At 44.2% G+C, this 129,541-nt stretch overlaps 4 protein-coding genes across 5 annotated transcripts in view; 3 read left to right on the top strand and 1 right to left on the bottom strand.

Annotated features, from left to right (window-relative positions):
* Nucleotides 1-7,851: 7,851 nt before the first annotated feature.
* On the bottom strand, nt 7,852-51,376 carry PTDSS1 (phosphatidylserine synthase 1). 2 transcript variants are annotated; one of them, XM_054985400.1, is made up of 13 exons: nt 51,182-51,376; nt 39,272-39,363; nt 34,459-34,503; nt 31,299-31,423; nt 30,014-30,172; nt 26,474-26,625; nt 24,834-24,975; nt 23,397-23,509; nt 21,636-21,701; nt 16,850-16,949; nt 14,964-15,032; nt 13,989-14,076; nt 7,852-11,562 (listed from the first exon to the last, which is right to left on the bottom strand). In XM_054985400.1, the coding sequence occupies exons 1-13, from the start codon at nt 51,358-51,360 to the stop codon at nt 11,453-11,455; spliced, it is 1,440 nt and encodes a 479-aa protein (XP_054841375.1). In that variant the 5' UTR covers nt 51,361-51,376; the 3' UTR covers nt 7,852-11,452. The 2 variants fall into 2 exon arrangements, with proteins under 2 accessions (XP_054841375.1, XP_054841376.1); XM_054985401.1 differs by having other exon boundaries at nt 14,007-14,076.
* A 179-nt stretch (nt 51,377-51,555) lies between these two features.
* MTERF3 (mitochondrial transcription termination factor 3) lies at nt 51,556-70,468 on the top strand. Its single transcript, XM_054984296.1, has 8 exons — nt 51,556-52,017; nt 53,773-54,106; nt 61,313-61,465; nt 62,478-62,667; nt 67,076-67,223; nt 69,040-69,111; nt 69,812-69,973; nt 70,213-70,468. The coding sequence occupies exons 2-8, from the start codon at nt 53,788-53,790 to the stop codon at nt 70,405-70,407; spliced, it is 1,239 nt and encodes a 412-aa protein (XP_054840271.1). The 5' UTR covers nt 51,556-52,017; nt 53,773-53,787; the 3' UTR covers nt 70,408-70,468.
* A 2,009-nt stretch (nt 70,469-72,477) lies between these two features.
* Nucleotides 72,478-80,616, top strand: LOC129334064 (cytochrome b-c1 complex subunit 7). Its single transcript, XM_054985998.1, has 4 exons — nt 72,478-72,563; nt 76,219-76,290; nt 77,958-78,124; nt 79,989-80,616. The coding sequence occupies exons 1-4, from the start codon at nt 72,545-72,547 to the stop codon at nt 80,064-80,066; spliced, it is 336 nt and encodes a 111-aa protein (XP_054841973.1). The 5' UTR covers nt 72,478-72,544; the 3' UTR covers nt 80,067-80,616.
* A 32,409-nt stretch (nt 80,617-113,025) lies between these two features.
* The window catches only part of GDF6 (growth differentiation factor 6), a 19,859-nt gene continuing 3,343 nt past the window's right edge, over nt 113,026-129,541 (top strand). Inside the window, exon 1 of the mRNA XM_054985542.1 lies at nt 113,026-113,359. Within this exon, the coding sequence (XP_054841517.1) occupies nt 113,026-113,359 (334 nt within the window). The remainder of the gene's footprint in view (nt 113,360-129,541) is intronic.

Raw genomic sequence — 129,541 nt, 5'->3', positions numbered from 1 at the left:
TGATGTTAAGAAAAACAGGGTTAACATACCTGTAACTTATGTTCATCGAGTTCTTCTGTGCTGACACACATGGGGGACTGCGCAGGCGCAGGCCAGCCGCCGGAGAATTTTCTAGAGCTTCCATGGCTCCGAAGGGGCCGTTTGTCGCGCGCCTCAGCGACCGTCTTCCCGCCCAAACGGTCACGTGATCCTCCAGCGACCAACGGCCCCTTCCCTCAGTTCTCCTTTGCCGCCGCTTGACCAACACATTTAGCCGTAACACCTTAAAACACATCAGATTCAGTTACAGCCACCACATCATTGTGCATTGGAATTCACAGCGGGGTAGGAGGGAGGGTTGTGTGTCAGCACAGAAGAACTCGATGAACATAAGTTACAGGTATGTTAACCCTGTTTTCATCTTCGTTCTTCTGTGCCTCCACACATGGGAGTGTACCAAGCTTCACACAATAAGGAAGGTGGGGTGAAGTCCAACACAATTTTATTGAACAAACAAGAACAACAACAAATAGATATGCATATATACATCTATGTAAACTGTACAGTGATTCATCAGTACTCAATATTTACACATATATACACCCAAATATACATATATACACTCTTTCACTCAAGGGTACCCAGCAGGTACGCCAAGAAAGTCTACCCAAGACTCCCTCAGGAAAAAAGGGAGTGTAGGACAGCCCTAGCCACAGATACATCCTGCTCCGCATTGACATCAATGGCATAATGCCTGACAAAGGTGTCTGCAGAGGACCACGTGGCTGCTTTACAAATGTTAACCAGGGGCACCCCCCTGAGGAGTGCCGAAGAGGATGCTTGGGACCGCGTGGAGTGGGCTCTGACATGAAGCGGGCAAGCCACCCCTGCCAGGGAATAGGCCTTGCTAATGGCCGTCACAATCCACCTAGACAGGGTCTGTGAGGAAGCCCTGTTACCCCTGTCCTTGGCCCCAAAACATACAAACAGGTGAGGACCGGAGCGGAACCCTTTCGTCCTATCCAGGTAATAGGCAATGGCCCTCTTCAAGTCTAGGGAATGGAGGGCCTTCTCCCCTCTAGAGGAAGGTTGAGGAAAGAATGCAGGCAGTGAGATATCCTGCGAGAGGTGGAAGGCGGACACCACCTTGGGCAGAAACGCGAGGCAGGGACGCAGGACCACCTTGTTGGGATGAAACACAAAAAAGGGAGGGTCAGACCGCAGTGCAGACAGCTCACTGACCCTTCTGGCCGATGTCACAGCCACCAAGAATGCCACCTTATAGGATAGCATATCCAAGGGGCAGGTAGCCATAGGTTCAAATGGAGGCAACATGAGACGTGAGAGTACCAAGGACAGTGACCACTGAGGCACTGGCGCCGACACAGGTGGGTAAAGATTGTACATGCCCTTAAGGAACTGGCGGGACTGTGGGTGAGAAAACACCGTAGCATCCTCAACTTGGGTGTGAGCAGCTGATATCGCTGCCAGGTGGACCTTGAGGGAGGAAACCTTCAAGCCCAGGCCACGCAAGTGGCACAAATACTCGAATACAACCCCCAAGGGACTGCTGTCAGGCACCACTCCTTTAGCCAGCGCCCAAAGTTCAAACCTGCGCCACTTGGCCGCATAAGCGCGCCTAGTGGACGGCCGACGAGCATTTAGGAGGACTCTCTGTACCTCGTCAGTAAAGCCTACAGGGGAGGAACGATCCGCCAAGCCGTCAGGTGCAGCTTCCCGGGATCGTGGTGGACTAGGCTCCCGTTCAGGAGAAGGTCTTGCCGAGGGGGCAGACTCACATATGTCCGTTGGGACATCCGCAGGAGCTTCGGGAACCAAACCTGCCGTGGCCAGAAGGGGGCCACCAGGATGCAGTCCATCCCGTCGTCCTCTATCTTGCACAGGACCCTGGGAATCAAGGGGAATGGAGGAAACATGTAGTGCAAGCCCTGCATCCACGTAAACTGGAAGGCATCCCCAATAGAGCGGGGGTCGCTTCCCGCCCTGGAACAGAACGTGTGGGCCTTGGTGGTTGCCGCAGTGGCGAACACGTCTATCACTGGATGACCCCACATCTGGAAGATCGGCCCAACGCACTCTACGTTCAGTTCCCACTCGTGGTCCAGCAAGGGGACCCTGCTGAGGGCATCTGCTCGGGCATTGTCTGACCCAGCCACGTGTATAGCACGGAGCGACACGCTGTTCCTGATAGCCCACTGCCAAGTGAGCGTGGCTTCCCGGCACAGGGCCATGGACACTGTGCCCCTCTGCTGATTCACGTAGTACATGGCAGTCGTGTTGTCCGTCTGCACCAACACCTGACGATTTCTCAGCAGTGCTGTAAGAGACACAAGTGCGAAACGAATGGCCCTTAGTTCCAGCACATTAATATGGAGGGTATTTTCCCTCTCAGACCAGACATCTTGCACAGACACATCACCACAGTAAGCCCCCCATCCCAACAGAGAGGCATCAGTGGTAACCGTGACGTCATGGTGCTGATACCCAAAGGGGGTCCCTTTAAACAAGTTGTCATCAGATAGCCACCAGTCCAAGGAGGAGAGGATGACCCTCGGGATAGAGAATTTGAGGGACGGAGGGTGCAGCAGAGCATCGTACCTCCGCACAAACCAGTTCTGGAGAGGGCGCATACGCAGCCTAGCAAAGGGCACCACAGAGGTGGCCGCTGCCATATGCCCTAGTAAGCACTGGATAGTGCGCATGGACTGGAATCGGTTCCTTTTAAACATGGACACAAGACCCCTTAGGGACCTAGCTCTCTCCAAGGGGAGCAGAGCCTTACCCTCCACAGAGTCTAACAGTGCACCAATGTAGGACACCTTGCAGTTGGGCACCAGTTTGGATTTCTCAAAGTTCACCAGGAGCCCCAGGCGTTGGCAAGTGCTAAGTACCAAGCCAATGTCTTGCACCAGCCTAGACTCCGATTCAGCCACGATGAGCCAGTCATCGAGGTACGGAAAGATGGTACAGCCTTCTTCCCGCAGGAAGGAAACCACAGGGGCCACACATTTCGTGAACACTCGTGGGGCAGTGGACAGGCCAAAAGGGAGCACCTTATACCGGAAAACCCTTTGCCGGTAAACGAAGCTCAGGTATTTCCTGTGCTCCTCCCGTATCCCCACGTGAAAATATGCGTCCTTTAAGTCCAGGACCGCAAACCAATCCCCGTGTTTGAGCAAGGCGATCACAGCCGCCAACGTAACCATCTTGAATTTGGTCACCTTGAGGAAGGCATTAAGGCCCCTCAGATCTAAAATGGGACGTAAGCCCCCATCCTTCTTAGGGACCAGGAAGAACCTAGAGAAGAAACCCTTTACAGAGTCCTCATAGGGCAATTCTTCCACAGCACCCTTGGCCAAGAGCGACACGATCTCCGCATCCAGCTCGGCCATAGTGTTATTGACAGCTGTCAGGGGTGAACTGCATCTAGGCAGCTCAACGAACTCCAGCCCGTATCCCAGTTCAACAATAGTTAAGACCCATGAGTCAGATGTTATTGACTCCCACTCAGAGAGGAGTGGACTCAGTCTGTCCGAGAAGTTCAGGGATACGGCTGGCGCGACCCATCAGTACTGCCTCCTGGCACCCTGCTGATCTCTCTGCTGGGCCGGTTGCTGTGACGGACGAGGCTTGAAGGGCCTACGCCTCCTCTGCTGTTGTGTGGGAGGGTAGGACCGCTGCTGGTAGGCAGGATACTGGTGGAAACCCGGCCGCTGCTGCTGGTACCTGCCCTGGAAGTGGTAAGGGCCGGACCGGGGAGCGTACCGTGGCCTGGAGGCGGGTTTGTCTGAAGGAGCCAGACCCAAGGACCGTGCCGTCTGTCTGTCCTCCTTTTTCTTTTTCAGGGTCTCGTCGGTGGACTTGGAGAACAGCGAGTCCCCCTCAAAGGGCATGCTCTCCACCCTGGAACGCACCTCCTGAGACAGGGTGGTCGACCGCAACCAGGAGTGGCGCCTGAGGACCACCGCCGAAGCCATCCCTCTAGCAGCAGTGTCAGCAGCGTGGCTCCCAGCATTCATTTGCTGTTTAGACAGCCGGACAGCCTCTGTTTGCAGCAGGGACACCACAGCCTTCTGCTCAGGTGGGAGGTCCCGGGTATAGGACGCCAACTTCTCCCAGAGGTACAGCTGGTACCCTGCCATGATGGTCTGGTAGTTGGCAATCCTCAGACCCAGCGAAGCGACGATGTACTGGTGCCTGCCCATGGCATCAAGCTTTCTGCTCTCTTTATCGGCAGGCACCGAGGAGTGACCCGACCGTCGGGGGTTGAATTCCTCCGTGACCAAGGAGGAAGGTGGAGGGTGCTTCACCAACGCCGGCCAGGTGCCCTGTTTGATCTTATAAAGCTGCTCGATCCGCTTAGATGTTGGAGGCTGGTCACAGGGCACCTTCCACACCTTCTCCACGATCTCCTCAATACCCTCAAGCATGGGGAAGCCAATGGACGCCGGGTTGTCACCGTATATCCGCTTGAGCAGCTTGTCTTTGGTCTGTGGGGTCGCCGAGGAGATGTCCATCTCGAGGGCCTGGGCCATCCTCGCCATCTGGTCAGCATAGATGCGGAGGTCCTCGTATGGGGAGCCCGTAGATGGCACCAGATCATCAGCCGGCGACGGTTCAGACCAGGACTCCGACTGGTACTCGGCCAGGCTCTCCACTTCTCCTTCCTCGGAACCGTGCTGGGAGTCCTCACCCTGGACTGGAGGGGGAAACCACGTTCGCCTCGACGTCGACGGCCCCGGTTCCGACTCGGTGAAACCAGCAGGTGCCCCTTCCCACTGGCAACGGTATGGCGAGGGAAGGTAGGAGGCTTGACGATGCCGGGATGCAGTGGATCGGGCAGATCGAATGCTGTCCCCGGACCGGCGTCGCTCACGACCGACAGCAGGCGGAGATGGACGGGCAGGAGATGGACGGCCCCGATGAGGAGACGGGCTCGGTTCCAACCTCGGTGACCGAAGGGCAGGAGATGGTCGGCTCCGACGGCGCGGGCTCGGCTCCGGCCCCGATGAAAACTCTGCGGGCACCGTTTCGAAGGCCATCGGATCCGGCACCGGCACGGAGATTTCCTCTGGTTCGGGGGAACCCAGATGAGGGGAAGGCGTGTGAGGAAGCACGATGACCTCCTCCTGGGGAGCGGGATGCGGCGACCGATGATGTTTGGTCTTCTTCTTCTTTTTTGCCGGTTCCGAAGAAGACCTCGGAACCGACGCGCTCCTTGCCTTCGAAGGGGACCTCTGCTTCGACCTCTTGGATTTAATAGGGATCGAACCGGTCGTCGGTTCCGACCGGGGACTCGGCACCAGGATCCTCGGTTCCGATGTCGGTCTCGGATCCGACCTGGTGGATGACGCGCTGCGGGGCGGCCGCGCCGGACCCTGCGCTGGGGAGGCCGCTCTCGACGCCGAGGCACTCGGGGGACGCGGTTTCGACCCCGACCTCGCGGAGGCCACAGAGCCAGCTCTTGAGCGCCTTTCGGCAGAGGGGCTAGGGCCGGCCTTAGGTAACGGGGTCCCCTCGGACATGACCGACTGCCACAGTGACGAATTCAGTCGGGCCCTCCGATCCTGCCGGGCCTTGTTGGTGAAGCCCTGGCAGATCTTGCAGGCCGACACGTTGTGGGTCTCCCCCAAACAAAAGAGGCACAGCTCATGGCCATCGGTTTTGGCCATCTTGGTGTGGCATTGGAGACAATGCTTGAAGAGAGCCGTTGAGGCCATCTTCAGGGGCACGCGAAAGAAGGGTCAAAAACAGTCCGAGTCAAATTACCGAGTCCACGTCAAAGTCCAAAGCGAGATCCGAAGAATAGTCGAGGTCACGAAGTCCGAAGTCAAAAGCCAAGCAATCAGTTAGAGAAAGGCACGAAGCACAAAAGCACAGAGCAACGAAGCTCACGTTCTCTCCAAGCGGCGGCAAGAAGAGAACTGAGGGAAGGGGCCGTTGGTCGCTGGAGGATCACGTGACCGTTTGGGTGGGAAGACGGTCGCTGAGGCACGCGACAAACGGCCCCTTCGGAGCCATGGAAGCTCTAGAAAATTCTCCGGCGGCTGGCCTGCGCCTGCGCAGTCCCCCATGTGTGGAGGCACAGAAGAACGAAGATGAACAGCCTGTGTATCAGAGGCACCATCCTTTTTGCTCCAGGATTGCTAAGTTAGAGTAAATCCTCGTCACTGAACAATGACCTTGTTAGCATCAAGCTTGGCGTAAAATGCCAAATTTGAAAACATTGAAACCATGTGCTAATTTTAGTCACTTCCTATTTTCGACTAGACAGTTCTGGAGCTGATGGCCATCTTTCTCTTCATTTTTGGTACATGACTCCAGAGACAAAAGTGGAAATAGGCTTTTATGTTATTAAAACCTATTTACGGTGAGAGGATAGATGAGCCGGTATTGAGATTTCATAATGGTTATCTTTAGGTGGGAATTACCCCTTATGTGCTGAAAAGTATTGTCCATTATTCTCATCGGAAAAAACTTGAGTGGAATCACAATACGAACAATTAAACAAATGGTACCAACCTATTCTAGCCCTAGAGTTGGAAGAGATACAGATTCAGACTAAAATACTCAGCTCATTTTTCTAGGTAAGTGCTTTATCTGTGTGTTCCTCGTGCATCTGGTTTTCACCGAGAACCAACTTTCATCTCCGTATGAATCGGTTGTATTTTTTTTCCTGGCCTCATCTTTCTTCTCAGGTTTTCTTAAACTAAGGCCTTTGAACAGCTTCCATGTCTGACTTCTCTTTCACAGATGCTAAGCAGGGCATTATTGCGTGAGCGTCTGAGAGGAAGAGTGGATGTCTCTGGCATAAAATGCGAATATTGCAGCCCCTCCCTCTCAAGCTAGGAGTAGTCACTTTCATGCTTGATCTTCTGCAAAAGAAAGGTCCTGAAACACTTGGGTGGGATGATTTGAATATTGTTCTGTACCAGATATAAGTGTACTTATTAAAATACTTACAGCCTTTTCTTTCCTGCTGTCAACGGTCGCTCTGGGTGGCTTCAAAAACCAGTATTCATTGACACTACATAGAAAATACCCTGGAGTTTAATTTTAATGACAAATCCAGCTACTAAGCCTCTCTGTGTCTTCCATTAGTAAGGAATGGACAGAGAAGGTAGCCCTGTACATACAACAGTGTACAGAGTAACATGTGTACAGGGAGACTGAGTCTCAGTGCATTGGCTCCACCTCTACCTACAAAACTTTACTACCCCACAGGCACTGAGATTTCACACGTGAAACCACCTTTTTACTAAATCAGGCCATCGGTCCATTAAGGACAGTATTGCCTACTGGTAAACTGGTAGCAGCTGTCCAGGGTCTCAGGCCTAGGTCTTTCACATCACCTGCTACTTGATCCTTTTCACAGGAGAGGCTGGGGGTGAAACTTGGGACCTTCTGCATGCCAAGCAGCTGCTCTACCAGATTCATCCCCCTCCCACATGTAGTCTGCATATGTGCAAGCTGTGTCCTTGTGAGGAAGAATACAGGAAATACGGTGTTCTGGATCATGGAGAGACTCTCGATATGCAAATACTCAGGGCTCACGTTGTGGCACAAGGTGGAGCCAGAACACTTGTTTTCAGGCAGGACCAGCATGCTCAGGTTAGTTCCCATCGGGCATTACCCTATACACATGACTTCTATCAGCTTATTAGCAATCTAGTGCGTCTTGAAGGATCTTTTTGCATTGATTTTAAACCCCTGGCATCTTGCATGACTAGACTGAAAGCTAAAAAGTTATCATGGGCTCAGAGCCTCAATCCTGGTCACCACTTCTAGCACCAGAGGCACTGGAACCCAACATATACTGAAGGATCTAATAAAATTAACACCACCACAATATTCTTTAGGCATTCAGGACTTTATTTTTCACAGGTGAATAGCCAGAAGCAGAGCTGAAACCAAACTCCATGTATTTGCATACTGATTTTATATATAACAGTGCTTCACACAGTTTTAATACTGGTAGCTGGCAATAACTTTGCTTTTGGTGGCTAGGGTTCTCCCTTTTTATTTGATGCTCTCTTGGCCTTAAAAATGCCTTTTTTCACTAGAGCTATTCTGCAGTGTTCTAACCTGTTGCTACTGTTCACTGTTTTGGCCATGCCGTACTAGGTTAGGCCCCCCATCAATGACTGTTCATACAGCACAATCTCCAGAGGAACCAAAGTCAACCTCTTCTTCAATAAGCACACTGTAAATAATTTTTTTTTAAAAAAATGACACACACACACAAACACACATAACCTGGACGGTAGTCAGGTGGGACAATTGTAAAAAGCAGGATGAAGGGACATGAAAAAGGTAGGGGAAAAGCCTGTAAATGGCAGAAAATAATATCGGCCAGAATTCTCAATACAAGGATAACAGTGCTAGAGCTCACATGTGGAATTCATCAGTTGTGGGATACATCTCTCAGGTTTAACAGTATCATATTTCTAGACCTGATCAAAGCTCCTCTTCCTGTTTCTATTGGTCCGGGTCTCATTTCCATTGAAATATACAGAACACACATGCCATCTAGCAGACAGAGTATGAAATGAGCACGTGTTTGTCACTTTGAACAAGAATAAACTGATTACAGTACAGAAAATGCAATTTTCCAACACAATATTTGAATAGTTTACATAATTTACAATGAAATAGGCAGGGGAAAGATGAACACAGCTTAACATATTATGGGGAGGAAACCATTTTTACTCTTCTTGGGAGATTAAGAAAACACGTTTAAATTTTAATCATGCAAGATTGTCTTTTATAATTTCTTTTTTTAAAAAAACAGTGTGCATAGGCTAGCATCCAAAAAGGTCAAAGGGCACACAAAACCTACTTCTGTATGCACATAAGTATACCTTTGAATTGTTGACAGTATCCTTAGGGGTGCTTTTTTTTTTTTTTGCTGTTGGAAAAGGGAAGTGTCTACCTGTCTCTCTACCATTCAAACACTCCACTTTGTAACCCATGCATCATAAATGGTAACACCAATTTCTGGGTTTTTTTTAAAGACTTGCATGTACATTCTGCACATGATATAACTGTATACCTAAACGCTCCTTTTTTCTATTGACAGAGCTGGCTTTTGTATATGAAACTACTGCACATATACCTGGGTCTGCACCTCTAATGAGCCAAGTGAGATCTTTACTATTCACTTCACAATAGAGCCAGAATACAGCATGTTGTGTACTTTGCAAAACAGGCTCTTTAGGAATGTGGGTGATAACACTGAAGTGGACAGTATGACATGTTCACAAGGATATCAGCATCTTCTGACTTTGGTCTTGAATAAATAGACAAATTAACAGTGGCTTGGATCCATCAATCTGTGAGCTCAGCTGCAAGTGATTTTTTATGTGCTCCACTCCCTCCAGCAATCCTGTTTTCTCCCTGTTCTGCAGGCGATGATCTGCGCATGGAAGGTGTATGATTTTGCCCCCCCCTCCTCCTCACAGGAGCCCAATCAGACCAATGCAGCTATCTGTCCATGCAAGTCATGTGACCCCCAAGGAATCATCTGCTGGGGGCTTGAAAGGGGCTGCTAGGAAGTTAAACACACTGCAGAAGTTTGTATCAGTCAGCGCCTACCATTGCGATTTCTGGATCCAAGCCACTAGTTTATCTGGTAGCAAGTGACCCATAAGGGAATTCAGAGATAAAACAAATACATTCAAGAATTGTTCAGCATGCTAAGAACACCAAGAGGTACAACAAGAACACCAAGAGGTACAACAATGTACAACTTTAAGAATATAAACAAGAAACCAATGTTTGTTATGAAAATATGTTTGAGATACATATTTTCTCCCATGTAACAATTAGCACAGTCGCAGCAAATACAATATAGCTGTAGGAGCTTTCAATGCCAGAGTTTGCACATTGGTGATAAACACCTCCCCCCAAATAAAACAGAACCTTAATAGCGACAGAGAGTGCATTTCAAAAGCTGATCCTCTGTGGCATGTAGAGACTCATGGATTATAGTGGTCTTTCTGTTTACAGCATACCACCTGTGGACGTCACGATATTTCCTTTATCTTGTAGCCTGTATCTGGCATTTCCCAGATGAAGAGTAATGGTATTTTATTGTAGGTATGTTAGGTACCTACCTAACTTCCTACCTCTGTCACAACCACCGCACAGCTGCCACACAGAAAAACCAACCAGGTTGGGGGGGGGGGGGCGGGAAATCTATTTTTTAAAAAAGGTCTTGGGCCTGACAACTGAAGAGTTAAACGACAGTCATGGTTTAAATTATTACTGTTATGGTTTTCTTGGGAATTACCCAGTGTGGTGAATTTTATAATGAAATACTGTTTAATCATTCTTTTCAAAGAAACAGGGAAACAATACTGCAAAACTGACACCACATGACCCAAGAACAGGCAGTGAGCTTGTGTAAGCGATTATATTTTTTCAAAAACAACAAAACGGAGAGATCTACAGCAGTTTGCTGGATAAGCCATCTTTCCAGGTTTAAGCACAATCTTTCCTTTACAACTGGAATTGTTTTGTTGCTTTGGCCTATCAAGAGGAATCTGTTTGAAAAGCGTGGTGTCGCTGAAGAGATAATAAACATACAGGAACTACAGGAGGTGCTGGCGACTATTTTTAATGGCGTATCCATATGGATAAATGATGCTTTGCCTATGTCTCTGAAATAAGCAACAAAACAACACCCTTCCAAGGAAGGATGTCATTTTGTTGCTTAGTCGTAGTTCCCGGAGGAGCCCTTTTAAGTTTTTGGTTATGTCTCTGGAATGGCAAACACTGCTCTTATTGTGCAATAGAATTTCATGACCATCTGAAATGGAAGTGGACATGATGAACATTTGGCAGAGTTAGAAATGGAATTAACTGTATAAAACCACAGACACACATTCTAATACTTTATGATACGCTGCTGATTGTATTTTTTTTTTAAACCCTAAGTGCAGAAAGGTTCAGCTGATTGAAAACCCAGGCAGAGCATCTTTCAAACATTCTGTTCCACAACAACAAAAAAAGAAGATGCAAAATGATGTTTTTTGAGAACCCGCCCCAAGAGCAACAGAGCCAGCCCCAGTGGCTGCCTGTTCACTTTGGGTTATCAAATTCAACTAAAGAAAGGCCTTCCAAGAAGGCATTTGCACTACCTGACCAAAGATTTGCACACAAACCCTTCAGGAGCAAGCAACTATTTGTCTTACGTCTGTTTAGAATATCAAGTGCAGAAGAGGTTAAATTTAATCCAGTGAATGGCAAAGTGACAGCAGCTAATGATTTGCAATACATGGGTAAGCTCCATCTTAAAGAAGGTTCTTGGCCTCTGGTTGCTGAAGATGTCATCTCTTTTCATATCTTCCTCTTCTCTCGTCAACCTTCAAGCAGGGAATTCAGAACCAGGCCTTGTTTAGTTTTCTTTGCTCTCAGGCACGCTTCCGGAACAAATATGGAAACTGTCATTCTATCTTTTGCCAACCCCATTGGTCACTTTTGTTTTTGAATGGCGGTTCCTCCTCCGAGATGAGTGGCCCTCGCTGTTGACAGAGTGCTTAGGGGGACTGTCTTCCATTCCTAGCAAGTGAACATGGAATTAATTTTTTAAAAGGATCTTTTGCTTTTTACAAATACAATGGCTGGGACGTGTTTTGAGACAATTTGCTTGAGACCAGGATGCCATCTAGTGGTTTAACTACTATCTTATTTTTCCCCATTATGGCAGCTTGTTAATTACAATGTAAGAATGATTAGTCTTCTCAAATATTTATCACTTCTTTCACAGCATGCAGATGCTTTGGGTGCTAAAACAGGAGGAAGGAGAGGGGCTGCAGTGAGTTTCTACAGGGAAGGCTTTGGCAAGAAAACCTTGACAGTTGAAATGAAGACTGGGATGTAACTAAAACTCTCCCAAACTGAAAAATATGCTAACTGGGCATATTCCTCTTTTCTCAAGTTAAATGGTAAAGGATTAAATCTCATGTTGCTTTCCAAATTTTCTTCTTTTAACTTTTTGAGCACTGGTGTGCACGTGTGGGCTTAACACTCACGCTTAGGACATGAGTCTGGCTGTTTAAAAGAACCGCATCTCCACTGAACATCCACTGAAGTCCTGCTGACTACCCTAAGGAAGGGGGAAAGCAGGAAGGTGTTGCTAGGGTGGTGTCGAAGTGAGGTATAAATTTCCAGAGACCCTCCCCAGTACATCATAGTGAGTGTGGGGGTAAACCTTCCCCTAACTGAGACCCTGGAAAGCCACTGCCAGTCACAACAGACAAAATCAAGCTCGAAGAACCAATATTCTGACTCAGTATAAGGCAGAATGAGAGCGAAGCATGGTATAGCCCCGTCTTGTCAGAGCTCAGAAGCTAAGCAGGATTAGTACTTGGATGAGGGACCACCAAGGAAGACTCTGCAGAGGAAGTCAATGGCAAACCACTTCTGGTTTTCACTTGCCCTGAAAGTCCCTTGATGGGGATGCCACAATTCAGGTATAATTTGACAACACTTTACACCACACAGACATAAGGTAGCATAACATGGTTACAGGAGTAACATACAGAGAGGGTCAATATCGACATTTTAGACACACATCAAAATGGGATGATTTCATTTTCAACATTCACAGTTATGTACACTAGAACTTACGCCTCCAGAAAAAAAATAAAGAGAATTTCATATTGTATATTACATGAACATAATGTTATTCATTAGCCTTCACTTATCTGCCCCCTCATACACCTGACTTGAAAGTTTTGATACTTGCACACGTTCTCAGAACCTTGTGGTACAGGGTCCTACCTCGGTTGCTGTGCTGAGCCTGTTGCTGTGACTGAGCATGCCACTTATCCCAGAACCAGTTAGGATACACAAAGAATTGTGTATCTCAGAAGACGTCTACCAACCCATGCTTACCAAAACATGCTGTGCTGCCTGACAAGCAGACTATGGCCATGCTCTCTCCACTGCTAATTATCCTTATTGGTCCACACGACCTGGTGAAAGGTCGAGAAGTAATTTACAAGCTGGCTTCTTCCAGCAGCCAGAGCAGAAGCATGTGTGAAAGAAGCATACTAAGCAGGATAACCTTCAGGGGGGCAGAGTTCTTCTCAGTCCCGCAAGAAGCTGAGGCATATTAATGTGTAACCGTTGAGGTAGTTACCAGAGCTTCCAGGTAAATTTTGAGGGGCCATGATCCCCGCTGTGGTGCCCATGGGTATGCCGACTGATTCCTGGCTCCCACTGACTTCTTCCTCAAAGCAACTCATCCCCAAAGCAGACAGCCAATCCTGGCTTTCCTCCTCTTCACAGGAGAGAGAAGTACTCTGGAAGGGCACTCATTTAGAAATAGCTGCTCCACCCCTTCCATCCCCATCGTAGGGTGATGCTTGGATTGGATCTTCAACATTCTGTAGACCCTCCCAACATTTTGTGACTGGGCCTAGTGGCCACGGCCGACATTTTGGGACTGGTCTCACCTCTCCCACAGCAGCTATTTTGTTGTGGTGCCAACTACCTGTTTTCAAAATTCCAAATGTCGAGAACCCTGTCCAAGAGTAAAAGGAGGAGGAAAAGGCTGACCTCCATCCATTAGGACATGTTGCCACATTAAACACACAAGGACGTTCAATCACCTTGACAGGCATGCTCAAGGGGAAATTGCTCAAGGGGCCACTTGGCCCAGTCCTGTCAGCAGCAGGACATTTGTGCCCTGAGGATTGCCACAGTGGCCCAGATGCCTCAAAACAAACCCATAGTCTTGTGTATTAATGTCAAGGTGGACATATTGGGACAATTAGGATGGAGGACAGGAAGAATTCAGCTGAGAGTGCTGAAGAAGAAACAACCCAGGAAGGGGGGGAAGAAAAACCCCCAAGTGCACATTCGCCATGGCCAGCAGCCTGTCTGCATTTTAATGCTACTGGAAGGATTCTTCACTGCAAGCTGTAAATGAACTGAAAAGTGTATTATGAATGCTACTGACAAAAAGGGACAGAATGTACCATATGAGGCACCAGTACCTCTAGTGAACTTAGAGTTTAGCCAGGAAGCATCTGGGATGTACGAGCTGTCTTCGCTTTCCGACAAAGTCTGTGAAAACAAAGATGATCATCAGCCAGTTTTGCCTTTGCAATTGGTACTTCTTGTCTCCAGGCCCTAACAGACATGTAAGTTTATAACTGCCCAGAGAACTGAGTGGATACCAAAAGCAAGGCAGCCCCCCCTCCCATTCCACACAAGTCCAGTAGATGAGAGGACAAGAAACCAGACAGACAGCAAGGCTGACTCCGCAACCTGAACACCACTGTGTGACCCAAAGCATTCTCCTGTGTTTGGGATACCCACGTGCCCTTTCATCAAGATATGGTGACATTTATGATTTCCCAGCTAAACTTTGCAAAACTGAAATGAATAATAGTTATTGCCTGATTTGGGTCTAATGGCTCATCCTGCTTAAGTCATGGAAATCTTCTGCCCAAAGGATGGATTTGCAAGTTCCACTTTTTTGTCCATACACATTATGACTGATCCTGTGACTTCAGGCATGATAGAATGGGTCATCTCCATGCTTTTTGGTGGCATATTGGTCCATTCAGAAGTCTAATTTTATTCAGTGGCGCTTACTCCCAGGAAAAAGTGTTCTTAGGATTGCAGCCACAGTGTCCGCATTCTTGCATACAGAACCAGGGCGGAATTTAGCAGGGTACATGAACAAGTAAACAGGAGCCCCATTCAAGGAGAACTGGGGAAGGCACTGCCCTCCTCCTCCTCCTCCTGTGGTTTCACAGAGGAGGATTATTGTTCAGGGGCATCTACACTTCTGACCAACTCACTGGTTTGACACATTATGTTGCTATCGAAGTCTGAGATGACACAACTATGGCAACAATTCTTCTAAGTTTTCTGGATAAACGGCAAGTGATTTGCAACCCCAAAAGATGATTTATAGCAAGGGTTGCATTTTTCACTAAGCATACCTTTTCTCGCTGTCCATAGCGGTCTGCATACCAAACCATTCCATATAAACACAGGAAAGTTGTAATAGCCTGTAACATTGAAAAAAGAAAAAAGGGAGAAGGCAGGAAAAAATCCCCAAACTGTCAAAACTGAACACATTTTTTAGAAAATTGCTGGCTAAGTTTTTGTTACTGTAATGCAACCAGGAGAAAAAAAATTCAGCTCTTTTTCTAACATAGACATGGGCCTTATTTACACAGGAATATAAAGCAGTTTTATATCATTTTCACTGACATGGTTTCGCCCCAAAGAACTAACAGAATTCCAGTGGAAATTCCTAGTTTTCCTTGCAATGTAGATTAGGCCATAATCATTTAGATTAGGAGTACCAGGGGATCAGAGAGCCTTTCCAGGCTTATCTATACGCTGCTGTTCACTCAAGGTTTGCTAGTGACTTATGGAAACTCTTCAGGTTCCTTGATAACAAGTTGTGCAAACCCTGGGCTATGCTCCTGATCTTGTACAATTAGATACGTGATCCTAGTAACGGTCAGTGCTTAGAGCTGACTCAGGATGGGATGACTCTGGGTGACCTCAGTCCAGCAAAGTACTGACAGAGGCTCCTTTGCCTTCCACTAGAGTTTACTGTGCTCAGATGTGCTGCTGTTATTGCAAGGCACATCTCCTGGGCATTCTGGGTTCTGACACATTGCACAATGTACATTTGAACGATGAGGAAAGATATCTCACAGTGCAGCTTTACATAAAAAAAACTACTCTGCATGTTGTGAACTAGTCTAGACTAACTCCCCTTAATGTCAGAACAAGTGACTGTTCTGCTTGGCCAAAGGGCTAGAAACTTGATTCCAATTCCTCTGATTTCTGTAGTGCAGCACTACACAGCCCGAGTCCCTGATCTTGTGCCCATTTGGGGATGCAATAACCTTCCTCTTGCATGTTCTCCAGCAAAAGAGGGCATATAGGAGCACAGAAATTGTGCACAGTTATCTATCCATGCAGCTACGATTTCATTTCAGGGGGGCTTACACTGAAGGAATCTCTGGCAGATTCCTCTAGTTATTGATATATCATTTATTTATTTATAACATTTATACCATATCTCTCTTTCAGGCTGCACATACAGTATAAGCAAGAATACGTCATGCCAGACAAACTCAGCAAACGGGGACAACAGCAAACCACAGATAAAACTATTATAACGGAATCAAATTAAAATATTAAAGTAATAAATAAACTTGAAAAAGCAGCAAATATGTAGTAAATTTTTATTGCATTTTTTAAATTGTTGTAAGTTGCTTTGTCTTGATCTGGCTGGTCCAGGCTAGCCCACTTCTGACAGATCTTGGAAGATAAGCAGGGTCAGCCCTGGCTACTACTTGGATGGGAGACCACCAAGGATGTTCAGGGTCACTATGCAGAGGCAGACAATGGCAAGCCACCTCTGTTTGTCTCAAAACCCCTCTGAGGTTGCCATAAATTGGCTGCAACTTGGTGGCAAAAAAAAGCTGATTTCGGTCTATTCAGGAAGGAAAGCAACTAATAAATATTCTATAGAAGTAAAACACCTTCTTAAAAAAAACCCCTCAGCACCAATAAAGCAGGACAGATAATAAAGCTCCATGGAGAATCTTTGTTTGGCACTGAAATAGTTGCTAATTTGGTGTCAAGCGAGCCTCTGTGGGAAGGGAATTCTACAATCCAGGTGCCACTACAGAAAAGGTCCTGATTCTGGCGCTCCCCCATCTTGTTTGTTTCAATGGGGACACACACAGCAACAAATACCAGAAGAGCTCTGCAACTCCATGGAAGCAGAGAATGAAACGCTTGCTTGATTTTTCAACGGAGATGTAGAACATCACCACATACATAGCAAAGTGCCACTTACCACACAGAGGAGCCAAAATATAACATATAATATTTGTGTTTTTGAGAAGAGTTCTTGACCAAACTTGATGCAGACAATCGCCTCAAGGAAACCGATTACCCTGGAGGGAACAACAGAAGAAATGTCACTTGAGCTGAGCCATAATAAACAGTACCGACTTAGATGGACCAGTGACTTGACTTGGTAAAAAGCAGCTCCATCAGTTCAAATCAGTTTGGTGGGTTTGTCATCTTTCCAAAGCTGCCTATTGCTGAAGAGGAAAGGAGGAGCTCAGATAAGGTGTACAAAGCACTAAAATAATCTGCCTCACTTGAATGGGCATGGAGTAAACTCTTCAATAGAGAAGTGTTGGTTGTTTTTTCTTGAATACTTTGTGAAAAAACATTCTGTGACAAACACAGGTGGAAACACTTTTCTTTGCCTCAGTCAAGGCAAAATGATGCATACAGCCATGTTCAAGGCTATGCGTGTTGCCGAAAAAGTGTGGAGTGCTGGAACAGAGTTTTCCAGAGAATCTCAAACTTCAATTTAAAAAACAGCAAGTTTTTGGCCCTTACTGTGTTGAAGGTATGCTTGAATATGTGTGAGTAAACCTGCTCAAATCTCAAATGCCACAAGAGTGGCAGAACATGGATCCAGCGGATAGGGAAAGGGGGGGGGTAAGGGCTCTGCACAGCATCTTGCCCTTCCCTGTGACTAGCAGAATTGTACAAAAAAAAAAAAAAGGCAGCCATGGACAAAAATAAGGGAATTATGCCAAAAAGTTTAATTGGCATACTTAACACAGCCAGCCTTTCATGGTGCAGAATTTGTACTGCAGGATGTAGAACGCCTGCTTCATAAAGGGCAGGGGACACGAAGGCCGGGCTGTTCCTTCCCTTGGAGCCTTTCCTTTTTGCCTGAAGTCTGTTATACAAGGAGAGGGATTTTACTGGATGTCTAAATTCATTTAACTTATGATCTGAGATTATGCTTAAAGAAAGGAAACCTAATCCTTCTTGGGAGACACTAAGCAGCTTTCGGGCAGATGAAAGCTCATTTCTTTCTCTCTCTCTCTCACACTCACTCACACACACACATACTAGTGAGATAGGGAGAAGATGCATGTCATATTAACAGCCTTTGGGTCACTGTTATTTGTATGGGGAGCTCTTTAAACCAGAAGACAGTTTGAACTGATGCAGTATGAAAACTCCAGCTCCTTTCTCCGTAGATGGAGAATGTCATGCAATTAAAGAGCCTATAAGTAGGGGTATACACACTTTCCCCCCTTTTCTGGTATGTATTTGTTAGTAAAAACTTTTGGGATTTTTTTTGTTTATTTCCCCATCTTCATTTACACCGCAGGCTGATGCCGCAGCCCAGTTCAGCAAGGGGACCTGACTCAGGTCAAGACTTTCTCTCCTCCATTCAGCACCTTGAGTGCTTTTTCTGACAAACAACAGTGATAATCAATATCCTGGGACTACTTTTCCCATGGTGCACTGAGGCATGGAGACTAGTCAGAAAGAGCATTCCAGATGCAGGCAGAGGAGATTTTTGGTCTGCATCAGCTGATTCCCCCTCCCCCGACCTGGCCTGGCCTGCAGCAGTGCCGGCCCCAGCAGTCTTCTTCTCCTGTCATCTCCTCCCCCATTCCTCTCCCTCTGACCTCTGTACATTCTAAACTAGACAGCAAGACGTAAGAATAAGGAAGAGATACTAATATTAATAAATATCATTAATAGTTTAACCTGCATTTGTTATAAACAACAATATTAACGAGAACTGCTTTTAATTGGTTTATATATGAATGAGCATCTCTACCCTTAGCCAGGTTCCCAATTACTTCTATCAAACATTGCTTGTGCATTAAACACAGGTGACTTTAATACTGTGGAAGAGTCAAAAGCCATTTTTCAGAACTGACCTCTCCCCCATTCTTCTGCTCTGTCTGTTGCTTTGCCTCTCCCTCCCCATCTTGCCAGCAGTTAGACTGTGAGCTCCCTTTCCTTGCCTCTGTTCATGTGTGAAGGGCCACATATATTGACACAGCCAAGTAAAGGCCTGAATGACTTGCCCCAGGTTACTGGTATGGACAAGCCTCACCACTTCAGAAGCTGCTAATAAGCAGAAGTGACAAAATGAGCAGTGTACAAACATTTCCACCATTTAGGATGCATTCAGCCCTTTCTGGGACTGAGTGCTTCCTCCTCTGGGATCACCTCTGACAGGCAGGACTCTTGGTTAGAAGGCAATTTGATAAAATCTCCATGACTGTCTTTACCAAGGACTCAAAATATTCTAATGGCTTATTCAGCTACCAAATGGGATGTGTTGGTCCTGATGGCCCCAACCATTGAGATTGTGGAAGGGGGCACTCCTCTGTTCAAAGTCTATGTTTTCATATTTTGCCTTAAGCTCTTTCATCAGGCCAGGCCAAACTGCTGCTCTAATTATATCCAAAAAAGAAACATAAGCTGAACATACTCTGCATTCTTCCACAGATTCCTGTACATTTCAGTGAGACTCATGAAAGATAACTTCTTGGTGACCCCCCAAGGTAACTAGTAGAAGAGGCGTTCCACTGGAATTTATTGCCAGAGTCACCAAAATGTCTGGGAGTTGCCCCTTTTCATCCTCATGATAAAACTCTTGAGTGGAGGAACATGAAAACCAAATTGTCTACTCAAAACAGTTTGTAATATGTTCAGTTTGGATACAGGCCAGGTTCAAAATGGCATAGAAAATGCCCAATCTTACCCCATAGACAATTCACTCCTCCCAAGGGAGCAGGGGGGGGGGAGTAACTGACCACAGAGAATAGGCTCTGACTGGACATCATGACATCCTGTCAGGATTTATGGGAACTGTAGTTTTCTTGGGCACCTACCATTTGTTTAGAGCTAGCCTCTATTCTTTCGTCCCCTTGAAAAGTTAACATTTGTTGTTTAGAAGTGGTAGGGGGGTGCGTTCACAGCATGAGGATGGGCAATGTGTATGTATGTGTACATATACACATTTTACAATTGTCAATATTTTTGACTGTTCAATGGGGGATGCTTGCAAAAACAAAAGCAGTTTTGTGTTGAATTCTGGTGTGTTCGCTCATAATTACTCATCTTTACAGAGTTTTAATGAACGTAGTAGGGATCAACAAGGAAAGGCCTGTTCTTTCACAACAGCCTTTTTTGGCCTGAAATGGAACCACTGTAAACAACCACTAAGATGAGACTTTAGATAGATCACTGAGGAAATGATGACAGGAAAAATGCTCCTAACTATAGTCAAGTAAAGTGATTCAATTAGTCTGTTTATTTTTGTCAAAGGCCAAAAGGAGTCCCTCCCTGCCTATTAGCTCCAAGTTGACCTTCCCTCCAAGGACAGACTGCTGATCTGAATATTGCTATTTCTGTCACTTTGTGATCTGGAGGTCTCCTTTTGAAAGGCTTGGGTATTATATGCAGATTTGCTTCCTTTCTTTTGCTAAAATAGGTGGCAGAGGGGAAAAAACATTTTCAACACATTTGTGAAATCTGTAAGAAGCTAGGAGTTTATTTAATTCTCCTCAAGGCAAGATCCCTTTATGTGATATCCTTTCCCTGCCTCTACCCAAGAATACAAAGTACAGGGTACTATAAGGAGAATGGCCTACAGACCAGGGTAAGCTATGCCATTAATAGACATAGGCAAGAAAATCCTTCTGTTAACACCTGCTATAGTTTGAACCACCAAGACAAATTATGTACCACAAAAGAACATTTTATGGAATGGTTGGGCAATTTCCTAATATTCCAAGGATGGGTTTGATATTTCTACAGAAAATGGGGGTACTATTTTAGGCACCTATAGACTCCTTTATTGTTACTGCATCACTGTTGGAGATGTAAAATGATTTCAAAGGAAAAGGTGTCGTCTTTCTCTCTCTATATATTATCACATGTAAGAACCTGAGTCCATTCTGTGGCTGAAGCCAATTTAGGGGAGATTCTCATCCCCAAATTCAACCCTAATTATTCACAGCTACACAGAAAGGCACAATTATATTTTATTAAATCCAAAGTACCACAGGGACCTTCTCCATGCATAGATTAGAAATGTGACAGCCACATGATTTGTAAACAATCTCCACCATAGGTCCATTTATAGTTTCCTAGCTGTTGTTATGTTTGTACTCTAAGCCCCATATAGACCTTGAACAAACAAATTAGACGCACAGCATATCACAGGATGGAGAGTGGGCTTCCATCTTGCAATTCCTTTGTCTATTCTCCTTCTCTTCGTTAGAGAAACATTGGGAGAAAAATGTGGAAGGAGTGATGACTAAGTTCCAGTCAGGTTGCTGTCAAGATGGGCCTTCTTCTCCTCTACGTCAAGTTTTTCCTTACATGGGGGAAGGGTTGACTAATCTGTTATACTCTGGTTTATTTCTGATTTCCTGTTGCTGGTAGGGAAATAAAACATGAACAAACACTGGGATTTTTATAAAGGTTTACCCAATGTCTTAAAGAACAACCAGCAGTTTCAAAGGGGTAGCATCCTAAACCACTACAATATCTATTAAGAACCAGAGGTGCATCGTGAGCAACCGTTCCACAAAGAAGAAACATTTCATCTTTGTCTTGTTCCTAGAGCAGGACCTGAAATCACAAGATGAAGCAAGCTTCCTGAAACCAAGCCAGTTTGGTCACTGCGTGGATGGGATGGGAGACTACCTGCAAACCTCTGGGAGCAGGGATTTCTCTTCTCACTGAGTCAGACTGCAAACATTTCAACAGCTACATTTTGAGCTACGGCAAAAACTTACCCAAATACCCAGCACTGAGTTCCGACCCTTTTGCACTGTGTGTCTGTGAGGTAGGCATAGTATTGTCTGGAATGAGAAACAGAAAAATTCTGTAGCAAAATGAGAAATGACACATTTAGGTTATAGTCAGAAAAGCACTTGGGTTTTGCCCACTTTATGAGAAAGAAGCACAATTAGTTAAAGCCAAGGCTGTCACCTGGTTAGAGAAATAGTAGATAATCACGTGCATTTTAAAGTGCCATTCACAAAAGAATGAATGGACATAAATCCAATATTTTAAAAAATCACAACATTAAAAAATCCATGGGAGAATATTTTAACCTCCCAGAACATTCCATCACTGACTTAAGAGTAGCAGCTCTCAAGCAGAGAAATTTCAAAGGAAAATTACAATGTGAGATTGTTGAAACTGAGTTTATTTGCAAATTTTGAACAATGCATCCCCCAGAGTTGAATTGGGAGATAGGATTTTTCTTGCATTACAGATGCTCATGTTCTGTACTTCTCACCCTTGCTCTGGCAAGCTTATTACAATGTATTATAGCTACTTTCCTGGCACTCTAATTTACAATACCCCTCCCACCCTCTACCTGTATTATAAAGGCTCCTTCCTTTTTCCACTCCTTGTATCTGATGAAGAGAGTCTTGACTCTCGATAGCTCATACCCTGAAAATCTACTTTATCTTTATGGTGCTACTGGGCCCGGAACTTGCTCTTTGACTGCAGACCAACAGAGCTACGTACCCGAAACTATTCTAAGCAGAATTACACCCTTCTACGCCTATTGACCTTAATAAACTTAGAAGAGTATAACTCTTCTTAAAATGTTACTCAATTAATTGGATTAGATCTGCATAAATTTGCATGAAGGAAAAAATCAGAAGAAAAAAGGTCATGTATTGCAATTGACATCACCTTAGAAGAGATAGTACCCACACAGAAGGGAATGCCTCTTCTGGGACTTGCATTAAAAATAATTTCAAATATCTGTTGCTTGATTAAAGCAGCAATTTTCTAGTCAATCAAAAAAACATTAATTTAACCGATCAATCAACTAAATGCTGCAACCCCAATTAAAACAGTATGAACGCTTCTGGGATGGCTGCCAACAAAACACCATAAGCAATCATATGGCATATTAAAAGCAACAAAAATATTCTCTGCCACTCCTCAAGCTGCCTGCCTACCAGAGCAACTAGAAACATGTATCTACTTGAAATCTTACTTGCAAAACTAGTTTAACATATATCAAGACTGAGATGTGTTTGACTATGCAGTAAAAGCAGATAGGTACGTAGTTAACGAACTCCTAAACACAATTACACCTTTCTAAGCCCACTGACTTCAGTGGCCTTACACCCTTTAACTCTGCTTAGGATTGCATTGTAAGAAGGGAGGGCAGATGCTGAAGGATTTCAGACAGACACAAAAGGCAGGTATCCTGCCAATAAAACACCTTGCTTCGTGGAGTTTTGGTTAAATCATCTAAGGAGAGGGTGTCTACCTTGCCACCACAATTCTGCATTTTCTGTTAAACGTTTTACTATTTTAATTCTTAAAAAATAATTTCTGCAAAATCTGATTAAGGGAAAAGGAAGAAATACATGAGTACAAAGATTAAGAAATGACTTGGGCAGAGAGATCTCTTTAAGCAAGGAAGTAAAAGCAATATTATGGGATCCTGTTTTATATTCAAAAAGTGGCAATACTGTTTCCAAGCCCTTTTTCAAGGCGGGGGGAGGGGGAGAACAATATATTACCTCACAGTGGGTGCTGTGATAATTCCAATGAAGAGAATTCTACCCCAGCTTAAAGGGTGACTTGCTTGGAAAACAAAGATGTGTTTCAAGAAAAATGTATTCAGCTCAGTCAGCTAAAGAGAAGAAGGAAGAAAGTGTCAGCTAATAAATGTTTTCTTCCTGAACAAACAAGACAGAAAATACTTTTTTCTTATTTAGGATTCCTTCTAAGACAGCAAATACTGGTGGTAGCCTATGGAATCATTTCAGCACTCTCCTTCCCATTAATGATAACTCACCCAGCAATGTAGTGTATAATTTTCAGCTAGTGAGGTGGGCCCATTTTCAAGAACAGGGGCCGAGCAGCATTCTCTCTTGCTCAAAGCCACACCATATCAATGATGAAACTAGAACTTGAAACCAAATCTCAGATCCAAACCCTACTTTCTGTCAATTTACTTCAACACAGTGATGCTCATCTATCCCTATGCTATATTTAGAATCACCAATTTTTTTAAAAAAAGAAATAGTTTGTATCAGATATGGAAGATCTAACAGCTGCTTTAGTCGTTTGCTGAGCAAATGTCACATGTTCAGACTTAACAGTTTTAATTTCATATTATTATTTTCATAATATTATTTTCCAAAAAGAGACACATATTATATTGAGTACAATCATCATGAAGGCAGACATATCAGAAATCCACAAACTTTAACGGGGTTTAAGCGTGCCTCCCGCCCCCCCCCCACACACACCTCTGCATTCTACTAAGATACTGCTGTTTACACAGAGAGGATCCTTCATTTTGCAAAACAGACATAACAGCGCAGCAATTGTAGGAATTTTGTCTCCCAAGAATTCCCATGAAAAGATGGATTCTCATTTTAAACGACCATGCCTAAGAAAATCAGGATGTTTTCCACACAATAATGATGGCCAGGATAGACTTCCTTTATTTGATTTGTCTACCTAAGTCAGATGGCTGCTAGCTCCCAAAGAATCAAATGCACGGCTGCCAGCAAGTGTGAGACCCAGCAGAACCAAAACTCTCATTACAAGACTATAAATGTGGTTTCTGCACCGTCATGGTGGCCCTCTTGTGAGCCACCGTGATCATAAGCCAGAGCTAGGCTTATACGCTCCAAGCATAGGTTCACGTTCACACAACCGTCACCTACAGGTGAAGTCACAGGTAGACTAGCAGCCAATTATGTGAGTGGGAGGGGGCTATCAAGCACACAAAATGAAGATGAATCAATGGAGAAGATAATTACCTTGTAACAACTGTGTAATTAAAATGAAGCTGAAACACTTCAATCGGCACACTCTCTAGTTTATGGTTTTCTTTCACACATGAATACACAAGGTTAATTTCTTGTGAACCAATGTAGCCAAGAAGTCTACTGAGATATTACTGTGGCTTTCATATCAGAGAGAGGGTTTTTTTTTTTTTTTACCTGCCAGATAATCATGAAAAGATATATTCCAGCTACTCTTTGAAATGAAGACTTTGGATCAAACCACCGAACGTATGTCCAGCTTGCAGGAGTGAATTGTAGCACAGCCCTTTTGATTTTGCCCGTGGTTGTGTGGATATCCCTGCAAGCAAACCGTAAGAAAAAGGAAATCAAAACTGCATTGCTCTGGCTCTGTGCCATGCGACATGACTCTAGGATACTACTGCAAACAACAAAAGGCTGCACACATTTTGCAGTGAAAGGGGTGTTAAGAAGCAAACGTTAGTAAGCTATGGAAGCAGCAGCTTGCTATTAAAGGGAGCCTGCTCCAAGGCATGCCTTCGCACATGCATGCTTCACTCTTCCATGGTATCACATCAGAAAACGGCTAAAAACTGCAGAACAGCTTCCTGTGCTATTCAAAAAGGCACTCTCAAACAGACATTTTCTATTCAAAATTGTTCCTAAAGAAAAATCATGGAACAGAGTGACATTTTGTAGGTCACAACCACTTTCTATCATTTTAACCTTGACAGTTACTGACCTTGACAGTTTGGATAAGTAAACAGAAAACTACAAGCTCAACAAAGCCAGCTTCCGTATTCATAGCTTCCTTGTAGGAATGTGTGTTTCATTCTACCGTTATGGTAGAGACAACTGATTTCACCCAATATAAGACATATGCCAGAACCCCAAGGGCCATACGTGACAGTTCCATGGTGCTCTGGAGCTTTCCCGCTCCACCTTTTAAACACAGCCCCATGTCCCCAGAACCGCCTGCATGGTGGGGAGGGGGCACGCCAAAGCAGCATTCAGTGTGGTACAAGGGGATCTCGCAACAGTACTAGATGAGGTTAGGGTTAGCATAGATGTATCTGTGGTAAAGCAGTACTCTTGAGCGCTTGTTTAGTTGCCCCACTTCAGAGTAGATTTCCCCTTTTCTGCTAAATGGATATAAACATCATTCTATTTTTAAAAATGAATACCTGTTGGCAAATTATAAGAAACCCTACAAAAGTAACCGCTTTTTTTTCCTTTCAGGATTAGCAAAATTGTATCACATTTATTTTTTATTCCTGTGTGACAAACTGTAGCCCAAATTTTATGAATCAATAATGTATATGTTTTTAATGTCCATCTGGAAGAATTAGCATGTAAGTTTGTAATTTTACACTGAACTTTTACTAAAATTTTGTTATTATCTGGCTATAAGACCAGGCTATACATCTCAGTGTGGAAATACAAAATTCAACAAAAATCATTTCATGAAAAAGCTCTTATAAAAGGGAGGCAGGTAGGGAATTGGGAAAAGGGTAAATTTAGTCCTCAGTACTTTACTACTCAACTCCATCAAGTTTTTTTAAAAGTCTGACATTTAATGGGACAGTTCAGCTACAACTTCATATCACAGTTTGGCCGGACATACTCAAGCCCCACTATGCAACCCTAAGCAGAGTTACACGTTTCTAAGTATATGGAAGTTGATAAGCTTAGAAGGCTATAACTCTGTTTAGGATTACACTGTAAAGTGTTTTAATAGTCTGTAATTGGACAAACTCCACAATTTACATACAAATTCAGAGTTTTTACATAGCAGTATTATTAACACAATGCTTATTTTGTTTGTACTTGAGACCTACTTGAAGCTTGCCCAGTGATAGGTCCTCATCTCCAAGAAACGGCAAACTACCATGCCCAACCAGATGCCACCCCCGTTACACAGCAGGATGTCCAAAATGACTTGGTCCCACCAGCACTCAGCAAAATTAGGCAGGAGATGCATGAAGAACAGCTACAGAATACAGCAAAGAGATTCTGGGTGAGAAATTCATACAGGTAAAAAGGTGGTTTTTTTTCTTTTTTAACATAAGAATGTGATTTTATACAACAACAGATGTAGAAAATACAGAAGATACTTTTCATAATTCGCCTGAATTTGACCAAAGTCTATCAGCTCATGATTTCAGAAAGCTCTAGATGAGTTTACATTTCTTGGCAGGACAATGATAACTGTGTGTGCTTTCTCGCATCACAGTTGCACATTTTCGAAAACATTATTATTCAGTGTTAAGTTGGTTGTCTGGTGATGTGCCAGCACCTTTCACTAAACAGAATTATCTTGCAGCAACAAAAAAAATTTCATATCTCTGCAGTGTTAAAGACTTGTTTTAAATTATCATTCTTCAGTTACTGAACCTAGAAAACAGTGGTGCAAAATTTGCCATAAAACCTACCTTTCTAAACCTGGCTTTTTGGCACCTACCAATTACTAACGGTGATTTTATGAGAATTGCACTTGTACATGCTCCAACTAATTTAATATTGGCTGGTTTATATGGAAATAAACTTTCAGTCAATACAGACTGAAATCACATCAATGACAACGAAAGCATTACCTCCCGAACCACCTTCACACATTCAATGCAATCCTAAGAACTGTGAGTAAGCCCTACTGAATAGACCTGAGTAGAATTCCAGCTAGACCTGTTTTGAATTACCCATATAGCAGCATTCTCTTGTCATCTAGAGTGAAAATCTATTCTAATCTTTCCCTATTTAACAAGCATTCAGAAAGAAACATCTGGCATTAGTGCACTGATCAAGAGACAGCTTCCAAGCACAAGTGACCTTGTACGTTTCACTCCTGGAGTGACTGAGAATGCCAGCTGGGAATCTTTAAATACTAACTTGGCTTATGGCTGGAAGCATGCTGCTCAGCAACAGCCATTCAGTTTTACCAAAAAAAAATTGAATAAAAGAGAGACACCCTGATCCTTTGCACTAACTCAACTGAACTGTCTTTGTAGAACTGGAGCGACATCACATTTGGCATCATCTTGCCCTGGGGTACCTACTGCACATTGAACACTTGGCATAATTAAGACTTAGGACTGGGTTGCTGGGAGCATTTTGATTCTGAGAATCACGTTCAAGAAAACAGTGGTTTAAGATTCAGAGAGTTTTCTGTATTTTCTTAAGCATGAAAGGCTATTCATTGTCACCCAATCCAGCCTTTACATTTTAACAGAACAAAAGCATAAGCAGTTGACCTGCCATTTCACTACATTATGCAACAAGCACAATTTTAACTGTTGAGAGCATGCCAAAAAGATGCAACAAGTCACAGTCAAGGGGCTGCAGATTGCCTCATGAGGCCATCAAGGAAAGGCACAGATAACTGCACAGAGTGTACCAGTAAGCTACATGGGATAGGACATTCTAGAGAGAACTTACTGAATGCTTTCCTACATTAAGCAGCTTATGATCCAAGGTTGCAGTGTTACTTGATCAATTTAACTTGCTGTAAAAATAATGCTATATTATTATTTAACCCTGTAGATTGATTTGTCTCTATAATATGTGCAATGCATACAGTTTCAAGCCATCAGCAGAGATTTTGTATCATCTTATTAAAATGTTTGGCTTGCTCTAATGTGATGCACACTTTAAATTCTGCCCAATACTGTCTTGGATCAAAGCACTAAGGTATATCAAGCTTCTTGAAAATAAACAAAGCTCAATAACGCAGAACACAGGTAATATTAACATCCATGCTTTGACAAATGTTATAGAGCAAAAGCATTTCAACTATATGACAGCAGCTTATAGAGACACAGAAAAAATCCAGTGACCTGGTAACTGAATCATTTGGTTGAATCCCTCAAGGTTATGGACTTAAAATTCACTTGGTCCCAGACTGCATGTTCTATACACAGAATTTATATAGAAAGTTTCTGTGTTCAAAATACTTCACATATATTATCACTGCTGCAATCCTTACAAGAATCACCACCAAAGTAGGCCAGTATTAACCCAATACTGAAGATGGGGGTTGATTTCAAGAAACTGAGACGGGCTTGTCTATGGCCACCTAATCAGTTTGCGGGGTGAAATTTGGCTCATATGCCTCCTGGATCACAACTCACTTTCTTTTCCACTATGCTATCCCAGATAACTTCAGCTCTAACTAAAGAAAAACTAAAGAAAATATGCCATTGTCCCATTCTCTTCCACGCATGCACAGGGATTGCTTACGGCCAGGGATATAAATAGCATGGGAAGCTGGTACAAGCTCACAAGCTGCCCTCTGGCCATCCCGTGGAATATATGGCGCTTAGAAGGTCCCTCATCCATTTGGATCTTGTGCTTTACGGGGCTGCCTCTGAAGATGTCACAGAAGCTACAGTCAGTGCAAAATGCAACAGCAAGACCCTTCTCTGGCGTCAGCTGTCCTGGCTACTTATTTGCTTCTGGCCTCAGTTAAAATGCTGGTTAGAACCATTCAAGCTGTTCATGGCCAAGGGCTCTTGTACTTATTGAACTTAATCTACTGGAATACATTCCTGCACCAGTTACACTCTGCAGACAGCGTTCTCCTCGAGATGCCTTCCCTTGTATGGCTGCAGCAACTTAGTTCGTAGGCTTTTTATGTGGGGGGCCAAGACCTTTGGAAAAGCCTGCCAGAGCAGGTGAGAAGAGCTCTTTCACTTAGGAAGGCACATATAGCAGTCTTATTTTATTTCAGACAGCATTTGGTAGAGGAAAAATTTTGCCTTTGAGTTTGCTGATCCTGTGTCGTTTTAGTTCTTGTGTCTTTTAAATCTTAACGCTTTTAATTTGGTACCTTGTGTATTTTAATCTAAGTTTGTTAACTGCACTATTATTTATACCCTTGCAACTTGGTTACTGCATTGTACATCATGAATCCAAGAAGATACAGCAGGAAAGAAATGGTTTAAATAAATTGTGTGCTTTGTGAGGAGCAGGTGCTGCTTGAGTGGTATAAGGGGCACGCAATCTGCCTGTACTGTACATGAAAGTCTACATTCATCTGATATTTTTCCAAATAATTTTGAATACAATAAATATTTAGATATGCTATCCTGAACACACACATACCCATCTGACTCATGCATACTAAATGTCTGCGTGCAACAAGAAAAACTTCAAAGATACTCCATCTGTGTATCAAATTATGAGGTAAGTAATTTACTTGAGTTATGTAAATTATTACAAACTGCTAGCAAAGCCACATCAATGGCTAAATTGGACATATCCCACCCCTTTCTAAGACAATGTCATTTTGCAATCCTTCTGATGGGTGCAGCTCTCAGCACATTTTAGCATGAGCTAAACAGTCTGCCTTATATGTTCCCATCTCCTCACTGTGATCCACCTACCTCAGTGAGTTCCCAGGTGATGCTAATAGTCCAACAAAGCCCATAGCTGCGGATCAACAACGCTTTCATTGCCCAGCCCCAGAAATGCCCAAAAGCAAATATATCAAAATGGCTGAGGATCCGCTCCCAAGTGATAACGTGGCAGTTCACAGCATATTCCTGGGGGAGAGGGAAGAGACAGTGAGATCAGCAAATAAGTCTATTTTGGAACATCCCCTAGTGGTTTGGAGAAACTCCTGAGTCCCAACCACTAGGAGACATTCTCCTCCCAGCTTACGCACAGTGGCTAACCACACCTAACTCTGGGTAACAGCCATGGACATGCCTATCCTCCAATGAATGCCATTTTTTCCCACTCTATACTACTGGGTCTCAATGCATCACATGAACAATTATTTACAATCTGAAAAAAAACGTTTACGTTTTGAGGGATAATTACTTTCAGGGCTGGGTACATTTAAGGGTCAACAGGACCCAAATCCTGTGTCAGGGAATCCAGATGCCACAATCCCCCCAAATACCAAATTCTTTTATCCATACAGAATACTGTTCTACATTATTTAGTTAAGAAGTGATGTGGCACACCAATATCCTGAACGTATTGCCCTCACTCTGAACTAGCTTTGTTTCTCCTCAGTGATGTCAGTCATCATACAGCCAAACCAACGGTACTTAAAGGAAGGGATATTTTTCAAACAGAATACAGCACTGAAGTTACAAAAATGAAGGCTCTGATGTGGCTGCTGCCTGAATATGTTAAGCACCATGCCTTTTCTTTACAGTACACCACCTCATACAAAAAAATTGCCAAAGGAGTTCACTGCACAGGGTGAAAACGTTCATGAAATGCACCCTTGTCTTACCACTGCCCTATTCAAAAAGCTTTAAATGCTTCAGCCTTTCCAGCTAGGTGCTCTGATCACATTATGATAATTTTGTAATCAACAACCTGTTTTAGTCTCCTCTTGTATGGAAGACATTTCATATCTAGGAGATATATTTAAAAATAACTGCTCTTACATACTGCTCTTCTAGATAGTGTCCTACTCAGAGCAGTGAACAAAGTTAGCTATTTCTGTTACCCTTCCCTGTACCTAGGAAAAATTCAGAATTACGTCCTATTCTTTCCCAAAGAGTTTGTTGATGCTGCTTTGTTTATTTATTTTTATTCATTTTTTATTTATTTATGCTATTTATAGTTCACCTTTCTCACTGAGACTCAAAGTGGGTTACACAGTATAATTAAGGGGACAAAGGCTTCCTCTACAATGCTGAGAATACACACCATTATATCAGCTTCTCTTGTAGCATAACGGAGATTGGGGTCCAACCAGTACATCACAGATTTTACCTGCTCAAAGTTTAGAAACAGTAGGAACACCAGAAACAGAAAATAGAGAACACTCAAACCTGCAGGACAACAAATTTAGAGAGGATGGTTAGAATCAAACAGCTGGAAGGGACCCCCAATGGTCACCTAGTTCAATCCCCTGCACATCTACTCCCCCCCGCCCATTCCCCCAGTGACCCCTGTTCAATGCCCAGAGGAAAGCAAAACTCAGCCAGGATCCCTGTCCAATCTGGCCTGAAGGAAAAGCCCTTCCTGACCCAATGCAGTGGTCAGCATTATCCTGGGCATATAAGAAAGGGCCATGAGAGCAGAACACCGGCTCATCTCTTCCTGTCCTCCATCTCACAATCTGCCTAAGTTCATATTGTCACTGAATCAGCATTGCTGATTGGTGGCCATCTAGCCTCTGCTTAAAAACCTCCAAAGAAGGAGAGGCCATTACCTTCTGAGGAAACCTGTTCCACAGAGGAACTGGTCTGATTGTTAAGAAGTTCTTCCTCATGTTAAACCAAAACCAATATTAACCCTTTGGGCCTGACCCTCTGGAGCAAAAGGCGAAACATTTACTGATGCCATTTTTTGTGGGCTAGATACTTGAAATGTTCACTCAAAGAGCAATAACCCTAAATCACACACAAGCAATGAATTTATATATCAGTATAAGTGGACTTCATCTACCTCATGTGTTCAATTTACACATATTTTGGAAGTTTCTTCTCTTGAGATCATTTTAACTGGACTGTAGATCCTAGAAAGTACTTCTCTAAAGAACCATAAAGGTAAAGGTAGTCCCCTGTGCAAGCACCGAGTCATTACTGATCCATGGGGGGTCGTCGCATCATGATATTTTCTTGGCAGACTTTTGTTACGAGGTGGTTTGCCATTGCCTTCCCCAGTCATCTACACTTTACCCCAGGAAACTGGGTACTCATTTTATCGACCTCAGAAGGATGGAAGGCTGAGTCAACCTTACCTCTGTATGGTAAGCTGCAGTACTGCAGCCCAAGCTCTGCTCACGACCTGAGTTTGATCCTGGTGGAAGCTGGGTTCAGGTAACCAGCTCAAGGTTGACTCAGCCTTCCATCCTTCCGAGGTCAGTAAAATGAGTACCCAGTTTCCTGGGGGTAAAGTGTAGATGACTGGGGAAGGCAATGGCAAACCACCCCGTAAAAAGTCTGCCAAGAAACGTCATGATGCGACGTCCCCCCATGGGTCAGTAATGACTCGGTAATGACTAGTTTTAAAAGGTAGAATACATTTATCAATGGCTAGTATGGCAAAATGGAATCTTCTTGTTTGGAGTCTGTGTACCTTTAAATACCAATTGCTGGAGATCAACAAGAGGGCCTCCATGTTGGCCTTGCTCTCCATGTCCCACTTCTAGGTCTTCCAGAGACATCTGTTTAGCTTTTGTAGAAAACAGGAAGCAGGACCTTTGGTTTGGCCCAGCAAAGCTCTTAGGATGTTCAGTGTTATATTAGTGGTGGCACTGCCCGGCAATCAGAACATACTATTCTGATATGTTGGTGGGGAATATTCCACTATTCCTCACCATGAGGTGCAGGTGTAACAATATGAATTGGTGACTGGGATTTGCGATGCAAACAAGTTAAAGCCCAAATTATGAGTTATAATTGTAATACTCTGAATGTCTGATTATCACCATTTACTCCCAATTCTCTTTTTGATATGTTGTTAGCATGGATAGGTTTTAAAGAAGGAATTCCATGATTTGGAACAGAAATGGTACAGCACTCAAAAGATATAATCTGTCATTCATGAAGCACATGTGCCTTTGCTTAAGTTTTTGAAGGGCATCCAAACGTCTCTGTATGAGGGAAGCTCAGCTGCAAACCTAACTGCAGATGGGCTGCAGAGGCTCAGAATGCCTGCAGATAATAACTACGTAGGGTGACATTTTTAATACTTTATCAGCGTGTTAGGAGGCCAGGATTCCATTTTCCAAAGTATCTCAGGAACTCTTGGAAACTTCCTCCAAATCTTTCAACAGACTGCAGCCTAAACCTGGGCTTTAAACATTCACATAGGTGGCAAAAAGAGGGGAGGCTTTTTGTGCCCACCCTCTATCTGAACACCAAATGACGGACAGAAGTGGGATGTGGCTGGGTACCGCTGAGTGTTCTGGTCTCACTCTCCTTTTTCATTGATACTGAATGCATATGTTTTAAGAGCCCAGTGAATTCGCTCACAGATAGCAAGAGAACAAGAGTGTCTGAGCGGGCTTTGTGCTATGCCCCTAAAACTTTGAAAAGATACTCCACCAATCTTTAAATGGTAGGCATGGAAGCAATTGGAAGAGAGCAATGAACAAGATCTGGTGTATTTCAAATGTGTCAACTCTTCCATTTATTCATTCATTGAGAAAATTTATATTTTGCATTTCAACAGCAAGCATTCAAGACAGCTGACAAGGAAAATTATAACAAAAACAATAAACACAATAATGATCCTAGCCAATATTTTTTTTAAACTTAGCAAAACTAGACTAGAGGCCTTAAACCACAATGAAAAGAGCAGCTAAGAGCACGAGAGTAAAAGTGACAGGCTTGACTCACAAAGCAGCTTGTAAAAATTAGCATTTAAAGTTTGAGTCCTCAGCTAGGTTGCATATGTTTCCTTCCATTAATCTTTGCATCAACATTTTGAATGTCTGTTGTCAAAGGGATAAGAGAATCACCCTTTTTACCTCATTCTGAATCACTAGTTTAATAAGAATTTTAATTTAGTAAATGGTTGCTAATGTATATCTGATTTTATGTTTATCTTGCTTTGCCCATCTATCAACAGCTGGGAGTGACCCTTATTTTCTATTAGTGGTCAGATTACTTTTTAAAATTGGATTTTATTTTAATCTGGCCTCTCTTTGGAATTCCCACCCACCTACACACCTCTGTCCGTTTGCAGCTTTTAGTATAATGTATATGTCTAATGGATGAACACTTCATGCATCTGATGAAGTAAGCCCTGAAAGCTTATGCTGCAGGAATACATTCCATTAATCTTTAAGGTGCCACTGGACTCCTATATTATTGTTCAGAATAATACAAAAATATCTTTTTAAAAAAGGACTTACCAAAAACCATGCGCCATATTGCAGGGTGTGGGCGAGTAAAAGGCCCTAATAAAGAGAAATGACTGTTAAATGAAAACAAACTGATACACAGACAGAAGAACTTCAATAATACACCTAAATGTAATCTCAGGGATGCTTACAGCAATCAAAAAGATGCAATGCTATGCCAGCTTTGCAACAAATTGAGGTTCTTTCCTAAAGCCATTAAAGAGGTTGTTGAACCTGGGTTGCTAATGTTTGGACAGAAACATGTATCCTCAGAATTTGGTATCCCATCTCAACATTGCATCCCATTTGCGTTGTGGAATTCAGTGAAAATCAACAAGAACTTAAATGACCCCTTCCATCTCCAGAACTCCGGGAATTGGCTTTTTACACATATTGATACAGGTGCTGCTTGCAGAAAAAACCATAACATTTACCTGCAGTATTGGCTGTACTTAGAGCCATTCTATCAATGTAAAGAGACGGGCTCACGCTGTCCCTTACTAAGAATTCATCTCACAGGGGAAGCAGCAAAACTCGTGGGTCACTGGACATGGGGCTCACCCATCTTTAACTGCTTGCTTTCAAGACAATGGTAAACTCTGTTTTCCTAAACAGTAAAGCTTTAACATTTGATCTAATCCGGGAACATCAGGTTTGTAGGAACCAGTCACCCTTACTGATTTATTTAGATGTTTATAACTTGCTTTTTTCTCCACAGGAAGCCCAGAGCTGTTTACAACAGCGTTCTCCCCTCCTTCATTTATTTTGGTCCTTATACCTCTTTCCCTCATCATTCTTCCATTGTCCAGTTTATTCTGTCAACCTCATGCCTGTGAGGTGGGGCAAGCTGAGAGAGAGTGACTTGGCCAAGTTCACCCAGAGAACTTCTGTAGCAGAGTGAGGATTCAGGGCTATGTCTCCCAGTTCCTACTCCAAAACTCTAACCACTACACCACAGTGGCTTTTATCCTAGTAAGAACCCCATGAAGAAAGTAAGGGTATAGTGACTAGACTAAGATCACTCAACAACCTTCCATTTCAGAGTGGTGCTATACCATTCCACAGAAATAATCTGAAGATGCTAAGAGCCACAGAGATAGGAGCATGCCTTTCGTGTAGCTTACAGCCACACAGGTTTATCTTGGGAAGTTTGAATCAGTACATTTTCTGGGAAAGATATCTGTTTCAAGGGGTTGTCCATGTTTCATATCCCACATTTAGCCCCTCTAACACGATTGATCTGCAGCACAACAGGCCTGATGGCTACAGATAAACAGAGTATATTTATATAAGTGGAGAAGATTTTTTTCCATGGAAAAATATAGCATTGGAAAATTTGGGGGAGAAGTTTTCTTTTCTGTATCACAAGTATCTTATACTCTGATCACTTCAAAGCATACAACTCCTCTGGAATCCCCTAAGAAACCCCAGGGATAAGACCCTCTTATTGCGTGCCCACATTCTTTTTAAGAAGCACTTTTGTCTCAAGCACTCATTTTTCTTTCCTCAGTTTCTAATGCTTACTTTCAGTTCATTCCGCATAGGTGAAATTTCTGTTATCAGGCTTATTTCAATTACATAACACAAGAGCTTGCCTAGATACACCTATTTCTATTGCAAAGGAACTATGCAATGTACTTTCCTGCAATGTCTTCATAAAATGTTGCCAGACAGGCCACTTAAAACTTCCCATAAGCCAGACATCAGATAGCATGCAGGATATCAAATACCGCACACACAGGTTGATTTCGTGTGGAAAATCGGTCCTCCCGGCTACTCAACTGAAACAGATACCTTTCAGAGGCGCTGCTAAGATCAAACACAAATCCTGATTATATAGCTCAAAGCAGTTTATTTTGAGGTGCCTGAAGCCTCTCTAACCCTCAATGCCCTGGGCTGCCGAAGGTGCACATCTGCTTTGTTTCATGGCCTTCCCATCAGAGTGATTTAGGCCAGGCATTTATCGGGTGCCTGGATTTGCAATGTATAGTCTGAGTGTCCTTGGTGTAAAGAAACAGCACAGTGCGATCTCAACTATTCCTATGGGATATTAGACACAGTTTGATAACCAGCAGTTTGGATGATCTAGCAAATACTTCTTGGAAGCCCCTAGCAATGGTTCACTCTGGGGAGGTATTCTGGCTGCTAACTGCTTCTCCTGTAGCCTGACTACTAAGGCTGATGATCACAGTCCTGGAAACTAGCCAGTCCTCGGGGAGTTATAAAGTGCTCTTATTAGCAGTTATCTATCTCCCCATCTGAGTGCTCCCGGGTATTTAGTCACTTGCCAAGAACACCCAGGACTGAACACAACTATTGTTTCTATCAGATAACACAATACTCTCCACTTATATACAACATGATTACTACACATAGTTGCTTTTCCTTGGCATGATATTGCTACAGATAATGACCACAACTACCACCCTTCTTCCCTGTAGTAGACACAATGGGATCATGGTAAGATTTCCCATGGAAGAAGATACAAGGATTGAACACTAAACCGTAGGCTTATGTTAACTAAGATCTACTGGATTTTGCTTCCTTTCTATATCTGAGCATTTACCTAAAACACTCTCTTAAACTTGTGCTAACAATGGAGACAGCAAGATTGGATGGAAATGTTTTAATAAATAAAATAGCAACAGCCTTTGTAGCCGGGGTCTTTTTTATGAGGACAGACATCTAGATATTTTCTTACATCTGAGAATATGATATTCATGGGATAAACTGAGCTGCAAACATGCCTAATCCACTACTCTCCATTAAAAAGCAAAACTACACTTAATTCAGAACAAAGGAGAAAAGGCTTCTTAAGGCTGAAAATCTATGCAAACAATGTGGGAGTAAACCCCGTGGTTCTGAGTAAACACGCAAAGGATCAAGCCATTAGCGTTTCAGGCCTAATAGGAACTTGACCTAAATCTTTTTCAATTACAACACATAGCTCACTGTTAGAGCACATGCCTTGAATGTAAAAGGTCCACTCTAATCCCTGACATTTTCAGTTAAAGTGTCGGCCGGTCTTGAAAGGACTTCTATCCAAGAGACTTGAGGGATAGTAAGATACAAATGTGAAGAATGAATGAGATTCAAAGAGCTGCTACTGATCTACCTGCACTACCAGTCTGACTCAGCATTAGGCACTTTTCCTATTAGACAGCGGGGGGGGGGGGGGGAGACATTCTCACCCTGGTCCTAAACGTATTTACTGAGTTAAAAATCCCACACATATTAATGGCACTTACACAGAAGTGGCATGCTTAGGATCATAGCCTTTATTTTACTTCCATTAACTTTCCTTCCTCTCTTTTTGGGGCATCTCATGGAATATTTTAAATAATAAAGGTATTTTTTTCAATTTCAATTTTTTGGATGAAGCAGTAAAGGGGAATCATAGTATTTTAAATGCCTAATCACAAGAAGGATGAAGAAATGTAATCTCATCTGCTGCAACACAGAAAAAAGAAGATCCTTCCATTTTAAAAGTACAGCTCTCTAACTGAAAACCTTAAGACTATATAGCCTGCATTTTGTTGCCATTTCTGTTAAATGTCGTTGTTGCTACCATCAACAACAAACCTGGCACTTACCACAATGTTTGCACTCCCTACACATATATTACCAAAGTAACTCTTTCAAAAGCCCAGTAGCAGAAGCTGGTCTTATTAATTTCATATTGTAGTTGAAAAATTAAGGCTTAGGTGCAATGGCTTGCTTAAGGTCACCTGGTGAGTTTGTGGCAGAGATCAGATTTGATGTGGTGACCTCACAGATTCATCCTCTAAGTTATTATCATACCCCAGCTCCTCAAGTAGGTTCTTACATCTCTGATGGAGTACAAACGCCTTCCAATCCATGGAAGGTTGAGGGCCCTTTACACCACATCTGCCTCAGGAAGACTTCAAGTAACATCCATATATGGAAGAAAGCCTCAAGAAGTGAAGGATGCTGATGCATTCTCTTTAAGGGCTTGATTCTGCCAGCACCAGGGTATATAAATAAGTAAAATGCAGCAGCAAGGGTCCACAGGGGAGGCTCTGTGCCCTTCATCAGGAATCCTTGTTCACACCAAAGAGAAATACTTCAGAACCAAACAGGGGAATTCTAGTGTGCAAAACAACAACTCTTGCATGTTTCTTCAGCTACACTTTGAATTTATTACTGTCTTGTTGTGCAGCTTTGCCAGATGTTTTTCAAGGAAACCATCCGAGTGCCAGTTTATAGATTCAGAAGAATCAAGAATGACTGTACCACTTCAAGTCGCAGGCGGGAGATCACATTTCTGGATGTTCCTCCATGAAGGGAAAAAACCTTCCTACACACCCCAAAATGGCAGGTTAGGGCTGAAACTTTCTCCCCATTTTCTATTATGAGATACTGTTCAAACATGAAACCTGCCTCCCTCACACTGGAAGTGATACAGTCCAGAAAAGCTTTACCACTTGATTCTGTTGAATTTATAAACTTGCCTCAAGTGAGAAACCACTCCCAGGTGACAATCTAAGGAACAAGACCGACAGTGCAATCCTAAATAAAGTTACCCTAGACTAAGCCCAGTGTCTTTAATGGCCTTATACTGGAGTAAAACTTCTTATGATTGCACTGTGAAAGACTGACCTTACCAAACCAAACCATCGTCCACATTTCAAACAAATACACTATTACTACAGAATAGTTCTGGAACTCTCTGCCTGAGAATCCTTGTATGTACTTTAGGAGACCAAAGCAAAATCCTATTTTAAAAAACAAGTTGCTGAGAAAAATGAATAAAATAAGAAGAAAAAAGAATCAAAGGCACACATATATACACAAAATTACTTACCATTTGGAAAAGCTAGCACACTGATTATTAGGAAGAAGAAAATCACAGAAAGGATGCCTTTCCAAATATTATCTTCTGGGGTGGAATCATCCCTAAAGGAGAAAGTTGATAGTTTTTTAAAAAGAGAAAGTTAAAATACCAGATTTTTCATCTCAGATATCAAAAGCTAATTTAGTACATTCAAACTCCATTTAATTATTTTAACTGACATACTTGCATCGCAGTTCACATGATAGCAAAGCTAATTATGAAATCAATACAGACATTTGCAAGCTTCTAGGCTTTGTTAGGCTCTACTGTAAAATCAGGATATTCAATCATCCAGTCCAAAATATAAAATTCCTATATCACACGTGTTAACTATTACAAGTAGTTGTCATAAGAAATTGATCTGTAGAAAAATTATATCACCCTTCTTTTATTACTGAGAAATGAAAGTTTCAAGAACTAGTTTACTAAACAGGGGTTTACTAGATTTAGGCCAGAAATTCTGACAAAGGTGCTTCAGTTCTTTTGTTTCGATAAGAGGAGGCTCTCTCTCTCTCTCTTTGAAGGCATGAGGAGGAATGCAAGAAGGGTTCTTCTAGTTACTTACATGTAGCCAAGTTGTCAGAAGGACAATAGTTTTCTAGCTTACACTTCATTTCAGAAAATCACATTCAGTCACATCATGACTGCTACTAAGGGGCATAGTTTAAAACCGAAGCAGCAAATACTTTGAATCGTTTTAAATCCTTGGCATGCATCATGCCAAATGTCACGATTCAAGTGAGGAAGACTCCATGCACTGTGCTAACTCCGCAAGACGGAAATGGCACAGGCAGATGGAGTTTGTGGAACTCCTGGATAGGAGTGGGAAGGTCCATAGGAGTAGATGGGGCATGGAGTTATTCCTATGCTCCTGCCTACCTCTATGTTCTAGTACACTAGAAACAAAAAAAACCTCACCAAAATATGGGGCTTAGACTCTGCATTAGATATCTGCTAGTTTTAAAGCTTTGCAAATCTGCATCTCTATACCCAATTAGATTGTTTATTGAAATGTCTTTGAAATTTACTGTACTGACTCACGTCTTGAGTCTCAATGAGAAAGGCAAACTACAAATAAATAATAAACAAACAAACAAATACTGTGTTGCATATTAATGTGGCATTCTCACATAGTTTGATTTCCAAAAAGACTGGCCACACCACTCTGCTTTATATCAAGCACTCCAGCACATGATGACTTGTGATTTGTCTCCGTGGAGGAGAATGCAAAGGACTTGGGATTGGTCAACCCTACAGCTTTTCTGTTTGCAAGACGTGTAGGATTAGATCCAGTGACTCCCTCTGTTGAATGAGGAGCTGACTTACACTGCGAGCTGCAATCCTAAGCAGAATTACTCCCTTAAGCATAACACAAAGTGGGGCTGTGTATGAGCCCCGTTTATTTAGAGGGAATTAAGAGGTGAGGAAGGAAGCAACAGGACCACTTCCTGAATAGCCTCTTGGCTATACTGTAACCTTCCTTATATGGTTCAATTTTTAAAAAGAAAGAAGATGTTGGTTTACCGTTCCCTGCTGCTGTTGTATCCTCTACTGGATTTTTTAAAAAAAATCTTAATGGTGCTGATAAGGATTGTGTTTTTTATTATGATTCTCTAAGCCTCCTCAGGCAGGAAGAAAAACAGAATAAAATAAGGGCTTTTTTCAGCTGGAACACGGTGCAACGGAGTTCCGGAACCTCTTGAAAATGGTCACATGGCTGGTGGCCCCACCCCCTGATCTCCAAACAGAGGGGAGTCGAGGGCAACCCACTGAGTTCCACCACCTCTTTTCCCAGAAAAAAAGCCCTGAATAAAATGTTTTAAAAACACCATTGTCATTACTTATATTATCGCTTATCAATGCATGTGCAATTTTTTTACAGAAATGAAGATGACTGAACATTTTAACAGTAACCAGGTAAAACAGATGCAGCCAATGATTTATGAAAAAGGATGTCCTGATTAAGTTCTTTTGGCCAGAGGTTTACAGGCAGTCAAGACTTTTGTATGTTTTTGCCTAGTATTTTTGAAACTGTCATGATCAGGGCACATTTCTCACCTCTTCCTGAAATTTTCACCTTTTTTGTTGTTAAAAAGCAATGAAACAAAATAAGGGTACAGTTTCCACAGTGTGTATTAAAAATTTTAAAAGATATTTGGAAGAAAGATAGATATTACACTCAGATGCATTTAACATTTACAAGACTTTTAAAAAATCAAAAGCAGCCTCAGCAGGCAGCAATTGTGAGTGGAAGACCAGCATGCATGTGTGGGTGGGTGGTGGGTGTCTTCTTAATCCTTTCCTTATAACCCATTCTTCTGTTCCAAATTCCACCCCAGAGCTGCTTTCTCCTTGCCCTCAAAACCCTTTGCAGCAAAAAGAGTTTTGGGAGCTACCTGAGAATAGCCAGTAGTGAAAGGGTTAATTCTCCTCCACCCATCAACCCTCCACTAAATATTGGCAAAATGTAATGAACGTTGGTTGGTTGGTCTGCCTTGCAACTGACAGTACCAAAAGCAGCCCAATCTATCCAACAGCAGATTCCACTGGAGTCACAGCCAAGCCTGAAAATACGGTAACTTATCAGTTCCTAGTCTAATGAGTGTGCACATGTGTATCTGAAAGGAATGAGGCATCCTTTGTCACTGGAAGCCTAACGAGAAAGAAAAGCACAGGGGAAGGAGGGCATTTGTGAAAGTGGTTTCCTGTTTCACAAACCCATTGCCAAACTACTCCAGAAAAAAAATTAGATTTATTATTGAGATCTAATTTAATTGGTGGGATACTCACCTTGAAATACCAAAATAACCACCACCACCCTCACTCTCTTCTCTCCGTTCCAATTAAGACGCTACTTAAGATGGATACAGACAGAGGATAATGCAATTATGTTGCTTGGAAAGGAGTGTGTGTGTAAGAGGAAGAATCATATTATGTCTCCGGGTCTGTATAATGTCAAATACAGTGCTGTTCAGCCTTAATGTCCAAGCATTCATTCTCCACTTACAAGGGCTGTGGATGTACTACACAAGCTGTGCTTGGGTGTCACAGCTGCCTCAGGGGGTAGAGCTACACACCCTAGCAAAGGTGAGCTTCCCAGGCCCAACTTTGGTTCAGTAACACAAAAGCCAAGCCAGAGCTATTTGTAAGGGAGGCTCAGCTAGCTTTCCACGCCAGCAGTTCTTCCCTGTAAATGTCCTCCCAGGCTGGTACAAAAATCAGGCTTATTTCCAGGCTCAGAGCCCAGATTTGGGGTGGGGTAAAAAGGGGGGGGGCATTTGCCACTGAGAACTAACAGATGAGGAAAAATGTAAAGTCTCTCCTCCTTCCATTTCCTTTCCTCCCTACCAAATGCCTTTTAGTTTCACAATGACAAAAACCAAGGGCCCATGGTGTACCGAAGGTTTAGTTTCACAAGGCACACACAACACCCCCCATATGCGTTGCAACATACAACATTTCACCTTCAGTAGTCACCAACCAAGCTTTCTGGTTGCCACATTGTCAGAAGATATAAACGGGGAAGGGAGAGAGCTAGTAGATCCCCCTCTCAACTTGGTTTTAACAAACTAAGAAATGCCTTGTTGGATCAGATTAAGGGCCTGTGTAGTCTAGAACTTCATCATTATTGGATATTGTGCCATCGTTGCACAATAACAATCATTTGCAGCTGGATTGTCCTGTGTGGAAAACCAACCCAGTTGCAAATCACTGCAACATCCAGCAATATAAAGATGCGGCACAGAACTCTGCTCCCTACAGTGGCCGGACAGATGCTTCTGGGAGGAAGTCACAGCTCATGTCTCTTTAGTAGCATCACCAACTTGTAATCAAAGTATGCTTGCCCAAATTTTCACTTGCAAAGACTAGAAAAATGGACAGACATTAGCCATCTGTTAATATCAGCCATCTATAAATATGCTATAAATATTAAACAGTAGCAAATAAGAGTAACAAAGTTGTACACACAGTACAAGGTAACAGCAGGTTGTAGGGCCACTCTAGCAGGGGGAGGGGAAAGACCTGGTATCAAATGTGTGCGGACACAGCCATAAATTTAATGGTGTGACCTTTGGACAACATTTCTCAATATAGCCTATCTTACAGGGTTGTTGTGAAGATAAAATGCAGGATAAGGAAAGTGTGATAGATGGGTGGATAGACAGAACAGTACATTTCAAGAATCAGAATAATATGGAATCCAAGAAACCAAAAATTAATCTCATTGCTTGAAAGTGTGAGAAAAGAGAAGCAATCATGAAAAACCATGTGATTCAAAAAGCACAAAATACATAGACTTTTAAGGGAAGATGGTGTGGGAAATTCACATGAATTTTATAAAACTTAAAACTTAAAAATTACAACTCCATACTTCCTACTGTCCTTGCCTTGGTTTCTCCAGGAATTTACAGTTTGTTTTGTTGAAGGCTTGTATTTGTGACTCACCCCTGCTGCAAGAGAAATGTTGTTGTCTTCAGGGGTTCGGCAGAGCCGGTTTGTCACAGATGCAGAGCCGGCAAAAGGGATTTGGGGCACCCTAGGCAAACTGTGAGCCTGATCTCATCAGATCTCAGAAGCTAAACAGGGTCTGCCTTGGTTAGTAATTGGATGGGAGACCTCCAGCGAAGACTAGGGTTGCAGAGGCAGGCAATGGCAAACCACCTCTGCTAGTCTCTTGCCATGAAAACTCCCCCCCGGGGGGGTGTCACCATAAGTCAGCTATGACTTGAGGGCAACACACACACACACACACAGGCAAACTATGTTTTGACCCCCCCCCCCTTCAATATTGAGAAACATGAGCAGTCTAGAGTAAACTTTTACCTTTATTTTACCAGCCCCTTCCTGCACAGGCAGCAAGCTAATTTATGCTCGCCTGCAGAGACTAATGGATCCAATTAGTTTCCAGGATGCTCTGCAGGATCCGATGTCCCCTGGAAGTTCGCTGGATGAGCTGGTGGGGGACTGGCATGACCATCTCTCTGAAGCCATCAACAAAATCGCTCTCCATCCCCATGTCAGACTGGCCCCTGGTATACAAAGGAGCTACATCGGATGAAGCAGGAGCTGAGACGGCTTGAGCGAGTGTGGCAGCAGAGCTGGGCCGAAGAGACAAGATCATCTTATGGAGCATTTATGAAAGTCTATGAGGTGGTTGTGGAGGCGGCAAAGAAGGATTTCTATGCTGCCTCCATAGCGTCTGCAAGCTCACGCCCAGGAAAACTGTTTCAAGTAGTTTGGTCCTTGATCTCCCTCTCTCAGGAAGACCGCCAAATTAGAAATCCAGCTATCAGCTGTGAGGCTTTGGGGAGCTTTTTTGCAGATAAAATCTTGTCTCTCCATTGTGACCTGCCAGCCATGGTTGATCCAGTAAGGGAACTGGAGACCCCTTGGCCGTCTTCCAGTCCTTTCTTCAATTGCTTCAGATCGGTTTCCCAGGAGGAAGTTGACAGGATCCTGAGGCTGGTGAGGCCCACAATGTGCTCCCTAGACCCCTGCCCTTTGTGGCTTGTAAAGGCCAGCGCGGATGGTTTGGGGGCCCAACTGGAGGCTAGGGTTTTTTCTGGAGTGCTTAAGGAAGCCGCGGTGAAACCTCTCCTGGAAAAAACCATCTTTGGACCCCACCAATCTGCCCAGTCTCGAACCTCCTGTTTCTGGGCAAGGTGATTGAGCAGGCAGTGGTGGAATAGGTGCAGGATTTCCTGAAGGATTCTTCTGTCCTGGACCCATTTCAGTCTAGCTTCCATCCAGGCCATGGGATGGAGACAGTGCTGGTCACCCTCACAGACGAACTCCGTAGGCACCTGGATTGAGGCGGGTCGGCACTGCTGGTTCCTTTGGATCTTTTGGCAGCATTCAACATGGTCAACTATGAACTGTTAACCCACCGCCTTGCTGATGTGGGGATCCGAGAGACTGCCTTGCTGTGGCTTGTCTCTTTTCTCCACAGTCGAGGACAGAGGGTGGTCCTTGGGGAGAGCGTATCTGCACACCAACCACTGGTGTGCAGTGTCCCACAAGGGACAATACTCTCCCCTCTGTTATTCAATCTTTATATGCGCCCCCTCGCCCAGTTGGTGCGAAGTTTCAAACTGAGCTGTCACCAATATGCGGATGAAACTGAGTTGTATCTGTTGATGGATGGCCGGCCTGATTCTGCCCAGATGTCCTAGTGAGAGCTTTGGAGGCCATGCCTGGATGGGTAAAGCAGAGCTGACTGAAGCTGAATCCGGCAAAGGTCCTATACTTGGGCTGTGGGATGCTAGATTTGAGAATCTGGCTCTTAACCTTTGATGGGGCACCGCTTGTGCCCGTTCCATTGGTCAGGAGTCTCAGAGTGACACTGGACTCCTCCTTGTCAATGGAGGGCCAGGTCGTGGCAGCTGCCCAATCTGCGTTTTTTCACTTCCAACAGGCCAGGCAGCTCACGCCCTATCTGTCAGTTCACGACCTAACTACAGTGATCCATGCAACAGTAACCTCCAGATTGGACTACTGTAACTTGCTCTACACAGGGCTTCCCTTGGGTCTGACCCGGAAATTACAGTGAATCCAGAATGCTGCTGCACATGTCCTGATGTGTATACCAAAAGGGCACATATTACTCCGATCTTGCAATAGCTGCACTGGCTCCCCGTGGAGTTCCAGAACAGGTTCAAGGGTTTGGCTCTAACCTTTAAAGCCCTAAATGGACTGGGACCAGGATCCCTAAGGGACCACCTCTCCCCATATGTACCCCGGAGAGCACTGAGATTGGCAAATAAGAATCTACTGATGGTCCCTGGCCCCAGGGAGTCTTGGCTGGCCTCAACCAGGGCCTTTTCAGACTTGGCCCCAGGAATTCTCTGTCGGAGGACACTGGGGCCCACCAAAATCTTATATCCTTTCGGTGGGTCTGTAAGACAGGCATATGGTTGAGGCCAGTCTTAGGTTGCTTGGAAGCCTCCCTACCGGTCTCTTGCCAGAGGGGCTATAAAACCACCTGCCCCCCACATGCAAAGTCACAGAAATGATATTAACTGTGCCTCCCCTTTGTTTATATTGTGGCTTGGGAGAATGGGGGGCTGCCATCTTGAGACCCTGATTGTATGTGTATTTGTTTGGGTTTTAAACGTATTTAAATGTTTTAATTTTTGTACTAATTACATTACCATAACCCCCCCCCCCTGAAGGTGGGCTAAAAATTTAATGAATGAATGAATGAATTTATTTCACTTTAAAAATGAACCATGTAAAAATAGAAATGGTATTTTTTTTTCAAAAAACCTTGGCATTACTGGCCAACATTGGGCTACTGAGAATGATTCAGCTGTCATGCCCACTCACAAGAAGCAAACCCAGGCAGCATGCTTTTGAAGTTATGTCTTGACACATTTAAACTGGTATTTGCACACACAGCCATTCTTCCACAATTTGAATTTAATGCCTGACATGGTACTGCTGTGCTATTTCACAAGTACAATATTGGATACTTTTGTTTATAAGAGATAACATACTAATTTTTTAAAAAAACCCAGAATCATTCCCTTCCATCTAATTTGGCACATATTAAAGCATTCTGGTTCCCAAAGTGGGCAGTACCACACTGTGGGGGCGATGGGATTACTTAGCAGGGCACTGAGAAGCAAGAGAGTGGCAGGAGTCACTGGAGGTGGGCCACTCTTGAGTGCATTGTTCACTTATTTACAATTGACCAGGCTAAAATCTAGAGTGAAACACTTCCTTCACTTCCAGATTCTGCCTGTGCAGAGTAGAAACTATCAGAAGTTTTAGTAAACATGCTGCCAGAGCTCTAGTCAGACCAGTATACCACATTTTGGGAAACTGTTGCCACCATGTGTGTTGAATTTTATTGTTGTTATCCTCTTTAGTGGTTCACACAAACTGCTATTCTGAACAATGTTTTTTTATAGGGTAAGGTTCACTGGGGATGAGTTTATGGATCCAAGGGCATGGCAGCCCAAAAAAGTTTGGGAATCATTGAGTTAAAGTCTGGTACTCTAGGCAACCAACTCGTTTGCTTATATGCTTGAGCTGGAGTTCATATTCCAGATTTGCTACAAGTCTCAGCAAAGTTCTATTACCATATTTCAGAAGGCGTGACTATGAAAATAACATATCACCCATCTCCCACAACTGCTTTAGTTAAGTTTATACATACAAGTTAGTAGCTTATTCTCATTCTATTAAACTGACCTTTAGCTAGAATGAACTAAATAAACAAAACATATATTGGAAGTTATGAATGAAACATATATTGATAGTTATGACGGTACATCTTTCTGAAACATTTACATTCAAACAGAATGTAAATTTGGGAGATTTGGGAAAGATTGCAGCAAAGCAGGGACAAACGGAAGCAGGACAAATGGAGGCCAACATCACCTAGATACTCCCCAAACACTGCTGCTGTAAGGAAGCCAAGCTGGAGTAAAACATCCACGTGGAAAGAGTTCAGGTGACATTTTTAGTCAACACAAGTTTCTGACAGGAGGCTAAAGATGAATTAGAAACCTCAACAAATCTAGGACCACAGTCACAGAAAATCTGAAAAGCTTCAGCAATGTGATGGTTACCCACACTAGAGGTATTTTGAACAGCTGTCATTATCAAACCAGTACAATGAATTACAAAAGATTTCTGCTACTCTAGTACAATTGATTCTTTTGTTTCTGTGTTCAAGAAGGAAACTGTTTATGGATCCTTCAAAAAAAGTTAACTTGATGAAAACAGCAGCTGATGATTTCATACCTATTGCCAAGTCTTCTCAAATTAAAACTTAAGTAATTTCAAAATATTGCTAACACATACTTTGTGATTTCAGAAAACGTCTCAAGTACACCCAGAAGCTGGCTGTGACGTAGTAGCATGCTCTGTTCAGCAGGAATGTACAGCTGGTTATAATGGTAAAAAAACTATGTTTGGGAAGTGCAAAGTCCAGCATATGAATCGAGCAATTTGACAAGGCAAAATAAAATGTTATCCAAGGGTTAACGTATGACTTTTTCAATATTACAATCAGCATTGTATGAATTCCTTAGCAATGAGCCTGCAAGATAAGCACTGGATGCCAAAAGATCCGCATTCATTTTTTCCCATTACAGCAGCTCTCCATGGAAAACTTGTTTTTATGTGGTGGTGGTGGGGAGTTTAAATAGAACAACTGAAAGTTGTGGGAAACTGACCAAGACACAAATATGGAAACCTATCAGTGTCCTTTTGCTGACTGAGGCCCTTCCCTGCAGTGCTGAAGAGGATCCCAGTGAACAGGGCTGAGGTCAAATATTGTTAAATATTCCCTGAAGCCAACAATCCTCTTTTGTCTACCATGATAAAAACAAAGAACTGTTTAATGTCTTAAATACCAATCATAAATGTCTATTGACATATAGTTAATGACATTGTAATTAAACTCAGTGTAATTGTTCAGAGTGTCGTAAAACAGTTAGCCAACCTGGTTTTCAGTAAATAACACAAACCAAGTTCTAGCGGCTTGTATCTTATGGTCTGTTTCCAATGAGAAGAAGGGGAGGGAGCAGTTGTGGGTAATCACTTTCTCCAGCTTCCACTTTTTCTCCTGAGCTAATGGAGAGGGTCCACTAACTCCTAGGAACAAAATTTCAAGAAGCTCAGTAGGAACAATGGAAGAAGGGAAAGCAAGAAAGTTCCTTACACAAACCAATATATTTCAGGCCTAGAATACTGGGCCATTACTTGACAACATCTGATCAATCAAATGGCCAACTGTACTATGAAGGAAAGCTGGAACTGGAGACAGGAATTAGCCTCCCCAAAAGCTCAGTCCTTTACAGAAAGACACTGGCAGCCATTATGAGAAGCTAACAAATAGCGACTTGATCCAGAGATCATGCATCTGACGAAGAGAACTTGATTCTTGAAAGCTTATGCTACAATAAAATTGGTTAGTCTTAAAGGTGCTACTGGACTCTTTTTGATTTTGATCCAGAGAGGTGCTGTATACGTTCATGTGCAACAGTGCAGATCCAATGGAATTTCTGAGGCTATTTTTCCTTCAGTAGCAGTTCTCCTATTACATGCCAAACCATGTAAACTGAAGGAAGTGGGAAAAGACACTCAGACACAGAAACTGCAGCAAGAAAGATGGGATAACAAATAGCAATCACTGCTTCTGGTCAGCTGTGGAGCATCTGAGAAAACAGTACGTGGTGCAGACTGTGAAATCTCATGACACAATAAATGAGTTAGTCTTGAAGATGTTGCAGTACTTATTCTTTCACTATTTTCTCCCATTCTTGTATTAATGGGATATTCTTTTACAAATAACTTATTGTTGTAACATCTGTTATCATGACAAAAAGGAACTGTTGTGACTAGTACCTCCCACTGCTAACCACTGGCACTCATTTCTCCTATTAGCTTATAACTGTTTTATACATTACAAACTTGCAAACAGAAAGCTCTTTAGTATAGGAATTAGCACAAAACACATGAACAGATCACATGGTACACAGCTTTTTCACCACTCAATGGAAAGCTGCAGCTGATCACAAGGACACCCCCTGCACATATGGTAAGTATATCCAAAGAAACTCTCATGTGACCAACTATCTAAACGCTGGATTTCATGTTCATTCATACACAGAATGCCTTCTGTGTAGGAACTTTGTAACTTTGAAGGGGCCTAGAATTTACTGAAATTTTAAGGAGTGCATTCATCAAGCCCAAGAAACTGCTTTAGATTCACAGTTCAGCAAACACATGCACACTGGATGACTGAACTAGTACTTTTGTACTATGGTGTCAGATCTACTTTTCCCAGGGGAAATATAGCAAAACACCTGCCAGCTGGTGCTGTCAGGTGCTCTCCAAAAACAATGCTCTCTCTCTCATGGATATATTTCTGAACCCAAGAGAAAAATAATATTTTTAGCAAGCTCAGTCTGACAAGATCAGATATGGGCCGATAAAAATTTCACATACCTTCTTCTTAACTAGCCACGTATTTGCAATGCCATAGGAATATTAAACATTTGCAAAGCTACAGAAACATTAAACCACCCAGGTAAGCATAAACCGAAAAAGAATCTCTAACGGTGCAGTCCTAAGCATACTTTCCTGGGATTAAGCCCCATTAAAAAGACCCAAGAAGGATTCTGCATAGACTGATTAGTCTGTGTGTGGACATGTCATCAAGTAGCAATCGACTTATGTTGACCCCAAAGGGCTGTCAAGGCAGGTGAGAAGCAGAGGTGGTTTGTTATTGCCCTCCTCTACAGAGTCTTCCCTAGTAGTCCCCCTCCAAGTACCGAACCTGATTAGCTTCTGAGATCTGACAGATCAGGCTATACTATACCATGCCTTCTTCCCTCCCATACACCTATTTAGGATGGCATCATAGATGCCTTCCTAGATTACTGGCCTATCCAAGCACTTTTATTACATCCGCCTTGGCTTCCCCCTTCCACATTCATTTCAGTGCTCCAGCACCCTCTCCACCTAGCCTCCAAGGAAGAAGGCATCCATGCAACCAGACACTGCTGAGAATGGCCAGCTGTTGTTCTATAAATTCAAGTTTGCAACTGGATTTTCCTGCGCGGACAAGAAAATCCAGTAGCAAACGATCACTCGGTAACACGCTGACAGCGTAACTGCCAACGACGTGCAGCCTCAGTCTTCAGCAGGGGAAATGGGGAGATGGAGAATGAGACTCTCTTGCAAGCCAGCCGAGACTTTAAGAGACGGCCCAGATCCCATGCACGCTCACTCTGGAGGTGCCACGGGGCTCTTCCTCCAGAGTGCGCCTTACTCAGAACGATCCAATTCGGCAGCGGTGCCGAAGATCACAATGGTCGGCCGGCCCGCCGCCCTCCCCTCTCCGCGACCCCGCGGCGCGGGCACCTGGTGAAGGCGAAGGCCATGAGGCTGAGGGTGGTGAAGCTGAGCAGGGTGATGGTGTGGGGCCGGTAGAAGAACTCCAGCGTGATGTCCTCCACCTGCTGCTCGTTGATCATGCGGAAGTGCAGGCGGTAGTTCACATCGTCCTTGCTCAGGGTCCGGCTCCCCACGTACGACGCCATCCTCGCCGCTCCCCTCCCCGGCCGCTGCGGCCCGCTCCCCCCCTCGCCTCCGCCCGCTAGCGGCTGAAAGGGAGCCGCGGAAGCCGAGGGGAAGGCCGGCCACACAGCGCCGCCGCGGCCCCGGGAGGGCATGGCAGGGGAGGCGCCGGGCGGGGCGGGGCGGGCCTGGAGGCCGGGCTCGCCTTGAGCGCTACTGAGGCCTTCTGCGGCACAGGCCGCGTGGGGAGCGACGCCAGTCGGGCTGCCCGCCTGAGGGACTCTGAAGGACGCCGCGGGCTCTCCCGCCTTTTTCCTGCATCCGCTTGCCGGCGGGGTTTACGCCGAGCGAGCCCCCGGCGCTCGCCCGGCAGAGAAACTCCGTTCCTCTCGCGTTTGGCCTCCCTCGGTGAAAACGCTCGGCGGTGGCCTGAGGTGGGCTGCCGAGCGCGTTGCGTATTTCTGTGCAGCGGGGAAGATTCCGGATGGAGAACCGCCGTGTTAGTGGGTTCCAATGAGGGGAAACGGGAGCCCCGGAACAGCAGAATCGGCGTCCAGGGGCACCTCAGAGGCCAACAAGATTTCCTGGGCGTGAGCTTTCCCGAGTCGGCGCGTCCTGCTTCAGACACCTCCTTTCAGGAGCCCAGCAGGCGACCCGCGTTTATTCCCGCCTAACCTTTTGTAAGTCCCAGCCCGGTTCATCAGAGGCATGGAGAGCGCGGCCAAAGCGGCATTTCAGCTAGAGTTCAAGCAACAAAGGGGGGTTGGGAATGGGCAGAAGCTGCAGTGAGAAGAGGCCATTCTACGCTGCGCTGCCCCCATTATTTTTCAGGAATAACAGCGCTGTTTTAGCATTAGCTTATGTTTCAGTTGACAAAAGGTCCAATCGCGCCTTGAAGACCAGCTAGACTTCTAGGGTATGAGCTTTCGAGAGTCTAAGCTCCGTTATTTTATATACGTTTTTAATAGTCCGCCTTTCAGATCACGCAGTGTGGGTTGCTACAGTCAGTTTCAAAGACATTTCAATATAGAGACTCGGAGCTTTGACTCAGAAAGCTCATACCTTGCAAATATTGCTGGTTTCTAAGGTGCAACTGGACTCCAGTCTTGCTTTTTTACTGCAGGCCAAGACAGCTACCCACTTGAAACTGTTTTAATTGACAAACTGCAGTCCTAAAATTGAGTTTAGACTGGAGGGTTGTACTTTCTGGAGACATATGTCTGATATCAAAAGTGGCATTATTCAAACACCAGTGATGGAGTTTTTCACTCTGCAGGATATGCGGTTGATGACTTGGAAGTCACTATTTTTCATTTGAGGAATTTCATCGGGAGACTCCAGTATGAAAATGCTGAATTAGTTTCCTGTCCTGACTTGGTTTCCTGTCAGTCTACAGTTGTTAAATTGGTTTAGAAGGTGTAGGAAGCCTAAACCTTCCATAGTGACAAATTCTAGAGTGGTCGTTATGTTGGCCTGCCGCCACCACTGAAACAAGCAAGAATGTTATGGCAGGCTCAAAACACAAACGTCTCATGACCATCTGATAAAGTGGGCTCTGACTCACAAAACTTACACTGAAGTAAACTTAGTTTCAGGTGGATAGTCATGTTGGTCTGCAGTAGAACAGAATTTGAATGCAGTGACACCTTTGAGACCAACAGGATATTTCAAGGTTATATAAGCTTTGAAGGGGAGGGCGGGCTAAAAATCCAATAAACAAACAAACAAAGAGGCAAAGCTCCCTTCTTCAGACACCTATCTGAAGAAAGGAACTTTGACTCAAAAGTTCCTTGAAATATCTTGTTTTCTAAGGTGCCCTGGACTCAAATCCTGCCATGGTACATTTGTTAGTCTTTGCTGCCTACAAGATTCTTGGTTGTTTAGAGAGGTTTTATTATTGTGAATACTCACTGTATCTATTTGAGCTTTGCTTACAGATATCACAGACTATTTTGACTTTTTGTTACTGTCTGACCTAATTATTAACATTTTTTTCTCTGTTCCAACATATTGGTGAGACGTATAATCTATACCAGTATGTCGGCTGACGACAGACACACTGTGTGTATCTGATGAACTGATGGAGTCCATTAAAAGTCTGTTAGTTTTTAGGATGCCACAATTCCCTTATTTTGTTTGCATCTATTAGTATTTTATGAATGGCACATTAACAGGCTGAAAAAGAGAGATTCCCTGCCTAATTATAAGTGCCACAAGTTTATTAAGGTTATATTATGTCTGTATCTCCAGTGTTATGATACTTTTCCTGCAGATCTTTAGGTGTTGCTTCATTCCTGTGCGTGGGGGACAACTGAAATAATAATACTGCAGAATGATATTGGATGCTCTTCAGTTTTCCTTCAGTACTGTGGTTTTTTTCATACAGTCTTCCATGTGTAGAATAAACATTTCTCTTTAATGATCTTTTATTACAGAATATCAGTTGTAAGATGGCTTTGTTGACTCGGCGGGTAACCAGATGCTGTTGCTTGCTAAAGAAACACTACATTGTGAACAGTATAGAACTGAGAAAACAAACTATCAGAACATGGACACTTTCTCTAGTGCGACCAAGCTTGCCATTGTTGTGGCCTTACAGATATTTTCGTCAACCAGTATTTAAAAACTCTAGAACTCTATTTTTTGATAACATACAGTTCTGCAGTTCAAGTGCTTCTCTAAATTCAAGTCCTGAAAATAACTCACTTTCTCTGGTTAATCAACAAATTGAACCAAGATCAAATTCTGACTCCAAAGCATTGGATGAAGGTAAGTAATGAGTAAAATATTATATGAAGAACATCTAGGAGTGGGGTTTTCCTAAAACATATCTAAAATTCATATTGAAATCCTATTACTCTTCTTATTGATAAAAAGGACTTATAATTGTTGGATTGTCTGTATTTGTGGGTTCAAACACAGCTGTCTTTGGGGAGTTGGACTAGAAGATCTGTATGGTCCCTTCCAACTCTGTGATTCTGTTTCAAAACCTTGTGTTAGAAAACCAGTGTTGTCTGAGGGCTGAATCTCATATTTTCTGGCATTGGGCTGCATTGGGAGGGGGGAAACAAGAATGTTTCACCCCATGAATGGAAACCCTCCCATTCCCTCTCCCTCTTGGATCCTCTTGGATCCATGTATATACAGTTATGAAGATACATAAATACTTTAGTGGAAGAGTAATAGAACCAGTGATGAGAGCCAGTGTGGTGTAGTGGCCACAATGCTGTACTTAGTCTGGGAAGATCCAGGTATAACTCTTGTTACTCTCTGACCCTAGGCCTAGCCATTCTCTCTTAGCCTCACTACCTCACAGGTTGGCTGGAAAATAAAATGAGAGGGGATGTATGTGTCCAGAGCTCCTTGGAGGAAGTACAGGGTAAAAAGAAAGTGAATCTATAAAATAAGATCCCAGTACCTTGTGAGAGTGGGTTGCTTCAAACCAGTACAAGTGCTGCAGGCTGTGCTGTGGTTTCTGTTGCCTTTTTCTGCCATTCAAATGCTGGTTTTGAACCAGCATTTGGCTCTTTGCCCACAAGAAGGCCTCCTCCCTTTTGCCCCCCTGAGATGTCTTCTCAAGAGCAGCTAGGAGGACTGTCTGAGCAGTACCTTCTGTGTGCAGTAAGTGTGCAAAGGGAGGCCTTCGTTCTGGCTAGCTGCTCTGCAACACAGTTCTTGCTGAGCTTTGTGAATTTGGATTTAACTTAAGTTTCACTTCTTGGGATCTAGTCATCTGGTGATGCTAGAGTTAATACAATGTTTCATCTGTTTAATTGGCTTTTCTGGTATTGTTGCCTACCTGATAATCTGATGTCATCCAAGATCAGTTAATTAACCAGGTATAGGATGAGCAAGGGTCGTGTGCTTTATTCTGTTTATATGTATAAATCCTTTGTAGATAGTGTGGACATTAAACCAATGCTGCCACAATTACAGGCAGTCTAGCAGCCCAGACATGTATCTGCTTTAGCTGTGGCTAAACAAACTGGCTTGTTCCTCCATAGCTAAAATGGCATCATATGCCTGGCAAAGGAGGCCAGTTCAATTTTCTCTGCTTCTTGCCACAATTACCATTTCTAGACAACTACCCAAAGTTAAAAGATGAGCTGTTTCTTGGTCCCTTTCCACCACCCCCTCTATTTAAGCCTCATCAGTTTGGTACAGGTGTTGTAAGGTTCCGTTTAAGCATCTTGAACCTTTATCACAGCTCCTCCTTATGTTACTTAAAAATTTTACCTCAGGAGGGCCCTGGTCACAACCAACACTCCCCCTCCCCCAAAGCTTCAGGTGTTCTCTACTTTACCCAGGCCTTCCTACTTTGGGAACACATCTCCCCCCCCCCACTAACACCACCTGTAGCATTTTGCCCCCTTTGTGTGACCTATGTATTGCTGCCTCCTCGACTCCCTTAGTGTTCCTAAAAGATGTTCACTGTCAGCAAAGGCTTTTGTGTTAGACCGCCTCGGTTTAACTGATAATGTATGAAAGCAGGTTATAGGTGATAGTTTGACTGAACAGTCGACTCATGAGGGTGACTGTGAGGTTAAAAGAGATCTTTTTCTAAAACAAAAATAGCATTTATTTGTAAGTACATAAGCGTGATGATGGCTGCAGAGTTTTTTTTTTAAATAAATTTTTATTAATGTTTCAAACTCAGTATACAAAGTTGAAAAATAACTGCAAGTAAATAGTTAACTATATACATGTATATATATATTAATATAAACTTGTTGTTTTTAAACATAGTTTTGTACAGAAAGAAAGTAGAGAGATAATGATCAGTAATCCAGTTTGCTAGTACAGAGAAAACTAAAGCTTAAGTGCAATTTTAGTAACCATTTTTTCAGTCTCGTACGATAAAGAGTAAACGTTTAGGGGGGTTGTTGATTTGTAACAGATATGAAATCGATGAATGGTAACCATTTTGCTATAAAGTCAGTTTCTTTTGGATAATGTTCATTTTGATATATTTTATCATATATTTTTTCTTTTATGTAATAGTCCCATACTTTCTCAAGCCATTTGTCTGTTGAAGGAACCTTCTTTGATTTCCAATTTAAAGCTATCAAATTCTTAGCTACAACTAAGAGGTTACTGATTAATTCTCTTCTAATTTGTGGAATATCATTATTGTTCCATTGATTCAAAAATAAAATCTTCGGGTCAAGAGGAATTCTGTAGCTTGTTATTTCTTTTATATGGTCCAATATATCATTCCAAAAAATTTCTATTTGAGGGCACCCCCACCAACAATGTGCGAATGTCCCTATATTACCGCAATCTTTCCAACAAAGTGGTGAGTTTGTTTTAGTTAGGCTGCAGAGTTTTGATAAGTATCTGTTTCAGAATGTTTTTTTAAAATAAATTTTTATTAATGTTTCAAACTCAATATACAAAGTTGAAAAATAACTGCAAGTAAATAGTTAACTATATACATGTATATATATATAAATATAAACTTGTTGTTTTTAAACATAGTTTTGTACAGAAAGAAAGTAGAGAGATAATGATCAGTAATCCAGTTTGCTAGTTCTTTCCCCTCCCCTCCTCTTCTGTATTTGACCAGTTCGGATCAGGCATCTGATGAAGAGAACTTGATTCTCGAAAGCTTATGCTACAATAAAATAAAATTGGTTAGTCTTAAAGGTGCTACTGGACTCTTTTTGATTTTGTTTCAGAATAAGTTCTTAAGCTTGACAGTTTCAAATATGATTATTTCTTCTTCAAGGTATATTCACAGACTCAGTCACACAGAGTAATTTTACATTCAGGACTTGATTAACAGAATAAACTCTCTTCTCACCCACACAGACATAGATTCACTCAGGCTTTTCCACACACGTTCCCTGACCAGGATAAAATAACCTTTCTCTGAGATACACACAGACTAGCCCAGGCTCACACAGTTTGCCTGACTCAGCCAGAATAAATCCTTTCCCTCTGCACTGTGCCTGAAATTGCAGTTCACTCTGCCCAATCACAGCACACTCCACTCACCCATCCAGCCCTCCTCCTCCTCACATTAGAGAGCTGCACTTCTAAGTACAGTAAACAAATATTCAAAACCCCATTAATATACAGAAATAAAACATACAGTTATTTACATGCAAAATATTTCAGGTGTGTTTGCATGATACAACTGCATGAGCAATTCAGGCTTGAAGGACTGATGCTGTGCCAGTGGAGAGGCATACGGTGTTGCCCACAAGTTGACTCAAGTCTATTTAGAGTCAAACGTCTGGTGCATGAGCTAGCTAGTCTTTAAGGAGCAACTAGGCTCTTTGTATTTTGAATTAGTGCAGTGGGTAGGATTGCCAGGAGTCCGGTTTTCCCCTGGACAGTCCAATTTTTTCTTGCACTATCCAGGGGAATGGGGTTAAAATGCCAGACATATAAATGTCCAGTATTTTTGTGCCTGGGGGGAGGAGCTGCTAGCTGCATGAGTTTGTGGCAGTGCCAGCAGGTCTTCTGGCACTGCCACTTCCTCTCCTCAGCTTCCAGCAGGTCTTCTGGCACTGCCACTTCCTCTCCTCAGCTTCCAGCCCACCTGCCTGGTCTCCTGCACGCTGAGGAAGTCGCTGGCCAGCCCACCCAGCCTCCTGCATGCACGCATGCAGTGATACCACTTGGAGAAGTGCCATCATTGCACTGGGGTCGGGAGCATGTGCGCAAAGAGGTATTCAAGGAGAGTGCCGGGGTACCTAGCAGTGGGTTATATATTCAGTTCTAAGCCATTTACTTGGAATTAAGATCTGTTGTAATCAGTTGAACTAATTTCCACAGTGTGTTTAGGGAATGTATTGTCGAAGGCTTTCACGGCCGGAGAACGATGGTTGTTGGGGGTTTTCCGGGCTGTATTGCCGTGGTCTTGGCATTGTAGTTCCTGACGTTTCGCCAGCAGCTGTGGCTGGCATCTTCAGAGGTGTAGCACCAAAAGACAGAGATCTCTCAGTGTCACAGTGTGGAAAAGATGTAGGTCATTTGTATCTACTCAGGAGGGGTGGGGTTGAGCTGAGTCATTCTGTAAGAGTTTCCCAGCCTAACTCAAACAGGGCACAGTATCTTATTCCAGGACACCAAAATACTGGACAACACTTCCAACTACTTTGTCAGACTGCACAGGGAAGCCATTGAAATTCACAAGCATAAGCAAAACTTCAACAGGAAAGAAGAAACCTTAAGAATGAACAGAGCATGGGCTCCAGTTCTGAAAAACACAAGGCCAACAAAACACTCCACACCCGACAATAGCCCTGCAGAGAAGATTAGCACATCAAGCACCAATCCATATGCAAAAGAACCTCCTCAGGATACAGTGAAGCCTCCCGCCATTAGCATTCCACACCCTGGGAAACTCTTATAGAATGACTCAGCTCAACCCCACCCCTCCTGAGTAGATACAAATGACCTACATCTTTTCCACACTGTGACACTGAGAGATCTCTGTCTTTTGGTGCTACACCTCTGAAGATGCCAGCCACAGCTGCTGGCGAAACGTCAGGAACTACAATGCCAAGACCACGGCAATACAGCCCGGAAAACCCCCAACAACCATGTTTAGGGAATGTTAGGCCCCATTGGATTCAAGTCTATATCTGCAATCCAGAGCAAGAGATTAATTTTTTATGAGTGTTAATGAATGATAAAAGGATGATTTTGCAGAGCGTGTAACTTGAGAAAACGGGGCTGCTCAAAAATCAGGAACCATCTGCCAGTTTTATCACCTAGAAAGTTTCCCTTTTTCTGTTAAAAGTCACACTTAGGTGAAGCTAAAAGCAACTGATGAAAACTTACAAACAGTCCTATCAAAACAAAGTAATTGGTATGATTATGTGCATGTGTAATGTGACAGTATCTTGGATTAAAACCATATCTTTATTTTTATTTTGTTATTTATACTCTGCCTTTTTCAGTGAGACTCAAGGCAGATTAAACAGTTTAAGTCCATGGGATCAACAGTTGAGGAGTTCAATAAACAATACAATAGGGTATGCATGAAAAGAAGGTACCGTCCCAGTAATACATTATATTTATTTAGCGAGCAAGAGAGTGGATGGTTATATGGATTGGAACATAGGAGAGAGGTAGTGTAATGATTTTAAGTAAATGTGTGCATGTGTCTTTAAATGCTTGATGTGATGTAGGTGAGGAGTGGGGGGGAAAGAGAGGGATGAGTGAGTGATATGATTGTTTGATGACTGAGAGTGTGGGCGGAGTGAATGCAGTTGTGGACTGAGCATGTTTGTAAAAGAACATTCAGTCAGGAAAAGAGGCTAGCTGTGTGCTGCCTGAGCAGGTTTAAGCATTTCTATCTTGTTATGACCCCTTTCTTTCTCTTGGGTAGATTTTGCCTTTAATCTTTCCCTTACACCATCTGGGTAGATTGCTGCCACCAGGAATATTATATTCCAAGATATTTTATTTAAATTTTACCTTTAGTAACGTGCCCAAGTGTCAGGCTCCTTCGTGGTTCTATGTGGCCCTGAGGATAGGAATGGGATTTTGCAATGCCAGTTACTCTGGGATATAACAAAAACAAAGTAAACTTTTGTTCTCAAAGGAGTAGTTCTCAATTCTTAAAGTTACTTTCCTAAACCCAGTCACACAGGTCTTTTCTAAGGCTTCACACACAGTTTGCCTGCTTTCCCTGATTGAATGTCTTTTCACAAACACACAGTTCAGGTTTCCACATAGGTTATATTGCTCTCAGAAACACTTAAACATGCTCAGGCAGCACACAGCTTGCCTGCTTTCTCCTAACTCAGTATTTTTCACAGAAATGCTTAAACCTGCTCAGGCAGCACACAGCTAGCCTCTTTCCCTGACTGGATGTTCGTTCACAAACATACTCAGTTCACAACTGCATTCACTCCACCCACACTCTCAGTCATCAACCAATCATATCACTCACTCATCCCTCTCTTTCACCCCCACTCTTCACCTATATCACATCAAGCATTTAAAGACACATGCACACATTTACTTAAAATCATTACAGGTAGTCTCTTTTCTAGCTTTATTTTTTTAAAGGTTTTATTTGATTAGTATTTAATGCCAATGTTCTGACCCTCATCTTTCAATACATTTTCTTAGGTTATAGAAGATGTTCTAGTGTGCTTTAAGCATTTTCTCAGTTCATTCTTCAGTAATATGCCTAACTCTTATTTCTGCTGAGAACATCTCATTGTTTTAGAAAAGCATTAGATGTCTTTGTGTATGCTGTCACTAATTTAGACATGCCAAATTATCTTCTGTGCTTTAGTGGGATAATTTTCTCAGTGGCCTCTGTTAAGATAAGCTTGCTTCTCCCCGCTCTACTATTTTGAGGAAGGCAAGCTGAAATTGATGTTAAGCCATTTGTACCATGAGCAGCATAAATCAGTGTTTGAATATGTGATGTGTGCTTTAGTCAAGTCATGTCAATTAGCGAATGTGCAGAAAGATATACTGGATGGAATCCCAGACCTGTGGTGGGGCCAGGATCAGAATATTTTGAACACATTGTCCTGAAATTTCATTTGTTTAATAACAATAACAACAACATTTGATTTATATACCGCCCTTCAGGACAACATTGCCCGCTCAGAGTGGTTTACAAAGTTTGTTGTTGTTGTTGTAATTTACTATTACTATTATTAATATTTATTATTATTATTTACTTACCTTTCTCCTCAGTTGGCACCCAAGGTGGTTTTCTTAATTCTTCTCTCCACCATTTTATTCCCATGACAGCCCTGTGAGGTAGGTTAGGCTGAGAGAGTGTGTCTGGCCTAAGGTCACGCAGCAAGTTTCATCTCCCTCACAGTGAATCGTTCAGCTGATAGTTGCTAGGAAGTAAAAATACATTTCAGAAGCTGTATCACAAGAAGGCTACCAACATCGCTAATGAGGTGTTCATCCTTTATAAGGTTTGAGTGTGTTCATGTATTTTGTCAGTTAATTTTTCCTTTTGCCTCCCATTTAATTACCTTTCAGGCTGGGACGAGGCTTTGCCTTCATCAGCCTTGGAGGAGATCTCAGAAGATGAAGCTGTTCAGATTGTAGCTGAGCCACCCCTTCCCTTTGAATCTTTTACACTTCAGGATTATGTTGATCGCTCAGAAACTCTGCAGAAGTTAGTGCTTCTAGGTAAGCGCGCCTGTATTGGCAGGCTCTTTGCACCTCTGTGCTTGTTTTGTTGTATAGCAGCACATCATAATTTCATAGGTATAGTAGTCTGATACTAGTGGGTGTATTTGGTGGAGGCAGGGGGACACGGTGTGATGGGCACAGTATAGAATGTAGTCTGCTGTTTGTCTAGTGCTCAGATATAAGCTTTCCTTAAGATGGGGAGGGGAGTGCTGAGCCACTGAGGAGGCAACCATTGCATTTTCCAAATATATGAAACCCCTTTAATTACTCTAGCAACTTCTCTTTTTTTGACATGTGTTCATAAGTACAAAGAATCCATGAGCAAGTCAAGAAAGGTACTGCTTTGAACTACTTGAGAGGCTGCTTTTTAAGCCACGAACCTTAAGGTCTGTACCTTAAGAGGTGCAGGAGAGCCATATTTGAATAGTTAGGTGCTGGTAATTGGCAGCTTTCTCTTGGAAGGCTTCTTCTGAAGAGTGAAACTGACACATCGAAGCTTTCCAAAGATATATGGATCTTAAGGCACAGGCTTAAGATCCCTGCAAGTAAAAAATTAACATCTGATGCACCCTTTGGGATCTTGCTGATATTACCTTTAGCGTTATAGGAACTGCTGTGGTTTAGATGCTGTCTGTATCACTCAGTAAGACTGGAAATCAAAGGCTATGTGCAGTGGAAGGGGAGGGCACACACACTTCATTTCCTTCTCATGTTGCTATGGTTCCAGTTCCTGAGAGAATTTGACAGCTTTGCAGATTTTTAAAATCACCAGGTGGGACAGACGGGAGCCATGTTGCAGAGGCTCCTGTGCTGCTAAAGGTACCATTTGGAAGGGGCCTCTGTTTGTCTGTAAGACAGACTAGAGGTTGAAAATTTTGCTTGCTTTCTAGGTATTTGAGACTTTCACAGTGAGATACTGTATATCAAATTCAGGGGTTACTTAAAAATATTTGGGCCATAAACAAGCCAGAAGTTTGACAAGCTGTGTTTTCTGATAAATTTATTGCAGGAGTTGATTTGTCTAAAGTGGAAAAACGTCCAGGTGCAGCACAGTTTCTTCTGAAGTTAGACTTTGAAAAAGATATCCAAAAAATACTCCTGTTTCTTAAGGATGTTGGTGTGGAAGATAATCAGCTTGGGGCATTTCTCACTAAAAACCCATATATTCTCAGAGAAGTAGTGGAAGATCTAGAGACTAGGTAAGATGACTTCTATAAACAGCAATCAAAAATATTGAGCGTTTGGAGTGTCATCTTTATTCATCAATGTTCTTCACCTGAAATGTTTTAATATCCAAAGGGATTTTATATACAGTCTCCTTAAACTCTGCAGTCAAATATTATAGGGGTGAGGGCATTGCTGATGATCCTGTTCCATGGTATTAAATGTTCAGCTTTGACAAATGCAACACATGCTAGCCAGAAACTTGTTAGAGTCTATTCATTGTTGCACATGATTATTTCCAAACAGAGTCCCACATGAACAGGGATTCTGTATATACCATTTCTGCTTTTTCTCTTCATGAAGCTGGGTAGGGAAAGGAATTTGCAAGGCATTGTGACTCGTGAGATTTGAGTGCCGATTTTTTTTTCCTTAACCCTTTTCTAAATACCACAAGTGCCAAAGGAGTTTGGCTTTGCTAGTGTAACTGTTCCAGCTGATGGACATCTGTCTCAAGCCAGGTGGATTCAGATTCATCCTGGGGAGAATCATGAAACCAGATGTAGGAGCAATTACACGAAAACTTAAAAGCTAAAAACACTTTGGTTGGAATTATTCTTGGAGCCTATTGGATGCAGCAAAACCAGGGAAACGAACAGGAAAAATAGGGCAGCAAACAATACATTGCTCTTGCCTCACCTTTTCACTTAAATGCTTAGTGATAGTTGGCAGGTTTGGCTCAGAGAAAAATGCCCATCTCTTTACTGATAAAAGGAAGGCTTTGGTCTATAAGATGGTGTATCCTAAGCACAAGGCAGTTGAAACAGGTACCTAGATCTGAATGGAAGCATAAATCTGTTTGTGTAAGATTAAGGCTGACCCTCTCATAATTGTCTGAGAGAAAATGCAAAGCTGAGCAAAATAAAAAGGATTATACAAGACAAAGCTGAGTAATTCCATTCATCTAGCATAGATCTTGTACGATAACCTGCTCAGACAATCTACCTCAGGGAAATACTTGTCCATAAACGAGATAATCTATCCCCAATATAGAATGTAATAAATAGGAATACTGGGATTATGAATGGAGATGGCTTTAGTCTCTAGGGCAGGGGAACAGGCCCAATGTGTGGTTTATATTTGGTGTTACAGGAAGATGAGTTCACTTCTGCTACTCAAGAAATTATTGAAAAAATTGATTTAGGGACAGGATCTGTTTTAAATGAAAAGCAGGCTCATTTAGAAGTATTTCATACTATTTCTGGAGCAGAAAGTGTCCTCTAGGTGGTTTTGACTGTATGGGTTTGATTACAGTGCATTTCAAGCCTGCTTAAATAAAAAAGGCTCTTACAAGCTCTATGCTGAGTAAATAATACTGCCTTAAATAAGTGTGATCACCTCCTCAGAGGAATACGGACTCCAGCTGGAAAGAATCATTCAATGCTGGAGTATTATTTACTTAAATAATTTGATTAATGTCAGAATTATGTATGTATTGTGTAAATGTCATCATAGGTGGAGATAGTGACAAGGGGTGCCACTCGGAAATGGGATACAGATAAATTATCTACGCCTAAACACTTCTGCAGAGATTGAGACAATATGAGTAAATTCATTGCCTGGAATGCCTTACAGCTTTGAATCTTCACTGCCAGAGAACACAAGATGTGTTTCATTAAATATGGCATTTATTATTTGAGATAATTGCAAAATACAATAGTCCAATGCTCATAACAGTTCTGAGAGTTGCAAAATATCCATTTGATAGCTTCACTACAAGTGTTTACTTTGAAATATTACTAATACGTAAGTTTGTGATGTTAACATGCTTTTATTTTTAACAAAAGATTGCTTACTGTTGTCTAGCAATGGAGTGGGAAAGAATTATTTGTTTATTTATACCCCTGCCTTTCTCCCCAAGGGGAATCAAAGCCGCTCACATCATCCCCCACTCCTCCATTTTATCCTCACAACAATCCTGCAAGGTGGGTTAGGCTGAGAGTGTATGACTGGCTCAGGGTCACCCAGTGAGCTTCCATGGCAGAATGGGGATTTGAACGTGGGTCTCTCAGATCCTACTCTGACTCTTTTAACTCTGACTCCACTACACCACACTGGCTGTCTGCCATTACACAGTACTAGAATATGCATTTTTGGATTGCAGATTGTAATATTCAGGTAACAACCGTGGCCTACCATATGGGGTTGTTATATAATTTCTGGGGAAGATTTTTGGATGTTTAGATGTTCCCTCTAAATGCTAAGGATTACTGTAATGGAGATTTGAAGTGGCCTCTATTAATAAGATCTACAAGCAGTATCAAGGCTTTTATAAAAGCACTTACCTGATATGTTCTAACCCAAACTGAAAATATTTCAATTTTAGGTAAAGTAAGGGACCAGAAAAAGTCTTTGCCATCTATTTTTTTTATAATTGTAGAAATTTGCACTGTTTAATTGAAAACAAACTGGAATGCTGTTTATAGTTTTTCTTATTCCTAAGGCTCACTATCAGTGAAAGCAAGAAAATGTTATTTTCACAAATCGAAAATAAATAAATAAATCCCTCTGTGTCATTGTAGAAAGAGAGGTCTGTCAACAATTTACTAGCCAAGATGACTAAAGGAAGCTTCCATATCCAGAGACAGCAAACCTCTGAATACCAGTGCTGGGAGGCCTCTACAACCTGTTTTTCAGCTCTCTCAGGCAACGGGTTGGCCATTGTGCACAATAGGATGTTGGATTAAATGGGATTTGGGGCCACTTTGCTTTATTCATTCTTTTGTTCGTTCGTTCTTATGCAGGTTTAACACTATACCCACAAACCATGCTTACACCAAGAACGACTACAAAATCATTAGTAGTAATAGTGTGATATTCGCTTCGGGGACACATCCTATAAAGAGTTGTCAGTGCAGCTATCATTATTATGTATTATATTATGATTATGTATCATCACCACCACTATTATTATGCTGCTTTTCTCACTGGGACCCAAGGTGTATGGTGGTGGTCAGCTCAGCACCCTAGAAATGGAAGTATATGGCAGAATAATTTCTTTGTCCTGATTCAGTGCTTTTGGCTATCTTTCAGCTATGTGCAGAACCCAGCCATGTCAAGGATAATGTGCAGGAGAAATTCCTGGTTGATTGTGTCCAATATAGTACGCAGAGATCAGAGGGGGAAAGGTTCAAATGGCTTATTTTATCACAGAAAAAAATTCATTTCTAACGATTCATTGTTTCATAAAATTCATGAGAAGGAATGGATGTCATGGCTAATATAGTATTAAACAAGCGTTACAGTTTCAGAGTTGTAATTAATATGTTTCAGGTGATTATCCCTAGCAGTTGTATGAGAGAGTGCATGTACATTTTATTGATTTTTAAACTCAGAGTAGAGGGAAATAAAACCATAAACAAACTAATTCAAAGAAAAAATCAAATTATGAATGCAAATAAATCAAAGCTAAAATTATTTAGACATCATCATGTAAGAGGAAGAAGAGATATTATAACCACCCATCTGATACATAACCAACCAGTAATGCAAATGATGAAGTGCCCAAGTGACATCTATGGATGAGAATTAAGTTCTGTTGAAATAGATCAGTGGACAACTGCATCCATAGCATATCATGTACAGATCTTTGGTCAGCTAAAATTAGTGTGACAACAGTTTTCAGTGCCTTTGAGGGAAGGGGATGTTACATTTAAATAATGCATGCAAAGTACATGCTGTAAGTATTTAAATTTTACAGTTTTCCAATAAAAATTATTTCCATACAAAACTTTGAATTTGTTTGAATGTAACATTTAAGCCACAACTCATCTGCCCCCACCCCATCAAGAATTAAAGTTCAAGTTTTTGTTGCTATTGAGACATACAGTTGACATGGAGTAGTTTTTAAATGTGTTTATTACACATGTCAAAATAAACATCCTTAATCAGATCATGCTCTACTTTTTCTGAAAAACCTGCGTCACTGGGACCAGAGGAAGTACAGATCTTTAGGATTGTTGCCTTGGCTACTCCACTTTATAAAGAGATCTTACAGTTCTTGAAGTCTCTTATTTAAAAATCAGCTTTCAATTGTAGAAGCAGTTGAATTAAGTATTTTCCTTGGGGCTAGGAATGTTATTTCTCTGAGCTGGGTTGGCACTATCATTTTTAAAATTTAAATACAGCTGGAAATCATTAAAATAATTCTTAAAGTATTAATGTTTTGGACTGGATTATTTATTTTTCCTTTCTCATTAAGGCATGGATTTTTGCTTTTGTCATACCTGCAGACTTTCCCACCCTTTCTTTTGGCAGCTTTGTTTGTTAATATAATTAAAAAATCTGTCAATTTGATTGACGCTGTTGAGGAATTGGCACAGCTGGATAAGTGATGGGTGTTTTGCTTTCTTCATTTTCCTTTGGATTTGTCATCCTTTCTTCCAGGGTGGCTTATCTAACATCAAAAAAATTCAGCAAGGAAGCAATTGCACGGATGGTCTCACGGGCTCCATATTTACTTCTCTTTTCTGTGGAAAGACTGGATAATAGGCTGGGTTTCTTCCAAAAAGAACTTGGATTGAATGTGAAAAAGGTAATGTATTCTTTCACTTCGTTTATTTAGATAATGAATTCATAAAGAATGGAACAAAGTCCATAAGCAGGTAGCAGGAATCCCTAGCAATATAGGGGTGAAAAGTATGGTTTCTGAAGCCTGTCCTCTTGAACAGTATTTGTGGCTAGGACGACCATGCAGCCTCGTTCATCCAAATGGCTAGGTGGCACTAAGAACATTCGGATGTTTAGATATTATGCTGGAAGAGATCTTTTCTAGGCAGTTTACCATTCTTCTTTAACCCGGCTCTACAGATTAGAGTCCCGCGCTCTAAACCACTACACCAAACTGGCTCCCCAGTTTGTAATAAAAACAGGTGTGCTTTCATCTTTGACAGCCAATTAAAATAGTAGACACTATCTAGATTAATGTTCTCCAATCAGAATGGACCAATGGTGATCTACCAACTTAATTCTTTCAATCATTTCTCACAGATGTATAGTTCTGTTTTGCAAGTTGGATATGTCACTTTTTGGCTAATTAGAAGGTTATGCAATAGAAAATATGAATATTTAATTAAGCATCAAAACAATCATAGTTTATCTATGCTATCACATGAAAATGATCTTAGATATTCGCATAAGAACCTATAAAACATGCAAATTCAGATAGTATGTTAGAGTTCTGATGGGAGAAATCTCATCAGAATCTAGATGAGAGTCTTACCTTTGTATTTGTATGCTATGGAAATCTTAATGCATTTCTTAGAAACTTTGATTGTTTTAATCTTAGAGTTAATTAGGAAATGTTAGCAAACCTAATTCTTACTGCTTTTCTGTGTTCTGTATTCGTAGGATTTATATTAATGATCATATATGTTTTGATATCTTGCTTCTTTAAAAGACTAGAGTGTAATTTCAATAAAGGAAATAAATAAACTCTAGAAGGTGTCTGTGTGCCTTGATGACAAAAAGCAAAGCAAGAAGAACACTATAAATAATGTACTGATAAGCAGAACCTGTTCAAATAGTAGTCCTGTTTGACAGGCCTTAGCTAATTGCTGAAAGCAATCCAAGAGTAAAGATAAATCTTTCTTTTGGGATGATGGAAGCTTTGGTAAAGGCACGGAGAAAAGAATCCGTTAGAAGAGGATCATTTTCCCAGCTAGCCTGAGTTTGTGGAGGGCATTTTTTGCAACTGCGTTAACTTGTTTCTTTAGCAGCAGTGCTGGGTCCAGTATAACCTCCAAGCTCTTAACCAAGTCTGTGAGGGTCAGCTGAACCCCACTGAAAGTGGGGGGAGTACAATGTATTTCAAGATCTCTGCCTTCTCAGTAAGCATCACTTCCATCTTGTCTGTGTTCAGTTTCAATTTGTTTGCTTTCAGCCAACTGACCACAACAGTCAGACAGACACTCTAGACCTCTACTACATCATCAGGGGATTTGGATAGAGAGAGAGCTGGATGTCATCTGCGTACTGATGACATCCAGTTCCATAGCTATGAATTATTTCTCCTAAAGGCTTTACATACAGATTGAATAACATGGTGGCTAAGATTGCACCCTGTAGAACCCCAAAAGCCAACAATACTTCCTGAAGATAGCTGGTCTCCAACAGCAAACTTTTGAGTCCGTTCCATGAGGAACAATTTAAACTAGTCCAAGGCACATCCCGATACCCACTTTTGCCTCCAAATGCCTGAACAGGAAGGCATGATTTACTGTGTCAACAACTGCAGATCCAGGAGGAGCAACAAAGAACCATGGCCTTTGTCTACCTTCAGATGGAGGTCATCCACTAAAGCCAACAGAACCACCTCTGATTAATGTTTTTGCCTTCTATTTAAACTACAGACCAAAGATTTAGTAACTCGTCTTCCAAGGTTACTAACCAACAGTCTTGAACCTATTAAAGAAAATCTGAAGGTAAGTATACTATTTTTAGAACAGGGTTTAAGCGTCCTTAGCTATTCCATTGTGGAAAGGTAATGTTTTAGCTTTTGTGCTGCACAGAAAATATGTAGTGTATCTTTGGGTGGTAAGCAACAGCTCTAACACTTTGAATGTGGATGAGAATGAGTACCTCTCTCTAATGAGCTGCTGCATGAGCATTATAGATTTGTTTGGTAGTGTTCTGGAATAAGGCTGTCACTAGGTTCTTTTCATGCTTGGATCCTGATTCAAAATCAGTGCTTTCCTCCCTGTTATTAAAACGCATGGCTATTTATTGCAGTGATTTGCAGTGGTTTCTTTTAGAAGGATCATAGCACTATCAAAATGCTCACAAGCCTCTGCTGTCAGTGAAGGGATTGACAGAATGCCAGTTTGAAGACTTGGAGCCAAGCAGGGAATTGTTAAGAATATGCCTTTACTGTTAAGTAAAAATAGTGTGTTAGATGTGTGCCTTAGTTGAAAAACAAGAGTTGAGATTCTATAAATAAAAATTATATTGGTCTAAAAAATAGAACAAAAAGGATTTTACATGCAATTTATTTCGTTTTATAATTGTGTTGCTGTAATCTGGAATGCACTCCCCGTGTTTGATTTTTCAGTTTTCAATGTTGTCAAAATACATCCCTTATATGAAGTGTATTGATACATTTCTGTGCATTCACTCTTTTTTCAGGTGTACGAACTTGAACTTGGCTTTAGTCAGAATGAAATTAGACATATTGTATATAGAATCCCTAAGAATTTGGGTGTAAACAAAAGGAAACTAACACAGACTTTTGATTACTTGCACAACATAATGGGCATTCCCCACAGCACCATCGTCCATTTTCCTCAGGTGAGAATCTTCAGGGCTACCTAGACATTGCAGCAAGAACTTTTGAAATTTGGTTTAAGAGACCAATACTGAAGGCAAATGTATGTAGCCTTGCAGTTGCGTACAACATATGCAGCTGTTTTAAAGTATCTTAAAATGTTATTAACTTCATCTGCTTATAAAATTATTTGCAAATGTGTTTATCTGCTTCAGCAGTATAAATTGTTAGCTTTACATTTGCTTTTTTTTTTAATTTGCAGGTTTTTAATTCAAATATGTTACGAATCAAAGAAAGACATTTGTTTCTTAACTTCTTGGGAAGAGCACAGTATGATCCAAAGCAGCCCAGCTACATCTCATTGGACAAGCTAGTATCCGTGTCTGATGATGTGTTCTGTGCAGAAGTTGCCAAAACATCCATACAGGACTTCCAGAAATTTCTGAAAACGTTGTAAAGTAATATGTTTTCAAAGAGACTTCAAATATAAAATAAATTTGGTGTTTTTCTAATTGCCATTTCGAAGCAAAAAATAAAAATGAGATCTGTTTCTACATTTTAAAAATGCACAGCCTGATGATAAGCATGAGACCACAATGTGTACCCAGGTGCTGAGTTTACCTAGGACAGGTACAGCAACAGATTAAAATTGCACCATAAACGATGGCATTGCAAGTAAATAAGAGATGTTATTGACATCAGTTTCAGTCTTATCCTGTTTGGCTGCAACAGATGTCAGTCTTGCTCAGGCTGGCCAGAGTAATGCGTCAGTGTCAGATTTATGGCAGATTATTGCTAACAGAAGCTGAGATTTTCTTAACCTAAATTTGTTGCACTTTGTCTATAGAGTCATACCTATCCATGCAAAACCCCTTCTCCATCTTCTGCTATTTTAGCAATCCTATCTCAGGGCCAGCTATGTTTTGCACAGCTTGCTGCAGTATACAATCACAAAATTGGCTATGAAACACAAAAACTGGATTCTTAAGTGCCAGTATACAGTCTCTGCTTTTATATTTACAGCAATTGTTTGTTGTTATTAGGAGAAGCATTAGAGTCCATAGGCAGAGTCTTCTGAAGTATCAGATGCCAAAAAGGCTCTTGATTTCCATTGGCTTAAAGTGGACATAGGACTAGTCTCGATCATTGTACCAGCAAAACAAGGGTCAGGATAAGATCCTACCAAACCAGTATTTGTGTAGTGAGCTGCAACATAGTGCCTAGTTTGTTAGGGTTTTTTTAACAGTATGCTGTTACGGAAGAGGAACCATCAATAGGCTGAAGTCAACCACAATCTCTAGACACTGATGTACAGTTAATGTTGTGCTTTACAGGATTGGCAGGACTTGAAACTGTTTGCTTGTTCATTGTTCTAAAGTTTTTTCAGTACCTTTTGAGCCAGTTATCTTGGTATAAATCCAGGTAGCAAATATTTGATAGTAAGAACAAACTTTTATTTAAACTGTTGTGAGGCAGACCTGGCACATCTGTCTAATGCAGGGTATGACTGCTATGCGTCTTATTGTAGCTATGCATGTCTTCAGAAATGCAAGTATGGCTGTAGCCTCTGTATGGACCATTGTTTGATTCATGAGAGAGATCCTAAAGATGTCTCCTAATATTAGAGCCCAAGGCAGGAACTCCTCCTGCCCACCCGAGAGAGATCAGAAATGCTGTCCAAGGTATTTGGTGTTTGCTCTTAGCTGATTGGGGGCGGGGGTGAAGGGGCAATTTAAGAGTTTGATGCAGCCTGAAGGGTGGTTTTTGCTGAAGATCTAAAACAGCCCAAGACTGGCTCTGGGGTGGGCTTTAACCACAGCATCTCTAAATCCGATGAATGGCCAGGCTTTATTGTGCAAGAGTGGCAGCAACCACATTAGATGTTCCTAAATATGTGTAACGCCCGTGGCACTGCCTTATAAGCCTCTTTCAGACTTGTGCTGCAGAATTATAGGGTTGCATCACCAGGTTGGGAAATTCCGGGAGATTTTAAGGGTGGACCCTGTACAGGATTGGTAAAATACCCCAGCAGGATATGATACCGCGGAGTTCAGCCATTTTCTCCAGGGCAACTGATCTGTGGCCTGGAGATCCGTTGTAATTCTAGATCTTCAAGTACCCTCTGGAGGTTGACAACCCTAACATATCCCACTGTCATACACTGCAGGTTGTCATTATCCCTACCCGCCACTTTACCACACTTTCAACGTTTTAAAAATTCCAGTCGGGTCGTGTTCCGTGTGGGAAATGATTTCTCGTAAAGAATTCCTTAATTTGCTTCTACGTTCTCTTGGTGCCGGTTGGGATGATCTTCAGTCAAAGCCACGCTGAAATCGCAGTTTCCTCCTCCTCTTACAAACATTCGTTGCTTCCACCCTGGAAGCGAAATCCTGGGAAAGGCGTCCCGAGTAAACAAAGCCCCGCCTCCAGAAGATGGAGCTGTCAGTCATTATAAAGACGCGAGACTATTGACAAACCGCGGGGCTTTACGTAGCCGCCTAGTGTCACCTGAGAGAAACAGGCTGAACACGTGATCCACGCAATCCTGTGGATTTACCCGAAAGGCCCTGCGCGCGTATTCTTTGGAGGTCAAGATGGCGGCGAGGGCGCCCGGTAAGCGGAGTGGAGAATGTTGCGGACGCTGGAAGTGGCGGGTCTGCAGGGAGGGGTGCGGCGGAGACGATTCAAAAGGCCTCCTTTAGTGGGGAGTGGGGATAGATGAGGCATGTGGGAGGGGGTTGATGGAGGAAAAGAGTGGGGTGAAGCGGTGGTGGTCCCGAAGAGCCAGTTACCAACGTCCAAAGAGTGGCTGGAGATCTCCCGGAATTGCAACTGATCTCGAGGCCACAGAGATCCCCGGAAAAAATGGCTGGCTGGGAGCCGTTATTGCATTATATCTTGCTGAGGTCCTTTCCCTCTCCATCGTCTTCGGACTCCCCCTACAAAATCTTCAGGAATTTAACAACCTGGAGCTGGCAACCCTATTTTTTAGGGCAGGCTTTCCAGGGTATGAGCCTTCAATAGTAAGTTTTTTTCAAATACATTTAAAAGAAGGGATGAAGATGAAAATTGGAACTTTGACTCTTTGAAAGTTCGTACTCTGGGAATAATGATGATAATAACAATAATAACTGCATTTATATACTGCTCTTCTAGACAGATTAGTGCCTCACCCAAAGCGGTGAACAAGTTAGTGTTGTTATTATCCCCACAATCCAGCTGGGGAGCTGGGGCTGAGAGGAGTGGCTACCCAAGACCACCTACTGAGCTCATGACAGTAGTGGAATTGGAACCAGTAGAGTGCTGATTTTCAGCTAAACCACTTAACCAAGGTGCTACTGGACCAAAATTTTGCTCTTCTACTGCAGACAAATATGGCTTAGTTAAAGGCACTCTGGGCATGCTGCATAACAACTAGAGCAGTCATGTTAGGTTGTTGAAGCATAAATAATCTACAAAAAAGTACCCCTAAAGGTGTGGCTTATCAAAATTTATGCTGAATAGATGTTGCCCTTCAAGGTGCCACTTGACCCTTGTTTAATTATCTGTAACTGGAACCTCCCTACAGAACTGCCTCTGAAAGACAATGGGGCTCTCACTGGTTAAATTCCAGGGGAAGACTCTTGTGGCACCTTAAATATTAGAAAAGTTGTTGCGGCATGATTTTTGTTTGTGCGTGCCAGAGCCTGCTTTTTAAGATATGTTTTCTAAATAATCTTTAAGGCGCAGCAAGATATTCTTGTCGTTTTTACTAATTATGGTGGGGTTTCTATTTCTTGTATTTCTGCTGGTTTTGTAGTTGTTAAATGAAACTTTTCTTCTTGGGGTGGCATTGTTTATAGCCCACTCTAGTCTCCTAGCATGATGTTAGGGGTTTTTTAACCACCAGACACACATACACCAACCCCAAAGAATTTGCAATCTGAATAAATAAAGTAGCAGTCCAATGCACACATGTTTGCAGAGAAGTGATCTTGAAATCTATATGACTGACTTGGAGTCTTTAAGCATAAGAATGAGCTGAATTTTGAATCATGCTTTTAAATATAAAAATTATGTGTAATCTGCTTCCCTGAAACAAAGCTGGATGAGGAAACAAAAACTGCAAACAGGTCTCTGGGTAGCAATAAATGATAGCCTTGTACTCCTGTCTATGTGAACATCCATACCCAAATTCATCTCACCATATCTCTTCCCCAAATGACAGTACGTGTGTAATGAAAATTTTGCTCTGCATTGCCACTCACCAGACAAATCTGGAAGAAGTTTTTGTCTCCATCCACATGTTGAAAAAACACCGCTTTCTGAAGAAAGTTTGCAGCTAATTGCCAAAATGAAAGGAGTGTTTGGTGGAGGCCAAAACAAGTGTGTTGCTTTTCAGATTGCTTCTAAAATAGTAGGATTCTGCCTAGAAGGGGAAGTTGATAGCCTCAATGGTTATGGAGGAGTGAGGTTTCCTTCTGCTCTTGCATACCTATCTCCTATATAATATTTGTGTGTTTCATTTTTCTTCCCAAATGTTACCCTTATGTGCTTTCAGTTTTTTCCTACTTGGTTAAAACCACAGCTACCATTCCTATGTATTGTCTTAAACCAGGTGCAGTTAATAAGCATCATTTCTTCTTACAGAAATTACTTTTAGTGGTCTCTCATCTTAAGTTTCCTGTCTTATGTGGCAGTGAAGTTTGTACTTGGCAAACTCTTTGCCACCTTTTTTAAAGCTTTTGGTTAGTGTTAAAGAGTGTTTTAAGGAATATCATCTTTTGTTTAATAAACTATAAATCTAAATAGCTATGGAAAGTGGCATTCATCACAATATTAGTGACCTATATATGCTGACACGGTTGGGTGATCTTGTGAACTACATGTGGGGAAATACATTTTGGTCCTATTGACACTTCTAATTTGATGTTCAATACATAGTTCACAGTGTGGACAAATTCTTTCTATTCTGCTAAAAATTCATTTGAGAAAAACCTTAATATGTAATATAGATATTTTTGTTTGTGGACATTTGGGACAATTTTTTAGCAGTGGGGAATTTGTGACCCTTAAAGAAGAGTTCTCATATGGTTTCCTTCAATTACAGAAACTGGTCAAATTAATCTGATACAGAATTGCACAGAAAGAGCTTTGTGACACCCGAAAGATTAAATAATTCATAGGTTAAAGCCCATTCATCAAATGATAAAGTAGTCTCTAGACCATGAAAATATATTCCATAGTAAGCCTAGTATACTTTAAGATAGCACTAGACTCCTTATTTACTTCATTTTTATTATACCTTTTTCCACAGTTGGGGATCTAAAGCAGCTTGTGTCATTCTGTTGTTGTTGTTGTTGTTGTGTTTAATAAATGTGTCTAACGGAATGATTCTGTGCATGTTTACTGGTAAGTCATTCCTGCTGTGTTCAGTGAGGCTTATTTCCACATAAGTGTACATAGGATTGCTGCCTTAATAGTCAATAGCATTTAAATAACATTTAAAGAGCCTTTTATGGTACATATAATAGTGCAGACTATGTGTTAGTAAGAATGTACAGGCTTTATTCTTACCTACTAGACTTTTTTAATATAAAATTGTCAGCTGAAAGTTAGGTTTTGAAGACTACTTTTAAAAAGAGTGATGGCAAATTGAACAAATGTAGCCTTTAATATTTAAATAATTTAAATACAAAGCCATCTTTGTATTAAACACACCAATTCAAATAGTGCATCGGATACTTTTAATGGTATATGAGTTCAGCTTTTCTATGATTCTTACCATGCCCCACCCTTTTAGTAATGGCTCGGGATTTGGGGAATTAATAGAGACCTCATCCTTTCAGAAGAAGCTATAAACTACATACCATTGCATAGCACAGTATCCTCTGAAAGCTAGAAATGTTGCATATCTGCACAGACAAAAGGAACTATATATAGGAGGAGAAGGGAAGATCGGATCCCTCCCTATTAGAGGCATCCACCATCCAGTTTTTTAAATGGCAGACTGATTGCCTCCGAGTAGCTGGTTGCTGCTATCTGTATATTTTAAACTGATATTCAGTTTTTGTGCTCTTGTTGATTTTAAACTGTTTTAAGGTGTAAGTTTTATTATAAATGTTTTTATTGATGTAATCTGCCCTGAGCCTGCTTGTGCGGGGTGGGGGGTGGGGGGGATGATGATGATGATGATTATGATGAAATTCTTGTAGATTTGGGTCTAGATAAATGTTTGTGCCAGGCTTTGCCCTGCTCTTGAACTAATAGTGGTGATTGTCATTTTCAGCTGCAGCCGGTAGTCGTCTGCTTGAAGGTGTTCGCAAATGGTATTACAATGCTGCCGGATTCAATAAGCTTGGTAGGTGTCTTTATTTTATAGGCAAGTTAGTGAATAGTTGAGAGAAATCCTATAGAAAAATGATACCTTTGAAAAAAGGTTTTTTGACACTGAGCATGTGTTGCTATAAGGAGCACTGGCTACTAAAATGAAATTATCCTTTTAGAGGTCTTGTATATATCAATTGTCCTTGTTGCCTTTGTTCTACTTGTTATACAGCCATAATAAAGTAGCAATACAAGGTGTGATATAAGTCAAACTTGAATGTGAGGGTGATCTGGCTGCGACATCTGTCACCCCATTGATCGTCAGGGTGGATTTGGCTGATCTGGCTGGCTAGGTGGGTGTCTCCTCTCTCCTTCACCACTCTATATGCATCACTTCTAAAGCTGCATGATTGGTGGAAGAGTATGCCCATCCCAGATAGAAGTGTATAAGCCAAAATCAAGCAATTCCACATCCCACTGACTTCAGTTGAGGGAGTTTCAGAAAGTATATTGGTGAATAGCAGCTTTCTGGGTTTTAGTATTGAATGTATGCAGTTTTCTTATAGAAATGGAGCTTGAGTCTTGAGAGCAGAAGCTCTTTGTTGGTCTTTAAGGTGTTGCTGGACTCAAACCTTGGTCTAAAGCATATGTTTCCAGCCACTTTTACTAATGGAGCAAGAGGAAAAGAAGAGGAGGTATATTGAAGTTTGAAGTGTTCTAAAATATTCGGGCCGTGTATACTTTCTGTTTATTTATGTAACTATTGAACTGAAATGATTGAATTCTGGACTCTATAAAAAGATTATTTGTCACATTGGGTCTGAAATTGGTTGTAGTAAGTTAGTCACAGCGTTTTCTCCTTGAGGTATTCTACTACCGTGGCTCTCTTTCTTTTTTAGATAACCGTGTTCTAAAATAGGGCTTGACAAATTCCAGGTACCTGGTCACCATGGCACCTAGAAATTTCATTGTGGCACCTAGTATTTTCTGCAGTGGTATTTGGGGCTTTTTTTGGGTAGCCTCTGTCAGTAATTCTCAGAGGAAGTGCAAAGTGCTGGCTCCAGTCATTTTTCCCACTTACGAACAAAGGAGGATGAGATCCCCTTTGACCACTAAAAAGGCTACGCTTTAAATCATGCATGCACAAAAAGCATGTGGAATGGGGAATGTAACAAGGGGGACAGTTGGCCATGATTGAGAAAAAAAGTTGGCTGGATTCAACCCAAGCCTTATTTATCATTTGACGTCAGAATGTTTTGTAGTATAACGTAAAAATAAGTGTGCATGAAGTTCTTGTAGTTGCTTGTTTATATATAAAACTTGACTTTACACCATTCTTTGGTGGTGGATGACTTCATTTCTTAACCATTTGGTTTTTATACTGGTTGCAGTTACTGAATTAAATGGAGCTTTTAAAATCAATAATAGAATTAAGAGAAATTGAGGAGAACTTAGGCTATGGATAGAGTTAGCTGGGGGTGACAGCCAGGGTTACTGTGAAGCAATAAAGATTAGGTTTTGTGGTACTGATAAGTAGAAAATTTGATTATTACAGCACCAAGCTCTAAAGGCTGAAAAATGAGTATGGCCGTTAGAACCAAAGAGAAGTTGTCAAGGGCTCCTCTGAATCGATACCTTTCCTCAATTTTGCTAAGTTTGACTGGTAGTTTTGTTACTGTGAGAAATGTGTTGCTGTTACAGGTCTTATGAGAGATGATACATTGCATGAGGATGAAGATGTGAAGGAAGCAATAAGGAGGCTTCCTGAAGATGTCCGTAACGAAAGATTATTTCGCCTGAAGAGAGCAATAGACTTGAGCATGAGGCATCGGATCCTTCCCAAAGAAGAGTGGGTAAAATATGAAGAGGTATGAGGCTGTTGTTGTAGAGTTTGCAAAACAAAAAAGCTAGGTAGTAAGCTTTATTTTAGTATGTTTTATGCATTCCTAACCTCTGCCAGCCAGCAAAGGCACTTAATGGTGTGAAAACAGAATCCCACTGATCACTTAAACTCATAGAGCTGTAACTTCTCTGATGCTAATCTAAAGCCATAGAACTGTTCTTAGACGAACATAATGCTCATATCCAAGACTGGTGACCGAAGTGCTTGTAGGGTGCCTTTTCAGCAGGAGAGAAATAACTAGAAGAGAAGAATGTGGTACCTGTCCTAAGTCTGCCACAGCATCTGGGCAGAAGTTCTCTGTTACACACACTTCCATTTTGCCAATGTTGGGTTAGGGCTGGAAGTGAGCTTGTACTGCATTCAGCTGCCCTGGTTGCACATGCTGCTTGCACTAGACTCTTGCATGTATGATTGGAAATTAGTTTTTTGCACAGTCCCCCCTCTTTTTTTGTTTTGGTTGCCTTATTACTGTTATGTTTGCCTTGATCTTTATTAATAGAGTGCTGTAAAGTCTGTGTTGATGAAACAGGTATGGTGCAACAACCTTCAGGTATTAATGGCTTTCTCCCTAAACATAGCTTTATAAATATTAGCAGCTTTGAACCTTCAAGACAAAAACAAAGCAGGGAAACCCCGGGTAGTCAAAAGCTACAAGAAACAATACTGAGAATATACAGTCAAAATTTTTGGATTTTTATAACAATATATTGGTGCAAAATGTGCAAAAGTGCAAAGTGTCAACAATAAATACAATCTATAATAAATACAAGGTAACAGTTATACAAGGTAACAGTTGTTTGTCCGTGTTTTTGTAATGTTCATAAAGAAACGTCTGGGTGAGAGCTGCAGTAGAGCCTTCTTAGGAATGTAGGCAGACAGTACCACAGAGGAGGGTGACCACAATCCTAATCAAATGAAAATATTGATGTGCCGACATTTTCATTACTGGCATGAACCACCATTTCAGTGCAACGTTGCACTGAAATGGTGGTTCATGCCAGTAATGAAAATATCATGTGGTGAGCTGTTCTAATTGAAGACCATTAGGAAGGTGTACATCCAATAACTGTGCCCAGGAAGAAGCTGTGTATACGAAACGGGAATGGTATAATATGCAAGCACAATCCCGTCGGCACATCAATATTTTCATTTGATTAGGATTGTGGTCACCCTCTACTGCAGGCTCTACTGCAGCTCTCACCCAGACGTTTCTTTATGAACATTACAAAAACACGGACAAACAACTGTTACCTTGTATAACTGTTACCTTGTATTTATTATAGATTGTATTTATTGTTGACACTTTGAACCTTCAAGAAACAGAAGCCTTGAAGTAGTGTATACGAAAGCTAGCTCACAATATTCCATCAGATGCTTGCCCAGATAAGCAAAACTCCAGACAGGAGTGTGCCGCAGATAGGTACAGGCAGATTGAAAGCACAAGAGCACGAAGCAACGTGCTGGGGTTGCAGGGGGTGATTCTTTTTAAACGAAGTCAAAAATTTATCATTGATGCCTGTAACTAAATTGTGGTAGAAAGATAACATCCTAACAAAGTAAGTTGTTAAGCCAAACTTAGTGATGGGAGGATTTCACATGTATTGAAGATACTGTGATACTTCTGTGATAGCAAGAAGTGTTGAAGAACATAATACAGCTCAGTTGGTGAATTCCAGGCAAAGTATTTGACTTTGCATACCTCTGTTTTCCGTTTAAAATTGAGCACTTTGGTGTGAAGGTTCCATGCCATGTTACTTACTGCCAGTGCAGTTCTTTTAAAAAGCACTCAAATTTCCAGGATGCTCAGCTTCTTTCTTTCTTTTTTTCAGGATAAACTGTATTTGCAGCCATACCTGAAAGAAGTTATTCGTGAAAGACTTGAAAAGGAGGAGTGGGGGGAAAAATAACTGATTGTAACTCCTTGTGCAAATGCTTCCTTAATGGTTCTAGTTTATTGAAAAATCTGGCTGCTGAGAAAGCTCATGTAACTTTATGAACTCTAAAGATTTTGTTCATCCAACTGAAACATTACTAAATCAGCTTGGAATCTTTTCTCCTTAGCTGCAAGGAATTGGTTCAAGTCTTTTTCGGTTATACAGTGGGGTAATCTGTGATATTCATTCCAGCTCTTTGAGTAATTCTTTTTGTCATAAATACAGCTGTTTCTTGCAGCTGGGAGGGTAGATAAGCAACAGAATTTGCTGTTTTCGTTCCTGCTCTTCTGCCTCCCTTCTTTAAAAGAGATACCCATCTGCACAGTGACTGCACATCCATCATCACCTCTTGTCTCTGGAGATGGGGATGTGGGCGCACACTTCAGCATTCAGCGGCAGCCCTAGACAAGTTATGTAACCTATCATGTCTACCCAAACAAATGGAATGGTACATTAATAGAGCCTTTTGGAATGTTTGTGTTTCCTGTCAATCTTTAAATAAAATTGCCTCATTTAACCTAAATTAGTCACTTGGACTTACTTGCGGAATGACTATAGTCCTGAGCATACTTGAGAGTTATGTCTCATTGCAAACAAGAGGACTTATTTCTGAGTGTAAAGGTTTTTAATTGGGTAGTAAATGTTAAAACGTGTTCCCTAAAGGATATTTATCTGACTGCCCATGCCCATGGTGTTACATAGTTGAATGCTTTATCTTATAACTGGAAACATTTGTCTTCTCTTTGTTCATATTATCAAGAAGTAGGGAAAACAGAACCTGTTTTCAGTTGCTGGTAATGCCCAAATGGGTGAGGGGCCAGAATGCATCATTCACTGAGTGACAGATGGCTCCCGTCCTGAGCCTTAAGGTCTTCCCAAGAGCAAGATAAATTAGTCTCCCTTCTCATGTTGCGTCAAAATTTGGTGGCGCAGAAATACAAGCTTTCTTATGCTTCCACAGTTTGGGTTTTTTTTTACATAACACAACTTGACTCTGGTGTATGCGACTTGTGTAGAGAGCTTCTTCTGTGAGAACTATACAGGCATATTTATTGTAAACATTAAACCTTTACAAGGGCCACACTAATTAAAAGCGGGCTGTGAGGTTCGTGGGTTGGATATAAATCGATCTGTTGTACCAGCTAGTACATGTTCTTTTCATGATCTTAAAAACCTTTTGACCAACTGTGAAGAAAAGTACAGATCTTGATAAACCTGCAGTAATTAATGCAGTCCAGAATGCACAGTACCTGTTCGAAAGGCAACATTTCAAGAGTTAACAGGATTATGAGCTCTCTTTGGTTTGCAAAATCAGAATTGAGAGAAAAGTAAGGTCATCTTGGCTCACAGGTAAGAGAAGATAATGTCTGTGTGACAATTTTGCAAAGATTTAAACCAACAAATCCAATGGCTTACTTTATAGCGTGCTTTAAATATTCCCTTTGTCTTACATTTTGCCACACCATTTGTAGCGTAGCCTTTTCCCTCTCGCCTGTTCAGAGAAACTTGGGATGTAAACCTCTTGCTATCTAGTGTACAGCTCTCACAACTTTTACCTTCATTAGCTGAGGTTGAAGAAAATGGTCTTGGAACAAGGGAAAATGACACACTGCTCTGTTTTAGTGTTCAGCTATACATGCTGCTTAGGAATGTATACTAACAACTGAATCTGATGAGGTGATTCAGATATTAGCTTTAACAAGCTGGAGACGATGGCAATGGATGAACATTTGAATCCAGATCAACGTGGATTGCATAGAATGGGGGGGAGGTGCTGACATAAACAGCAGAAAGGGCTTTGGTTCTTACTGTCACCCTCATAACCAGCCACCCAGATTCCCCCCTCCCCAGCCCTGCTTGGTGCTTTAAGTGAGCATGCCTGAGAGAATAATAATAATAATAACCAATTTATATACTACCCTTCAGGACAACTTAAGGCCCACTCAGAGCAGTTTACAAAGTATGTTGTTATTATCCCCACAACAAACATCCTGTGAGGTAGGTAGGGCTAGAGAGCTAGAAGCCGTGTAACCCAAGGTCACCCAGCCGGCTTCAAGTGGAGGAGTGGGGAATCAAACCCGGCTCTTCAGATTAGAGTCCCGCACTCTTAACCACTACACCAAACTGGCCCAGATAACTCGTCTTGGTTCAGTTGCCCATACAGGAATATTCGTTTTTGCTTTTTTTTTTGACAATAAGTTTTATTGAGAATTGTCAGAGAAATACAATAACAATAAAACAGTTAAATACTTTTGGCTTTTAACCGACTTTCTATGTGACGGGACAGATCTAGCTTTAAACGCATTTGCCACTCTTGTTACCGAGTTTGTCCTTTGATGTAGAACCTCTGTTTTAAAAAGCCTCTAGTTTGAATGCACTTAGCCCTTCTTAGTCTTGTCAAAAGAAATTCTCATTTTACTGTAAACTACTTGAAGGAACCCTGAGCTTTCCTTGTTTTTTGGTCAGTGGCATTCCCAAAGGTTGCCTGCTACTGCTTCTAGCGCTTTTATTTCTATTGAATAAAGGGGTGTGTGTGAATGAAGGTTTGAAGGAGCCATGGCCAATTGAACTTGGGCTGGGGGTTTGGAAATCAAATTTATTGATTTGCAAGTGACCCCCCAGTGCAGGAATCCATGATAGAAGGACACGCAAACCTGGGCATTGGATTCTGCTGAGGGTCACAATGTTTAGTAAGGTTCTGAAGTCACATGAATTGTTTAAAGTGAGCGCTGATTTTCATCCCTCTTGTGAGGAAAGAGTCTGGCTAAGAAATCACCTTTTCATGTGCAAATGGTGGCCGGAGGAGAGGTGTGTGTGATGAAAATCTATCCTGTGTCCATAACGGAGCCTGTTCTTGGTTATACTAGTTTGAATGCCTGCTTGAATTCTTGGGAGACAGCTGCTCTCATACGACTGGAGCTGGCTTCTCCCGAGACCAATTGTTAGCTTTAAAAATATTTTCACAAGGCAAACGGCAGAATTACAAACATTGCTGCGGAGTAGTTTGGCCCAACATCACAAATACTATACATAACTTTCTGAATGTGCACAGGCCAAAGGAAACTTGCCTTCCTTCTGTCGATAACTACATAGAAAGCAGTGTGCGTGTAGTGGTTAGAGTGTCGGCTAGTTCTATGGAAGCCTGGCTTCAAGTCCTCTACCCAGTCAGCTGAGTGACCTTGGGCCGGTCACTGTCTCAGCCTAACCTACCTCAAGGAGTTGTTGGGGTTACAAGTGAGAGAGGGCAAGGCTACATATACCAACCTCAGCTATACCAATCTATCCTATAAAGATAAACTTGCACTTAACTGGTCTGCATAAGAGTCAACTAGCACCTTAAAAGCTAAGTTTATCTCAATATAAGCTTTTTTGAGTCAAGGCTCGCTTCTTCAGATGCATGAAAATGTACAACCACTGGGCCTGATTTTATATTTGGGGAGGGGGGAGAATTATGAAGAGGCCACTGTAAAGATCCGATCTACCCGTTTGGAATTATCCCCCAATTTAGAACTTTTGTGGGCTTTTTTTGGACTCTTTCTGTTCATAGGCAGAATGTGTATATTTTGTATCACTCTTTTAGTCTCCCTCATCTGCCTTTCGTGGGCACCAACTGGTTTGGGAGAAATGCAGGTTTACAAATGTTTTAGAACAAGTAGAATAATAGTTGTGAAAAAGGCCATATTTTTGCCATAGAACTAGTGTTCTGTAGTGGTTTGAATATCAGACTAGAGTTTCAAATCTACAATGAAGCACTCTGGGTGCTCTTGGGACAATCACGCCCCCCGCCCTGGACTCCATCTCTGTCACTCTGTCTCACCATAGCCGGCCTTATAAGGTTCCTGCAAAGATAAGATGAGGCAAGGACAACTATGTACAATGGTTCCCTGAGCTTCCTGGAAGATAGTAAAGAGTCTAGTAGCACCTTTAAGACTAACTAACTTTATTGTAGCGTAAATTTCAAGAACCATAGCACTGGCTGTTGTGGGTTTTCCGGGCTGTATTGCCGTGGTCTTGGCATTGTAGTTCCTGACGTTTCGCCAGCAGCTGTGGCTGGCATCTTCAGAGGTGTAGCACCAAAAGACAGAGATCTCTCAGTGTCACAGTGTGGAAAAGATGTAGGTCATTTGTATCTACTCAGGAGGGGTGGGGTTGAGCTGAGTCATCCCGTAAGAGTTTCCCAGGGTGTGGAATGCTAATGGCGGGAGGCTTCACTGTATCCTGAGGAGGTTCTTTTGCATATGGATTGGTACTTGATGTGCTAATCTTCTCTGCAGGGCTATTGTCGGGGATAGAATGTTTTGTTAGCCTGGTGTTTTTCAGAACTGGAAACCATGCTACACCTCTGAAGATGCCAGCCACAGCTGCTGGCGAAACGTCAGGAACTACAATGCCAAGACCACGGCAATACAGCCCGGAAAACCCACAACAGCCATGGTTCTCCGGCCGTGAAAGCCTTCGACAATACAACCACAGCACTCTTCGTCAGATGCAAGAACTATGGTTCTTGGAAGCTTATGCTACAATAAAGTTGGTTAGTCTTAAAGGTGCTACTGGACTCTTTACTGTTTTGCGACTACAGACTAACATGGCCACTACAGACTAAAACTCCTCTGGATCTTTTCCTGGAAGAAAGGCAGGATGAAAATGAATGGATGGTTTCACTCAAATTTCATTGCCACTTCTTGTATATGAATTCTTCATCCCAGCAGTAGATGGGGGTGTGCTATCAATGATCAAGGCCATCATTCAACTATCTCATGACATTTTCCTTTCCTTTTTAAAATCATTTTTCAAGACAACAGAACCTTCAAAGGTTTATGGCCCACAGGAGAATTGACTACTAAGTCCTGTACTGTTGTAATGAAATCTAATATATGTTATGTGAAATGAATTATGAGATGCTATTTAGTTTCAGGTTTTTATTACTTCCATCACTTGTAGCTGTATTTCCATTTATATTATTTCCCTGTTTTAAACAGACCAGATGATTATATACAGAACGCCTAATAAAATCTGGAGATGTGAAAACATATTTTAACATTCTTGCTTTAGTTTTTAAAGCAATGTTAGCTTTCATATGACAATATTCGTGTCTTAACTTTGAGGAAGAATATCAGATAAAATGCTGCTCTGTCTAACAATGTCTGTTGTTCTCTTACCGTTTCAAGTGTTCTGTTGTTACATGCCTGAACTTCAGTCTACAGAGGTATGTGAGAACTGGGATACCTGCAGCTGTCTTCTTCACCATGCCAGGCAGCATTAACAGTCTGCTGAAAAGCCCAAACAAGGCCCCTTGTCCACACAATGCAGGAGTGGTTTCTGCCCACCAGACTTCCCCAGCTCAACCATGTGTCACAAGTACAGAATACAATAACAGGTGCAAATAGCTCTAGATGCCTCTACAGGGTGAACTAATCCATGTGTTACTGAAGAGGCATTTTAGCAAATGTACCCACCAGAGTTACTTATCTGGTGTGGAGGGGCTGGTCCCCAAACTGCACTGCATTGGGCCTGGATCTTAACCTTTCTTAAGTGCACCTAAAGCAGTCTGCTTCTATTTGGACCTTTAAGCCTGTGTATACATGGGTCAAAATTGGTGCTGTAATTCCAGAAATGGAAGGAGGCAAAGGATTTTTAAATAACATACTTTTATTTAGAATAAAAGGAACAGCTTTTTAAAAAGGAAGTGATAGAGACAATTCAAAACTACACAATCGGTGCAGCACAATATATACACCCACAAGAAACTAGTACATAATCTAGTCCTATGTCTAGATACTCTTGCGTGGGGGGAAGATGCTGCCAGAATGCAGAATAAAAAGGAGAGCATAAAATATACTTTTCCTGTTGGATGAGAAGGAAGGGTCTGTGGTCTCGGTTGTTCTGCCAGAGGGCAGGTGGTTCTTTTGCAGGATTTGGACGCAATAAGCACACAGATGTTGAAGGAAAGTTTATTCCACAACACACAAATGCAATACAAAAAAGAGAAATAAGTGCTCAAAAAGTAATAGAGTAACAAGCCACAAATACAAAGGAAAGAATAACAAGAAAGGAGGATATTACCTAACGCAATGCATAGCACTCTCTCAGGTTTTGCTGTTGCAAAACAGAGTGAACTCCTTCAGCCCGGCTTTACGTGGCACTTGCTGCAGCGAAGTCTGTAGGATTGCCAGGCCCCCTCAACCTCTGGAGAGGGGGGGATTGGGGCCTGGCATTTACCTGTTTTGGTGTGTGTGTGGGGGGGTCCACATGTGATGACATCATCACGTCATCACACAGCCCATCATCATACAGCCCATGGGCACGTGCCCACACTCAGCAGGGGCCCAAAACGCACCTGTTTTGGCCCAGATCAGGCTCATTTCGGGCTCGTTTTGGCACAGATAGGGCCCGTTTTGAGCCGCTGCAGAGTGCAGGAGAGCTTCTGTGCTCTGCAGCAGCCACAATCCAGGCCAAAATGGGCCCAATCCGGGTAGCAGCAGAGCATGGGAGTGTGCAGCACCGCAGGGGAGCATGCTCCCTGCCCGCTGGCCAGGTAAGCAGGGGCGGGGATTCCCCACCCCAGCGGGGGTCTGGCATCCCTAGAAGTCCATGCTGAGGTTCTGTCTGAGCTGTCCCTCTCTTGGATTTATATACTTAAAGCACTTTGGTGCCCACTTGGCCACATCACCCTCCCCAGGAGAGGGATGATTAAAGGGAGGGTGAGTAATCAGAGAAGGAGAGCCACCAAGGCCAAGGAATGTTTTTTGTGTCAGGGTGTCTTGATTGTCTGAGGCCATCTGATAAGACACAGCACCTGGCACCCGTTCCAAGGTCTGAGTGCCTGGGCCTCCCTTAACCAAGTCATCCCCACACTCCTGGGCCAGGTGCCTAATTGACACCTCTCTCTGCATTGTACCTGGGTCAGGGAACGTACCAGCACAAGGTCAAAAGCTTGCATCAGCAGGAAAATAGAACAGGCTAGCAAGGCAGATTCATATGCATATAAGGCACATATTAAAAGGCATGCATAGGCCAAATATGGCTCTTGAGGCAAGATGGGCAGACTATGGGACCGCTGTCTCCTCGGAATACAATTCTCTTCCGCAATTTCCACTAAATAGGTTTCCTGGAAGATCGTGATGAGAAGGCGGCCCTTGGGTAAGGCAGGGCCCTTTCCTGGTTCCAAGGACGACTAAATCCATACATATGGGCTTTGTATTTCAGAAGGGGAAATCCAGGGGGGTTTCTTAGACCTGTAAATGCTGCTGAGGTTGGCAGGGTGTCCCTGGGCAAGGCAGGACACCTGCTTTCATTTGGGGTGCAATTGATTAGTTTATTCCTCTAGGTGAGGAATGCAATAGTCACAGGTATCAGCCAGGTGGAGTTACAGTAATTACCAAGCGCCCAAGACTGGCTCTTAACAATAGGTGCCTTGGGGTTCTACTGGACTTAATAGGCATTTTATTCGCCCTCTGCATATGGCTTCTTTTAAAGTTTTTTTAACGGCAGAGAATATGCTTTCCAAAAGGGGATGGAGTGAGACCCTAATGGCTGTTTTCCCTTGTACAAGTTTCCAAGAGTGGGGGCCTCCTGAGTAGCTTATCCTGGGGAGGGGTGCATTCTGGGCAATGGGGTTTGGGCTCAATAGTGCAGCAACATGACAGACTCTCATTTCTAATAAAAGTACACAATACTGGTCTTCATTTGTTCATCAGGAAAAAGCCTTTACTCCTTCAGTGTCCCTGGGCTGTCCATTCTATTGGGCAACGAGGACCTTTGGTCCAGACAATAACGCTGAAGACTGCTCTGGAACATTTATGTTTCCAGCCACTCCTGCCTGTGGTTTCCCAAGCAGAGCCAGTAGGGTTTTCTTTGTACTTAAGCTTAGTTGCCTTGAGCCAATAGGAAAGGTGGGTTCACATAAAATGTTTTCTGATCTCTACCCCTTCCCAGCTAAGTATTTTCAGTATACTTGTGTGTAGAGAATGCCTTTTATGCAAACATCATGCAATTAAGTCATCACTTCTATTGCATCCAAGCGGTAATAGGAAAGGGGAAAGGATGCACAAAGATGATGGGGACAGTTAAGGAATCGAGAGCTGAATATATTTCAAGGGAATCCCTCTGTGCAAGGTCAGCCTTGCCTTTGGCATGCAGCTTAGGTTGACAGTGGGTTTTAATTCACTCACTTAGATGTTTTTCCTGCTTTTCTCCCATAGTACAAAAAACATGAATTTAAGTAAGCATAATGAGCAATACCTTGTGCAGGACCTAGATCAAATGGGCTAACTCCAGAAAGGCAACAGGGCATGGGCCAAGAGCCAAGGACCAAGAGCTCTTTGAGTTGTGCCAAAAGACTCAGGCCACTGGCCATGCCCAGATGTTACAGCTGGATATTTTTCTGTATGGAAATCTGGCATAATCTAGTACATTTTCCTCCCATTCTTTTTTCAAAGAGCTTGGGGTGCTGCACATGGTTCTTCCTTGTCCATTTTATTTTTACAACAGTGCTGGGAGAGAATAGCTGGCCCAAGGTCATATAGCGAGCTTTAGGGCAGACTGGTAGATTAGAATTTGAATCTACCAGAGCATAGATTCTGACGCTCCACTACTACACTATACTGGCATAGCTGAATGACTATGTGAGCACCAACCCTGAACCATATTAGCAGAAGAGCATGAAGTGTTTCACACAGCTTTGTCCATTCCATGCTTGGCTGTAAGCCACCTTTGATGTTTTTATCCAGAAGTGGAATCTTATTGGGAAAATCAGTCCAGAATCCCCAAACCATTATAGCAGTGTGCATCTTCAGTGTTTTCCAGCCTGGGGGCGGGGTGGGGGGGAACAGACAAATGATTGCTAAAGGATAATAGCCCAGCTGACCAACGAGAAACAATCCATTTAATCCATTTAAATATCAACACAAGTAAAAGGATGGTTTTGTGTTTCTAATGATGGCCTGTGTCCATCTCTTGCTGCAGTAGGATGGCTGATGGGTTCTGGGGCTGCGTCCTAGCCAAACAGTACAGAGTTGTCCCAGTAAAAATCTAGGCAGGGAGCAATGATCTCAAGGTTTTGTATTTTATCATTGAATTTTGCCGGCGGAGTTGCCTAAAACAGCAACTTGAAACAATTTGCAGAGCCAAAACCTTGCAGAATTTAATCTGATCTTAAACTTGCCCAGAACCTTCACTTATGTTTTTCTAAATCACATTGGATTCAGTACTTCTCTCATGCTATCACTCATCTGAAAATCGGGCCCCAGACTTATCATTACAATGGAAATGACTATTTGCCCACCCTGAAAACAAACAGAACTGTGTAGGCACTGGTGCAATCCAGCAAAAACATGTGTGGTTGATTGATCTCCCTGGCACACATTCTAGTAATTGTTGGCTACAATTGCTTTGCATGTTTACAGAGAAGGGAACCTTTGTAAATGGCAACTGAACTTCTCTACTGATCTTGATTTGATCATCAATTGGCTTTATTGTGTATTGTGATTTCAGATCAAAGGAACAGAAATTTCAGCTCATAGTAACAGCTTTATTGAGAACTGGAAGCAGATAGAGGAAAGCAGAGGCTCAACAGGAGCCAATATACACACATAAACCCCACGCCCCTTTCGAGCAATAACAAGTAGGAACACACACAACTAGAATCCTCAATTTGCATTAACTATATACAGGGCTTTTTTTCTGGGAAAAGAGGTGGTGGAACTCAGTGGGTTGCCCTCGGAGAAAATGGTCACATGACGGTGGCCCCGCCCCCTGATCTCCAGACAGAGGGGAGTTGAGATTGCTCTCCATGCAGCAGCGTGGAGGGCAATCTAAACTCCCCTCTGTCTGGAGATCAGGGGGCGGCACCACCAGCCATGTGACCATTTTCAAGAGGTTCCGGAACTCCGTTCCACCGCGTTCCAGCTGAAAAAAAGCCCTGACTATATACAAGGTAAATGACTTGCAGCCCTGTGATTGGTCTTTATTTCTACGGACCAATTGGCTGCTGCCAACAAGTAATAACTAATGAATTAGCTCAGCCTAGCTCAGCCCCAACTCAACCCAGTACATAACAGGCTTATTTAATTTCTAGAAACTAAGCCGGACAATGGCATCCAGGGAATCAAGAGGCCCGCTTTTAAAATTTTGTGAACTTTGGGGAAATGGCTTCTCAGAGACTTCCTTCCATGGGGTTCCACTGGATGGTGGCCCATGGTAAGAATGACTAATTCTGATTTTATCCTATTGGAGTCTTACAGTTGTTTGCTAAATAAAAGCAACATTCTAGTAATACTCATTGTTTTAAATAAGGTGTTAGAACATTCTGATGACCCCATTAAATGTAACACATTATTTCTCATGATTCATTTTTAAAAATTGTATTGTTTCCAGAGAAATTTGCACTGATTCCAAGTGGAATCAGTACAGTCTATGACAGACCACTAGGAATATGTGGACAGATGGTAGACAGAATGTGTGAAATGGGGGTCAGCTAAACTCCTTGGTTTGGGTGATTATCTGACCCACAGAAGCAAACAGAAGCAAGCTTCTATTGTGCCGAAGACCCATATTAAATTCTGCAATTGTGCAGTCATTCTGTCAAATTCACCCACAATCAGTAAAGGATTAAACATCAGTCGTTGCCTTTCTTTCTTTAAATGCCTTTCTTTAGCTGTCCAGGCCTGATGCCAGCACCTTGAATCCTAGAAATGCTAGGAAAGCACATTAAATATAATCCATGACATGTCCATGTCTTCCTAGGGTACCATGTACCAAGATCTATGATGGCTTTTCTGTAGCTTCGGGAAAATCTCAGTCCTGTGCAAATCACTCTGAGATGTCACAACTGCCTTGCCACCTGAATCACATCAACAGGATTGGCAGGGCAGGTATGGGAGGAAGCCCCTGAAGCTCCATTTCTTCACTGTTCACAAAATCCCAGAATTGGGCCGCTCTGTTTCTTGGGTTCATTGTTCTGAGTTACCAGCTGTTTTCTCCTAGTACACACCATACCATGATCCTTAAGACTGTTGACTAGACAGTTTCAAACCTCCTTGACTGAGTTAGTCCTCTTCATTTGCCTTGTGTTCACTTAAAACTGAACAAGATGAAGGGTCAAAAAGTTGCTTGCTTTCCCACCAAACAATCACAACCAGTAATGACTCTACCACAAGGCCTTGGATATGAGGCACCAGGGCTCATTTTGAGGAGGAATGCACAGGAACGCAGTTCCAGCAGTTCCCCAAAGATGTCACATATCAGGTGGTCCCACCCACCTGACTCTCGGCCATTTTGGTCCCATTTCGTCCTGGGTTGGGGCCGAAATGGCCTGGATCGGGCATCTGACAGGTGGTGGATCACTCTCCTGCTCAGCAGCGGCCCGATCCTGACCATTTTGGGCTCCTTTTCAGCCATTTTCAGCCCCTTTTTGCCATTTCCAGCCCACTTTTGGCCCTGAATGGTAGATTCGGTCCAAAACAGCCAGGATAGGTGACATCAAGGGGTGTGGCATATGCAAATCAGTTATGCCAATGACACATTTCTGGTGATGTCAAGGGGTGTGGCATATGCTAATGAGTTATGCTAATGAGTTCCTCCAGCTCTTTTTCTACGAAATGACCCCTGTGAGGCACTATTAAGGATTCAGAAAGATATGCCTTGTGGCATACTATGTACCAGTCAGTTCACTTGCTCAGTTATTCTCAATGGCACAAGCAGAGACTGTGTACAACAGCATTACTGTTTGGAGCTTATTTTCTGATTCAAAAGCAATGCTTCCAATCCGCTGTGTATAAGAACCTCACCAACAAGCTGTCATTGTGTGTGTGTGTGCGGCAGGAGGGGGCATAATCTTGTAATAATCAACTATATTTACTCCAGTCATACAATTAATTCTCAGTAAGACTTTTTTTGTCTTCTAGGCATGTGGAGCTTGCTTTGGTTTCACATATATAGTAAAAATATCAATTTTACTGTCAGTATATTATAATTGCATACGTTTAAGTGCAAAGAATTTAAATTCAGAGACAATATTCGTGCAATCAGTAAAAACATATTTATTGTTAAAAAATCAGATCACTTGGAATTAAAATCATACCTGACGTGATCCGTGATAATAACTGGCTACATTCCATTGCTATGAGAAAGAACCTTTTCCACTAGTGGCTCATTATCATGATAGGTTCGCTGTGCTGCACCCTGCAATGAAGACAATTGCTTTCATGCCTGTTATGTATGGTATTTCCTTTTGAATATTTAATTCAAATCAAATTCAGGACTTATCTTACGTGTACCCTATGCTATGCTTTTTTGTTTAAAATGAAATTCTTACCTTGTGTTTTCCACCCCTTGCCAAAAACATCTGACTAAATGGCCTCATTAGGAATTTGGCTAAATGCTTCCCCTTTTCTTGCCAGTCATTGAAAGTGTCCCATCCGAATGTGCAGCTCTTTGCAACCTGGTGTTATACTATGCTATTGTGAGATTCCAACATCCTGCTCTGTCCTGACAACATTTAAATTATATTTATAGAACGTGGTATTTTATTTTTGCAAAAAAAAGAAGAAGCCTTTATTTCAGTTTTCCTGGGATTGAAATAAAGTACTGATGTCCAAAGATTATTTAGAGCCTGACATTCCGAAATCAAATTACTCACTGAAGTAAAGAAGTACTTCTCTTAATCTATTTTGAATCTATTGCCCATCAACTTCATTGGGTGCCCCAAGTTCTAGTATTATGGGAGAAAAAAGTTCTATTTGTTTTCTCCACCCTGTGCAGAAATTTATAAATTGTTTTATAATTTATATTTTATTCCATTATAGTAGTTTCATAATTCCATTCAAAGTGGCCTATATATAAAGAACAACAAAAATGTTGTGAGTCTGCCAGCCACTGTGTTTAATATTTGTGAAGGTGGCACACTAGCAGCAGTTGGGTGTGTAGCTGCCCTGGTCTTTCCCCCTCCCATAAAGGTAGAAATATGGGCAAGGTACAGGGTATGGAGAGATGTATCGTTGTCAGGCAGGTCTTTTCTATGTATTCAAAAATTTTATATACCAAAATTAGAAAAAAATCCCAAGGAGGTTTCTAAATGCCAAAATACAAGCTGTGATAATAGACTATAGCTTGGATGCACTGGAACGTTCTGATCAGAGAACAGAAGGGTTTGCTGTCACTCAACAGCTAGACTGATTGGCAAGTAGTGAGAGTCCGTAGAATTCACTGATTATAGTGATAGGCTGTGACTGAGGAGACTCAAGCTCATTGGGTGACTTTGGGCCCATCACACCCTCTGTTTAATTTACCTTACTGGGTGCTTGCAAAGATAAAATGGAGGAAGGGGAAGCCACGTACACCACCGGAAGCTCTTTGGTGGAAGGCTGGGCCAAAAATATAGAGAAGAGAGGCAGAAACAAGATGAGTTTATTAACACAAGCCTTAGCTGATTTAAATTAAGAAATTGTTTTCTCTGTCCAAGGCAGGGACAGTGAGTGAGTCTATCTGAGCTCCCTGCAGTCAGTTTGTGTTGTGCATAACAGTATCACTGGCTTTCCTTCCTCTTTATCAACTGACAGATTGAAGATATTCATTTCGTTATTTATGTTAATCCGTCCTCTGAAGAAGAATTAAACAGAAGTCTTGTGGTGTCTTAAAGATAAATGGATTTATATACTAGCATTTTAGTCTTGCATTTTGTGGACCAGTCCACAAAAGCACATACTAGAATAAAAATGAGATAATCTTTAAAATGCTAAGCAGAAATCTTAGATTGCTGCCTGACAGCTGTGGTAAAATGGCTGAAAAACAACAAATTGAAATTGAACCCAGACAAGACTGAAGTGATACTTGTTGGGAAGGCAGAGATCTTGAAAGATATTGTACTCCCCACTTCCGATGGAGTTCGTCTGACCCTTCCAGACTCGGTTAAGAGCCTAGGAGTTATACTGGATCCAGCACTACTACTAGAAAAACACGTCAAGGTAGCCACAAAAAATGCTTTCTACAACCTCACTCTAGCCTGGAAGATGTCTTCTTATCTTGAAACGGTCGACCTGGCCTCCTGGATCCAAGCTATGGTAACATCAAGCCTTGACTATTGTAATGCACTATACATAGGTCTCCCATCTAAGTTAACTAGGAGACTCCAATTGGTGCAAGATGCTGCGGCTTGACTATTATCAGGAACGAGCAGGAGCTCAAACATCACTCCCTCTTACAGTTGCTCCATTGGCTACCTATCAGTCACTGTGCTCAGTTCAAGGTTTTGGTTATTACATACAAAACTCTTCATGGCCTTGGTCCAGCATACCTACGGGACCACCTCCCTCCGTATGTTCCTCCACGGCAGCTTCGCTCATCTGATTAGTGTCTCCTACAGGTGCCAGGCTGCACAAGGGCGAAATCAACAGCAGCCCATACATGGGCTTTCTCTGTGGTGGCCCCTACTCTGTGGAACAGCCTGCCTGAGAAAGTCAGGAGAGCCTCCACTCTCCTGGCTTTCCACAAATGATGCAAAACAGAATTATTCAAAAAGGCTTTCTACTCAAATGGGAATGCTGTATTGTAGGGATGAAGTCTCAGATGCTTCACTAATGAGTTAAGGACCATAGACTTCACCATGTTGCCTTGCATACTATCTGCTGTTTTAAATATGCACACCTATGCACTACCATGCTTCATGTTGTCTATTATCAGTCCTAGAATTCATTATGTTCTGTTTCAGCATTTCTTCTACTCTGTATTGGATCCTTGCTAATGGTATGTCTTTGTAAACTTGTTTATATTTACCCTATGCCTATGGCATTGTTTATAGAAATGTCCTTGACACACTGTATGGAAATGTACTTGATACTGATTGTACTGATCTCATGCTGTGAAATCTGCATTGAGTCTTAGTGAGAAAGGCGGACTATAAATGACATAAATAAATAAATACATAAATAAATAAATTCATAAATAAATAAAAGGTTCCTGTTTATTGTTGTTACCATAGGCTAATAAGGCTATTCCTTTGGAATCTCTGAAGAAAAACGTTGTCTGACTTTCTTCTGTCCACAAGGTGGTGCTGTGAACCCATCTGTCTCAAATCACAGCCCTCATCTGCACAAACTTGTGACCCAACAGATGTTGCATAATAAAATGAAAAAATATTATTATGTCCAGATGTGACACACTTTACAAATTCCCTCTGAACCTTACAAACTAGCCGTGGAACAGACCCGTGGAACACTTTTCTAGCTGGAAAGTCAACATGAATCAATATGCTGTCATTAGCTTGGGACATAGCTGAAAGTGCTAGTAATGCAAATGAGAACAGAACAGAGGTTGTAGAAGGGTAGCTCAAGAAGAGTGGACTAGATTGATCACTGAGTTCCTCATAATAGCTAGTCTGCCATCCTGGTAGGAGAAATTCACACCAAATTATTTGGTAAATATGCAAGAGGCATAAAATTCCTATGTACCTTCTGGGATACGTTTGAGAGATTTTATTTTATTATTCACTGCCCACCTTCCTCCTCAATGGTGATTCAAGGTTGCTTACACAATTCTCCTTTTCTCCATTTTGTTCCCACAAGAACCCTGTGAGATAAGTTAAGCTGGGAGAGTGCAACTTGTCCAATGAACTTTCCTGGCAGAATGGGGATTTGAACCTGCGTCTCCCAGATCCTACACCAACACTCTAACCACTACACCATGAAGATTAGTATTGGTAGAGAGTTAGATGAATTTGTGAAGGTTAAGTCCATCAATAACTATTAGCCATGACAGTGAAATGGAACATCCAGGTTCAGAGGCAATGTACCTTTAAATACCATTTCTGGGACATAACAACTGATGGAAGTTTGGGTCTCTGTGTCCCAGTCAAGAGCATTCTGGAACACCTGGCTGAGCATCAGGAACCTAGGATACTGAACTAGATTGACTTAACCCAGCAGGTGGTTCTTACATTCTTGTGACTGCAGTCCCAACTGGCATGTGTTTCTATGAATTCAGTGCACAAACTGGGCCAAGTTATCAGTATTGTCATGTGAACCTTTCATTACACCCAAGTGTTCTGGAATCTTTAAGGATACCTGGAAATCGGCTTTTCTGTAGCATAAAGAATGAGCCTTGTCTGCTAAGGCCCTCTCTTCTAAAAGGCAAGCAGTGATACTGTTTGCAGAACAGCCTATTTAGAAACACAATTAAGTAAAGGAATCCCAATGGTGAGTGCAGCAAAACCACCTAGAACCACAATCCATTTCTGTGTCAAACATAAGAAGATGTTTAAAGGAAAGCACATAATAATCTGATACTCATCAGAAAGAGAAATTGCTATCTCTTCACAACAGAGCAAGACTGGGCAAAAAGTAGACTTATAGTGGTCCACTGGCCAGTTTCTGGTAGACTTCCTTAGTGCCTTCTGGTTGCTAAGATTCTTTTGGTCTAATCCAGTAAGGGTTATGGCATTTGTTATGCCTTACTGTTAAGAGATCCTGATTATTGACCCTTGTTTTTGTAAAGTAGACACACAGGTCAGTCCACCTCTGCTATTGTTTATGGACTCTTTGAAAATAATAAAGCATCTAGAACTCAAGCATTTTAGGTTTCTGTCTTTGTATACTTATTGGGTTAGACTTATTGGGTATGACTCCTGTATCAATGGCAGGGTGTCTTTAGATTGTTTTCTTCTTCGACATCCCTGTGCTGCACATCTACTCCTGTTACATTTCATCAGTTGCTGCTTGCAGGACTGGGAAGCAGCTCAATGCATCAAATGTTTTGCAGAGGGAGAGAGGAGAGAAATGCAGAAAACTGACTGCAGAATGTAGTTCTCAGAAGAAGGGAGCAAGATTCAGGTCCAATAGCACCTTATAAACCAACCCTTCTTCTCAGAAGAAGAGATTATCTTTGTTTGTGGGTGGGCTCCCCAAAATAACAAGCCTGATTTTGTAAAAAAGGTCCCCCCCCATTCTCTTACTGAAAATCCCTCACACTATGCAATTAGGTAAACTTTCAGAAGCTAGACAGGATGTCCTGGGGGAACGACACATATATATTTACACCTGATGATTTTCCATCTAAAGTGCATGTGTACTTTGTAACTTCTTCAACCGCTGTACACCGCCAAGAACAAAGGATGCTGAAACGAAGATGTGTCTAAACTGGAAGGTGGATCAGTCTCCTGCACTGGAACTTAATTCAGGGTTGTGATTTATAAAAATATGATATTTAAACATTGAAAACTGAATTTTCCAATATTAAATGAAAAAATGGATTCCAAACTTCAGTTTTGCTTCTGAAAATTTAACTTTTTCACACAATATAAAGGCTGCTTCTGACTTCCATATTTTTTATCAGCATTTCATGCACCAAATCTAAACTTTTCCAGATCATTTTTAAAATGAAAATGCAATTGTGAGTTGAATTGCCAATCTTATTAATTAAATTTAAATCAATTTGTGATATATCATAATACTCTTCTAAATTGATTTGCATCTGCAAGTTAGTATCTATTATGGGATACCTGAAATTTATATTATATTCACCTGAGGTTTACCAAGCTGTTGATAATGTTGCATACTAGTCAAGAGAATGAGCTGTGAGCCAGGAGATTGCTGGTACAAATCTTATTTCAGCTGCAAACTCATCAGCCAAATTAATCTATAACCAAATTAGCTTCACTTACCTATCTGCAATATGGGGTTAACAATGCTGGCCTACATTACAAGATAGCTGTAAAAATATTATTATATTCTTGTATGTGGAACATTTTGAACATTAAAAGATCTATTTGCATACTGAACAATACATTTTAAAAACCTGCTTTTACTCCAGATTAAAGATAGAACTGCAAATTATGATTGACATAATGCTGCTGCAGCACTGTGTCAATATCTCACTCTTCTGCTCTGCAGGGGCTGCAGTCCTAACGACACTTTCCTGGGGTGGAAGTCCCATAGACTAAAATGAGACTTACTTCTGAGTAGATCTGCTTAAGATTTATCCCAAAGTGTAGCAAAACATGCCCATGTTCTGACACGATTATGTTGTGCATTTCCCCACTCCACTTCCACAGCCACCACACAATTAAGTTGAATGGAAGAGGCTGGAAAATGCACAACATTGTGACCTCCCGGAACATGTATATTTTGCTGTCCTTTGCAAAGACTTGGTGGGAGCCTATCATTTGCAACAGCATCAGCCCCCTGTTTATTGTCATGGATTAAACCACAGGAATTTTGGATGCAAGTGTAGTCAGAACTTGGTTCGAACCAATTGATGCAGTCCGTTGTCCAAATTCATACTGTGATATCCTATTATTGTAATTATTAATTGTATTTGTAATGGCCGTATCTAGGAGCCACTCCTGATTCCCCATGCTCCTTGGCCCTTTACAATAATCTTCAGCTCTCATCACCTCTGTGGAGACCTGTTATTTTAGTCCCAGGACAAAGTGATTGTTTTGGGGGGTGGGGGCCGATGAGATTGTGGTCTCATATTTTCTTTGGTGTGGGGGCAGCGCTGAATCGCCAGGGGTGACTCATTCATTGCATATTTTGTGCAGAATCCAGCAAGAAAACACTTTTCTGGCCCCTTTATGATACTGGGTGGGAAAGTCACAAACAACTCATGTCTCAACTATTTATCCAATGAGATTTCCATCCTATTCAACAAAGAATTTCCTTCTGAATAAGAGAGTCTTCCGTTCCGCAGGGAGTGCTGTGGTGCCATGGGGGCTTTCCTTGTCCTGTTCTGCGGATGTTAGAGAGATGCGCTGGCATTGCCACACATTGGTTGGCTGTTCCCAGATCTGGCTGAAATGGGGATATTGCTGGCAGGCCACTTCACGTTTGGTGGGTTTTGGCAGTGTTGCTTTCAACTGCAATGTTCTCCACTCCTGGGATTTGATCTGTTTAAAAATATCATTTTTTCTGCTGCATGAAGATAGGATACCAACAAGCTGGCATTGTATCACTATCAGGGGTACTGGGGCAGGGTTATTATGACTGAGCTGCTCAAAGCAGAGAGCAGGAAATGTAGAGACATTTTATATTTGGTATATTAAAAGAATGTTGTTACTTATTAAGGGCTGGTTCACACATGCACGTTTGGCTGCAGCATCAAGTAGTCATTTGCACAGATGGGAATGAGTCATCAAAGATCAAACACATCACAGATACCTAGAGCCAGAGGAGTTAGCCCTGTTAGTCTGTAGTAGCAAAATAGAAAAGAGTCCAGTAGCACCTTTAAGACAACCAACTTTACTGTAGCATAAGCTTTCGAGAATCACAGTTCTCTTTGTCAGGTGCATTTTTAATAGAAGTTTTGTGCACGTTCATCTGCAAGCCATTGAATGTTGAGCAGGATGTCTGAGAGAGGGGGATTGAGGGGACAAATTTCCTGGGGCCCAAACTGAGCTTGAGGGCCCGTGAAGCTGGAGTCATGCTACATTCAGCGGCAAACAAAATTGACTCTCCACCCCCCCCTTGGAGCATTTTAAAGTCTGGATAAAATCATGCTGCTCTCACTGACGCGTTCTCCCCCCACCCCCACCCCTTTCTTTTCTTTCAGCTCCTGCTTTCAAGGCTTGAAAGTAAGGGTGTGCAGCAAGAAAAACAGAAAACAAAACTTTGTTATAATTAGGATCTGGATATCAGGAATACCATAAATATTTGTTATTCCTGATATCTGGGTCAAATTTTCTATTTGGATTTGATTTTGTTAAGAGAACCTTGAATATATTCGGCTATTATTCCCTAGAGGGGAAAATATCCATGGGGCTGGGGTCATTTTTCAAGCGAACTTCACCAAATTTGCACGGTACACCAATACCAAATCGCACACCTCTACTTGAAAGAGGAAAGAAGGAAAAGATGCTAGCCCAAACAGTCTAGCCAGAGCACAGGGCTCCTCAGCCTCTGCTCCGTTGGGGCAGGGGGGTTAATGGGTGGGTGGAGTACAGAGATCTTGGAGTTTGAGGAATCTAGTATTGCAAGACAGGAGAGACTGGGAAGGGATCTTTTAAGCATATGCTTTGGTCAAGTTTAGTCATTCGGCCCTTTTGGGAGGAAGTTATTAGTCATGTTAATTATGTGTTAGAAAACTCATTTATTTTTGAGGATGTTAATGCACTGTTAAACTACTTGCCTGTCTCTTGGATTCTAACCGATGGTCAGTGGAAATGGACCCTCCGTGCCCTTACAGTTGCTAAAAGACTTATACTTTAACATTGGAAAGACAAAAGCCCACCGTCCTATAAATCACTAGACTGAAGACATGATAAACTTATCAACATTTGAATGTATTGCATATAGAAGGCAATTGCGCCGAGACATATATTTAGATACTCAGAAATCTTTTATAGATACCTACATATAGATTTGCCAGTAGTGTTTTTGTAGTCAGCATTATATTCTTTCTTTTTCTCCCTCTCCTGTTTGCTTTTTTTATTTTCATTTTTTAATGTTTTTGCACAAATAAATTTTAAAAAGAGAGATTGGGAAGGGAGAAGCTCAGAGCTGAGAAAGGAAGCCTAGAGCTGAGTGGAAAGTCTGCTCTGGTTGGGAGAAGTGAATGGCAGGATTCAGAGAGCTTCCTCACAAGTAAACATATTGGGCTCTAGCTTTTGTCTGTGTTGCTGGCACACACGTCCACGCAATGGCTTCAAAAACAATATCGACATTTAGTGTTCGATGGGGCTTTTGCCCTTATACGTATACCTTAGTCCAAGCCTCTTGATGATAGTGATATTCCTAGATATATAGGTGCATCAGATTAAAGCTTAACAAAGGAGTCCGCCTGCATTTAAGCATATTTATTATGAAATAAATGTCATGGATTTACTTTTGGGTATGTATAAAAATCAAGCCACTCATCCTATTTAATTTGGAGAAATGGGTAGATATTGTCTTGAAGTTCTCCTGTAAGAGATGGAATGAGAATGATGATGGTTGGAAAAGAGGACCAAAAGAGAAACAAGACTTGCTGCCATTTGCAGCCATGTGAAAAGGGACTGAATGAAGCCCAGAGGGACAACTTTTATTTCAAGAATATGATGGAGTGGTTTATGTGTGCATTTTTGTGAAATCCATAATGTATTGCAGGTACTCTGGGTTGTCCATACTTGCAGGCTTTTGTCTGTGCTTTTTTTAAACAATCGTTGGTAGCAAAATAGTAGGACAAGGACCCAAACTGGCCATCAGAGAGTAGTTCTACCTATCCGATTCTTCCGACGTTTTGTTTTAAAAATGTACCCTGTGTCCACTTTGTCCGGAGTTGCATGTAACCTCTTATAGGCACTTACTGTTCATGAACTTGTGGTCGTCCTCCTTCATTTGAACCGAGGGGGGAGAACGGAACTGTAAGAGCTACATGCTAGTTTCACTGAAGTTAAGACACACACAGAAACCACTAGCGCAGGAACTAGTCTTTCCCACACTCCTATTTTCCTCCATGCCTTTCTGTTTATACACAAAAAAGTAGAGTTTCAGTGCTGACCTGTATTAGTCAGTTGTTATTTGAAAGTGGAGCTTTGGTTTTATTTTTGCACCATATCCTATTGCAATGTGTACTGTATGAATCATAACATCTGTTCTTTAATAATCTCGGATCTTTTCCTTTACTGTTTTTTACCTAATGAACAATTATTATTCTATTCATGGTAACAGCAACCCAAGTAATTTGTTTTGTTATGGTGTTTGGTTTGTATCAGGGTCATGGAGGGGAGACACTAATGCAAGACACTTGCAGATTAGTTCTAAGCACAGTTATACCTTTCTAAATCCGTGCATTGTTGGAGAGTCTTATTCCAGGGGGAGGCTCCTTCTGCTGGAGCAAAGTGCCTCCAGTAGCAAAAAGAACATATTTATGTATTTAGGAAAGGTGTGTGCCACCTCTCTAGAACTGATCAAGGTGCCTCACAATGATAAAACCAATCAATACAAGAAAACGATCCATGGAATCCAACCCATTTTCCAGAACAAGCAGTAGAAATATGATATTTGGGGAGGGGCTGTGGCTCAGCGGTGGAGCATCTGCTTGGTACGCAGGAAGTCCCAAATTCAGTCCCTGACATCTCTAGTTAAATGACCAGGCAGTAGGTGATGTGAGAGATCTTGGAGAGCTGCTGTCTGTTTGAGTAGAGAATACCGACCTTGAGGAACTGATGGTCTAATTCACTATAAGGCACCTTCATGTTTTCATATATACACAGGGCCGGCACCAGGGTTTCTGGCGCCTGAGGCTGGGGGCAGCTTCAGGTCTCTGCGCACGTGCGCATGCACCCGGACTGCGTGATGACATCATGGCAGGTGGCTGGGGAAGCTCGCGTGTGTCCTCCTAGCCCTCCCGCTCCGTTGCTCTGTGCGCCGCCCCGGACACCTGCTGCAGCTGGCCTGCAGCTGCTGCGCCTGGCCAGGGACGTGTGTTGGCAGCGGTGGCAGCATGGAGCGGGAGGGCTGGGAGGCTGCAGCAGCTGCGGGCCAGGTGTGGCAGGTGGCCAGGGCGGTGCACAGGCAGCTTCCCATCCCTCCTGCTCAGCCACCATCTCCGCGGCATGCGCCCCTGCCCCTGGACCCCCCCTTCTGGCACCTCAGTGCTCGAGGCGGCTGCCAGACCTGCCTCAATGGATGCACTGGCCCTGTATATACAGATATGTTGCTCCCATGGCACTGCTATCAAAGAAATATGGACCAATGAACCAAATGAATTCCATGTAAATACTGTTTCAGTGGCAAGCCAATAATGGGCTTTTACTTAGTCATTGGCAGCAGATGTACACAACAGCATTAACACCATCTGAAGAAGCCAGAAAAGGCTTTGGCTTTTTTCCTTGTTGCCAAAAATGGTTGTGAGAACAAACCTGAAGATAAGCCCTAAAAGACTTGCAGCCCTGCATCCCACCCCCAAGGAATTGAGAAGCACAGACTCTAAAATGAATTCAGGATAAGTGATTACACCATAATTTTAAAGATAATGCCTCATTTTGGGAATTGGATTCAAGACAGATGGCGTCTAGAGTTAGCAGAACAGCTGGGTAAATCACAGATGATAGTAAAACCAGGGGTAGAGTTTACATAGCCAGAGTCTCCTAGCAGAAATACAAATTATGACAAATTAATGGCAAGCATGACATTCTTTGCACATGTAAATAAACACTGAATCTAAGACTCTATCTTTTCCCCAAGTGCTAGTAAATAATAGTATAACACAGATTTCATGCAAACTAACCACATGCTTATAATTTTTCCAAACACTGTAGATCCCCTGTGCGAAATTTCCTACTGTTATTGCTTCTATGTTAAAGTTTACAAAGTTGATAGCTATCTCCCCTCCAAAAAGACCCCAATCTGTGCTTAAATAAGGACATTTCCTATGTGTCAGATTGGGTAGAATAATCACTATTTCAAACCTTCATAAGCATGTAAAATTTATATAGTTATATTTCAATAGGGACAGTGAGTAATAGGGGCGAACAAAAAAAAACCTGGCTCCATGTTACATGACCCACCCCCACCCTACTCCATGCTACTATTTTAAAACTCCTGCAACAGGAGAAGAGCAACTCAGTGACGGCAGGTGAAAAAGAGTCTCTTTTGCCTCCCCTTGAGAACTTAATGATGAAACCCATGAAGTCTTGGGATCCAGTGCAGAAGTGGCCATGATTTGCTGAGCAAAGTTCAAGAATTTTCGTAGTTCACATGGCAGAACTCTGCCTGCCGAAACCGGTTTCCCTCCCCCAGCCCACTTTGTCTCCAAAGATTTACATAATAATCCACTGAGTTACCTAGAAGGGAGGTTATGAAAGTTTATGATTTTCTACACTGTAAAAATATTAATGAAAGATAGATTAGTGTCCACTCAGATTGGTGAACAAATTCAGTGTTGTTGTTATTCCCACGGTAGAGCTGGGGCTGAGAGGAGCGGCTTACCAAAGGCTACCTGCAGAGTTCATGGCAGTAGTGGGAGCTGAACCAGCAGAGGGGTGATTCAGAGCCCAGCCACTTAACCATTATGTTACAGCTGAGCTGACCTGATAGAACATGCAGGACAGGACTGTGTATCTCAGGTCTCTCCCACGAACACTTAAGAGTGCATAGCCTTGTCTTTTTTTGTGGGAAATGCCCTGAGAGAGCACTTAGCACCTCAGAGGGGACTTTAGCACAAACAGCCGAGAGAGACAACAAATGTTGCGTATGTCCAGTGGCAAATTGGCCAGTAAAGCCACTGGAAATAGTTCTGGTAGGCCAGTGGCTTGGGGCCACCCCAGCTGCTAGTGTGGTGAGGTGGGCACACATCAATGGCCCAGCCCCACACAAGGTGGGTGTGGAGCATCTTCAGTCCCACACAAGGTGGGTGCAAGTCACCACCTTAAACTGGCAGTCCCTGCCCATATGAGCTGAATGTGTTCTGCCGCTGCCAGCCTTCAGTCCCTCGCCCCTCATGAGGTGGACAGAACCGACCTGCCACTGGCACAGCTGGGAGCAAGCAGCCCTGTTCATGTGAGGCAGGCACATGCCTGCCTGCTCTTCCTCCCTCCCTCGCCCCTCAGATGGAGTGGGTGGGGCCTTTTCTCAGGGCTGTTTTTTTCCGCCCAGTCCACCCCGTATTGGCCTAACCCTCTTCTGCACAGAATCCTTACAGATAGTCCATCACAGGACATAGATACCAAAGGGGAGAACCAGGGTTGGATCCAGTATTTCTGTGAGCACAAGGATTTCTGCCCACAGACCACAAATATCCCAACTCCTCCTCCAATGGCAGCCCAAATGGGCCCCCTGCAATCCTGCTCCTGAGAGCGAGAGGGCCCCGTGGACAAGATTTCAAGGTGGGTTTGGGGCTGTCATAGGAGCAGAAAGCCACGCAGGCAGAAGTCCTGGTACCTGTGGAAATGCTACAAGGCAAGGCCAATGCAGTCCACACAGGGCAAGGGAGTCCCTGCCAGTACCTTGGGCTACTGCAACCTTCTCCTCAGCATCCTCTCTGCATGGTGGTGGAAAGTGCCTTCAAGTCATAGCAAACTTATGGTGACACTTATGGGGCACTGTCATGTCTAACAAAGGGGAGGGGGAGGGTTTCTTGTTTCACGCAGCTGGCTTTTCCTAATTTTACTTTCATTTTTATTTATTTTCCTTCATTTCAACCTCCCTTTTCCTGTCAGAGGGGACCCAAAGTTATTCTCCCTTTGTGTGTGTTATCCTCACAGTAGCCCTGTGAGAAAGGTTAGTGTGTGTGGTAGCGTGTGACTGACCCGAGGACACCCAATGAGCTGCCATGGCAGGCAGACTGGGGATTCAAGTCTCTGAGAGCGGGACCACAAGTGACGCCTGACACAGGTTGGACACTAGTCAGCTTCCCTCAAGTTTCAATGGGAAATGTAGGCATCCTGGTCTTGCAGCTTGATTCTCTGACTGCTGTCCAATGGACTTTTCAACTGTCACTTGTCCAACATTCTACCAAGCTGCCTACATTTCCCATCAAAACTTGAGGGAAGCTGGCAAGTGTCCAACCTGTGTCAGGCGTCACTTGTGGTCCCGCTTTCAGATTCCAGTTTGACTCTCTACCCAGGTAAGCTTGCATAAGAGAGACCCAGGTAGGGATAGACAGAGTGCAAATGTTACTGGGGCAAATGGGACCAAGCAGTGGAATTACAGGGATATGAGGATGCTATGGCTGGATTTGGCCATATTTCCTTCCCTTGGGTGTTCAGCTGGCAAAAAGGAACACAGCTGTAGGCGTGGACTCAAAGCCACCTCTGTGGAGCTCCCTGAAAGACCTTAAATCCAGGACTCCTGTAAATTATACCTCCAGCCTCCTTAGCAGTAAAAAGGGTGGCCAATATTTTCTTCTTATTTTGTGGCATTCTGCATGTGGGCAGTGGCTGTGTAATGTCTGGGGCCATGACTACATTGGTGGGTGGCAGTTAGCTGATGCCAAATGTGCCGTTTGTAGGGGCATTGGTGGCACACTGCTCCTGATCAGTGGATGTTGGTGGGGTGTCCATAGACTCTACTGCCTGTGGCTTGTCTTTCACTGATTTCTTTCACCAGTTTCTGGCCTGCAGAATGGCCATTAAATGCCAACTAATGGGGCCAATGCCACACTGTTGTCAGTGATTTAGGACAATGCTGCCCAAGGCCAAGGCTTTACAGTGTTGTGTAATAAAATCATACAGATATCCTATAAAAATAGTCATTATCTTGCAAAGAGATCAGATTGTAATAAGTTGTATACAAAGTGGAAAACCTTGCTTAAGGCTGACACGAGCATGTCTCTTTTGTCTTCGGGATTAGCAGTCAGGAAATCACTGAGAAAATCCAACCAAAGTAATATCCATTTGTCAACACTGTGAATTTTCTGAATTTGAACAGAATTGCTACTGGCCTTATGAAGCAGTTCAAAGCATTTCAGTCTGACAAAGATCCTGGCATCTCTCTGTCTGCCTCTGAAGAAGGAAGCTATGACTTTCAAAAGCTCATCCCCTGGAAATCTTGTTGATCTCTAGGGTGCCACTGGACTCAAATCTTGCTGTTCTATAGACCAACACAGCTACCTATCTGAAACTGTCTCAGCTTCCTGGGCAGCCGGACGTGGGTGGGGCACCAAGGGCAGGCCTGTGCCTGACAAGGGCATCATCTAATCAAAACATTTAGCTCATCTTCCCAGCAAACAGAATCGTAACAACTTCATGCCCTGCCACTGGTCATGATCAGGGAACCCACTCCTCAATGGGTTGTTCTACTGCCCACACAGCCCTTACAGCAGCTTGGTATAGCACAGTGCCATTGGATACTCACATGCTGTCACCAGTGGGTCCTACTGCCCCCTCATCCCACACAGACCTGCCATTGCCATTTGTCCCTTCTGGATGGACACACGAGTGGAACTGCTATGCATAGCACTGCTATGCAGTGGCTTACCAGGAAGACGGAAGTACAGCTTGACCACTGCAGCTGCTGGACAGCTGCACAAGGCCGACCAGCCACAGGGAGGCAGGGAGATCTGAGGCTTGGGGCAGGGACAGTCATAACTATTGAGCATGAGGAGCTCACCTGTTGAACGTGAGCCGTTAAAGAAAAACAGAATCCCACCCCTGCCTGAGGAACCCAGAAAAGGGGGAAGAGTTGACTTGCATGCCAATTCACACCTGACTGTGCCATGTCTGTGGACATTGCAGACATTTCTTCTGTCAGCTTGTAATTTGGCAAGGAGGATCCTTTGATAGTTCCTGAAGAGCTTATATATTAATAGTCAAGCGGCAAAGATCTGTGGATACTTACATCTGGAGACTGGAGAAACACACACAGACAAGACAGATCTTCCTACACACTTGTAGAATGCCCTAGGTTTGCAGAAAAAAACTGAACACTAAAAAAAAAATCTTTGGGAGGTTTAAAAAACCCAGAATGATAAAAGGAGTGCCTATAGCTTTAACAAGATGCCCTCAGTGGCTGTTGCTGGGCAACCATAACAGTTCAGCCAGAATTTTGGATTAGGGCAGTAAAAGGCAGGGAACGATGGCAGTGCCATTTCCAGGGCTTTTTGGGCCATTGAGGGAGGATTCATTGGGGCCAGGCCCAAAAACAACTACTGAGAAACTTGATACCACATGATTTGCATGATTCTCCCAGACCTCGCTGCTTGCTGCTGTCCAACAGCCAGTGTAGTGGTTAGAGTTTCAGAGTAGCATCTGGGAGACCTACGTTCTAATAATCATTCTGATATGGAAGCTCACTGATGGACTTTGATCCAGTCACACACTCTTAGCCTAACCTACCTCTCAGGGTTGTTTTGAGGATAATTTGGAGGCAAAGAGAATGATGTAAGCTGCTTTCACTTCCTCGTTGTGAGAAAGGTGTTATCTAAATGGAGTAAATGAATAACAAATATAGATGAAGATGGTGGCCAGATAAAAGGTAAGTTGTTTAGTGGGTTTGAAGGACAGAAGAAAGATGAGCGTATGGGGGCTGTCAAGAGAAGGGAAAGAGGAAATAGCATGGGGAAGGGGATACAGGGAAAGAGAAATTGAGATACCCCCTGCAAGTCCTTGCTGGTCCCCCTTGTCAATATATCTAATTCTCAACAATACACAATCTGCAGATACTTAAATCCACAGATAGGGGCCATGTTGACAGAAGGGAGATTTTTCTCTAAACTTGGGGGACCCCCCCCCCAGGCTTGCAAAAAAATTCAAAACCTTAAAAAGGGGTTGTGTGTTAAAAAAACCCTACAAAGAAAGAGTAGTTGTCTGTGCTTGAGCATACAACTGTCTCCTGGGAGCCTCCTCCTTCCTGCCCACCATTGAAGTGGCCTCATTGAAAGCATGTGGCCAGCTGGGGGCAGCTCCAAAGCCTCCCAACACTGAGGCAGCAGCACTAGAGGAGGGCAGGTGGGATGCAGGAAAGGGTACATGAGCAGAAGAGAAGGGTTAGGGGAGACAGAAAGATTGAGGGCATGAGTGACAGAGAAGGAGTGACAGAGTGACAGAGAGGAGGAATGAAAGGCAGAGGGGTAGATGGCCCCTCCTCACAAGTTCTTTGCCGGCCCCTGCTTGCCTCATTCTAGTTGGGAAGGGAAGTTCTATTAGATCCTGTCCAGCTTAGCTTCTAGAAGGTCCCTGTATCAGAACTCTCAGACCATACCCTGGAACATGCAACCAACTACGTGTGGATTTTATGTGACTCCACACACAGCCATGACTTGTGTGTAGGAAACTCGGCTGATGGGAAACAGGAGATGGAGGTGAAAGAAAAACCAGCAGCATTGTGGCCCCAGAAAGCGCATATAGGGGCAATTTGCAAGCATAGCATGGATTTATCATGATCTGGTGTAATTGTAAAACGCAAGACCCAGGAAGGACCCTTTATTGAGTTCATTTGTTCAAGCTCCTGCTTGACTAAAAGGATAGGCACATGACCATTTGCTTCCCCATCACTCAGTTAAAGTGCCAGTTTGGTGTAGTGGTTAAGAGCGCAGAACTCTAATCTGGAGAACTGGGTTTGATTCCCCACTCCTCCACTTGAAGCCAGCTGGGTGACCTTGGGTCAATCACAGAGTTCTTAGAACTCTCTCAGCCCCACCCACCTCACAGGGTGATTGTTGTAGGGATAATACTTAAAGCCGTCGTTGTGAAACACGCTGGACCCAATCACATCGTCAAGGAGCGCCCAGACAGTTGGGAATGCTCCCGACGGGAGAATGGCAACGGGTTTGCCAGGCTAGGTTGATACCCCGTTTCGCTGTGACAACGCTTCCTCACGCCTTCACAAATTGGCCGTTAAGTGGAAATGTCCAACCGCTGAACAGGAACAAATTAAACCACTTCTTACATTCAAAAAATACATACACTTCAATACTATATAGCAATTCCTCCTGTCATCAGACATCAAGTCAATACGTATAAAAAGACTATACTTTGCAGCACAACCGTCTGTGTGGTTTTGCTTTTGGTTTCTCCCTTCTTCAATTTGGAGACCGTTCCTCTTGTGGTGACTGCTGTGGGGATAATACTGACATACTTTGTAAACCGCTCTGAGTGGGTGTTAAGTTGCCCTGAAGGGCAGTATATAAATTGAATGTTGTTGTTGTTGTTGTTGTTGTTGTTGTTGTAACCTCACAGTCCTCTTTGCAGACCTGGCAAATAACACAAGAAGAGTTCCCTGTTCCCGGCTGGATAGTCCTGGTCGGTCTTTGTTCTGTCACCCATATTCGCTAAAGCAGTCCCTTGACCTTTGACCACTTCCTGCATCCTAGTTTGGAGGTGCCTGCTTGCCCAGGCTGTGCTCAGTATTGGTTTTATAGATTTTCAGAGGGCAAATACTGGCTTAGTAAAGAGCACCTGTGTGCATATTAACCTGCCTTGACCATTGTCCTTTCCCCAGGTGTAACCCTCTTGAAAATGCCCCTAATACTTCATAAGTATTTTACATGTTTCTCTGGGTTTTTATTTTGGTTTAGGCCACAACTCCCAAAGATCAGTTCCACACTCAATTCCCCAATGAAAAATAAGATCCCTTTTTTTCAAGCACCATATTTTCAAATATTAAAACTACAACAATTTCCAGGGATGCCTTTATGCTGCAATTCTCACATTGTGTTTGTCGGCATGGAAAATTGGTACAGGGTGTGGAATGCAGCATTTTGAACATCTCCATTTTCTCCCCCACCTAAGTGCAAAATAAGTTTCTAGATTTCAAGGATGCAGAGACAGACTTGCGAGTCAGTGTGCGATTCTTGGGGAAAGAAGGGACTGAATAGAATTTTGAACTGAAACAGGTGATGCCACTTTTCCTCTTTTAGTTTCCTCAGAGGTCTGTCTGACTGATGGAAGAAGGCAAACTGAAGTTTGGTGCCGTCTTTAAGCCCAGCCACTTGTCCTGATTACCGAGTCACACAGACTGCAGACAGGGGAAGTTCACTAGTTAAATCACAGCTCTAAGGTTCAGGCATGGGTCAGACAACACTCACAGCTTCAAGACCAAAGAGAGTATTCCAGAATCAAGTCCACAAGCCTGGCTCTCTGCTGCTGGCCCAGGGCTGGGAAGCTGAGAGGCCAATGTGCTGGGACCTGGCTGTGAGTCTATGCCTGATCCTTCAGAGATTGCCTCCTTCTGCAGTGCCCCAGCCCCAGCCCCGGCCCCGGCCCCGGCCCCGGCCCCGGCCCCGGCCCCAGAACAGATTCGCCGGCTGCCTCTTCCTCAGAAGACACAAGTACAACAACCAGGGTCACAAAAATTAATCATGCAAGGTTGATATAAATTTTTGTATTAAATCCAAAGTGCAACAGTGCAGAGGTGTAATATATCTCAAACAAGATTTAAAGTGCATATATATACAAGATAGTTGGAGAATTGTTGAGAATTAGATATATTGACAAGGGGGACCAGCAAGGACTTGCAGGGGGTATCTCAATTTCTCTTTCCCTGTATCCCCTTCCCCATGCTATTTCCTCTTTCCCTTCTCTTGACAGCCCCCATACGCTCATCTTTCTTCCTTCTGTCCTTCAAACCCACTAAACAACTTACCTTTTATCTGGCCACCATCTTCATCTATATTTGTTATTCATTTACTCCATTTAGATAACCAACTATCGGTGTACTTGGAACTGCAATGGTGTGTGGAGTGAGGGGAGATGCCAGTGGACATCCATAGAGTCTAGCCCAGGATGAAGAAAGACCGAAACGGGAATTGGAAATAGCAAGCTGTAGCCCGTCGGCTAGGTGTCTCTGGACACGTCCTTTTTCCACTCTTGGACATATGGACATTTCCTGTGTGCATCCTTCCATCTGTCTACACTCTCCCACCACCAGAATATTCATTGTATATAGAAATATATTTATTGTCTACCCGATAGACTACCTCTTCTTGTATATATATGCACTTTAAATCTTGTTTGAGATATATTACACCTCTGCACTGTTGCACTTTGGATTTAATACAAAAATTTATATCAACCTTGCATGATTAATTTTTGTGACCCTGGTTGTTGTACTTGTGTTGTCTGTATAGCCAGGGGGTTCCTTTTGTTGGTTTGCTGTTTCTTCCTCAGAAGATGCAGAGAAGTTAGCCGTGTTAGTCTGTGGTAGCAAAATCAAAAAGAGTCCAGTAGTCTTAAAGGTGCTACTGGACTCTTTTTGATCTTCCTCAGAAGAGTCCGCTGCATCTCTTTGCTCTGCTGGGCTGGTCCACAACACCACTCTTCTGACTCCAGGGACTGAATGGAACCCAACAGCCCCAGGGAACATGTCGGCAAGCAAGAGAAGGTGCGCAGTCCCTGCCACTCATCCCCACATTGCTCCATTCTACCTCTTGGCCAAGCCTTCCGGGAGGTAGCCGTGTCGATCTGCAGTAAAACAGCAGGATTTGAAACCAGTGGCACCTTAGAGACCAACAAGATTTTCAAGGTCTAAGCTTTGGAGAATCAGACCTCCCTTCTTCAGACACAAGCTCTGAGTCTGGAAAGCTTACACTCTGAAAGTCTTGTTGCTCTTTAAGGTGCCACTGGACTCAAATCCTCCTTGAGGTGCAATGCCTTTGGTACTGCATCTTTGGTCGGGGCGGCTGACTAGCTTCCTCCTTGAAGCTCTCCCACTCCCTGGGGCAACATTCCATGGAACAGCTCCAGAATTTCTGACCACCTCTAGTGCTATTCGAGCACTCAGGCAACAGCAGAGTCCCCCCCCCCCTTCAAGTGTCCCTGTGTTCTGTTCCCACAGAAGGGTGGCTGAGACTGGGTTCAGCTGGAACTAGGACGGGGCTACTTGTTGGGTTGAAAGAGGAGGTGAACACTACACATGCTCTAAGGGGCTGGCTTTTTCTGAATTGGTGTATTTGGGGAGGCATGTGGCTGTCACTCTAGACTGACGGGAGGCAGGTAAGCAAGGTGCTCCGCACACGTTAAGGGACGTCTATTCCTGGGGTGGGAGGCAGTGTTGCCAGCTCCAGGTTGAGAAGTTCCTGGAGATTTAAGAGTGGAGCCTGGTGAGGATGGGATTTTGGGAGTTGAGGGATCTCTGCAGGGTATAATGCCCTACAGTCCACCCTCCAACACAGCCGTTTTCTCCAAGGGAGTGACCTCTGTCGCCTGGAGATAAAATGTAATTCCGGGAGATCCTCAGGCCACGCCTGGAGGTTGGCAACGCCATTGGGAGAAATGCCTAACCTCGCCTCCTCAGATCCCTGGGAGGCGGGCAGCAGGGAGGCACTCTGCACATGCTCGAGGGGCTCTCTCCTCCTTAACCAGCGCGTCCCTGGCAGCTCCGGTCTCGGGGCCGCTTCGGCGAGGCTGCCGGCGGGAGGCGTGGCGGGCGGCGGGGAGGGGCGTGCTGGCGGGCGGCTCCGGGCGGGGCGTGGCGCGGCCGGGCTCTGGCCTCTGGCGCGGGGGGCGCGGCGGCTCAGACGGCCGGAGGGAGCTGAGCTGGGCTGGGCTGGCGGCGGCGCGCTTCGCTCGGGGGCAGCCGGCTCGCTCGCTATGCATGCGCCGCGGGCCCTGCTCTCCGCCGTGTTCCTCGCCTGCTGCTTCTGGGGAGATCTGCCGGGCTGCCAGCAGGCGTCCATCCCTCCGCGGGACGCGGCCCGGGGCATGCGGAGCCGCCGGGAGGGCAAAGCGCCGCGCTCGCCACGAGAGGCAGCCGCGGCCGGGGCCAGGAAGGGGAGCGCCGCCGCGCCGCGCGTGGAGCCCCACGAGTACATGCTCTCCCTCTACCGGACCTACTCCGTGGCCGAGAAACTGGGCATCAACGCCAGCTTCTTCCGCTCCTCCAAAGCCGCCAACACCATCACCAGCTTCGTGGATCGGGGCCGAGGTAAGCCCGGTCCGAGGCGGCTCTCCTCGCCGCCGCTCTGCTGCTTCGCGCTCGCCTCCTCTGGACTTGGGGTGGCCGCCCGGGCAGGGCGAGGGCGCGCTTCCTCCTCCGGGTCTCCCGCCGCGCTGGCCACCAGCCCCCTCCGAGCGCGCTTCCCCGCAGCCCCTTCCCTCGTCGCTCGCCAGCGGGCACCCTGCAGCGTAGACCGCCCGCGGAGCGAAGGCGGCCGTGGCCGGCTCCGAAGGTGCCGATGGGCTCGCAGCGGCTCGGCCTCTGGCTCCGACTCCCCTTTGCGAATCCCCACCGAGGAGGCAGCGAGGCAAAGCGGGTCTATTCGCGCGCGGGCGACCCCGATCCTCCCCGCCTCGTGGCTCTGGCCCCGGGCGCAGAGCGAGTCGAGGCGCCTCTCGGAGGTGACTTCCCCTCGGCTGAATGGCCGGGAGCCGTCCGCCGCTTCTGAGCAATGCGAGACACGTGACGGCGCGCTGCGAGTCTCCATTGAGTTCAATGGAAGGTTCTTCGGGGCAAAGGACTGCAACGGGCCCTGCTTGCTCCGAAGAGCCGGTCATCTCCCGAGGTGGCCTCGGGGGCCTGCAGAACCTGACTCTGTTTGATGGGGGGGGGCAGGCTGTCGGGCTCTGTTTCTGCGGGGCTGGGGGCTACAGTTTGCTCCGTGGCCACAAAGAGCTGTGCGTAAAGCGGCTTGGGGGAGCCTTGCGTCCCTGGTCGGGATCCTCAGCTAGAAACTGACCGTCGATTACCCTTTCAGCCGGTCTGATCCGAGGGGTTATTCCAACTCCTCTCCCCTATTTAATGGGAATTACTCTGGAGTAAGATTCAGGTGGGTAGCCGAATTGGTCTGTAATAGAGGAACAAGATTCGGGTCCAGTAGCGCCTTAAAGATCAGCGAGATTTCCCGGGTCTGAGCCTCGGAGACTCGGAGCTCTCGGCTTCCCACCTTCGGAAGTTTCCTTCCGCTTTCCCACGGCCTCAAAAGGAAGAGACTCAATTCTGACAACCGCACAGCCCGGGGGGATCGTGTCCCCAGCCCCTTGCTGTCTTAAAGTCCACGCGGGGTCTGAATCTCTCCCCTCCCCTGGGACACAGACGGATCAGAGTCTCTTCTCGGTCCGACTCCCGGTCTCTTTCTCTGGGCCTGCTGTGAGAACCCGCTGCTGCTGTTCCGATTGGGTTAGCGGGTTCGTGAGCGCTGAAAGCCTGGAGGAGGCCCAAAATCCAATCGGTCTATTGTACTTGAAGCTGATTTTCACAGCGAACAAATAAATAAATAAATGTGAAAAGCCTTTCTAAAAGACCCGCGAGTGGCCCCTTCCTAGTTTTATGGGTTAGTTAACATTTCTGCGTTAGGCTTAGATTGGGGAGGGGGAGGAGAGACTGAGGCCCAGAAGAAAGCCCACTTCTCGGTCCGCCAGGGTGGGGCATTGTTTACCAGTGCTTGGGTATGCGCGCACACGCACAGTCCAGGGCAGCGTGTATCCCTGGCGGAGGGTTTTTGGAGCGGGGGCGCTGAAATTGGTCCCCGCCCTACCCTAGACAGGTGCAATAACCTGTCGAGCGCCCTTCCCCCGTGGCTTATCGCCAATGAATTACCCCCCTGCGCTTGATTTTTGATCCAGGGAAGGCTCAGGAGGTGCCTGAGACTTCCCTCGGTGAGTTTTAGATGGGCAGTCGAAGAACAGGATCGGGGTCCAATCGTGCCTTAAAGACCAGCTAGGTTTCCAAGGTATGAGCATTCGAGAATCCAAGGGAGTTTTGACTCTGGAAATAGAAATCTAGTTGGCCTTTAAGGCACTATTGGAGGAAGAACCTCTTCCTTCAGGTTCATTTAGCAGTTTAGAGGGAAAGCGGAACTGGCCGGAAGAAAGGAGAGGACCCCCTCTCCCTCCCTAGCTGCTGCTTGGGAAGAACTAAAGGTGTGTGTCTTTGTCTAGCTCCCCCCCCCCCCCCATCATGACTAGTTCTTGGCGCTGCTTCATCTGCAGAGCTCAAGAGTGGCTATTTTGGTACAGTTCTGCAGAGGAAAAGTTTGGTCTGGGATAACTGGTTCGAGACGAACTTGGAGGGGGGAATTCTCATAAACATTTCCATTTCAAAACATTCTTTTTCAGGAAGGGACATCTAGGAGTCGAGGGAGAAGGCCCCCGAGGTCTAAACGTGTAGCGTGTCCTTGGATCTCCACTTCAGGGCGGCTCCTTGAGGGGGTGGGGGGTGCTCAGCCGCCTTCCTTTTTTTCCCCTCCCCCCACTGATTTTGATTTGATGTGTCACAGGCTGTGACCTCCTGCTGGACCTTCTGAGGGTTGCTTAGCATCAAGCCACTGATTGGAGTATTTCAACTCAGTGATCTAATTGAGTGTTCATGTCATAACATATCAAATATTGTCTAGTCGCCCATAATGAAGGGGGACCGACCAATAGCACAGCGCCAGCGAGAACTTCAAGAGGACTTCCGTTCTTCTGAAGGGGCAGGGCCCTTTAAAGCTCACTGCGGGCCTGTCCCCCAGTTCATGGCATAGTTGGCACAGTTACTCGCAGACAACCTGAAATTTTCCTGCGCTGCTTCTCACAACGGAATTCAGGACGTTTCAATTCTGGAATAAATCCCACGGAGCCCAAGTTATTCCCAAATGAGTGTGCCTCGTTTTGCACATACACACACTGCTTCCGATCTCGCCTGTTTGCGGGGCCCTGGTCGATTTCAGGTATCCAACTAGAATTCCTCGCCAGTCGCTCTTTCCCTTGCCGCCTTCCTTTCTGAAGGGGAAGGAAATCTGGAAGATAAGTAAAGAGAGCGGTCGTCTCTCCTTCGAAATTGGGAGTGTGTCGGGGGAAGGATTAAGACTCAGTCAAGAGAGCTGGAGTACCCGAGAGGAGAAAGGAGCCCCCTGCCACCGATACTTGCATAAGGTCAGGGAGAGGGAGCCAAGAAGGAGACTGTAAACCCGCGGCTACGCCCAAACATCATAATTTCCCAAGAAAGGGGGAGCGAGAAATTTAAAGGGCGGCTTTGAATGGGAGAAAGTGTGTTTCATTGACATTCGGTGGGCCTAAAACCGCTCCAATGCACGTGCCTCTGCAACCTGGCTGTTACCTTTGCAAAACTCCCCCACTACACACACACACACATACGCACGCCACTTACGCACCTCCGATCTAGTTGCTTCTTCAGATCTCTTTCAAAAGAATTTCCTAACGGGCTATCAAGCGCTGAAATCTTGGTTTATTATTTTTAACATGGGATTTAAAAGAAAATCCGAAGGGGTTATTGGGAGGGGAATAGTGAACTTTGCCGCCTTCCCCTTTACTATGTAGCCCCCCCTCTCCCCCTCCCAGTTACGGTCGCAAGATCAGACAGGACCTCGCTGAATGCAGGAAAATTACTGTTGGCACATGAAGTAACTCATTAAAGCGCAGATGGTGCTCGCTGGCCCCGGCCTCCCTCCCTTCCACACGCCCCCCCCCCCAGCACTGGAGCTCTACAGTAAAACAGGACAATTAGGAGGGGCGGCGGCGCACCACACCGGAGCGCGAAGGCGGCAGGGACAGCCCTGGGAGCCGGCGTGCTTGGGGAAGGGCTCTGCTTTGGGACGGAACTCTCTCTCGCGCGCAATTTCACGGGAGGCTTACTTCCGAGTAAGCGAGCTCAGGAGTTCGGGTGAGAAACGAAACAAAAGGCAAACTGGGGTCAGCGGCCCAGATTTACAGTCCCCAATAGGAACGTACGTGTGTGTGTGTGGGGGGGGGGGCGGTGGGATCTCTAGGACTTGAATGTTGGAATTACTTCTGAGTAAGACGGGATCTCCGGGGGCTAGAGCAGGTATAAATAAAAACTAAACTATGTTGTATTGGATTCCTACTAATGCTATGTCTTTGTGAACGTGTATCTGTTTACCCTAGGGCATTGTTTATAGAAACGTTCCTGCTATTGAGAGGTACTAATCTGACATTGTGTGATCCGCCTTGACTCTCAGTGAGAAAGACGGACTATAAATGATATAAATAAATAAAATGAATGAATAAACTCGGAAGCAAAGGCTAGTCATCAATGGATTGTAGGAAAAGTGTTGCGGGTGGGATCCACGCAGGCCCGGGACCATCCTAAACGTGCTTCAGCAGAGTTTTAAAGAAGGCGATCGCGCCAAGATGCGCTTATGGGAGCGCCGCCTCAAGGTGCGCAGCGCGACCTTAGGGGAGCGGGGCCTGACAGGTTCCCTTGAACCTCTTCAGTGCTAAGACTGTTCCTAAGGAAACTGGTTAACCTGGACTCCACTGCTATCCACTTCCTTTTCATGTGATTCACACAGTTAGGACTCCTTGTCAGGAGCAATTGAGGCGTTTCGCTTGGAGGGGGAATTGCGATCCTGAATCTTCTAAGGCTGGCGTGTTTCAAGGAAATGTCCAGAAACCAGAGTGGGTGGAAGGACTGCTTTCAGACATGACACTAATAAAATACGCCCCCCCCCCCCACACACACACACCTTGGGGCCTCCTGAACTCTGTTAAGGCGGAAAGAAAAAAGGTGTACACTGGAGGCGTTTTGCAAGTGAAGTTGTAGTAAGTTGTGTCACGTGTGAATGATGTTAAAGAGCAACTGGATGTGGAGGAGCACTCACAAGCGTCTTAGAGGGTTGAAATGGAGTTGCCGTTCTGCCTTCCTGTAGTTTCAGGTGGGTAGTCGTATTGGTCTGCAGTAGAACAGCAGGATTTCTGTCCAGGGCACCATAGAGACCAACTGGATTTTCAGAGTGAAAGATTTGGAGAGTCGGAGCTCCCCCAGAAACCCACAGGCTCGCTTTTAAAAGAATTGTCACACTGTACATCAACAGACAATAGAAGGGTTGAAAAACATTTTAAAAGGCACATGCCAATAAATTAACTATAACCCAATGGGGAGGGGAGCAGATTCAAGCGTAACATGAGAAGCCACCCTCTCTCTGGTTTTACACTCGTGTCAAAAGCTTCAGGTGGAGCCAGGGTGTGAAGGCGCGGTCCGGACCCTTCATAAACTGGTGCAGAAAGAAAGGGCAGGATTTCCCCCTGGGCTGCCTATGTTTTGTCAGCATTTCTTCCTCTGCGCGGCTGGGTGGGCCGCCTCCTTCGTCCTGGGCGAGAACATGGCCGGGGTGGGCCGCTCTTCCCTGCGGCTGCAGCAGCTCAGGAATGCGGGATCCTCTTGCAGACTCTCCCGGGCAGCGTGTTTATGCAACCCGGAGGGTTTCTAGGTGGATCCGCAGCAGTCCGGCTGCTGCTGCCGGGCTGCGGTTTGAGCCGAGCGCAATCCGGGCCGCGCCTCCGCCCAGGCGGTGTTGTGGTTGGCGAAAGGCGAATGAAATACAAGCAGGGAAATATTTTAATGGGGAAGGAGGGAATTCGCCGCTCTTCATTATTTGGTGACCTCGGATTCGATTCGTTTGAGCCCCTTTATAAAAACGCTAATGCGGACCAGACGGGCGCAGCCGGGGAGCCTCGCAGAAGGTTCCAATCTGGGTCCCCCTGCGAAGGCGCAGAGGCGGGAGGAACGGGCTGGGGCGCGGTCCGCAGAGCCCCCGGCCGAGGAACCGGGGAGCCCCTCGTCTCTCCTCGCGGCCCACGAACGCCTTTGGGTGGGGTCTCGATCCCCACAGCACTTTCTTCGGAGCGGTCCTTCTTAGGGTCGGCCTGCAGGCAGCTTCGGCGAATCCGTGTGGCCCGGGGAGAGTTTGCAGAGGGGACTGATTTCCCACGTTTTGGCTTGGAGGCCCCGGGCCGAGTCCCCTGGCCCCCCTGAACGATGCCCAAGGGCACAGAGGCAGGAGTCGGGGCATCTCCATGAAGGACCGGCCTGGGTTCGAAGAGCTTTGTCGGATCCTGGCGCTGGGTGTGCTTTTAGGAGGGGACCACACAGCCATCTTGTCTCGATTGTAGATACCCTGATCGTCTGAATTCTTCCGCACCAACACAAGCCCTAACTGGGGTGTCAGTCAGGAGTTGGGGGGTTCGCAGGGGTCTCAGCGGTTGAACTATTGGGGGGGGTCCTCCTTGAGTGGGAGGGGAAAAGAGGACTGCAGAAAACCGGAGCGGGGGCAGAGAGTTAACCCTGCTCAGGCTATCTGGGGGCAGTGGCGTCGCAAGACCATGGGCAGCTTCGATCGGTGGGGAGCGGGAGAGGGGGCAGAGAAAATTTCTGGCTCCCGAAGGCTTCACTTGGATGGCTGGGGAGGGAGAAGGGCGATGCGTCGGCTTTAGGACTTTAGTATAGGAGTCCGTCGCGCTCTCCAAAGTGGGGCTTTCCCCAACGTGATCCAAGCCACCTTCCTGTGCGTGCTTACTAGGGAGCAAGGCCTCCGTGCAAAAGGGCTTAGGATAGCAGCCTTGATCGTCCGCATGATAGGTCTAGCCACGTTTTCCCCATGCAGGGATTGCATTACTTGAAGCAATTACTCTAGACTGAATTTATTCCATACTGGGGAATCTCAGGATCATTTGACTTTCGATCAGGTCCTTATGAAGATCGTTACACAGAGGAATAACTGTCCAGCCGTCCAGCGCGGGATTTAATCCGCACTCTCACGGAGAGAAGCAGTGTCTTGTGCGAAGAATACTTTTCAGTGCAGCAATGCTCACACAGTTCCCTTCGCAATCCCCGCCCCGCCCCCAGCGCTGCCACAGGCCCACACTGTGTGGGGCTCTTCGCGAGCCTTCGGTTTTAAAGCACCCCCCCCGGCCCTGCTCTCCAGAGCGGCTGCAGAACGCGAGGGGGTCGCTGGAACAATTCCTCAGAGCACCAGGAGAAGAAAGCCAGGGGGTTTTTGCCTAGAATTTTTCGCAGCTGCATTATGTACTTTCTGAGGAAATAAATGTTCTTATGGGGATGCTAAAAAGAGGGGGCGCGTTTCTTCCCCATACTCTTTTAACTTTCGGATTTTTAAAAAAGTGGGATCTTTGCCTTCTCGTGTTGTATTTAAGAGGTTACTGTAATCTGGATTTTAAGTAACTTTTTGATAGTAGATGGATGGCTCACAGTGTACTTGAAAAAGCGGAATAGGTGCGAGTCTGGACCGGGCAGCCTTATCCGCGCAGAAGACCACACTCGGATACGAAATAATTCCCAAGGCTTCAGTGATGTCTTAAGGGCCCAGAAGAGACATCCAGGTTTCAGATCCGGCAGTGGGTGGCCTGGGAATTGAGTCGCTGTTTTAAACTGCAGCCCTATGCACACTTAGGTGGGAGTGCCCCATTAGCTTTACCGAGACTTACTTCCGCGTAAATAGTAATAGGATCCAGCTGGATATCGAATAATGGGACTAACCCCCATTGAATGCAAAGATAGAACGCTTTTAAATACGACTACTCTTGTGTATTTGGGTTGGTTTCTACCTGCGCACCGCAACCCCAAGTTTGCTTAGGCGGAAGTAAACATATGAATTCCATAGGAGCAAGTGTATATAGGCATGCCCCTTTAATAATTCTAAACTGAATTTGAAATCGATGCTGTTTAATCGATGCATACCTACATGGGAGTAAACAAGTACGCGCTAGGATTCTTATGCTCGGTCCGTTTGAACCAGGCATTTCTATTTAACCGAAATTCCTTAACTGATCGCAGGAGTCCTGAGCTCTCTCTGTTGGGGGGGGGAGGCGGGGGAGAGGCTCTGACCGAATTCAAAGCATTTTAATAGCAACGTGGGGGAACCGACTCAGTTGCGAAGGGAGACCGGCTTTTTCTACCCCCTCTCTCCGTTGCGTTTTGTCTCATTGGCATAACTCCTTGGTATGCATCCCGCTGTTTCGGAGCATCTGATTTGTGATCCGGTTGACTCCCGTAAATCCACTCGCCTAACTAGTGAGGGGCGCGCGCAAACTAGATCGTAGGGCTGCCCCACTCGCCCTTCTTATGGCAGGTCTGGGGCAAGCCGCCAGTTCTCCGAAGTCTGACCTCTCCCTCCTCATATCTTTCCCTTTTCTTGACACGTCGGGATCCGCCATCCAGAGACCCGCGAGCCTTTTCCAGGCAGCTGCCTTTCCGCAAATAGGGTGGGGGGTGGAGGGGAAAACATTTCTGGACGAGGCTTTGATCGCCTCCGTTGGTCTCGCTGGTGTGCTCTCTGTTGGTCTGATGTTCTTCCCCAGAGAGGAGGCGGCGAGGGCCTGGCCAGAAGCCCAGTAGTTGGGAGGCGGGTGGGAGAAGGCGACTGGAGCGCGCGCATTGGGTGACGTGATTTCAGGGGCCGGAACGCCGGAGAGCCTCTCCCACGCCTTAGGCAGAATAAGGGGGCAGATTCGGACTGCAGGGCCTTGGTTGGTGGTATGATCGCCTTTGAACACAAATATTCTTCATGGGAAGATATTGCAGGCTCATCAAGGAGAGGATGCCCTGAAGCTTTTTTTTTTTGTGGTGGGATAGTTTACTTCCTACAGGGAATACGTGCATAAAATTAGCTTGGCAGAAAGGCTTAGTAGAATCTTCTCTCTGGCCTCCTCGTTTTCTTGGTGCAGACCTTTAAAAAATCCGAACATTCAAAGCGCCCTTGCGGTTTGAAAAGGTACTGGGAAGCTTTCCTGGGACTCATTGGGATGGAGGACAAGGAGAGGCCGTCCCCCTCGCTTGTTTCGGTGCTCTGTATAACTATTGCAATAGGCTTTTTGGCTCCAGAGAAAGCCTGCTGAGCCTGTCTAGTCCAGGCGTGCTGCAGAATGGGGTAGTAACGAGGTGGCAAGGGTTAACCGGACTGTACCACTTCAGACTGCAGGCCTACGTCTTTCAAATTTTCAAGAATTTAACAATCCTTAGCAACTAGAATACTAACCCTTCGTGGGAAGGGCTAGGTTGACCTTCCCTTTCAAGGGTACTATTTATTTATTTCATTTGCAGGAAGTTTTCCCTCCTATCGGGGAGTATTAAATGTGCGACTCGCCCCACCTAGTTTGAAGTGGCGCAGCTCGTCTTGCAGACTCCTCCCAGCGCCAGTCCAGACTCCAGAGCCAGCCGAAGGGGTCGCGCTGTGGGTGGGTTGACTTGGTTCCACGCTGCGGGAGGCTAAGAAAAAGAGGAGGGCCCGGCTCTGCAAGAGTTGGCACTCGGTTGCTAGGACTCAAACCTCCTCGCAACCGAGGACTAACCTCATGTGTTGGTGATGTACAAGCAACCCCAGGCAGGATTCCTTCTAAGACATATTTTTGGCGGGTAGCCGTGTCTGTCTGCAGTAGAAGAGCAGGCGCCGAGTCAAGGGGCACCTTAGAGGCCAACAAGATTTTCAGGGCAGGCGCTTTGGCGAGTCAAACTATGTGAAGAAGGGAGCTCCGAGCCCGGAAATCTTGTGGGCCTCTAAGGAGCCCCTGGGCTCGACCCCTGCGGTTCGCAAGCACAGCAGATTTCTCAGGCTATGGCTGGAGAGGCTGGGAAGGCCGGAGAGCAGGCCTGCGGAGCCTGCGGAGGAGTGTGCCGCTCTTGCGTGTGTCTCCCTGCCGCCGCTTCCCAGCAGAAGGGGCGTCGCACTGGGGCGCGTGCCTTCAGCTGGAGGAGCCCCGTGGCCATTTTGAGCTCTCCAAGGCGGAGTCAACAGCAGGAGCCGAGTCCAGGGGCGCGACCCCGATCCTGCTGTTCCGCTGCAGACCCCCGTGGCTACCTCCCTAAGAAAAGTGGAGCGAACCGCCCACCCGCAGCAGCCCGACTCCGAAGGGAGCCCCGCCGGTTCAGTGGCGCTTCCTCCCAAGGAAAGCGGGCGGAGGCCTGAGCTGTAAAGTGGGACGTTTCGCCACCGCGCCGCGAGGGCTTCGCTGGCTGCCGCCGCCTCCCGAGGCCAGCGAGGGAGACAAAGAACCGAAACGCGCGATCTTCTGGCCGCCTGCCCGGGCCGTGACTTGAAATGGGGGCGGGTCGGCGGCGGGAAGGCCGCCCAGGGCCGCCTGCGGAAGGTCTCCGAGCCGGGAGCGGCTCCTGTGCAGGCCGCGCGCCTTTCCCCGCCTATCCCACGGAGGGCCTTGGGAGGGTGCTGGGAAGGGGGGCTGGGAGCGGTTTCCGAACCGCGAGTGGGCTCCGCTTCCGGGAAGAGGGAAGGCAAGGGAATCCTCCAGCCTCCGCGAGAGGCGTTGCTTGGGGAGGAGAACTGCAGGGCAGGAAGGCCCCGAGGACTCGGGCGGCCGCTCCAAGGGGCTGCGCGGCCCGCATTCACTCGGGCAAAAAGGCCCAGGCCCAGCGCCCGGGAAGGACGGCCATCAAATCCTGGAGAGAGGAGGCCTCTCAGACCAGAAATGACCCCACGCGTTTCGGTATCGTCGCCTTTTTTCAGGGACACGGAGAGTGTTCCGGAATGTCGCCTCTTCTCTGCCCCGCCTTTCGTATTACTTCACATTTGCCTGGAGTTGGGAAACATCGGAAAGCGATGCTGAGGGCCCGAAGGAGGTTAAAGAGAGCCAAAATATCATCCTGGAAGTGACCAAGACAGGCGATAAGACGAGGGGCCAATTTATTTATTTAGTGCATTTTTAAAATCCAGCCATTCCTCTAAGGAGTTGAGAGCGGTGCCTAGTTCTCGCTTCCTTCATTGTTATCACAACCCTGTGAGGTATATTAGGCTGAGAGAATAATTGTGCTATGGTCGCTCAGTGACCACCCGGAATTTGAACCCAGGTCTCCCAATAGTCTAACCACTACACCAGGCTGGCACTCAGAGCTGCCTAAGGTTGCAGTTCTGCCTCATACTTACCTGGGAACTGAAGGGAAAGCAGTCTAAATGTGAATGACTGGGAAGAAAGTCTATGGAAATCGGAGGCACCACTTTACCCAGAAGTGAGTCCCATCCAGTACAACCTGTTGGAGGAAGCAGGCACTGGCTCTGACTGTATCAGTCAGACTGTACCAACCAAAATGCAGTTGTTTTCAAAGGGATGGGTGACCTAAGATAGCCTCAGAAAATTTTCTACGAGAGCGTGCTGAGGAGGGTTTAAATGAAACGAAGCAGTCTCTTAAACCTAAATTATGGATCGCAGCTGCGGGTCCAAAGTATTTATGGAAGCCAATTGGATTGCAGAGAATAAGACTGTCCTAGAGAGTCAAGATACTCAGCTTGTTCTGGCCCACTGAGCGGGACTGGCCTTGCGGCTTCAGCGGCACCACAGCGGCGGTCCTGAGGCTTGTTTATTCAGAAGAAAGCCCCACTGTGTTCGGTGGCTCTTATTCCCAAGCAGGTGTGCATAGGAGCGCTCTGCCCTCTCCAGCGCAAAGAGGCCTGCCAACAAGTTTGCAGTGCTAAGAATACATGCCTGGGAGTAAGACCCATTGCATAAAATGGGGCTTGCTTCTGGTTAGATCTGCTTACAGATGAGCTCCGAGAGCGCAGATCTTAGCATCTCCTGCGACAGACAGACAGACAGACAGACAGACAGACAGACAGACAGACAGACAGACAGACAGACAGACAGACAGACAGACAGACAGAAAGAAAGAAAGAAAGAAAGAAAGAAAGAAAGAAAGAAAGAAAGGCGTAGTGGTGTAGGGGAAAAATCAGGCCACTTCTGAAGGTTCCCGAATATCCTCCTAAGATTTCATAGAGCTTCCAGCTCTTCCTTTTTGAGTACTTGTCGGTTTACATCCTCTTCACTGTGCGGTTGATGGAAGAACAAAAGCCTAGCACGATTTACAATGCAATCCTCTCCACTTCGGTCTAAAGCCTTTGATTTCTGCAAAGGATTACGCTGTTAGGCTGACATTCTATGTACCCTTACTTTAGAGTAAATCCTAGTTAGTGGCACTTCTGAGTAAGCAAGCAAGCATAGGACCCAGTTGCGAGCTCATTATTTGCTCATTTGTCTTTGTATGATTTATGAACTCATCTGGGATTTATTAAGTTTCACCAGAGAGGGAAAAATCGTATCCGTAGGATCCCATTCAATACTGCTGGCTTGGAACAATCTGGTTTTGAATGGACTAAAAAAGGTCATTCTGGTGAAGGGTTTTTCCTTCCTTTTCTTTTCAAAGTCTTTCTGGTTGGTGTTGCAGCCTGAGATGTGGCCTGGCCCTAGAAATCTTTCTCTACCTTTCTTGACACGCGGATCCATTGTGACACGCACAAAGGTGGAATCAACCCCGGTGGATGGAGCCAGTCACGGGCAGAAGTCAAAATGGTCAGTCTAGAAGAAGAGCTACAGGAGAATGAATTTCTACGCTCGTGCCCAGGGGAACATTTATAACCATCTAGAAAAGAAGCTTCTCCTGGGATTTAGATGGTGTATGTAAATCGAACATCTGCTCGAATCTGAATCCAGTAGCACAGGCTCCAAACTGCAGAAGAGGGCAAGCGGAGATCGTTCATAACGATCCTATACAGGGAACGGAGGTGGCAGTCTGTGTCGGATTGCGGCATTCAAGCAGAGGGGGACTGAGTCCACCCACTGTTCGCCCCCCCCTCCACAGCATAGGAGGCCTGTGTTTGCAGTTGGGAGGCTTAAAGGGGTCCGGATCGGCCGTTAGTTCCTTCATTGCTCCACTGTCCAAGAGGAGGAGGAGGAGGAGGAGGAGGAGGAAGGACTCTGTAAACATGGCAAATGGAAAGAACTGGTGAGGAAAGCTAGATGGACCAGCGGTCCAACTGGGCGCAGTCCTTTGCAGAGTTCCTCTCGTCTGACCCAGCTAGTTTCAGTGGGTTAGACAGCAGTAACTCTGCAGAGGATTGAGTCCTTTGAGGTGTTCCATACATGAATGCAAACAGAGACGTACAAATGGCTCCTTCTCTCATTTCCATTTTCAGGTCAGTGAGAAAATGGTTGGTCAAGAACATGCGATGACCAAGGGACTGGGAGCCAGGGATGGTTCAGGTTTACTCGGAAGTAAGGCCTCTCATTTATTGGCGCAGGAGTGAGGCTAGCTTTCGGACTGCAGCTTTCCTCCTCTACGAAACGTTACAGCTTCTTAAACACAGCTCCGATTCCCCTCTGCTCCCGCATAGCTGGTTCAGACGATCGGGGATTGCTTGCTCGTCTGGATTCTTCTGCGCTGGGAAAGGAATGTAAGAGCGGGCGGAAGGGGTTAGGAGCCGACTGAGTCCTCTCCTCTTCTTGGAAATGTTTCTTGTGTTTCAAGGTCACCGGCCGCTTAGAGGCAACATGGTGGGAGAATAAGGGAAGTGCTGCTTTCCCCCCTCTAGTCCGAGGCCTCTTTGAAACAGGAAGAGGGGGAAAAGGAGAGAGGACTTGTTCTTCAGAGTTAGGAAGCCTAAAGCAGCGCAGGCTCCAAAGCCAGAAGGCTTGCAAAGTCTTCCGGCGGTTGGTTTCCCTTTTGAAAAGAGAGCGCCTGTTTCAGGGATGCGCCACGCCTGTTCCCATAAGGCGGAAGGGGTGGCCAGAGAGACATCGTTTGCCAGCTACCATTGCGCCGACGGTAAAAGATGTCTTGAATTTCCGCAGCCGACACCTCTGCAAAGGCCTCTGTAGTGTGTCCTCTGGATGTAGTCTTCAGGTAGACTGCCTCCAAATAATGCGCTTCCATGTAACAGCCGTTAGTCCTTTGTGAAAGCGAGCGCAGCGGTCGGACTCGGAACAGAGCGCGGGCGTAAAACTTCGCCGTCCTATGAGATGGAGACTCAACGCGTAGAATCGCAGACGGTGCCTTTTCTCGCGGCTTTCAAGCCAAGATGTGGGCAACGCCTGCTTTCTCAAAAGGTCTTTAACTCCAAGGAAGGGGCGTGGCCAAAGGGCTGGAAGGGGGCGGAGTTGCTATCGGGAGCGAAGCAGCCAAGTCAGCTCAGCCAGTAGCCCTCCTCACTGCTAGACTGTCCAGACTGCGCGGGAGCAGAGTAAGACAAAAGCGACTTCGGGGCTAAATTTTGATCCCACTGGGAAGATCCGAGTCCGATGCAGACGAAGTCACAGCCAGTCCCGCAAGGCTGGTTTAGGATTGCCGCAGGCGACGTATTTCTGGAAAAGGGTCATTTTTAACGCGAATGGGATCCGGCCCGGGGAAATGTCATTGCAGTCAACGCGACTGCTTTGCATTGGCAGAGACCTACCGCCCCATCCTATGCACACTGATCTCGGTGGGCAGCTTTACTCCCGAGTAAACACACTGATGATGACGCAGAATGGCCGGTCTGGTGTCCTAAGTCCATTGTGATTCCACACAGGTTGGATAATGCACTTCCAATCCTCTTTTATAGATCATTTGGAATGGATTTTTTTGCCTGCGGAACAAAAAATCCACCTCAAACGATTGATAAAGTGCATTGAAAGTGCATTATCCAACGTGTGCAGAATCAGCCTACGAAGCAGCTTCCTCTGAAAGAGGTGCATCTAAGTGTCTTTAGGATTCCTGGGCAATCCTCATCGAATGAATGAATGAATGAATGAATGAATGAATGAATGAATGAATGAATGAATGAATGAATGAATGAATGGGCAAGCAAGCTGTGGCAAGTCTCTGTCAAGCCCATCCAAGTCTGATCCTAGCTCTAAACCTCCCCTGCCCCTGCTCAGAGCCATAATCTGATCTCCAGTTGCATTTCTGTTCTTGCTTTCTTCCAGGGGACTTCAGGCGGGCACCTGGAATTACGAGACTCTCTTCCCACCCGATGCTTTCCCACCCAGGCTGCTGCCTCAGGTTGCTCGTTGTATGAATGCTCTGAATGTTAAGAAAGTTGTTTAGTTCGCATAGGTCGCGCTCTTTCTTTCGTTGGGGGTGTGGAGGACTCTGGCGGCTGCCTCTGGCTCTCCAGAAGGTGAGATTCATTTGGCTCCGGATTAATCGCTGTCTTTTAAATCTCTGCACAGGCGATGCTTTTGCAGTCCCGGAGTGTTACACCGTCTTTCTTATACAGAGGTACTGCGCCGAAACCAATGGGCTTAAACTAGAGGACATCTGCGTAGGACTGCAGGAGAGCTTGGCCTGTTGAATTTCTCCCTGTTGCACCATTATTAGAGGAGCCGAAAAAGCGGGCTGTTTCGCGGGCCAGAGACGGCTCTTTCTCAAAGCGTTAGCAGAGGTTGCCCCTGGTCCTGCAGGCAGCCTCCCCGCTTGAGGAAACGCATCTATGGAATCAGTTTGGCGCGGGGACAGATGTTGGGGCATCTGGAAAGAGACGGTCCACCGGTGGCAGCCCAAGTGAAGCCTTGTTTCTAGGGGCGCTAACAGCCAGGAGAGTTCCCGGAAGCACTGTTAATCTCCAGACTCCTGACATCGAGCCCCCTGGAGAAAATGGCTGGTTTGGACTACAGACTCTATGGAATTATACCCTGCTGGGGTACTTCCCCTCTTTATATGTGCCCTCCCCAGGCTCCACCCACTCAAATCCAGGAATTTCCCAACCTGGAGTTAGCTACCCTACTTGTTTCAGGAAGCAGAGGCGTATGGACTTGAGATCCTTGTGCATTGAATTGGGAATGGCTGACCATTGCCGATTGGTGAAGGAGGCACCCATCTCCTTGCTCCATTTGGCACAGTGTTTCTAAGAGCCAAGCTACAAGTGAGGCCTGACATAGGTTGGACACATGTCAGCTTCCCTCAAGTTTTGATGGGAAATGTAGGCATCCTGGTCTTGCAGCTGTAACGGAGAGGCAAGCTGTAAAACCAGGACGCCTACATTTCCCATCAAAACTTGAGGGAAGCTGACAAGTGTCCAACCTGTGTCAGGCGTCACTTGTAGCTTGGCTCTAAGACGACCCTTCAGCAAAGTGTAGTTAGGCGTCGCTGGAACACTCCAGCCCTGTGTGCGTTTATTAAGGTTCGAGCTAGTCTTGTCGGTCCACGGGAAAAATCCCAGAAACACGGGGCTGACTAGCTTTCGCACCCCCCCGCTCCTGAATTCTTTCACCAGGCCGGGCATTCCGCGCCAAAGCGGGGGCAGGCAGGGAAAAGATGTTTGGGAATCCTCTCAACCCCTGGCCCCTGCAGCGGAACTGGAACATCGCCCGCCCCCCTCCCTTTGATTCTGTACTAAACATCCAATTTGATGAAGTGCTCTAGGGAACTCGGAAGCTTGCCATTTGGGGATGGTTGGGTCGGTCTTAATAATCAGACTTGCTGAAGCAGAAGTCCCATGAGCGAGAATGGCTTCACTCGCATCTATCCACCCCTCTGAAGGCCTCGCTTGCTTGCAGGCAGGGGAAGAAATGGGACGCGCACATCTGTAAACAAGACCACGCTTTATACTGTATGGTTAGGCCGGGGCTGAGCCTCTTCCGGGTCAGGCAACCC

The sequence above is a fragment of the Eublepharis macularius genome, chromosome 7 (genome assembly GCF_028583425.1).
Source record: "Eublepharis macularius isolate TG4126 chromosome 7, MPM_Emac_v1.0, whole genome shotgun sequence".
NCBI classification, from domain to species: Eukaryota; Metazoa; Chordata; class Lepidosauria; order Squamata; family Eublepharidae; genus Eublepharis; species Eublepharis macularius.
The sequence above is the reverse complement of the archived record's forward strand: the minus strand, read 5'-3'. Positions and strand labels throughout refer to the sequence as shown.

Bases quoted from the DNA above. Each gene is read 5' to 3' on its own strand.
- PTDSS1 (XM_054985400.1), bottom strand. From the start codon at position 51,360: ATGGCGTCGTACGTGGGGAGCCGGACCCTGAGCAAGGACGATGTGAAC. The intron at 26,626-30,013 runs GTAGGTGGATCA...TGTATTCTGTAG, and splicing joins TCACCTGGGAACTCACTGAG to CTGTTCTTCATGCATCTCCT. The intron at 21,702-23,396 runs GTAATATATTGT...TTCTCATTCCAG, and splicing joins ATCACAGCACCCACTGTGAG to ACAATACTATGCCTACCTCA.
- MTERF3 (XM_054984296.1), top strand. From the start codon at position 53,788: ATGGCTTTGTTGACTCGGCGGGTAACCAGATGCTGTTGCTTGCTAAAG. The intron at 54,107-61,312 runs GTAAGTAATGAG...ATTACCTTTCAG, and splicing joins CTCCAAAGCATTGGATGAAG to GCTGGGACGAGGCTTTGCCT. The intron at 61,466-62,477 runs GTAAGCGCGCCT...AATTTATTGCAG, and splicing joins GCAGAAGTTAGTGCTTCTAG to GAGTTGATTTGTCTAAAGTG.
- LOC129334064 (XM_054985998.1), top strand. The intron at 76,291-77,957 runs GTAGGTGTCTTT...TTGCTGTTACAG, and splicing joins TGCCGGATTCAATAAGCTTG to GTCTTATGAGAGATGATACA. The intron at 78,125-79,988 runs GTATGAGGCTGT...TCTTTTTTTCAG, and splicing joins AGTGGGTAAAATATGAAGAG to GATAAACTGTATTTGCAGCC.